This window comes from Pinus tabuliformis, chromosome 1_2 (genome assembly GCF_031772625.1).
Source record: "Pinus tabuliformis cultivar Carrire ecotype Pingquan chromosome 1_2, CPIR1, whole genome shotgun sequence".
Classification (NCBI taxonomy): domain Eukaryota; kingdom Viridiplantae; phylum Streptophyta; class Pinopsida; order Pinales; family Pinaceae; genus Pinus; species Pinus tabuliformis.
In genome coordinates this window covers 339,114,229-339,258,407 of record NC_142298.1, presented here as the reverse complement: position 1 = coordinate 339,258,407, position 144,179 = coordinate 339,114,229, and positions in this window count along the sequence as shown.

The window sequence follows — 144,179 nt, the reverse complement described above, 5'->3', positions numbered from 1 at the left end:
AACTTTGCTGCACTATAATTTATCATATGAGATGAGTGGGTTGCCATCAAGTACAACATATGTATCATAATTCCAACACTTCATGCATCACAAGACCCCTCAGCTGCAACTTAACAGTGTTTATCACTTTGCTCTTATTAAGATTTTGGTGGTTCATCAGCTGGGATTGCAGGGCATTACTTGGGATGATTTCATCTCCCGTGACCTCTTTAGCACTTCATAGGTATAATCAGAGGTTAAGCATGAGGGTGAACCTTCTCTTCAGTATGAGCACCATGAGACTGCTAGTGTGTCGATTTTCATCACATATCAGAAAGGCACCAGACGTTTGTTTGCAGCGACAAAGCGAGTGTTATCTCCACCCAGGGTGGAAGGGGCCTCGCTTCCTCCATCAGCATCATAGGAACAGGACAAAGGCAAGGAGCCAATGCAGGATGAGGGGTCTTTAGATGATCCATCAGGTGAACGAGAGACCGAATTCGTTCTCCTTCATGATGATGATACAGATATAGAACTGACAAGTGCACAGCTTAAATAGATCATCCAGGAGAAGCAAGAAGAAATTCAAGCCTTGTCCCTTGATTTGGAAAGATCCAAATGGAACATGAAATATCTAGAGCAGAGGAACAAATAGCTGGAGGATTAGCAAGTGATCATGGAGCTACAAAACATTCGTGAGCATCGCCAATCTGCACAAAGGAGAAGGGTGGAGCTCACGTCATTGGAGCAAGAGATCAATGAGGATCGGGAGGCCAATCTCGAGAGAGTTAACATGCACTTGGAGAGGCTGTTGGACAAGGCCGACAAGGACCATGCATTGCTAAGACACATGGCTTTCCACTACATGGCGCGAAACAAAGTGTGCAAGGCCCAAATTAGGAATTTGAAGGCGAAATTGAGGAAGGCGATCAAGAAGCAAAAGAGGCAAAGGGAGCTCAATCAACTTCAGATATTGGCCGAAGCCTCTTTTTCCTAGAATAACACTTGATAAGGAAGCTCCATCCCAAATTTCAAGAAATTTGGGACAATTTTGGTCACATGACAAATTTTTGGGCACAACACAGGTTTTTTCTCCCTGTGCGCCACGCCACTGGCGCGGCGCTTAGGATTGGGAGCTCCAAATCACAAATGGTTTACATTTTTGGATTCAGCATGAAAATTCATGACTGTTGGTGCATGGACAAGAATTTTGGGCAAGTTTTGAGTCCCCAGGAGGTCAAAAACACTCTTAAAATGACCTCTCTGCCCCTATTTTGACACACAGGAAGCAGTCTTGGGAGAATGAAGTTTTGGAGGGGAATGAGCACCAAATTCAGAAATTCCACTTGGGTTAGAAAGTAGATAGGTAGGTATTTCCAACAAGAACACTTGGGCATAATTTGGACTCTAGAAGGTACCTCAAAATTGCCTCCAAAGTGGCACGGCGCGTATAGATTTGGGTGCAGTGCATATAGAGAAAAAGGCCAAAATCACTTCCGCTTCGCGACATTTCGATTCGCAACTTTCTCCAAGTGGGCCCGCTCATCTACACTACACTTTTTTCGGCACCTAAGGAAAAATTTAAAGTATTTCCACTAAAGGTTGGCTTCTATCCAAGTGGAAAAGGAAGGCGAGCAGTCACCCAAGCCATTTGTCATTTTTGTAACGCTGCACCTGTAACTAATGGTTGGCTTTCCACTTCCACTTTGTAATGATTCGAAAAACTCCCCAACTCTTGGTCATTCTATTTCCTCATGGCATAGTCTATTTATTGTATGCAAACCATTTGCAAAGGGTTGGTTGGCATTTCTGGGAACTGTGGGAGAGAAACTCAGTGACTCACTGTACATTTTGACAGAGAATTAATGAAAGATTGCAGCTCTAGTTCATGAGATTCATGTGGCGTGAGTTTAGAAAATGTGTTTTCTTTATGTTTCATATGTATTTCGTTATGTTTCATATTTTCATTCACATTCATTTCCAGTGAAAGCTTTCTATGTAAAAAAGGTAGAATTTAGTGCACTGCTCTGCCTTGGGATAGTTTTCATGTTCTATGTTTTCTTCTGTTGAAAAGGATTTATGTATTTATGCCCTTTTCACACTCTCAAACAATCTCTCCACCTCACATTTTTTTCAACTCTAATTGCTAGACTTTCCACCTGTCTTTCCTCACGAAATAACCTGCATCTTTGAGTTAAATTCTCTGCTCCTGCTGTTCCTTGACCCCACACATCTCAGAAAACTCAGTTATTCTTCAAACATCTCCATCATATTTATTTACCTAGCCCAAAATCAGTATCCCTTTTTGAGTCATCTCAGACCCTATTTTTTATTTTCCTAAGTGTGACCCGGAGAGAGCCCTCTCCTGTTCTGGTAGGGCTAGCTACCAGATTGAGCGTGGTTTGTGGTTACCCTGAATTTGACCTTCCTTCAGCCTAAGGCAAATTTAGGTGCTAACATGTTCTTGCACCAAATAGTGGTGAGGCTCAAGATTCTTCCATACACGGACATGGTCAAATGGGTACTGGATAGTGTTGATATCACAAATAGACAATTTAAGACTCAAGGTCAAGGACTCATTGGCTCGTTCACTCCACAAGATTTGAGGCTCATGTATCATCTACTAGAGCCACAGGCAACTTATAACAAACAGTTCATGGAGAAGTTCACTAAAGAAAATGAAGATTTAGTAGAATGCACCAAGGACTAGTCAAGAAGGGATGAACCACTAAAAACAAATAATCATGGTATGTATAGTGCTAGTTCTCTCACCTCCTCGTATTGCTTTTCTGCTGCTATGCTCTGTAGACTTTTTGGAAAGCCAGACGTTAACAAATTTTCATCTAAATGGCTACCACTATTGGATGCCACCACTAATGCTACTATTGTGGATTGGGATAAGATATTGTCCGACAATTTAGCCACAACCATTTTGAATTACCGGTCCAAAAGAACTACTACTCAGAGGATTTATCCCCCTTTCTACTTATCTACTTATGTGATGGATGAAATCTGCTATATTTCCAAGTTTCCTCTAATGGGATGGAAATGGACTACTCAGGACCCCTTACCCATTCATATCTATCATAAAGAATTATGGGATTCCAATTTCATTCCGTATTTCTACAAGATTTGTCATGGAATCATGTTACCTCTGTACAAAATGTTGTATGATAAAGACGCTCCAAGATTTTCTCCCGAAGCAGAGGTCGATATGCTCCCTGTTGCGAGATGGTTCGGAGAAGAACTTTTCACATATGTTAGAGTATTTGGAAGTCTTGCTTCCCCTCATGTCCTACCTTTATATGTCCCTAATAAACTACTGGCATGAGAGATTTCCTATCAAACCTGCGGAGTGGGAGGTATAAATAAAGAGATGAAGGACAAGAAGAAGGCCATTTGTCCGCAATTTCCTATGGCCTGTGGGGCCTTTTCACTATTTGATTTAGGCCATGCATTCAAATAAGTAGACAACATGTTATGTCTGTGATTGTTCAAAATTCAAGGAAGACCATTCGACCCTTCTGATATGATTAAGAATTTCACTACTGCAGTCAAAATAAAAATGTTTTCTAAAGAAGATGATCTTTTTGATAATATGTTTCAATAGAAAAATACACATAAAGAAGTTCTGTATTCGGCCCAAATGCGATTTCCTCCAGCAGAATTTCAAGAGTTCAAAATGTACAGAGAAAGGAAGTTAGCTAATATCCCTTTGGATAAATTATGCTTGGAACCAGTAAGGGAACCAACTCCCAGTATCAGTCTCAGTGGATGTTCAGGCACAGATAGGTCTAAATCTAAGTCTAGGAGATAAACGTCAGAACACTCCAAGAGGTCCGAGAGTGACCATAATAAAAGCGAAGGGTCAGTAAGGGATACTGCCCAATCTAAGGAGCGCCTAGAACAACAGGTTTTGACCTTTCCATAGGTAAATCTTCCCTCTCTCATCGTCCAACCACCACCAGTCAGAAATAAGCTGGATAAAGAATGGGAGACATTCAATGACTTAATCAATACTAAAGGATAGAGCACAAAGACACGTGAAAGTAATGTACAGACAGTGGATGATATAGTCACAGGGACAATCAACAATGTCCCAAAAATGGAACATATTCCCATTACCCCATCTTCTGAACTTATGCTCAAAATAGAGGAAATTCCTCCTCTTGATGTATTTTATATTCTGCAACATAAGGCAGTGGTGAGAAGACAAAGAAAGAAAAGGAAATTGGAAAGCGTGCTTTCTCATGATGCAGAGCAATTAGACATCCTTTGGCAAGATCCTACCACTGATCCCACTGAAAATCTCACTAAATTATCTCAGATCGCAGGAGCATATGCTTCTGCGACCATTGATAAAGCATCTGAGGTACAACAATTACTGAAATAAAAAGAATATCAAAAACAGATTTTTTAGCAACAGCTACAACAAGCCAGCGCCAATAGCGAAGCACAAAAATAGCTTGAAAGATTACAGTAGGACTTTCAACAAATGCAGCTAGGATACCAGAACAATTTGGCCGAAAGAGAAAAAAGTTACAGGTTATGCAAGAGATGCACAAGGATGATCCTAAGCTTACAGAATTCGTCAGAGAATCCATTTCCTTAAATGATCAACTCCTGCAGCAACAAGAAACATTGTGCCAAAGAATATCACAATGGAGTTCTTATTGCGAAATAAGTGACAGAATTACTAATCGAGTCGTGGACTTGCGACATGATTACGATTTAATTGATAAAAGAGTTACTGAATATTTGGCTTGGTGGAAATCAGAATAAGGGAAAAAGGCAGGCACACCCATAATCAATGAAACCCACAAAGAAATGCTCTTTAACAAGTGGGATGCACAGATCAAGAAAGAAGAACAAGCTGCAGAAGAAGCAGCCACAACAACAAATATTGTCATTGACTGCATCAATGAAAATTTACACAGGGAAAATCTAATATCAGAGACCACTTAGGGATATTTACCAAATGTACAACATTTATAGACAAGCTGGAGAAAGAAGGCTCAAGAAAGAGCAAAGTCCATCAAAAGGTTAACCAAGTTGAATTGGGATTCTTACTGGACGTACTTGGTAAAACCACTCAGCCAGTGCATCACTCTCAAATGTATCATTAATTTTGCCGAGAAGATAGCGCCAACACTTGTCGATTCCATTTTCGCAGGATAGCTAAAGTCGGAAGTCGGCCAGCCAACTCTCCTCAAGGAAATGTTGAACGCTTGCGACTATAAGGAACAGATACATAGATAGTTAGTTGCCAGTTTTAGTTTTAGTTTTAAATTCAGTTTTAGTTTTAGTTTTGCTTTAATTTTTCCTGAAATGAGGACGGTCATTTAAACTGCTTCCTACATTTTTGTAATAAATTATTTTTAGATTTAGCTAGTAGTATTTAAACCCTTCTCATGCATTTAGAGAAGGGTCCTGAAATTTGTCAAAAAGTTGTCCTCAGAACATGCACTTTTGCACCCTCCGAGGAGGTTTTGATGAATGAATGGAATCGGATTTATTGATATCTGCATTTAATATCTACTAATGAAATTTCACTTTTGTACTCTTAGTAGATGTTGGATTAAGAAGAGATAAATCATTATTGCTGAAGCTCATGAGTAGAACTAGTTATAAATGGTACTTTTATCTCTTAATGATTTCTGCTTATATGTTAAGGTGATATTCATGTTCAATTATTTATATATGAATGCTTGAATGCTTGAGTTATCATTTGGCACTTTTGTATGGTGATAGCTATTTATTTATGCTTAATACATGAGTGACTTATTATGCGATATGTTTTTCACAATTGTTTTGTCTAACTTTTTATACGAAACAATTTATCTTTATTGAATTCTTTTCTCATAGCAATTGAATGATCTTTATTACCAATTTCCATTAGAAGTTATTTTAGATCGCATAACTGAAAGATTAAATCCCGGGTTAGTTTTAGAATTAGATATTTCTATTCATTAGAATACAATTGCATGTTGTTAAATTAATATTAGAATAAAAGAATTTTAATTAGAAATTATTAGAAAGGAAATATCAATTCTCAACACACACACACATAAATTGGGAAACTGGTCCCATATCCCCAGTCAAACCCACTATACCAAACAGAAAAGGAGCTTCTAACCAAGGTCCGGACCGGGTGGGTATCCCCCTCGTTGTAGACCTAATTTTCGGGGCTTCAACACTTCCCTCAGCTAATTCATGAGAAAAAATCAAATTATCATGATATATGTATTTTAATTGATGCAGGTCACCTTCCACTTCGAAACCTCCTCTCCACATGATAAATAATTTCACTTGACATACATATTTATGACTTCATGCTTTAGGGGGATACTGTTACAAATCCATTTGGGCACATCAACCCCAACCTACAAATCAATACTATTAGGGCCCATCAAACCCTAATTCAGTTGTTACATGCCCTAAAGAAGTCAACCATTAGAATGCCTAGCTTCCCAAGAAGTTGCATGAACAAAATCATTTAGAAACTACCTCTAAGAAGATCAGTACATGTAGACCTTCATTAGGGTGTGCTGCAATGCAAACCATACACTAACAGGGTGGTATGCAGTGCACATAGTCCCTCTTTAGACTGCACTGGGTGAATTTGATCGAATTTCCATTGGGTTTTGAAAGATTCCTTATCCTTTGGATGCCTCTAGAAGTTTCTCAAACCTATCTGCTCCTTTTAGCTCGTATTTGGATGAGGTAGGGAGTTAAGGAACAACAATCCCTTATCCCTTCCTCCATGGAACTAAATTCTAAGTTTTGGAGGGAATTCATTATCACCATTTATGGCATAAATTCCTTCATTCACCTATAAAAAGACCACTCATTTAACTGATCAAGGGTTGGAAATTATTGAATTATAGGGAGATGTTGTTAGCATGATACTTGAGTTGATTTCAAGTATTGTAATGATGTCAAAATGTCTTGTTTGTTATGAGGAGAGGATGGGATTGAATTGGAAGGAGTGATGCTGAATCAAGCAATGGGTTGTAACTCTTCCTTTTACTAATAAAGTATTCAAAGCTTTTTCCATATGCTTGTGTTATTCATTTATGCTTTCATATGTATATCATGTTCTTGATTCCATGTTATGTTTAATCAATAGATCATTATCATATGCTTTGATTGGTTGTTGTCTTTTGTCTGTGTGTAGGTACTCTTCAAACAGATTAAGTACGAAGAGGAGTGACAGAATCGGTCAAGGGAGATAAGGAGCAAGCGAAGGCTACAGGTAGGCTTCTTTGCCTCTTATTTAATCTATTAATCATAGGAAAAGTAGAGACCTCTTTAAACTGTTGTTCTAGACTTAGCTACTAGTCTAGGGGTTTAAGCATTTATCCGTAGACACTAAAACTTCCCAAAACAGGTTTAGGCCCAACCGACCACTCTTCGGGTACCATGTGACACCATTCCAATAGACCATGTGGCAAATCCTCAATGGCCCTTTTCAATGCCACCAAAATTGGCGGGTGTCGCTATATTTGGCTTCTTTGCCAAATGTAGCAGTTCATGAAATTTATCTGGAGGTTCTCTATTTAGATCAAAGCTAAGTTTTACCATAAAATTTTACTGGCCATACCTCCCTAATTCAAATTCGGATGGAGGTATCATCTACGCCATTGGAATCCTGGTGAGAAGCCCTTCGATGTGGCACTGGTTCCACAACAATCCAAGGATTTTGATTTTTGAGCCATAGGGATCCACCTCAATTATTTCTCCCCACTGAGGAGTTTTCATTCCTCCAAATCCATAAACATGATCTACAATCCTAATATGCATAATGAGTGTCTCTAATAGGCCACCTTCCCTTTCCTTTACCTTTGTACCTCTGAACATGGAATTATGAAACTGACACCTATATCCATATGCAAACTTGTGGCTTCTAATACATGTCAAACTTACAAGACTCAAACAAAAATATACTTTCCAAGAGTTTATAACACACTCATGTTCAAGTTTACAATAGAAACAACATGCCTTTTTATCCAACTAAAATTACAAAAGATCACTATGTTTCATATACAATTGATGTTATGCATTCATCACTTTTAGAAACATATTCACAACATGCGATTTACAATGGTGTCCATGCCAAACTACTTAAAAGGGATTCCAAATCTATATGGATCTTCTTGGGATGCAACAGTTGCAATTTTTCTTATTCCTCCAGAATTTCTTTACCTTCTTTCTCTGTTGATGTGGAGAGGGATATTTATGTCATGTAAGGTTCCTATAATACTAGTGTATCCCCTTTATTATTATTGTTAGTGTAGATACTTATTGTTATTGTTGTGCGCATGTATCCCCCATATTGTTATTGGTGTGCCCCAAAGAAGCCCATTATTGTTATTATTGTGCCCTTACATTATTATTGTTATATAGGCTGATCTAGTTATATTATGACCCCTTAGACTCCTATATATATAAAAAATGTCTTATCATTTGTATCATCCAAGAATGTTTTATTTATGTAATTTAAAATAGGTTTCCCCCTCAAAGAGGATAATTTTTAAGCTGTTGATCTATCATTTCTTGTTTTTTGTGAGCTAGTTGCATAACATTTGGTATCAGAGCTTTGGATTCTATGGTTTTGTTGTTGCAAAAGGGTCATATTGTAATTTTTTATAACTTTGTTTGTAAGAAGGTTCAAAATTTGAAATTGTCACCATGTGGAGCTAAAATATTGATGAACGGCTTCTAAAAAATTTAGATATTTTTTCGATACATTTTCGGAGATATGGTCTGAAGAAGTTAGGGTTTTTGCATGTTCCAGAATTCAGCCTCAGAGAGGTGACCTTGGGAAGATAATCATAACCTCCTCTATGAGCATTGGATATAAATTTTGTAAAAATTTATTGCAATTGCACAAACTATATTTCTTCTTGTGTTATTTGTAGGGCCGAAGGTTGAAACAGTGACATGTGACATTCCTTACAAGTTCACTCTATTGAACGAGTCCATAATCATCTCATCGAGGGAGATTGGGCATAATATTATCTTGAAGACTCCAATTTTGGTCTAACTTATGGCGTTGGAAATAACACTTAGAAGGATATGATAGGATGAAAATTTAGACATTAGAGAGCCAATATTATAGAGTTACAACCATTTCAAGATCAAGCTCTTGAGAGAATGAAAAAGATGTGTAATTTTTAACAATTACATAACTTTTGTTTAAAAAATCAGTTTGAAGTGATTCCAAGAGTGTATTGAAGTAGTGATATCAATATTCAGTTCTAAAATTCCTCCCAAACAAAATAATTCTACACCCATTAAGCCCTCATTAAGCTTCATTATGACGAATGAAGGGGAAGTATTGCAACATGATATATCCAAAATTACGGGACCAAGTGAAACAAATTTCGTTCTCAAAAAGAGAAACCAATGATGAACTAATAGGGGACATGGATGGCTTAAAATTAAACATAAATGGTTTAAAATTATACATGTAAGGCTTGACAAAGTTTCTGCAGAAAGGATTCCCAGTGGTGATAAGGTATTCCATGAACACCATAACGAGGACAAAAGGAAGATGAATTGTGATTTTAGAGACTCCAATGCTAGGTTTAAGACCCACCACATTCCAAATAAAGATATTAATAAGTTTGATGACAAGGATTGGTAACATGGATACTACAGATGGAGAAATATTTTGATCTCCATGATGTGAAACACACAAAAAAGGTATGCATTTCATCTTATCTTTAGATCCCAATTAGTTTGTATCGTATCGATGGTTTTTTTCTCATAAACCAATTGTAACTTGGTCAATTTTTATGGAGGAAATGGTAGCACATTATGGGGATACAAAGAGAAACACCTTCCTTATCCAATTGATAAATATCAAACAAAATGGTTCAATGGAAGAGCACATTAAGGACTTCCAAAAATTGAATATCAAGGTAACTGATATTCCATAGGAGCATAGGACTCATGTCTTCATAGGGAATTTAAAGGATAACATCCAACATGAGGTTCACCTTTGGGAACCTGATTCACTGGAGAAGGAATTTACAGTAGAAAAAAAAGTTGAAAGAAAAATTATGGCAATGAGCAAGTCTACCACTGACAACTATAAATATGGAAGTGTTGTTTCTCATAAACTTCCACAATCTACAAGTTTGACACCACAACAATTGGAGGAAAAAATATCAAAATGGATTTGTTATAGTTTTGAAAGAAAATATCCTAAAGGTCATAAGCATGCTGAGAAGAAATTATTTTACATATATTGTGAAGAGGAGGTAGAAAAGGAACAAGAAACATCAAAAGAAGAGGATATACACCAGGAACCAACTCTAGAGAAAGAAGAAATGAATCCAGCCATATCTTGTAATGGATTCACATGAATTACCACTCCTCAAACTCTCAAGATAGAATGATATATTAGGAAGCAAAAGGTAATAGTGTTGATGGATTTGGGTAGTACCCATAATTTTATTCATTGTAAGATAGCCAAGGAATTGAATTTATTCCTATATCCAACACCAGAGTTTCAAGTGATGGATGCAAATGGGTGAACTATAAATTTCTCTGGAAAGTTCCATAATATCATACTAACCATGAGGAAATATGTATTGAATAGTCCAATTCTTTCCATTCCAATGGGTCGTGTTGATGTTGTACTGGGAGTCCAATGGTTACAATATATGGGTATCATATCTTTTAATTTTCAAGAACTTTCTTTGGAATTTTTATGGGAAGGAAAGGAAAATTAATTAAGGGGTATCGAAGGGAAACCAAGAAAGGTAATAATCTCTAATGGCATGAAAAGGATTCTGAATAAATGGAAATGGGGTGTAATTTCACAATTATGCTCACTACAGGTTCAAACATCAAAATCATCTATTTCTCCAAATCTCCAAAAATCCTTGGATAATCATTCCAAGATATTTGAGACTAACAAAGGCCTCCCTCATATTCGTGATCATGATCATTCTATTCATTTGATTCGAGAAAGTGTTTCTCTAAACATTAGGCCTTACAGACGTCCCTATGCCCAAAATACTGGAATTGAACATATGTTTGCATAAATTCTAGAGGCTGATGTAATTCAACCTAGTCAAAGTTGTTTATCTATGCACGTAATATTGGCACAAATGGGGGATAGATCATGGTGTTTGTGTCCATATTACAGGGAGATCAACAAGCTCACTATTAAAGATAAATATCCCATTCCTATCATTAATGAATTGCTGGATGAATTACATGGAGAAATTTACTTCACCAAGTTGTATCTTCATTCAAGATATCATCAACTTAGAATGAAGACTGCAGACATTCTGAAAAAAACATTCATAACTCATCAGGGTCACTATGAATTTTTGGTCATGCCTTTTGGCCTTGCTAATGCACCTTCCACATTTCAAGTTTTTATGAATTCCATTTTCAAACCCTTCCTTAGAAGATTTGTGTTCATATTTTTTGATGATATACTAAGCTACAAAAATTATTGGAAGGATCATGTTCAACATGTTGATAGGGCGCTCAAACTATTGGAGAAGAAACAATTATATGAAAAAAACTCCAAATGTCTCTTTGGAGTATAGAAGGTGGAATATTTGGGTCATATTGTATCTCATAAGGGTGTTAAGGTAGAACCTAACAAAATTAAAGCCTTTAAGGAATGGAAAATCCCCACAACCATAAAGCACCTTTTAGGATTTCTCAGGTTGATAGGGTATTTATACAAGGTTGTTAAGACAAAAACACCTCTAACAACATTACTGAAGAAAGATGCATTTCTTTGAATTCAGAAGCAACTAAGGACTTTGAACATCTTAAAAGGAAATGTTCCAAGCATTGGTCGTATCTATGTCAAACTTCACAAAAACCTTTATTTTGGAATGTGATGCCTTAGGAAATGGAATTGGTGTTGTTTTAATGCAATAAGGAAGACACATTTCTTTTGAAGGTTTTCCAATCAAAGGAAAGTATTTACACAAACCTATATATAAGAAGGAAATGTTGTCAATATTGCATGCACTAAAGCAATGGTGACCTTACCTAATTGGAAGACACATCAAGGTAAAAACAAATTATGATAGTCTTAAATACTTTTGGGAACAAATATTATCTTCAAAAGAGGATTAAAAATGGGTCACAAGATGTTGGGTTATGACTTTGAAATCATCTAGAAAAAAGGGGAAGAAAAATGTTGTTGTAGATGCACTCTCAAAGAAGGATGAGGATGTCGAATAATTTCTTTGTTCCATTTCTATTATCTAACCCGATTGGATAACCAAAGCAAGGTTTAAATGGAAGAATGGCGAAGAGGTGTGGACACTCATTCAAAAGTTGCAAAAATATCCCAATGCATCTAATACATTTAGCTGGAAAAATGATTTATTATGGTATAAAGATTGCTTATATCTTTGTAATAATTCCCAACTCAAAAAAAAATATTCTTTTGGAATTGTAGACCTCCCCCTTAGGAGGGCACTTAGGATTTTTAAAAACTTACCACATGGTCAAGAAGGAATTTGTTTAGGATGGAATTAAATCTAATATTCAGAAGTTTGTGGTAGAATGTTTGGTTTGCCAAAACAATAAAGTTGAGAAAATTAAGGCCCCAAGTCAGTTACAACCTTTATCCATTGCAACTCAAGGAAAGAGTGTCATTATGGTGGTAGTTGATAGACTTACGAAGTATGCACACTTTTGTGCAATATCTCATCCTTTTAAAGCCAATACAATTGCTACTATATTTGTGGAAACAATTGAAAAACTACATGGAAACCCAAAAACCATTGTAAGTGACATATATCCCATTTTCACTGGAAATTTTTGGATGGAATTATTTTCTTCTCTTGGAACTCAGTTGATTCATAACTCATATTATCATCCTGAATCTAATGGGAAAACTAAGATAGTGAATAAATGTTTGGAAGGATATCTTCATTTCTTTGTATCTGATAAAAAAACACAATGGGTCAAGTGGTTACCTCTAGCTAAGTGGTGGTATAACACTTTGTTCCATACTGTAGAAAAAATGACCCCATTTATGGCACTTTATGGATATCATTGAACATCTATCACATATCTTTAAGAGAAAATTCTAAGGTTTAAGCATTGGAGGATCACATCGTGCATAAACAACAAGTTCTCAAACTCTTAAAGTATAACCTTTATCTGGCGCAAAATAAAATGAAAGAAAATGTAGATCAACATCATAGTGAAAGAATTTTTAATGTAGCTTATTGGGTATTTTTATGGAGACAATCATACAAACCTATATATAAGAAGGATAATTAAATATCACCCAAGTAATATGGTCCTTACAAGCTTTTACAAAGGATTGGTACTATGGCATACAAATTAGAGTTGCTTGCATCTTCTCGGGTACACCTAGTTTTTTCGTGGTTAAAGAAGGTTATCGGTGACAAGCTCCCAATTCAAACAGTGCTACCATAACTTGATGAAGAAGGAAAAATTTGGTTTTATCCTGAAGTAGTCTCAAAAACAAGAACCTGACAACTATAGAATCAATTAATTTCAGAGTATCTCATTAAGTGGAAGAACTTACCCACTAAAGATTCCACATGGGAAGATGAGAAATTTATACAGAAACATCTGGAGCTACAAGCATTGAGGACAACGCTTTTTTGAAGGAGATGGGCATGTTAGGTCCCTATAATACTAGTGCATCCCCCTTATTGTTTTTGTTAGTGTATCCCCCTATTCTTCTTATTGTGCTCATGTATCCCCCATATTGTTATTTTTGTGCCACTAAATTATTATTATTATGTAGGATCTAATTATATTGTGACCCCTTAGGCTCCTATATATACAAAGGAGGTCTTATCATTTGTATCATCCAAGAATTTTTCATTTATGTAATGTAAAGGAGGTTTCCCTCTCAAAGAGGATAATTTTTAAGTCGTTGATCTATCTTTTCTTCTACTTTGTGAGCTAGTTGCAGAACATGTCATGGCTCCTTCCTGGTTGACATAACCTTCCTCAAACAGTTGTCTCTAGTGTAATTTGGTGAGTAGAGTTTGGCTTAGCTCTTCCTTTGGAATTCTCACTATCACTATAAGGTGGTGATGTTCTCTCAATATCTTTCATTATCTCAAAATTGTCTCTTGAAGACTCTCATGTCTTTTCCTTTTGTACATAGCACATTCATGCATATTCTGGAAGCTCCACCACTTGGATGAGATTCACAATGCGTTGCCCATTTACTCCTAGGCCCTTGCCTTCATATCCCATATTGTTCATTAGATTCAAACCAATACCTATGGAGTGTATTTCAAAAGCACCAAAATCATCATCATAATGTGAACATGAAACTGAAGAATCACTATTTACCTCAATTGTTGTTTCTTAAGTGGGTGATAAAGTCACCAACTGAGGTTATTGCAAGTTTTCCAAGGCCTCTTTCGTGGCTCATAACGGAAGCTAAAATATTTTCTTCTCCTCTTCTACTTCTTGTAGAAGTTTCCTCAACTTAGCATTCTTTGATTGAAGGATCTAGTTGATCTCCTCATTTGAATGCTGAGAAGAAGATGAAGAAGAAGAACATTCGCTCGCCAATATATTCTCATAAATTGTAATAAATATATCTACCATGTCTGCCATGCTATAGAAGTACTTGTAGAGAAATTTTATATTCTCTATTTCCTTCTTTGTGTCACACATATAATCTATGGTTATAATTGACTCTCACAATTCACATAAGCAAGAATACTGTTCTGATATAAAACTTGATCCAAAATCCATGATTTTCCATCATTATCCAAGATCTTTTCTTCTATGATGTTTTCAGAATTGTGTGAAAGAGAATGTAAAAATAGTGTATGCTGTTAGTGTCGGTATCTTCATCCCTCCGTCAGAGATCAAATTCTCTTGTTGCATTGCATATTAGGTGTCTCGCTCAGTCAGCTGCATTCCATTAGGAGTATGGATCATCTGACGGTAGTGGGTTGTTGTACATTTTCCCTCATGTCCTTTACCTGTTGGCCCATTTCCATTCATCAAGATCATCTGCAGTCACTTTTTGTCTTTAAATTTGCAAGAGTCATTTCTAGGGTTTCAGTTTCATTAGGTCTAGGGTTTCATCAAAAAGGTCTTCAAAATTTCCAATAGCAGCCAACAGGCACATGAGGAGGCTGAATAAAGTTCCAGTACTAATAGAATTCACAATCTCATGCTCAAAAATGTATTTTTTCCTCAAAACCCTGTTTTGAGGAAAAACAGAGTATTTTAGGTTGTCGTTGTATAAGTTCATGCAATTTCATTTCTCTTATATGTAAATTAATTCAGTGGCAACCCTGGTCACCTTGCCAAGCTTCAGTAGCTCCATCCCCTGCAAGGAAAACAAAAAATCAAGTCATTCAGTTCATCAAAGGAACAAATAAAATAAACTGCCCAAAAACAGAGTTGAAAAAGTAAGTCACATTGCAAACATTATAAAAGTGAGTTTTATGAAGGAAAAATCAAAAGCTCTTGTACATATATCATTTTTACAATTCAAAAATCTCATTGGCACTCAAAGAAGAAAGATTGAGCAAAGTGAAGGTCATGTTGGAGAAAGGAAGTGAAAACGCAGCAAAGAATTTAGGTTTTGTAGGCGCGGCGCATTGGGTGAGAGGCACGGCGCATACAAGTGGTGTGGCACATTGGGCCACCCTCCACAGTGTTAAATTTGTACTGGCGTGATGCATACAAGAGGTGTGGCACGTTGGGTTTGTGGCGCGGTGCATAGAGTTGCCAAGTCTGATTTCATCACAAACTCTCCCAAATTTGTAAAAATTGCTCAAATCTTCTAGTGTGCAAGTAAGTCAAGCTATTTTCCTTGCTAGTGAAAGAGTTCTTCTTAAAATTTATGGTGGTTTAGTGTGAAAAAACTCAAACCCTACTTCCTTGCAATTTCTTAAAAAACGATTTCCTAGGGTTTTCATTTGTCATTTTGCTACCAAGTTCACTCCACCACTCCCTCACTTTTGATTCCTCCATTTGTTCCCAATTTCATCCACTCATTCCTTAACTTCCAAAAGTCATTCACCCCTATCCCCAATTCTCATTTTCCCAAATCCTATATACAAAATCCCTAAACCTTAATTGTTGTCCCTAAGCTTACACACTATTCCCTAAACTCTCTATTTCCCAAAAAACCTATCATAATATTCCCAAAACCCCTCATACCCTCTCCCTCCACAGTCCCTCATACATTCTTACCCTTGGTGGCAGAAAACTAAAATCACCATAAATCTCTTCATACTCATCAAGAAAACTCACACATTAGCAAGCATGGAATCTAATCCTTCATATGACTGAGATGAAGAGACACACAATGACTCTCCTACAGAAATTCATGCACCAAGGAGACCTCAAAAGGGTGGCAAACATATATGAGAGGAACCTACTTCACTTGCTAAGCTGCAGGCCTACCCTCTTGCTATCACATGCTTCCAACACCAATCCTATTATTAGTTTTGTGAGATGGTTGCTAGAGTCCAGTATCATCATGAGTTAGATCGGTTGTTTGTGCTTCATCTACATAATGGCCAAGCCACTCTAGTTGGGGTGACATTCACCTTGACACCGAAGTCTATTTCTCTAGCAACCGGCATTCCTAATGTTGGAGAGCAGTGGAATAAAAGGCAGCAGATTGACAGGGAACATTATGAACCATACATCAAGCTCGGTTATTTGAGACAACTCAACAGATTTTTTCCCTTTCGGTACCTGAAAGACTCATATGCTCCTTTGATGAAACTCATAATGAAGTATTTCAGCTGTGAGGGATGGTTTTCTTACCTATATGCTTATCATATCAGATTGTTGATGCACTTTACCAGGGTGAGAATGATGAATCTCCCCTACTTCATGTGTCAAAATATTGAGAAGATTACCACCCTAGTACAAAAAAAGACTCCTCAGCAGCAGTTTAATAGTATATACCATTTTGCACTCATCAAAATTGTGGTCATGCATCAGCTTGGTTTGCAAGGCATCTCATGGGAGGATTTCATTTCTCATGAGTTCTTCACAACTCCTCAGGTACCTCGAGAGACTTTTCATGAGACAGGTGGACCTTCTCATCAACAGAAGGGTCATGAGACACAGACCGCTAGTGTGCCGGTGTTTGTCACCTATCAAAAGGGCACTAGACGGTTATTTGCAGCAGCAAAGCAAGTATCATCTCCACTCGGGGTGGAAGGGGTCTTGTTTCCTTCTTTAGCACAGTAGGTTCCGGATAAGGGCAAGAGGCCATTGCATGATGAAGGGCCTTCAGGTGAGCAGGAGACTGATTTCATTCTCATTCAGGACAATGACACAGATTTGGGCCCATAAAGCTCAAAGCTCAAGGAAGTCATCCAAGAGCAACATGCGGACATCAATGCTTTTTCCCTCAACTTGGAAAGAGCCAAGTGGATAATAAGGTACCTAGAGCAAAGAAACAAACAACTATAGGATCAACAAACCATAATGGAGCTTAGAAACATATGAGAAAACCGGCAAGCTGCCAAAAGGAGGAAAGTCAAGTTCACAACACTTGAGCAAGAAATCAATGTTGATCGTGAGTCTTGGTTGGATAAGACTAATATCCACTTGGAGAGGATGTTGGAGAAGGCCATCAATGAGAAAAACATGTTGAGAAACATGGCAAAACACTATCTTTCAAGGAATATGGTGTGCCAAGCTAGAATTAGGAACTTGAAGGCCAAGTTGAAAAAGAGATCGAGGAGGCAAAAAGCGCAATATAAACTTCAAATCTTGGCTGAGGCTTCCTTGGCCCAACACAGCACTTGATGGAGAAAACTCAACCCAAATTTCAAAAAATTTGGGACGCTTTTTGCATTTTTGAAATTTTTGGGCTGTAATGGTTGTTTCATCTCCCGAATCTGACCCCAAATCTTTCTGAATAGATGCAACAACCTTCTTCTTCTTGCCCTTGAACTTCTTAGGTCTCAGCTCTAGATGTAGAAGCTAACAATGCTCATCATCATGCCCATCCTTTTTATAGTGAATGCATGAAGCCTTGCTCTTCTGTGCAGTGTTAGCCTTCCTTGCTTTCCATTTCTACTTTCTTTTCTCCTTGCTCTTGCTTGTAGTGGGTTGGGATGATCCCCCAACTTCTGGACTTCCATTCTTTCCTCTAGCTTCTAGATGAGTAGCTTGTACAAATACCTCATCTATACTAGTTGGGTTAAACATGAGGACAGTATGCCTCATGTAGTTGTGTAGACCACCAATGTACTTCAACAGAGTCTCAGGTGAGTCTAATGAGATTCCTAGAATCAATTCTCTCTTTCTAAATTCTTGAGTGTACCCTTACACACTTTTCCCTTTCAACTGTCGAAGAGTTTGCCAACTCATCATGGCTTGCTGCATGTAGGCCAATGGATAGAACTGCTTTTTGATTGCAAAAACAAATTCACTCTAGAAAGAGATAGTCTTACCATGTCTTTTCATGTCAGCTTGGGTTCTGCATTCCCACAAAACCAAGGCAGTGCCTCCAAGGCATAGGCTTGCCAACTGATTCTTGCTCTTGTCTGAGTCGATATTCTACACTCTGCAATAAACATCAATTTGTCTAATCCAATTGTCTAGCTTTTCTGCGTTCAACTCTCCATCACATATAGGTAAATCAAATTTAACATCTAGTTTGATCAAAGATGCTTTCTTTTTGTGTTCAGGGCTGTTAGGAGGTGTGAAAAGCTTTCCTCTTTCCATTTTCCTTTTGAGTGGTCATGGAAGTGAGACTCATCTTCTCCCTTGTCTTGTTTAGAGCCTGATGAATCTTCATCCTTATGTTTTCTAAAGTCCCTATACATTTCTTCTAACATGGACTTTATGGCTAGGAAACTATCTATGAATTGAGGGTCTGGCCCCATAGAACCTTCCTCTGATGTTGTCTTCTAAGGATAGACTCTCCCAATTTCAGGATTAGTTTCGACCAACTCTCCTCCTCCTAATTTGAGCTTTGATCTAGTTAGCATTCAACAGCTAAACCAACACAAGCTTGTCTAACCTTAATAACCTAAAGCTCTGATACCACTTGATATGAAAATCACTCGTGATTGACCTTAGTTAATTAATTAATTAATGAAGGTATTACAGACTCATGTGTTGGTGTATGTCTATGTTATTTTAGGCAACGGATTGATCAGATTGCAAAATACACAGACACTGGAAAAATGGAAAATAGTAAGGGAAACATAGTAAACAAATACAAGAACACACCAAATTAATAAGGAGTTCACCCTATTCTCCAGGGCTACATCTCCGGTCGAGCTTTCAGTGGTGGCCTTCTTTTATTGTTTCTTTAATGCAAAGTTTTTATAGTGAGGCGCTCAATTTGAGTCTCCTGAAACAGATAATGCTTGGTAGGGTGGTTCTTGGATTCCCCAAGCCACTAGAGCGCACAAACTCTTTTCCTTTCCAATTCTTGACCTCTCTGGTATTTAATAAGAGGAGCCCAATGTGGTGCTCAACTCCCGATAGATCCTCACAGGAATTTCTTGAACCTCTCAAACCTTCTGTCTGCTCGATGCCGCCTTAGGTCAGCTCGGCTCTCTGTTTTCTGCTTCTTGCTTCACTGTCTTTTCTTCACTCTCACTCTCTTTGTCTGTGTCCTCCCTTCTCTCTCTGTTCTATTCTCTGTCTGTTCATGGCTTAAAGCCAATCTGCCCTTGACTGTTCGCTTCCTCTTCCACCCCTTCGGATTGCCTACTACTGTTTGCTTGGAGTTCCCTGCCTCTGCATCATCTCACAGAGAGTGGCCACTTGTCCTCTCACGAACTGCACCAGCTCTTCCTCAATGGTTCGGTTTTCCAGTTACACTGTGGAATGACTCATCTGCCAACTCGGAAGTCAAATTGGACTTCGAACTTCTCTATGCTGTGGCTAAATTCCCCTATCAAATTCTGTTCCTCCGTCGAGCGTAATCTTCGCCATCAGATCTGGAGCTCCCAGATCCTACGCTGTTCGCTCATTTCGTGTGGTTGACTTGCTCGACCATTAGCGCGCAATGAGAGGCGGTTTTCTCTCTCATCTGCTAGACATGTGTCGTGCGCTGAATGGAATCACTTGTTTTCAGCCAAATCCGCTTACCACCCAAGGATGCCTCCGATATACCGCTGGCTTTGGAGCACGAGACCTGCCTTTTGCCTTAGAGATTTCCCTACGGTTTCCCAGCTTCCCATATGACCGAGCACTCAGGGCCTTTCCTTCTCGAGGGGTTTTGCCTAGTGATGCGCTAATTTCACATCAGAAATGGCCTCCGTTTCCTGATCCAGGCTTCCCAACTGCTAGTTTTGTCTCCTGCATGGTCTCCATGGGCCTCGGTCAACGTGCTTTGACCGAGGTCCTCATCATTCCTTGTTGGCTGCAAACTACCACTATCCAGAGGTCTTCTTGATCACTCTTTGTTCATGAATTTTGAAGTCTATCCTGATTTGATACAGTCATGGCACTTTGATAATTTTTTTCATGGATACAATTCAGATCACTGCCTTTGAAATGAGAAAATGAGGTCCATTAGATATGAGAAAAGCATCGGCAAAGGGAAAAGAAAAGGAAGAGCACAATGAATCGGGACATAATTCAGAAGAAGAAGATGAGGTAAATTTTGTGAAGAAGCTTCAACGGGGTTCCGGAAGATTCAAAGGTAAGATACCATTCAAATGATTTGCTTGTGGTAGAGTTGGTCATTATGCTACTAAATGCCCTCATGTCAAAGGAAATATTTCTGCAAAAGGTAATAGAAGTTATTATACTCATGATGATAGTGATGGCTTTTCCAATAGTGATGAAGATGATCAGGAAATTAAACTACTCATGGCATATGAAAATGATGCCCTTAGAAAAGGAAGATATCCTTAAAGAAATTAGTCAACTCAAAATCAGTTTGGCAGAAAAGGATACAGTCATAAACATAGTGACACATCAACTAAGGATGAACACACTAAAGTGTGAGAATGTGAAGTAGTAAGTCTAAGAAAAGAACTTGAAAAGACAAAAACTCTAAATCTTAGATTTGCTAAAGGATCGGAAACGTTAGATGAAATCATCAAAGTTTAGCGTTTGCCTATTATAAAGATGGGTCTTGGTTTTCATGAAGGTGAATCTAGCTCACAAGATGACGTAAGGAAATCCAATGCAAAATCTGAAATGCTCAACATGGAGATAAAAGGTCAACCCCATCAACAACCAAGGAAAGAAAGACTTCAAAGAAAAACATTTCCATCTAAATATGGAAGGGATAATTGTTTCTTTTCTTTGAAAAATAATGTTGAATGTTTTAAATGTCATAATTTTCAACATTTTGCAACCAGATGCAAAAGTGGAATGGTTCAAGACTGTCACACAGAAAGATCATCAATTTCCAAGTACTTTAAGGGATATTGTTTTGCTTGTAATATGTTTGGTCACAAAGCTATTGATTGCGATAGAAGGAATATGAAACATGTAAGATGCTATGTGTGTAACAAGTTTGGACATTAAGAAACGGAATATAGGAACAAATTTCTTCCACCATACAAAAAGGAGCAAACATAATCACAATCCAAAGTATTGAAGAAGAAGGAATTGTTGTTAGAAAGATGTGCAATAGCTCAGTTTACAAACATAACAGACCTGGGGGGATATGAAAGTGTAAAAATTCAGTATTCTAATTCTCATACGCAGTTATTATCAAGAGAAGTTGCATATATAAGTGAGTTAGAAGCTGCACAGTCACGTATATGGTGTTTTTGAAGAAAAAGCAGTGGGACAGACTCAAGAAAAGGGGTCTGATATGGTTCAGTCAATTATCAATTATCTATTTTGTTCTGATTGATGATGGTTACAATCTTCTGATGATATGTGGAAGTGTTTTGGCCCTGATAAGTTGTTAATACATTGATGAATAACTAGTTGGTGATGATTCCTTGATGATTCTTACTAACAAATGCACAGATCAGATCTGATAGTAAACTATTGGCACTAGTTTAGGGGGAGCATATATTTCTAATAATGCATTGTTGGCATTATATTAGAAGACCTTGGTACATGACGATAATTATATTGCTTGATCCACATAGTTTTTTGATTCAGGTGACTCTTTTGATGATGGACATATAGAGGCTATTGATCTTGATGTTGCTGATACATGCTGATGGTGTAGATCATATATGGTGTATGATAGTTGCTGATGACTATCATGGTCTTGTTTAGATTGTTGGTCCTTGTTATAAATGTCATGTATATCATTTGATGTAAAAGTAATGAAAATGCATAATTTGTAACCCTTTTATCCATGGGAAGGATGATGTGATAATTGTTATTTCAGTCATGTATAAACATTTGGTATATCCCCACTTGGTTGGGTAGATGAGTCAAATTTGGTGTATCCCCACTTGGTTGGGTGATTGATGTATGTATGAGTCATTGGTGATAGGAAGGTAATACTCACATAGTTGAGTTATAGAGTCATGTTATCCTTTTGAAAAATATTTTTGCAGACTCTACATGTGCTCAGGGGGAGCATGGATAGTTTAGTGCATCTCAACATGTACAAAGGGAGAGATTAATTAGAGAATTCAACATGTACTCAGGCGGAGCATGGACGACATAATGTATATCAAAAGGGGAGAATATCTTGATCTACACTTTGACCTTGATGTCAAAGGGGGAGAGTATCTTGGTGTTTTGGTTGCCATCAAGTCGAAAGGGGGAGTTTGTTGGCATTATGATATGGGTGTTGTCCTTGATGGAAACTCACATAGATGACAGTTCACAGTGCAATAGGCTAACAACAAAGGATTACAGATCAAACTCCAGAGATTGAAGAAAGAGAGTGGTTTAAGAAATATATGTTGGTTCACTTTTTCCAAGCAGTGTATAAACGCGAGTCCACAGAAAAAAAAAAATAGTGTATACGTATATACATACCTCGCAAGAGGAAAATCGCATACAAGTTGGCAAATCAAGGTTTTTGTCTGAGGAATTTGTCCGAGGTATTTAGTCCGAGGTATTTGGTCTGAGGTATTTGGTCTGAGGTATTGATCCGAGGTATTTGGTCAGAAGTATTGGTCCTAAGTGGTTTTGGTCCGAGGTATTGAGAAAGGCCTAAAACTATATAAGGAGGAGAAGATCATTAGGCAAGGGTGTGCAAGTGAATGGTTTTCTAAGGAATACTACTATCTGAAGTATATGTTATGTTGCAAGGGCTATGATTATGAGATGATCTGAAATATTATGTTCACCTTGGATACAATGTTAGATTAGGATCATAATAACTAAAATGACTTATCATTGCATGATCTGATGTTGATTGGGCTAGATCTGATTACTAACGCATGTTCTATTTTGTAAATGTTATGATCTGGGTATCACTGAAGTCTAGAATAATTGTGATGTTTTAAGTTAGTATTTGAAGATCTATAAGCTGGTTCTCTTTGTTAAAAGAGCATATACACGCTGGTTCGACAAATAAAAGTAGCATACACATGATGAAATATGATGTTTGAAGTTGCAGTTAGTTCTAGTTGTTGTTGCAAAGTTCTGGGTTCTACTCTATGTTTTGGTGACAGTGTTCAGAATGTTCAGATTGATTGATTGTGATTTTCTTCGATGATGATGGGTTTTTAGTGATTGGCTGTATTGCAGTGGTGATTTATTATGAGATTCAATGTTGTTGATGGGTCCAGTATGAAAATTGGATGAAACGAGGCCTTTAGATTATGGTGTTGTGTTCCAGGAGTATCCAGTTTGAAAATTTATGAAACATGGTCCCTGGAGGAAGACAGAAGGTCGTAAAATTCTGTAGGTCTGCGCCTACGTACTGAAAAGTATATCAGCCAATATAAGAGCCAAGGGGTTGGAGATCCCTTCCAGTAGTAGCTGGAAAATGAGTGAAGGTTGGAGGCTTCTGTAGGGTAGTGCCTATGTAGTAGTAAACAGATCGGCTAGTACAAGAGCTATGGGGTTGTAGCTCCCTTCCAGTAGAAGCTGGGGAACGAGAGAAGGTTGTAGCCTTCTCCACGTGGGTTCCTGCATACTAGTATGATTCTGCACTAGTACAATATTGTAAACATGTTTGTGTTATATTAAAAGAAGACAACATTAGGTGGTTTTTGTCCCGCATTGGGTTTCCACCTTAAATCTTTGTGTTCATGTGTGTTGCTTATGTGTGATGGTTTATTATGTTATTAACACATGGTTACTATTTATATGGTTAATGAAGCACTGATGCACTGATTAAAGATCAACATATGATGAATTAACTTAATCATAAGTTTGTTGGATAAACGATGGTTTCTTTAAAGACATTTGCGTGTACACACTAGTTACCTTCATTGAAGTAGCATATATAAATCTAAGTATGAAATGAAAAATTATTGATATGATAATATTGATTCACCCCCCTTCTCAGTATTATTTCCAACAGGATTTTTTCACCCACTAACCATTGAACATTTCAAACTGCCAAATTTAACAATTTGAAATTTAATTTTATCCAACTTCCAGTAAGAAAGAACGTTGAAAAGTTTGGTTTGCTCAGCCGCAATTGACCACTATTGGGTCATGTGGCAGCCCCTCATTGGCCCTTTTCAATGCTACCAACTTTAGAAAGTGCTAATATAGTTGGTGTCTCCACAAAATATAGTGGTTCACCAAATTTATTTGAAGGTTCTCTAAATTTAGCTCCAAAGGCAAGTTTGACCATAAAATTTGATTAGCCATATCTCCCTCATCTGAAGTCAGATTGAAGCACCATCTATGTTATTGGAATCCCGGCGATGAGCACTTTGATCCTATGTTGGTCCCACAAAAATACAAGGACTTCTATTTTTTAGCCATCATGGATCCACCTTAATCACTTTTACCATTTTGTTTTCCATTATTTCTATGGACTCAACTAGCCTACTTAGCTGTCACATTGTTATCATGTGAAAATTTTTCTAGTTAATTATGTTTTCATTGTACTTGTTATCATGTTCATATTCAGTGTGTAATTTATGTGTTTCACCTTTCTCAAGAATCTGTGGCTTCCCTAGAACCTCAACCAACTTGCTTCAAATCCCCTAAATATGTAATCATTGGTAAATTATAAAATCAATAGGCAATGTAAGAAGGAACAATAAAAGAAATATTGCAAAAGGAAATAAAATCCATAATCATAATCATAATATAATTTGCAACCAAAACATCATGGCCATGCACATTCATAAATCAAATCACATAGTTAAGGTTCAAAATAATAGCACATCAAAAATAGTCCCAAAATTAGCTCAATGTCCCATGTCAAACACTCATGGTACTCTTTTCTACCAACCATGCATATTCATATGTAGAAAAATAAGTTTCCCTACTTTTTCAGCTCATGAGGACAATCTCGTTTTAGGTGCTCTTGCTGACAAGACAAAAATGAGATTATTTTTTTCTCCCTCTAAGTCTCCCAAGGCATTTTCCTACTATCATAACTTCTTTTTTCCAAGGGTTGAACCTGATGTGTCAGTTCCTACAAGAATTCTTGCAGCTCATATTTCCAATCTATCAGTTCTTGTTGTTTCCTGATAAGGTTGTTTATCTCTACCTTGTAGATCCTATTTTTAGTTTCCAATTCCATGAGCTGACCTTTCAAGTCTTGTATTCTTCCCATACACTTCCACACACACTCAACTATTAGTTTATAATGACAATAAAAATACATAATCAATGGTTTACAAAGTGAACTTAAACATGGTTCCCTGTAGTTGTTCACACAACATTTATGTAAGCTTTCTTTCATATTCCAGGTGACACACACATTAAATTCATAATAATTATCTTGTAATTGCAATTGTTTGAATTCAATATATAACCCATACTAAGTGATGAGCATCATTTCTCCATCAAAATTACCATCTAAAATCAGTTGTTTAAACACTTAGTAAGATTCAACCTTCTTATTAAGGCCAACTAGCATAGCACTGATAAACTCATAGAGTCAGTTAGCATGCATCACATTTTTAAAACTGTACATTCTTGAAAGGAGAACCCATCAAAAATGTGTAGGAAATCTCAAGTTAGCAGATAATCTGGATACAACCTATGAACGTAGTGCTATAACCAAGCCTTTCAACAAGAATTGATCAGTTACATAACTTTCTATAATGTACCTCTACTCAAACAAACCATGGTTTTTCCCCATCCCCTAGAAAACCATCTAAACAGAAAGGTTTGCATAGATAGTTAGAGTGTTGCATTAATGGGTCATGGCTAAAATATCTTTAGCCCATATATGGAAAATATACATGATAATTGATGTTCCATGAAATACAATTCAAAAATAAATGTAAGCAATAGTAACTAGTCTAAGGTTCATCTATAGGCTATTTAGTAAGATTCCCATCTACAAAAGGTTGCATAACCTACTAAATTTACATCTAATGCTCTAAGCTATAATTTTATTACAGAAGACTTACTTTGTTGTAATAAAATTTAATTCTTTATCATCATGGTTCTTTATGATTTCTTATAGGAAGCATGCACAAATGAATGCATATCCATCATACAAGGCAACTACAATCTTGATTCCTTTGCAATATTTGTTATTCTCCTTCAAATCTAATAACAATTCCTAATCAATTTGGTCGTAAGGCCTAAATAAGACATCTAGAATTTCACAATTCAATGAAAATCTAGTATTGAGCAGCCTATGCACCACCTATGGTGAGAACAAGAGTTAGTATAATGGAAAGGAAATTCTAGTAATTATAATGAGGGGAATTCCTCCTTGACATAAACAATTATCAATGCCTACGGAGGGTTGGGAAATCCACATGTTTAATAGCTTGGCCATGTATGTCAATATGATTCCTTTATAGCATCAATGAAATATATGAAGCATTTACCAACCCAAAAAGAATTATTTTTACTTAATTGCAAGTGTTTGAAAACCCACCCTAGGGTGGATGAATTGACTATTGTGTTGTGAACCCTGTTCCTTATATGGGTTTGGGTACACCCAAAAAAACCCTTGATTACCAACACTACCCATGTTCTTCAGGGTAAATCCTACCCAAAAAGGGATGTCAACCAAATTGGGTATCCCAAACCCTGAATTTGGTTCTGAGGGTACCTTTTCATTAACAATTTGGTATTGAGGGGACCCACAATAAGGGTTGTGATCACATTTACGAAATTTGAGGAATTTGAACTTGTAAAAGAGTTTTCAACTCCTCTTTCATGTCTAGATCATTTTCACGATGAAAAAGAGAAATAGACACTTAATTCTTGTTCATTAGTTCCATGGATGTCTTCAGTGAGGGAGTCTCATAGTATTACATCAAGTGAAAACATATTTTGAATATCATTTGAGAGATGATTAGATCCTTTTTACATACTAGTAACTATACCTTGGTTGACCTTTATCAAAATAGTGCCCTGTACAACAAAAGTAGTGTTGTCATATGATATATTGAACTATTTCAAAGAGGCCAAGCTTACAGATAGATTGCAAAAGATAGGATTGATTGTTTTAGTTCTTATGAATGGCATACATGGACACTTTATGAAAGAATAATAACAATAGGGAATATATAATAGGCCTCATAAAGAAGTGGCTCCATTATGTGAGGAATTTACTAATACAAAATTAACTTAACATTCAAGGAATCATGTCTAGGCTACTCTTGAATTCAATGAAGAAGTGTTGGGAGTAGGATCCCCCAAGGGCAGTTTTGGGGCTAAAAGCCCATGTTTGAGTCAAATTTTGTAATAAAATTGTAAAGAATCCACATTTTCTGGTTGGGAGCGCGAAGGTGTCATGTTTCATAAAGGGTAGTCCGCCCTTAGTTTTGTAAAGTAAAGTCAGTTGTAAGAAATCTACCCATGGTCCACGAACCATGGGATTGTATAAAAAGAGCTAAGCTCTAAGTAGTTAGAAGGACCCACCATGGAAGAGAGTCATAGCTCTGAAGTAAGAAGTCCAAGTCTTGGGTCATAGCATAGGTAGAGGCTCTGCAGCTGAGTGCACAGAGGCCTAGGGTAGAAGTCCACAGTTGAGTGCATGGAACCCTGCAGCAATGCGTGCAGGGTGGATAAAGTTTGTAAATACTTGGAAGTATTTTACAATTTCAGTGTCTTTGTTCTGTTGATGCATCTTGATATGTTATGTATGAATGTCCTTTATTATGCTTATATGATGCGCAAATGAATTCAATTACATTAGATAACTGAATGATATTATGGTTATCTGTTTACATGGGGTTAACTATAATTGTTTGATAAGATAAGAAATTCACTTAAATTAATTGGGGAATTTGCACGACATGCTGCCATAGCAGCGCGAAAGTACCTGAGCAGCAGGCTAGGGTTGCACAAAGATCGATCGTACCCTTTTGCGAAGGTATTGAACGATAGAATAGAAAGCTCATCTTGCAAGCCCTAGAGCGAAGCGACCTGTGCGAAGGCATGGATAGAAGAAATTAACCGACATCACAACCATCTTAGGGTGTGGAAACTTGGTTCCAACATCCCCCCATACTGCTTCAGGTGAGACTTCAATCTGTGCTCTGCAGGCTAATGCCGATAGGGCTAGTAGTGTAGGGATTTGTTTGGTTAATTAACGATGAACCTAGGTTAGGCCCCCTCAAGCCAAAAAATGGTTCCATTTTCGAGACCAGAATCTGCATAAGGGATGTGTGATGTCGTATAACTGAAATTCAAATAATAAGGATAGTTGAGATTGGTTGGATAGGAAGATCCACAAATTTGCAACATAGGAGAACAGAAACTCACAACTCACAAAGGAACAGTGGTTGGATAGATACCTGTATATAGAAATCCATGATATCTTCTTCTGCTCCTTCCCAATTGAGCTATATGAGTATATCGTGAAGCCAACAGATAGCTAAGGAAGGTGGAAACTTGACGATCCTATTGTTTAGACCTCGGAGCTAGTACAAAAATTCGTAACATCTGAGGACAAGATCGCTCGTGTTGTCGATCATTGGCTCAATCACATCATAGGAGGATTTGTGACTGAATTCAGGGTTGAAACCTCAATCAGCTATAGCGAGGCGGAGCAATTCTTTTTCAAAGGGCTGCGAGGTAACTACGTGAAATCTTTGAATAGCTGGATTAAAATGTTATTGCGTGAAAAACGAGTTATGAAACTACCTTGATGTTCAGAACTACGCGAAGCGGAAAAAATTATAGGAACAAAGGGAAAAAGGGTCCTAAATATAGTCCATTGATTTCACCTCCACGAGGTGATGAGGAAGGGATAGTGAAGGTTTCTTCGTGAAGTGATATTCAGTTAATAAGACAAGGATTCCTATGAATACCACCTCCGCCCACACCACCTCCAACTTCACCACCATCACCCGCGACTTCACCTGTACCACCTCCACCTCCACTGCAGTTCAATATGGAAAATTCAGTGAAGCTGCATTTGTTCGAAGGCTTGGGAAATGATGACCCCAACCAATTCTGGTTCGTTGTGAAAATTATATGGGAAGCTCAAGGTGTTACCAATGATTATATAAAGAAGGTGACATTGGTTAGTTCTTTGTAAGATCGCGCATTAACCTGGTATATCAAGTACTCTAATGATAACCTGAAAGTTGGAGTGGTAGACATCCAGACAGCACTGAATAGAGAATTCAGTAGGCCTAAATCCGAGGCACACTCGATTGTGGGATTCAAACAAATCGCAATGCAACCAGGCAAGACGCCTTGGGAACTAGATCAGAGGTTGAAGTGTACAATTTGCAAATCCAACATGAATTTCACAGACGGACAACAGCACGACTGGTTTATCGCTTCGTTGCTGCCACACTTAAGGGTTGCACTATCACAATAGAAAATAACGACTCAGGCAGAGCCCTTGGAGATTTCCATGAGACTACATGAAACTTCAATGCAAGATCCAAATCTGGGGGTTCAGCAGATCCATGCGCAATTGAAGAATTTGTGCCTTGAGATGCAAAGTTTGAAGTAGGACAAAACGGTTCGACCTAAGGTGTGCGCAGAGGTATGGTTCCTGAAATGCAAGATTCAGGGACATGACAAAGACCATTGCCTAGTCTTTGCGAACTATATTGTAGGAGGAGGACCGATGCCTTTCAGGCTGGAAGCTCAAGTAGGACCTAGTGCGGGGTCTGCATTATGGTGCACTATATGTCAGGTAGTAGGAAAACATGCCATAGATAACTGTCATTTGCTGCAGAAGTTTGTATAGACACCACAACAGTGGTTCTGCAACTTTTGTAGGTCGGTAGGGCATGATGAGTGTAATTGAAAAAGTTATGAATTGATGATGGATAGAACTCCCACCTATAGAGTTCAGGTAGAAACATGGCCCCCTGAACAGAGCGCAGGGATGGCTCAGATAAGATTTCAGGGGTGTATAAGAGGTCGAGGCAGAGGAGGACCTAGCAGAGGTCGAGGACAGTTGATCTGATACAATTGCGGAGGACCAGGACACTATGCCCATGATTGAACTAACCCAACGCGTCTGTCATGCAAGTATTGCACATTATTTGATCATGAAATAGAAGACTATCCTACACTGATAGCGATGATACATGAAAAAGGGGTGGTACCACCTCCGCCGACTTAGAACCTATAGATGATGAGGTTTGAACCACGTGAAGAGAATCCAAACGTAGATATAGTGCTTAGAAGTCGAATCACGACATGAGATGACAAGAGGAAACAACTAGAAGACTGTACATGGGTTCACAAAGCTCTAGCGAAGGAGGCTGAGTTTGATTTGGAGCACGCACATGAAACCTTCATGGAAGCCAAGAAGAGCTTCACTTAGGCATCCACCTCAGGAAGCAAGGATAATCCAGATCAGGAGATGGACCCTTCTATGCTCACAACTTTCTTGGAGACCTGTATGAAGTTACTGCATGATAGTAAGGTTGTGAAGGGGTTACAATAGCTCATCAATAAATGTGTTGGAACCACATCGGGTGAGCCATGCGTAGTACGAAAGATTGGAAAGGATAAGACAAGAATGGGATGGGAGATGAGACTGACCATGCAGATAGGAGAGTATGAAATGGATAAGGTCATTTTGGACCTGGGGTCAGATGCGAATGTGCTACCAAAACAAACTTGGGAATGGATGGGGATACCCACACTACAATGGTCTCCAATTCAGATAAGGATGGAAAATTAGCAGAAGATCATCCCCATGGGGTGGCTATAGGGGGTGACCGTAGATGTTGAAGGTTTGAGCGTGATGGTGGATGATAGCAACCCCTATCCTACTCTCCTGGGAATTGACTGGGCTACTGATATGAATGGGGTAATAAACCTAAAGAAGCGAAAGATGATATTTGAGAAGAAATCGCTACACGTAATAGTACCCCTAGATCCTGTTGAAGGATCACGCTATACAAAACCAGTCCGTGATTATGAGAGTGATGACAATTTGGACTATATTTATAAGATAATAGTGCAAGATCAAGATTGGGGGAATCCCACTGCGGATGGATGAATTACATGGGATCATGAAGGTTCCTGCACTTCAGACTTCGATGAAGAGTTAGAACGCTGGTAGAATCAGTTACATCAAGTGACTATGTTGAAATGCAACATGATGACCCTGTCGTTGCGCTATGTGTCCTCGGAGATAAGAAATTTGCTTACTTATGATGGCCTGAATGACATAGATATATTTTTGGATGCATTTGAAAGGGAGGTACCAGAAAAGTAGCACTTCCAAGTTTTGGACTTGGCATTACGTGCTACACCTACAGGATGGTGGGGTATGCATAAATGAAGCTTTGATGATTAGGACAAATGTAGGAGGATGATGAGAACACAATTTGGGAAGCATAAGATGCGAATGACAGACAACTATGATGGGCAAGATGATCCTCGCACGCATTTGGCCAGATGGACCCAGGCTTATGGGGAAAATCCCCAACCTAAATGGGTGCACTTGTTCTGTCACACCTTGGATGTTGTCCCAATGAATTGGTACCTCAAAACAAAGCTCCACCATGGTACAAGTGAATGGGATATCCTGTCTGAAGGCTTTGTAATGAAATTCAGTTTTGAAGATGGGTTTGACTGTATTGATGAGGCGCTACAAGAAGTGAAAGCAGCTATCTTTCAGATACCATAAGATCCTTTGGACCTGATTTAACCTGAGTGGGCTACTTAGCTAAGTCATGCACTGGAAAGCTATAATGTGACTACTGAAGAAGAATATTAGGATTCGCAAAATATTAACATTCCGGAAATACAAGGTCACCGCAAGATTAAAGGACCACAGATTGAGAACCCTAATATAACTGCGCCATTGAAAACGAAACAAGTGTATGCACTCCAAAAGTTTAGGCACTACTTGCTGGGAGGCCATTTAATATGTATACAGATCACTCTGCACTGAAGTACCTGGTCAATAAGCCTGTGTTGGGGGGGATAATCTGTAGGTGGCTCTTATTGTTCCAGGAATATAATTTTGAAGTTATTGTAAAGCCTAGACGACTGAACGTAGGACCAGACCATCTGTCGTGCATCAAAACGAGGGAGGAACCCACTGACTTGGAAGAAGGATTGCGTAACGTGCATCTATTTGCAGTGCACATCGTCGATGGCCATTTTTAAGATATAATAAATTTCCTAATGATAGGTATTGCATCGAAAGGATACAATGTCCAGCAGAAGAAGGAATTAGTGGTGTGCGGCATATTTCTTTGTCATTGTTGGACATCTATACAAAATGGGTTCTGATAAGATATTGCGACAATATGTACTTGAGTTTGAAAGAAGCAGCATCCTCACAGATGCTCATGGGGGCACCGCAGGATGACATTATGCAGGAAGAGCAAATACACAAAAGATTCTACACACAGGGTTGTGGAGGCCAACCCTCTATTAGGACTCAAAAGCGTATTGCAAGGCCTATGATGTGTGTCAAAGGACTGACAAGCGGAGGGAGGAGATGCCTTTGAATATGTAAATGATGTTGCAACCCTTTAAGAAGTGGGCGATAGATTTTGTGGGACCCATTCAGCCCCAAGGAAAGACATGAGTAGGGTACATTATCACCATGATGGAGTATTTGACTCGTTGGGTGGATGCACAACCTGTGAAGGATTGCAGAGGTGCGACTAGTGCAAATTTCCTATTTGAGCATGCATTGATACGATTTGGATGTCCAAAGATCTTGATGAGTGATCGTAGTACGCACTTTCTGAATGAGACGATCAACGACCTGACGGAGGAATTTCAAGTATACCGCCTGTTAGCACCTATATTTACCTCAAGCTAAAAAGGTAGGATCCAGGGCCAACATCAAACCACGCTCAGCCTCGTAGCTAGCCCTACGAGGATAGGATAGGGCTCTCTCCGGGTCAATCTCAGCGAAACATAATCAATGGGGTTGGAGATGACTGAAATACCAACTAATTTTAGGCTAGGTATGAAGTGCAAGGATTTGATTTGAGTTTTTAAGGGTTTTTGTTGGAAAAAAGAGACAGGCAAATTTGGGTCTGGGGATGAGGCCTAGTTTTTGCAGAGTTCTGATTGGGGCAAGGAAGGAAATCATTTTGATGCTTTGGATTGAATGAATGGATGGATCAGACGGGTGAGGGACTAAGGAGGGCAAGAAGGTCTCAAGATTCCTCCTCAAACATGTGAAAACATGTAAAATTAAACAAAATTTCAAGGCAAAGCAGAGCAATCCAATGAATTCTACCTTAATCACTCATTTGTTTAATTGCAGAAGACAAGAGAAGGGAAAATGATACACATAAACATCAGTGAACTTACAAATACATAGAGAAACACACCATCAAAACATAGAGCCACATGGATCCCAACAAGTGCTGCAAAACCCTGGTCTTTCCTTTGCCAAAATTGCAGAAATCAAATGTACAATGAAGTGCCAAGCAATCCCAAGTATCCAACCATGAAAATGACTTAGAAATTACATAATATAGACAAGCCAAACCCATTCCCTTGCCTCTAGGGGTCGAGCTCATCATTCTAGGAGTTGTTTCAACCAATTCTAAACAAGGAACTGAAATCTAGGCAATCAAACAACTTGCCCCTATATGCTAGGAAACTGATTCATTCATTTAATTTTCACTTTTTAGTGAATGAATCCTCTAGAACAAGTAAAAATGTGCCAATATTACATCATGGTCATCAAATTACATCATGGTAGATCAATAGTTACATCAAAAAGTAAAACTAGTCAAAACTGGGCAAATTTCTGAGCTGAAGAGTGAAAATGAGGCCAAATTTCTCTATGCGTCGCGCCCAAGTTCTCTATGCGTCGCGCCACTTTGGAGCTGATTGTGAGGCACTTCCCGAAGTCTAAATTGAGCCCAAGATAGTTCGTTGGAAATCCACGCCTGTCTAATTTCCAAACCAAGTGGAATTTCTGGATTTGGTGTCCATTTGCCTCTCCAAATGTCCAATCTCCCAAGACTGCTTCCTGTGTGTCAAAATAGGGGCAGTGAGGTCATTTTTTGAGTGTTTTTTGACCTTTTCAGGGCTCAAAACCTCCTCAAATTTCTTGGCCATATGTAGGAAAGCACAAATTTTCATGAAAAAAACTATAAATGCAAAGCTTTTTGGATTTGGAGCCCTCTAGAAAAAGCGAGCGCCACGTGGCGCAGCGCATAGGGAGGAAAACCCTATGTTAAAAATGTCTGTGCATATCTCCCTTTTGCAGACCAGTTTTGAGGACCTTCCCATGGTCCAAATTGGGAATGGGATAGCTAGTTGGAAATCGTATTGAGTCTAATTTCCAACCCAACTTTAATTTTTCAATTTGGAGTTCATTTTCCTTGTCAAAAGTTAAACCTCCCAAGACTGGTCAAAATGTGCCAAATGAGGCTGCCTCAGGGCAGAGTGCTGTTGCAGTCAACTTTTGAAGATCTTCCTCAACTCCAAATTGAGCTCATGCTGGCTCATTGGAAATCTCTTTGTGTCTAATTATCATCTGACTCAACAAACAAGTTATTTGGCCAACCATGCTAGGAGAAAACTTGATTTTACCAAGGTCACTTCAGAGGTGCATCAATTCTCCCGAAGCGACTGTATTTTTGAATTTTTTCTAAAACCATGACACCTGCGTAAAAAGTGAAGGAGGTTTCTCTTCCTTGGCATATTTTTCAAAAAAACCTCTGTCATTTTTTCCAAATTCATCTTTCCTTGCTCAAAAGCATCATTTGAGTAAAACCTACCCTGATGTGTGGAACAGAGGATTTGTCGAAATGAAGGGAATTGAAGGAGATAAGGAGCTTCTAAATTATTGAGAAAATTTTGGAAGTAGGGAGGGATGTTAGGAAGCAGGGGAAAGTGGAATTTCAAATATTGAGTGAGGGGAAGGGGTCCAAAAGGGCAAAACACAGGTCTAGCCTAGAAAATTGCCAAGTTGTAGCAAGAAACTGGGGTTTGTGCAAAAATGAGGAATTTGGGAGATCTCAGTGATGGGAAGTGTTTAATAAGGTACATTAAGGATAGGGGAAGGTGTATGAACACCAAGATACAAGTTTTGCTGGTGATTTGACCATCCAAGGGAAATTGCCTTCAAAACCCTAGGATAGGGAAATGACCTTACCTAGGTGCAATTGAAGCATGAACAAGGCATAAAATAACCCAGTGAAACTTGGCATGGTGATGACAACCCTCCGAATGATGGTACATTCTACCGAATGGTGACATGAAGCTCTTGGGATAGCCATTATGGTTTGGGAATTTTAAGTATGAGACTAGGGTTTGGTGCATTTGGGATTTTGGGAAAGGGAACTTGGGATTAGGGGTATGTGAATTTAGGGAATAAGGAGAACAAGGAAAATATACAATAAGGGAGTGATGAGCAAAACAACCAAATACAAAACCCTAGTAGCAATCTCCTTTGAAAATTTTGAAGAGATAGTGTTTGCTTTCCTTAACACACTTCACCATTCATCAAACACCATCAACAACCATCAATATTGGATGAAAAACCATGAGAGCAGTTCAACCTACTTGTATCGATGGCAAGGCATACATTTTGGGTGATTTTGGAGCAAATTTGGCAATTTTCGGGCTTCCTGGCTATATGCGCCGCGCACTCAGCCCAATGCATCGCGCCTGTGTTAAATTGCACTGCAGACTAAGGCCCTGTGCGCCGCGCCTGATGGGTGCGCTGCGCCTCCTGCCCAGTGCGCTGCGCCGAGCAACCTAGTGCGATTTTTACCCACACTTCACACTTCCTCACCAAATTTTCTATTTTGCATGTAAATGAACTATTGAACCACAAGAATATCTCCTATGGCATGGACTTTGATTCTTCATTTGGAAAACCCACTTTTGTAGTGTTGCAAACTTTGGCACTTTCACATAACTCTATTTTTGCTCCCACTTTGATTTTTTGGCTGAATGATGAAACTCTGTCTATTTTTGCAGGGATGATTGGCATGTAATTTCGGCAAAGGATGACCAGGGTTGCACCTGAAGCACCTCATGACTGAAAAACTTTAAAAATTACATATTTATTACAAACCATAAATTTGATGATTTCTTCTTCAAAACAGAGTTTTGAAGAAGAATCATGATCAAACATATGGACAATGAAATTTTGCAATGAAAACTGATTTTGAACCTCCCTCATGTGCCTGTGGACATTATTAGACCTTTTGAAGATGAAACCCTAGACCTAATGACTAAAATGACCCTTTTGCTGACCAAGAGACCAAATAGGACTGTGAATGACTTTAAAATTGATTTTGATGTATAGACACGGAGCAGCAGATACATGACATGAGGGAGATGAGTGACAAGACTATTCCGTCAGAAAATCGATGCTCTGAATGGAATGTAAATGACTAGATTGAATGAGACACCTAAAAATGAAATGCAACAAAAGAGATTTTGATCGCTGACGGAGGGCTGAACAGACCGACTCTAACACCACCAGAAGATCACTCCTTATCACCTGCAGGCTAACGGGATGATGGAGGCGTTCAACAAGGTGCTTGAAAACGTGGTGACCAAGGTTTGTAATGCTTAGTGAAGTGATTGGGACCTATGCATACCTGCAGTATTATGGGCTTATCGAACAACATGAAAAAAGTTGACTGGACAAACCCCCTTTAGGCTCGTCTATGGGGTTGAAGCGATGGATGACCTCCCAGGAAGTCCTGGTTACCGGGTGCAAGCCCCGGAAGTGATGATTGACGCTATGTGATTCATTTCACTAGTTTCAATCCCATTTCTTCACCCCTGTGAGCATCACCCGATGCAATGAGTGCTAAGTGAACTATTCAAAAATCATGAGAAATTAGTCAGTTACGACTACCTCTCATGGAAATGGTCATACGTGAATGACTTACTTAACGCAATTGAATCCCAAAATAATATCTAATATAATGCACTGCGTAAAACCCCCATACTTAAATTCAAAAAGAGTGAAGGGATCTCTACTTGAATGGTTCATGAGGCACAATACTTGCTAAGGTTTTGCAAATGGGGTAGCAAGCTAAGTGGGCTTGATTGTGGGGAAAACTCCACAGTTAAGCACGCTTGAGCCAGAGGCGATCTGGGATGGGTAACCTCCCGGGAAGTCCTGTTTACCGGGTGCAAGCCCCGGAAGTGATGATTGATGCTATGTGATTCATTTCACTAGTTTCAATCCCATTTCTTCACCCCTGTGAGCATCACCCGATGTAATGAGTGCTAAGTGAACTATTCAAAAATCATGATAAATTAGTCAGTTACGACTACCTCTCATGGAAATGGTCATACGTGAATGACTTACTTAATGCAGTTGAATCCCAAAATAATATCTAATATAATGCACTGCGTAAAACCCCCATACTTAAATTCAAAAAGAGTGAAGGGATCTCTACTTGAATGGTTCATGAGGCACAATACTTGCTAAGGTTTTGCAAATGGGGTAGCAAGCTAAGTGGGCTTGATTGTGGGGAAAACTCCATAGTTAAGCGCGCTTGAGCCAAAGGCGATCTGGGATGGGTGACCTCCCGGGAAGTCCTGGTTACTGGGTGCAAGGACCGGAAGTGATGATTGATGCTATGTGATTCATTTCACTAGTTTCAATCCCATTTCTTCACCCCTGTGAGCATCACCCGAGGCAATGAGTGCCAAGTGAACTATTCAAAAATCATGAGAAATTAGTCAGTTACGACTGCCTCTCATGGAAATGGTCATACGTGAATGACTTACTTAACGCAGTTGAATCCCAAAATGATATCTAATATAATGCACTGTGTAAAACCCCCATACTTATATTGTACCTAGTTTGTGCATAACGATGCTCATAGGTATGACAGATCGCAGAGCCCTGGAGGAGAGGCTCGCACAGTTGGATGAGCTCGAGGAAGAGATTTTTTTAGCTGGATTTCACCGACAGGTCCAAAAGCAGCATGAAAAGGCATGGCATGATCGACATATTAAGTTGCGCACCATTAAGGTAAATGACCTAGCTTTGTTATATGACATTAAGTTTGATAAATTTCCAGGGAAATTCAGGATGCACTAGTTAGGGTCCTATGTCATCAAGGAAATACCCGACAAAGGAGTGGTCCAGCTGGTTAAATCGAATGGAAAACCCTTCATAGGAAAGGTGAATGATAGTCACTTGAAGCCATACACTGGCGGTCTGACCATGTGACCAAATGAAGGTAGCACAGTCTTAGCACTCCAGGCGACTGAAAGGAGCCACAAGACTCTAAAATACACTACCCAAGTTGGGGAGTTGCATGATTAGAGGTTTGTGCGAGGCAAGGAAGTGTCACAGGGTCCACGACAGCGCAGAGGCAGTTGTGCCACCCAGGGAGAAATCGTGCAGGTCGGCCGGAAGGTGACCATTAAAGTCATTGTTCATGATTTGACGGTAGACGTGAGGCAAAATGGAGCAGGCAGTTGGCATTTAAGATGAAATTTATGGCTCAGATCCTTGAAAATATTCCGCCAATCTAGAAATAACGAATCGAATTTGGGATAGCGGTTGGATTTGAATTCAAAATGCCCTATAAATTACAAGTGGTTGTCCAACAAGAAACACTTGGCATTTTGAGTATTGAGTTGTTGAGATCTTAGACACCTATGGACTGAGAGTTCTTCGAGGCTTTCAAAGAGACTCCCGCATTTGTGAACTTGCTAGAGACATCATGAGAAGTGTTAGAAAGCGTTATGTCATCACCCGTAGAAATTATAAATACCGAACAAGTAGTAGAGAAGCCAGCACAGGAAATGGAAAGAGAGGAAGAAGTAGCTGCTATGAAAGTGGCCGAAGTATTGGTAGAGGTCCCTAAATTGTCGAGGACACCGATACCAAAGCCAACCCCAACTAAGGAAACCGTGAAGGATAAGAAGGGAAAGCAACCTGCCATATTGATGGGCACATTTCCAGGGAGAAACCCACCAAAACCCACTGCACAAGAGAAAGGCAAGGCCATAAACCTAGAACCAAAAGAGGAAGATATCGAAGACATCCCGATGGACGATGAGGATGTGGGAGCTGAAGTGGAGGAGGTTGAAGGCTAGGGTGCAGTTCATATTACTCCATTTCCAGAGTATGTCCCTCTGTGCAAGCCTAAGTCCAAGGTTCAAAAGGACATCAATGAGAGTAAGACTCCCTTGCAAACCCCTCTGCTGTCGAAGGAAATTGTTTTCGACGGTCTGCGCTTGGCATGAGTGCTTCTACTAAAGCTTGAAGAGTGGGACTTGGCAGACCATGAGAAGTTCCCACACTTGGCAACTGCATCATTGATAAGAATATGGGAATGACCACATTAGAGCCATGGAAGTGGCTCAAGGGAGTAGAAAAGGCAGGGTTTCTTAGCCTGCTCTGGATGTCGCACTATAACCGCACCCCAGTGACAGTTTTGGTCATCAAGAAGCTATTGTGCTTGGTGCATGATGGGTGTTTGTGGCTGGAGGATCCAATACCCATCATAGATAGGTTGATTCACAAAATAACGCGCCTTCCGTATACATTTGAGAGTCCAACCATGATCTTTGGTGGAAAGGGTGGTGAGCAGGCTCTCACAGAATCAATGAAGGAAAAATTTAAACCGGTGAAGAAGTCGCGCAGGTACACCATATCCAGCATCTTCGACCCCACTGTGAAGGTATCCACGTAGATCCTCGTAGGGAAGGTAATGAGGAAGTATCGCATTGATGAGGTGTTGGCACCTATCATTGCGCTCACACAATAGTGCACTAAAGTAGTCCAGTACAACTAGTTGGACTACCTTCACATTGAGTCCCTTGTGAACTGTTGCGAAGTACAAGAGCTCAGCAAGACATTCCACTACACGTGGCTCTTGCTGTCAACTATGTCGGTAGCATGGGAGCTACTAGAGGACAACCAGTTCCCTTTGGTCGCACCAAACCTCCCTCAAGTAGCGATGTATACTTCTCTGTGGGCGACCAAGGACACACAACGAGTCAGTGATAGCAAGATCTTCTGGATCTTGATGGAGATGAACATCAGGATGACCATCAATCACAAATCGTGATTGTCGCCTACGGTGTACGCCAACCTGTAGAGCTACGCCAAATTCAAAGCTGACTTCCATCGAGTACCCATCAGGGCATGGAAAGACCCTACGCAGAAGTGGTATGAATTGTTGTATCTAACCATCGATGATGCCATTGATGTGGTGCTTTATCAATGGCTGGTAGAGTGGCGCACTACCACGGACTTGGCGGTCAGTGGGAGCAAGTCTACTGCACAGAAGAATAAAGAGGAGGCCAAGTTGAAGATGGCACAGCTGGTCAAGAAGAGGAAAAAGGAGGCCACTGATAAGGCCTAGGTAGAGTAGGAAGGAAAGTAGACAAGTGGAACAGAGCATGGCTCTAACAAAGGAATGAGGTCTCCTTCACTTGAGATAGAGGAAGAAACATAACAGCATGGTGCGGACCCTTAGGAAAGGTCTGCTCACATCAACCACCCAAGAGAGCTGGAGAAGGGAGGGTCCAGGAAGAAATCAAAGACAACCAAGACCTCGCTAGACCCTATCACATTGACAGAGGGTGATTTACATGATATTGGTGACATAGTCAGGTATGTCACTGTGGAGGCCCTGTAGCAATTTGAACAACAACATCAGACCATCCTAGGGGCTATCCAAACAAGGTTGCATGAGTTGCAAACCTGCACATCACAGGTTGGTATGGTGTCTACCAGCTTGGCTATCAGCACTTTAGAGGCTACCAATATGCTGCACATGAAGGCTTCTAGTGTGATACTACTGCCAGATGGAGCTTTGACCACAGAAAATGAGGCTAACAGGCCCACTGTCAATGCCCTAAAGGGAGTTGGGTTGAACCTGGTAGCACTTCCGCACGAAGCACTCCACCTCTTGCGGGATGGAGTAATTTCATAACTGAGGGCCCGTGAGCACCATGCCCTCCAAGTAATCAACGAACAATGGATCAACAGTGAATAGATGACTCTACAAAGAAATTTTTCCATCGCCACTGAGACCGAGGTGACTAATCAGAGTAAGAGGATTATGCAGGTCATTGAGGAGGAATGTCAAATGGTCCCATAGTTAGCCATTCTAGAGGAAGATCCAGTCGAGGTACGCATCTGCAAGTTGGCCACAAGGGTGCGCAACACTCAGACTGAGATGGTGTGGATTCAGTTGGAGTTGAACCTAAAAATTACAGAGCTACAGTTGAGGGCTCAGCCTTCAACTCTGCTATAAGTAAAGGAATAGCGAGCAACCGCTATCACAGAAGTAGTAGCGGTGATGGATAGTGTAGTAACAAACTGCACGTAGTTGTTTGAGTAGTCATTTAAGGTCCTAACAAGCTTGCAGGAGGACCCTGATATACAGAGGCTAGAAATTGAAGCACGTGAGCTACAACAACGCTACGATGAGGTTAAGGGCGTAGCGCAAACTGTCGCGCTAACACAGAGACTAGAAAAGATGCACGAGGCCAAGTTGCTAAAGGAACAAGTGGACGCAGCGCTACACAAGGAAGCAGTGCTGAAGGCGAGACTAAAGCCCTAGATGGAGGAAGATTATGTAGCGATAGTAAATATCAAAGGCAAGCTTGCGACTTTGAAAGCGACGCAACAAAAGCTTTAGGCTAACAGCACAGGAGCAGTGACTAAGAAGACAGTGGAAGATGTGAAGCAGATGGAAACTCAGTGCACAACTGAGGTAGAGGTCATATGGGTCGAGCTGGAAGGGCTTCACGCAAAGATATCCATGCCTATCGAGTGACTTGAGGGAGAGTCACAATGTTTGTGTTGGGGGCCTATTGGGAGTAGGATCCCCCAAGGGTAGTTTTGGGGCTAAATGCCCATGTTTGAGTCAAATTTTGTAATAAAATTGTAAAGACTCCGCATTTTGTGGTAGCGGAGTGCGAAGGTGTCATGTGTCATAAAGGGTAGTCTGCCCTTAGCTTTGTAAAGTAAAGTCGGCTGTAAGAAATCTACCCATGGTCTGTGGACCATGGGATTCTATAAAAAGAGCTAAGTTCTAAGTAGTTAGAAGGACCAATCATGTAAGAGAGTTGTAGCTATGAAGTAAGAAATCCAAGTCTTGGGTCGTAGTGTAGGTAGAGGCTTTGCAGCTTAGTGTGCCGAGGCCTAGGGTAAAGTACGCAACTAAGTGCACGGACTCTTACAGCTGTGTGTGCATGGTGGATAAATGTTGTAAACACTTGGAAGATATCAATAAAGAGAAATATTTTTCAATTTCAATGTCTTTGTTCTGTTGATGCATCTTGATATGTTATGTATGAATGTCCTTTATTATGCTTATATGATGTGCGAATGAATGCAATTACATTAGATAACTGAACGTAATTACGGTTATCTGTTTACGCAGGGTTAACTATAATTGTTTGATAAGATAAGCATGTCACTTAGATTAATTGGGGAATCTGCATGGCACGTTGCAATAGCAACGCGAAAGTACCTGAGCAGTAGGATAGGGCTGCGCAAAGATCAATCGTACCCTTTCGCAGATGTACTAAAGGATGGAATAGAAATCTCATCTTGCAAGCCCTAGAGCAAAGGGACCTGCGTGAAGGTAGGGATAGAGGAAATTAACTGACATCACAACCATCTCAGGGTGCGGAAACTTGGTTCCAGCATCACCCCATACGGCTTCGAGTGATACTTTAGTCCGTGCTCAGCGGGATGATGCCAAAAGGGCCAATAGTGTAGATATTTGTTTGGCTAATTAATGTTGAACCTAGGTCATGCCCCCACTAGCCAACAAGAGGACATGATGAGAATGAACAAACAAGAGCTAAACTAATCCTCCAATCTCGAGACAAGAGTCTCTTATGCATTTAACCACATGTAGACCACTATTTCAAGCTAGCAAATGACATCTCTTTATAAATTGTGAACACATCAAAATATTAAGCCCTTAATCTCCATCGTTCTTGAGATAGAGCCTATTAGGTCCAAGTTTTGAACCTGGGAGCTCCTCCTTAATCTAATAACTAGAGTGGTTACTAAGTTGACCAAATATAGTTCAATGCGTGGTTACAAAATGGGATCATAAGTTTACACACACACACACACACATATATAGATATATATTTCCTTTTTTTGGGTAATTCTATTACTATCAAAATTTATTTGCAATATTTTCTTGTAGTAGCTTTCCCATTATTCCTATAATGTTAGGTGAAATTTGGACTAAATGTAATAGTCTTTGAATTTAGAAAAAATCATCCTTAATATGAGAGTACTTTGAGAACAACACAGACAAGCAAGTATAAAACCCTAGGGAAACTCATTTTCCATAATATGGGGTTGTAATCCAAGTTATGTGATAGTGTATATATTGATTCTCCAACCTACGGTTCTGACATTTTAATCATCGCCTAATATTATTGAAGAATCATGTACAAGCCAACTATAGTTATGAGTTATGTTCACAAATTTATAAGCCATTCATTTACAAGAAGAACAAACTATAAAATGCTACCCTCACGATTGATAAACTTTGTAGGCATTACTAGCAGATATAGAACACCAAAATTGTATGTGATAACAATTATGCAACAATCAAACTGATGACTATATCAATGGCCCATTATGAAACAACCAATCTCATGTCAATATCAACAACATCATTATGCAATGATTATACTCTTTCCAACAACAACGACCTTCATAACTCAATTTTGAAAGGTCATGTTGTAAATTATTACATATCTATAAATAAAATAATTCTAAACACCAAAGGATACCACAAGAAATAAAATGTTGACAATTTTAATTTATTATAGTAGATAGTCTGAGTAACCTCCCTACACATGAAACAATACCCTAGGGAAAGACTAAACAACATAGCTTAGTCTCAATCCTCCATCTATCATCTAGAAAATTATATTCCCACAAATGTTTATACATATTATATTATTGGTAACTATTTACATCAGGAAATATTTATTGGGGTAGATCCCATTGGTATGTATATCTTATTCCAATACTCAACAGTCAAAATAAGATGTAGTACATTTAAACAACTTTGGAAGGATAGCATGGCAGTGTTAAATTAAGTATTCTAGAGGTTTAGTGTCCTTAGAAATAGGATATTATAGTTATATGTTTTCTTCTTGTATGTCTAATAACATTTGATATAATAGTGTACCTATGCGCACCAAGGAATAGGAACATTGAACATAGTTTCTATAACCTAAACATAATCCACCTTCCAAATAGGCATATGCAACATTCCATAACGATTTTGAATTTAAGTTAGTATTGAAGATTTAATGAATATATATTATCTTATTCAACCTCATATCTAGTAGACTCCAAGCCATAAACCTCTACCACCAACAAAATTCCCAAGTTGCAGAGCTTTCTTGCACTAGAATTTTCGACCATTTGGTATGATGTTGTTTAAAAAAGGATGGTCGATGAGACTACGTGTGAAAACATCATAAACAAGTTTATATCATGATGTCCACAATATTTTAATTTACTTTTATGCTCTCTGAAGAATCGATGGTGGTTCAATACATATCATGATAAGTTGTGATACAAGGAGGTTGTACACAATTATATATCTATTTATAGATTCATGTAGATTTATGATAGTAAAGAAAAGTAGTATTTCAAGAATTGGGTTGGTTCTTGAGATAAAACTATAAATCATTATGCAAGTTGACAAAACCTCCCAACAGGAGACATGGGATCTATCCAAGTTTAATAACATATAATGGAGCAAGGAGATCCAACTAATTAAGTGGTATTTTATATTGTTGAATCTTATACCCTAATCAAATGCGTAGGACAATTTTTTCTTATTATTTTATAATAAGATAAGGAAGATAATGTGGAATTATCCAAGCAATTCCAAAATTATGAGCATGGATAGCCTCAGCATATAAAGGAAGCTATTATGAGAATAAGCGGTTGGATGACTTACTAAAAATTTACTATGTTATTCTTACTTATTGCAAGAACTGTGATGAATGCATCCCACCTAAGAAATTGAAAAGAATGTTGATCTAGAGAAAGGCGTTTTTTCATGTAACCTAAACAAGTCATTTGGTCGATCAAAGATGGTTTACAAGCCAACCAGAATTTAGCATGAAGTGGAACCAAAGAAGCCACACGGTACTAAACTCATTCAGCTAGGTATAGGCTGACCAAATCTAGAAGATTATGTACTTTTACATTGCTCCAGATCAGCTTTTGTCATTATGATAATGGATTGAACTAATTATACCTTGTGTGAATAAGCCATTAGGCTTGTAGGTGCACCACTTTTGTCACAACTTACTTCTAATATGAAGCTCTAATTTCAAACCATAGATATGAGGTTTGAGAGATACAATTACTTCACTCATTGATTAGGTTGTTCACCTAGGGGAAGAACACTTATGTTAGAGTGAATTGTAACATTAATAAAATAGGCATTTTGCACCTTATGGAGGGCCTAGGTGAATAGCACGAGCCAATGAATGGGAGGGGTGATCCTGTTGGCATTATGGCATAGGTTTGGAGCTATGGCACAGGTGTTGTCCTTGATGGAAACTCACTCTGGTGTCAGATCACAGTTTAGGCACTAAAAAAGACGAAAAAGATATATATGCAGGTTAACCTTGACGAAGCCGTGTATACACGCAGGTTAGACGTTCTGAAGTCGCGTATGCGTATACACGAACTTTCACGCAAGGAAAAGCGCGTACATGTTGGAGAACTTACTTTTGGTCCATGGTATTTAGTCCTTGGTAATTGAACCTATGGTTTTGGGCCATGGTATCTCGTCAGAAGTGTTGATCCCAAGTATTGGGTCCATAGTATTGTTTTATTATGGTTTTGGACTGTGGTATTGAGAAAGGTCCAAGAATATAAAAGAGGAAGGAGATCATTTGGCAAAGGATCATCTGAATTATTGAATATCTGATAAAGTGCTAGACCTGGAATATTGGTGATTGGGTTATGGTGGAGATCTAGATGAAGGAAGAACCTGAGCGCAAAGAGAAGGATAAGTTCTATTGATGGGTCATAATCTTAAGGCTTGAATAATAGTATCTTTGTATAATTTTGATCTGTTATATGTGGCGCATGCTTGATCTATAAATCTGGTAATCTGGGTTAATTAATGTCTGAATATTTGAAAGAGTGAATTATCCTTTATAGATCTGTATGCAGGTTCAGTGAGGCGAAGGCGCGTATACACGCCGGTTCTATGAGTAAAAATAGCGTATACACAGGTTGGTTCAAACACAAAAGTGTATGCATGTAGGTTTCTGGTTATTGAAGTAGCGTACATCTCTTGAGTTGTGTTCTAGCTGCTTCTGTTTATTGCTGCAGTGTTCTGGGTTCAGAATTTGGTGTGTGGTTACTGTTACTGTGTTTTGGGTACAACTGTCAGAGAAGTGTCTACTTGATTCTGTTCTAATTGGCGAAAAGGAGATTGTTTGATGCAGAAATTCTTGATGATTGATTGATGTTCATGGATCCAGTCTGAAAATTTATGAAACATGGTCCTTAGAAGAAAGAGAAGGTTGTAGCCTTCTGTACACCAGCACCTACGTACTAGTATCTTGGCTAGTGCAAGAGCTAAGGGGGTTGTAGCTCCCTTCCAGGAGAAGCTGGAGAATAACAGAGGGTTATAGCTCCCTTCCAGGAGAAGCTGGAGAATAAGAGAGGGTTGTAGCTCTCTACAGGTTGTAGCTCTCTACAGGTTGTAGCCTGCGTACTAGTAAAGGACTGCACCAGTACAGAATCATTGTAAAAAGAAGTTTCTAATTAAAAAGAAGATAGAGACGAATTGTAGCAGGTGGTTTTCACCCACATTGGGTTTCCACCTTATATCTTGTGTTCTTGTGTGTGATTGCCTTCTGCTCTGTTTCACTATTTCTGGTTACTGTTTATTTTATTCTGATACACAGATTAATGATCAACATCTGTAAGATAAAGTAAATTATAAGTTTGCATGGTATACGCGGGTTTCCTTATACATAGTTGCGTATATACGCGATTTTCACTAACTGAAGTAGCATATATTATATGGATTTGAAAAAGGAAATAATTGACTTGATAATACTGGTTCGCCCCCCCCTCTCAGTATTATTTCCAACAGATCCCTTAGTCTTGAGTCAGCATGATTGAAAGCCCAATAATATATTGGTTTTTGTATTGGGTTTGAATGTTCGCAAATCTCGTCTAAACAAGGTTTATTGATCCAAATGAGAGTGCAAAAATATGGTGTGTTACTTTCGAGTGCTTTTAATGTCAAAATATGAAAACATTCTAGGGAATCACATTAGGTGAGGTTCCATAGTCAAAATAAAGGTTATCTCACTATCTCTCTGCTTGTAATTAATGTAAGCACTAAGCCACTCACATAATCTCTTAGTACATGTTGGTTTCTTAGTTACACTCTTCCTCTAGGTTTTTAAGCACTGCAACTATGTTATCATATCAAGTGAAAATCCACACTAATGGTTGAATATGTGGAAAAGGGGTGATAATGAACAAGTTTCCATGACAATTTATAAGCAGGATATTGCTTCGAGAATTGTGCACAGGTTGCATTATTATACTTCTAGTGGTATTTTCTTTGTATTCTATGTCTTACATATGCACATAGGAAATGATTTTTAAACCAACCATATATTTATATACATTCCCATGTGTCTTTATGGATGAAGGTTAGACATGATATCTACTATTAGATACTTAATGGTGATAATGCCTTTTATAACCTTTTCTATTAATTAACCAAGACTATTATCATGGTATGTACAATTTTATGTTCATATGAAATAATATTACAAGATGTACAATGTAACATGAGGTAAGGATCCCTTATGCAGTCATGATAATACTAGACCAAACTCCTACCCACACCCATTGCTAACGCGCATTCATAAATACTATGTTGTGCAATAATACATAATGTTAGAAGTTGTTCGAGTGCCATCACAACATAAGTAGTACTAGTATGATATTAAACATGTCTTTACTAATCCAATTGACATTTAAACAATATCAGGAATACAACGATTTCTTGACAAATTGATAATAAGTACTTCCTCAAGTAATATGGGCAGCTGAGTCAGGGCCTTCCACTTTCTACCCAACCATAGATTTGGCTGCGCTGCAATCTTTCATGCATCCCAATCACTCTTGTTCCAAACTCCAAGGAATAAGTAGGCTACTCAAGGGATGAGATCAACTAGTGCTGGTTGAATGAGGGATTATAGAGGACCAATAGGTCTCCACCCTCAATCTTATACAAGGGAGTTGAGATATTATTAGATGCACCCTTATCCAAATACCATGGAGTCCAAAGGCTTCACCTCCACCCTGAATTATTATAAACATAGTGCTTTCCCCCAAAAATGAAATCTAGAAATTGTTGAAGAAAATGTAACTAGGTTCGATAAATATACATGCAATTTTCATATTTGTGCTTGTAAAGAAAATAAATATTATTTTTGTAAATCATATGAATGAGTTTCTTTCTCATTCCATAGGTCTAGGAAAGTCAAAGAGTCAAAATAATTATATATTCTTGAGCATATTTGTAATGTATATGAAGCTATCTAGTGTCTAAGAACAACCCTCCAAGACCATCATAATCCTCCAAAAGACAAGCAAGAAAAATGATGGAAAACTCTGTCACGTTGGCCAACAAAATAATCTAAATTGAAGTCATGTTGGCTAGAAAAAAAGACATCGCGGATCACCTGGCTATGTCGCCTCATTATGGAGGCATGACCACTATAACTACCCACCTACGGTCACCGCAAATGAGAGGAATATAATCTCGCATTATCTCTAAAATAAATCAGATAAGAACAAGGTTTGTAGCTTTGCATGTTGTGAATAAATACACTCTCAGATGGGATAGTTAGGAGCATAATCTTGGTGATAAGGTAAAGTGATACCTTCACATTGCACTCTGAAACCTCAGTCAAACTCAAGGTGTTGAAACTCGGATGGATACTGGATTGTGTCTCTTTGCATAAGGATCATAATTCAGATGGCGTGACTATGATTTCAGATAAGTACTAATGTAATGGTTACATTCTCAACATAATTCTAAAGATAAGGATCTCGATGCTACTCTCTACATCCATAACCTTAAGGATAGTTATGATCTCAATGATGGCTCTATCTCAAGGATATAATCCCATCTATAAAACCTCATCTACATAATTATGATCTCAATAAGAAACAAAGAACCAAGTAAAAATAGAGATACAGTGTAGCGGCCTTTCTCTCATAAATATCTCAGTGATGTTGTAGCAGTAGTGGATGTCTCAGTGGTGCTGATGATGATGATCTCAATAGTATGAAGAAGAGGATTGATGGCTTGGTCTTGGAGTGGCACGATTAGTCAAAGGTCATGGTCTTGGTTTTTGTCAATTGGAATCTATATAAGAAGAATTTTATGTAGGTTTCCCTCTTCAAGAGGGAGAGGTTTTGGACTTGGCAGCATCCCAACTTATTGTGTTCTTGTCTCTTTGTTATGATAACTATTTTGATGAATAAAATAAGACACACTAATGATAACAAGATAAACATTAATAGTTATCGTGTAAAGAAGAATATCATTAACCCTATTCCCTATATTCTTCAACATTGTTTCATAGCTATGGTTGCAGTCTAAGGAAGGGCATAAAAGAGACACTTAAGGATTAATTTCAAGAAGGACATCAGAACAAGTTGAAGGAATTGAAAGATCAAGTCTTAAATAAACAGTATACAACAACAAGACAAGTCAATATCAATCTCAGTTAATGTGAAGGAGGACTTCTCTGCAGCTTCGTATGAAGAACATAATTCATATATCATACCTATGAAATCTCTATTGGTAATCACAGTGACACCCTCTTATATATCTCATAAATTTTGGTACAAGAAGGAAAAACTTGATTTTATCATACTAGACAATATTATGGAAGTCTCTATAGAAAAAGGAAAAACACAATATTTACATAATAGTGATGACAAGGATCTCAAGGATCCCACATTAGCACACATAGTCTTGGTACAATTCGGATGGAGAAAGTGTCATAGTAACACACTATGCAGTCTCGATCTTAAGCATAAATATGATGATGATGGTATCATGAAACAATCATGAACTCAGTGACTCTAGGTACAGACCTCATGAAGACTTTAGTAATATAATAGTGCAGTGATGTTACAACAGTAATGAATCTCACGTGAGTCTCGTATAGATGAAGAGGATCATTGAAGCACTCATTGCACTTAGTTCCTTACTACCATGATCTCAGTCAAACAAAATATTGTTGAATAAGACAGTCTCGATAATAAGACAATCTCTCTATACACAATCCAATTACGATCTCTATCTATGTTATTTGGTGGAAAGTTTGGGCTCACATCATAGTGCCTCTTGACATACTGCGTATGTACAGTTCTCATAAATACAATGTTACAACTATATACTTTTTACAATTTCGAATCTTGTTTATAAACATAGTATGATTCTTGATGCTTGGATCAGAGTATGAATTTGTTGATGATGAATGTAATAAGTTCCACTTGTGGGATGACAGTATCACGAGCATGTCAATAATGTGCTCAAATATAGAAGGATTCGAAATTACCAAGAATATGAATTAGCAATAAAGATGATCTCAAGATCATAAAGCAGTTTTGGTGATGACAAGATCAAACATTTCATGGTGAGAGAAGGTCTCCAAAGAAGTCTTGGTAAAAGGATACTAGAAAATCATGATGGGCAGCTCAAGGAAAGGAAGCATGAAGGTGAAGATCTCATATTCACATGCTAAGTATCTCTAATGTTTAATCAATTTTTTATTTAATGACTTCGGTTTGCAAGGTAATGGAAATGCTAGAGGATATTCATAATCCTCATAACATGATCCTTGCATGAAATAAGGACGATAGTTATGGTTCTCATAGATGAATGAAGTCATTGAATAAGGTCTCATTTGAGTTCATGAAGGTATTCATTAGGGAAGCTAGTAGAGGAATCATGAACATTGTAAGAAATTCATGTCATTGGATAGGATGGAAGGAGCTGAATAAGAGGGAGTAGAAATATTTAAGTTAGTCTCCCTAAGTCTTTTTTTGGCTCCTAGATCCTATATAGAATGTGACTACAATATATTACAAGATGTGGTGTAACATCATCTGGTGACATCATCATGAGGGTGACTAAATTATATTCAAGGATAAGTAATATACCTCTGCCAACGTCTTAGGGTTTCTATGAAAGAAGGAAAGTTGTAGGAAAAAAATTTGCAGAAGTAAAACATTTAAAGAAGTCTCATCATTAAACAAAAGGGAACACATCTGTTGGATAGGGATATTTAATATCCTTGAGATTCTTTGATGGAACCTTCACTAGAAAATTCATTGATCTAGGGATGAAGCAAGTGTTGCAATAGAATCTCCAACTTGTGGAATTCATCAATATTGATATCATGACAAAAGAGCAGGTCAAGGGGTTTAAGATATTTTTTTAATCAAGGAAGCTATTGAAAAAAGCGTGGACTACCTAAAGGAAAAATGAGGTATGTATACTTGTATTTAAGTTTTATAATGTCATGTCATATGGTTGCAGATCAATACTTCTATCTTGAGAAGCATAATAAAAGGAAAAATATCTCCTCTTCTAAAAGGATGCAGAAAGACATAATTCACACCAGATGAAATCAACATAATATGTCCTCATATGAAACATGATGTGATTAACTACAATTTTATAACTATAACTAGAAAACCCCTAGGAACGAAATGTGTGAGGAAAGAAGATATTGTAAGATATGCAACCATGATAGAGACAATCAACATCCAAGAACCAAGAAGAGTTGACTAGAAAAGATCTCTTCAAAAGATAAGAAGACTCCATTGAAATTCTAAAAATGATAAAGACCCTTGACAATGGATATCTTTGGGGATGTGTCAACATGAATTCAGGATGTTGATACCTACATAAATATTTCACGATGAAGAACCACCTAGTAAGGTACGATTTTTTTTAATATTGATTTCTTGAATAATATCTGGATAAGTTCATGTAGGGCTACTTACAAGTACAACTAGCATTCATGTGATGAATGGAAGATTCATGATGAGAAAGAAGTAATCATATGACAAAGGTTCTAGATGTGAAGAAGGCCACTTTCCATGAAGAAAGGAATGACATGACAAACTAAGGAGGAAAGTGATCGATGAGAGTTGCCCTACAAGAAATAAGCTCAACTAAATTTCATGACATCAAGGATAAAATTTGATCAAGTAGCTAAAGAACCCACGAAGAAGAAGTTTTTGATGCATAGAAGAGTCCCTAGCTAAGATGGAGCTCTAATAGGTCCCTGATCAAGAGGGAGTTTGGATTAGATCACCTCAGGTTACAAAGGGGTGAGATTTGTGTTTTTCTATTTCATGTGTCATGCACTAGACCAGGACTAACAACCATAATTCTAGGTGAAGGCCATGGATGGGAATGAAGACACATGATAGACACAACATTCTTTTCTTCACCCAGGAAGAAAGAATGGAGGGTTGGGTAATCATATGGAATCTCATGCTCTTTGAGGATGTGTAGGGAATCCAGGACAAGAGTAGGCAAGAGGATAGATATTCTTTGAGGGCTAGGAACCCAAGATAAGAATAGTCCTAGAAGGTCATAATCAATGAACACCTGGGTGAGCATGTACCTTGAGAGACAATGATGAAGGTGTCTACAAATTATTGGTCTCGACAGCATTGTATCTCATGGTCTCATGGAGACATCGAGCTGTTAGTAAAGGCTTATCATTGTGACAATGCTCGTTGAAATGGTGCTATACCGATGGGATTACTAATCTGATTCTTCTTATGAGAAATTCTCTATATTGAGAATGACCAAGTACCATTGTAAATACCTCCCTATTTAATAGGGAGTGTTGAAGAAAATGTAACTAGGTTTGATATTTATACATGCAATTTTGATCTTTGTACTTTTAAAGAAAACAAATATTATTTTGGTAAATCCTACGAATGAGTTTCTTGCTCATTCCATAGGTCTAGGAAAGGCAAAGAGTCAAAATCATGAGCTCTTCCTGAGCATATTTGTAATGTATATGAAACTACCTAGTGTCTCAGAACAACCCTCCAAGACCATCATAATCCTCTTAAAGACAAGCAATAAAAACAATGGAAAACTGTGTCACATTCGTGAGAAATATAATTTATGCTGAAGTCATGTCAGCTAGCAAAAGAGACAACTGATCACTTGGTTATGTCAGCTCATTATGGAGGCATGACAACTATATATACCCACCTAGGGTCACCACGAATAAGAGGAATAGAATCTCACATTCTCTCTGAAATAACTCAGATAAGTACAAGGTCTGCAACTTCACATGTCTTGAAGACGTAGAATACTTAGGAGCAGAATCTTGGTGATAAGGTAAAGTTATACCTTCGCATTCCACTCTGAAATCTTGGTCGAACTCAAGGTGTTTAACTTGGATGGATAAGGGAATGTGTCTCTTCAACATAAGGATCATACTTCATATGCCATGACTGTGATTTCAGATAAGTACTATTGTAATGGTTACATTCTCCACATAATTCTAAAGATAAGGGTCTCGCTACTACTCTCTACAATCATAACCTTAAGCATAGTTATGATCTCAATGATGGCTTTGTCTCTAGGATATAATCCCATATGTAGAAAACTCATCTACATAATGATGATCTCAATAAGAAGAAAAGAAAAAAGTAAAAATAGAGATAGAAGTCTGTTGGTACCATCCTATGACCTCCTGTTTCCTCCTAAAACATATCATTTGCCTACTTCTTTCCATCATATATCTCTTAGAACCCTTGGAAATTGATTAGTTAATAGTCCTATAGTTATTAAAATGCATTGAAATTGATTTAGGAGTTTTATGTTAAAGAATTAGGGATTTTTGGTAAAATAGCTACAGGAAGTTCCAACATCCTGTAATTGGTTCATTGTTTGACATGTGGCATGACAGTTGGACTAGAACGAAGGGTAGGGATGAAAAGTAGAATGTCCAAGCATGGACGAATACCTATCCTACAGCAGAATCGACCTTCCTACATGCGTGGTCAACAGTGGTCAAAGTATAGCATGTTGGTGACAAAGGCAGCAACAGCAAAGCATTCTAAATTGATTTAGTTTTGTTCCTTTTTGAAATCAGTTTAGGATAGAAGAATTTTAAAAATCTCGACATGATAAAAGCGGCAACAGCCATATCATGAATGTACATTCGGTTTCGAAATGTAAGGGTTGTAAACACATATGTAAATACAGTCCTGTGTAATCAGTATTGGTAATCGTTGTATCATTTGAAACAGAGTTTGAACTTAATATCAAGAACACAGTTACAGTTACGATCTTTGTCTTGTTGCGTTGATTTGATAATCGGTTGAACACAGTCCAGTATACCTCTGGAACGCGGACGGGCCCTGCGTTAAACTGGTATACTGTTATTTCCTTTTCATTTGCAACTTAGGGTATTACATGACATGCACAGTAATTAGAATTGGTTGTTGATTTCAATCGAATGTGTATGGTTTATGTTTATGAGATCGCTTGAACAGTTCATCACTGGGATCATGAATCGTATCCTGTAAGGGATTCGATCCTCTGTTGTCTTCTAAAGCAATGTTATGAACTCTGCTTTCATTTCAAAGTATGTTTATAATTTCCAGATGTCTTTAGCTTGCATGAATATTAGTGAATGCTGAGTATTTGTTGAACAGGGGTTTCGTGCATGGTGTCTCTGTAAGGAGATTGAAATCTTGGTTTGAAGTGATACATAGTGTTTTAATTTGATAAATGAATTGAGTGACAGTGTGGTAATTAGGTAGATTAACTGAGTGACCTAGGTGCTTGGGTGATAGGTAACATACCTCAGTCTTCCGTAAAGAAGTCTTGTGACCTACCATCATAACCACTTAGCAAATAATCCTTTATGTCTATATACTTTAGACGCATGCCTCTAAGTTTACGCATCCTGGTCGATAATAAATATAGCCTAGTTTATCACCCTAGATAGGACACTACATTTTGGCGCCATTGCCGGGGAGGCGTACTTAAAGGATTTAAAAAAAAAAAAAAAAAAAAAAACTTCAATAAACAAAAACAAACAAAAACACAGTTAGAAATCATGTTCATTTATGCTTAGATTTAGAGACAGTCAGGGTAGATTCGTAAAAACCCCCCACCATCTAAAAACTAACCCATCATCATCAGGAGCAGACTCTTTAGGGAATACAACACCAGCTGAGGAAGTCATCCAAGCATTAGAAGAAAAACAAAAGTTAGGACAGAGAGTTACCCTCATCGAAGGGCAAACTTTATTCACACATAAATCGCAGAAGAAGCACTTTCCTAGATCTTCCACACAAGGAGAAAGTAGCACAGTGACCGAACAATATTTCTTTAATCTCCTCTATCAAACAAGTGACACTGACACATAGAGACCTATTAGAATGGCTGAGGAAGGAGTTGGATCAGTACCACATCAAGGATAGGGAGATGAAGAGGAGTCAACTTTTAAGTTTCCTATACATGAACCACAAGAAGATGATGAGATCAAAATGAAAAACATACCCCCATCCATGCTACCAAAATTCTATGGTATGGCTTCGGAAGATCCAGACTCATTCTTGTTCGAGTTTGACATTGTATGTCGAACATATGGCTATACAGATGATGCCCATAGGCTTAGACTCTTCCCAGCGACATTAAAGGCATCAGCCTTAAGATGGTTCATGAGGCTTGGTGAGCATGCTATAGTTGATTGGGATGGCATGAGGAGAATATTTCTAAGGAAATATCAGCCTTATTGTAGATCCAAAGATTCTAAAGATGATATCTTTAGAATGAGCCAGCAAGAGGATGAAACCTTAGAGGAATATTTAGAACGGTTTGTCTACAACTTACAAAAATCCAAACACCGAACTATGCCTCTTGATCTGATCCGCACAATATTCTTGAAAGGTATCCGAGAGGAATACATGGATGATCTTAACTTGATGGGCAAAGGTGACATTTCTGCCTTACCCTTTGAAGAAATCGCTGAGTTGTGCGAAAAGTATTCAAGGAGTAAAGCTAAAATGGGAAAAAGAACCCTGTCATCCAAAGTCACAAAATCTGCCTCTGCAAGTGTCACAAGGGCTGAAATAGGGAATCTTTTAGAAGAGTTTAAAACAGATCTGTTAAGCACCCTAGGGAACCAAATTGACACTTTAAAAGCTAAGAAGAAACAAGAAGATGAAGATTAGATAATTGCTATCTTCTGCCCAAAATGCCGGAAGAAACATGCATTAAAAGACTGCCCACTAGAAAACATCCAAGTTTGTGTTTTCTGTACTGAACATCATGATATGTTTAACTTTCCTAAAGTTAAGGTTTTGCAGAAATGTAATATGGCAGCCAATGCAGAGATGGAAAACGTGTATTACATGGGCACAAAGAGACCATGGCAGCCAAGGCCAGCACCTCAAGGTATGTTTCCAAATCAAAATTTGCAATTTCCTATAAATGATCAAATGTATGCACAGAACTCATGGAATGTACCCATGCCATGGCAGTACCAAAACCAAACACAGCAACAATGGAGACCATATCAACAGTACTCTCAATCTTATCATACATATCCTCAATCATACCCACCATATTCACAACCATATCAACAATACCAACAGCCGTATTCATCACATTCTCAACCATATCAGCAATATCCTCAGCAAGTTGTTTATCAGCCTCAACCTACTTAACAAGCACTGCCTGCTCCTCCACCAATAAATCCACCACAACTGCAATTTCCAGCTAACTCACAACCTCCCAGTTCCACTCAAATTCCTGCTCAAACTGTTCCAAATCCAAATAATAGAGCAGAGAGGCCAGCCTACAGTGTAGAAGAGGGAACCTCATATTCCACACTACCCTTGCAAAATATCAACTTGAGGTCTGGTAGGGTACTCCACAAAGATTCTCCAATAACAGATAAGCAAGAAGAAAACACACAAAATGAAAATGAAATGACAAATCAAAGAAAACCAAACAATGATACCAAAGATAAGTAGATGCAACCACTGCATCCACTTTTTCCAGACCGATTGGTCCAAATAAAACCTCCACTGTCTATACCACAGTTTGATGTCTTAGATGAACTCAAGAATGTCTACATAAAAATTCCACTGCTGCAAGCTATAAAAGACATTCCCATCTATACTAAAGCCATCAAAGACATATGCCTCAAGAAGCCTGCTAGAAAAAGGATTGATCCTCAAACCGTTCATGTTATAGGACATTTAGCAGGCCTTATGACCAATACCATCTCCATGGAAAAGTATGTTGATCCTGACATTCCCAAAGTAACCACCATCATTAACAACATACAAATTCCAAACACTTTGATAGATCTTGGGGCCGCAATCAATGTCATGACTCTTGAAACCATGAGAACACTCCAACTCATAAATTTGCAACATACAACGATTGTTCTAGAACTAGTTGATAGGTCTAAAGTGATTCCTGAAGGGATTTTGGAGGACATAATTGTCTCACTGGACTCTTGGGAGTATCCAGTGGATTTCTTAGTTCTTCAACCCAAATCCAATTTAGGAGGTCACCCTATCATCCTTGGTAGACCATGGTTAGCGACTGCTAATGCATTCATAGGATGTCGATCGGGCAACATGATCATTTCAAGAGGGACCGAAAGAAAACAACTCACTCTTTATCCATCGGCACAATCACCAGCAGTAACACACAATTTGTGGCTTGATGATAAATTCAATGATAAAGAAGAAGTACAATCTGTTTTTAGCATTGACCAAATCTATGATTTCCAAGAACAAGACAATAATGATTTGGTAGAATTATTCCTTTCTCAACCTGATATGTCCGAAAATTTGAGAAATGACCAATATCATGCTGCAGATGTACTTTTGGCCCAAAACTTTCAGGAAACATGCACCATTCAATCTTTGCAAACCACATTTCACGACATTTTTCCAGTTCAATCCATCACCAACACACAGAGTCAGATCATAGAGATTAGTCCAGGGAAAACTCTGAACATAGGCAATCACCTAGACTCATCTCAACAAGACAAATTGATTCGACTATTGAGAAAATACCAGAAAGCCTTTGCTTGGGACTACACCGATATGCATGGAATTCACCCCGACACATGCACTCACCATATTTATACAGATAGAACCATCAAACTAGTGAGGCAACCACAAAGAAGAATGAACCCCATGCTCCAAGATATTGTCAGAGAAGAATTGCAAAAACTTTTGAGAGTTAATTTTATATATCCTATTTCTGACAGTCAGTGGGTATCCCCATTGGTTATAGTGCCCAAGAAAAATGGTAAGTGGTGCATTTGTGTTGATTACAGGCAGCTGAACAAAGCAACGCTCAAAGATTATTTCCCACTACCATTTATTGACCAAGTGTTAGACACCCTAGCTGGGAAATCATCATTTTCTTTTCTTGATGGTTTCAGTGGCTACAACCAGATCAGGATAGCCTCAGAAGACCAGGACAAAACCACATTCACCTGTCCTTGGGGCACTTATGCTTACAATGTTTTGCCATTTGGACTTTGCAACGCTCCAGCTACATTTCAGAGAGTTGTGTTAGCTATTTTCGCTGATTTAATTCATGATTGTGTTGAAGTTTACATGGATGATTTTTGAGTATATGGCAATTCATTTGAACATGCATTAGAAAACCTTGAGAGAGTTTTGAAAAGATGTATTGAAGCTAATCTGTCCCTCAGAAATGAAAAGTGCTTTATGATGTTAAACGAAGGGATAGTATTAGGCCACTATATTTCTTTTCAAGGCATCAAAGTTGACCCAGCAAAGATCCAGATCATTGTTGATTTGCCAATTCCACAGAATCAAAGAGAGGTAAGAAGTTTCCTTGGGTATGCAAGCTATTATAGAAGGTTTATTGAAAATTTTAGTAAAATATCTTTACCTTTGTTTAAACTTCTAACCAAAGATGTACTTTTCAACTGGAATGAGAACTGCCAACAAGCATTCGAACTACTCAAAAAGAAGTTATCAACCGCACCAGTCTTGAGAGGGCCTAATTGGAGCCTACCATTTCATATCTTTACAGATGCATCTGACACTACAGTGGGTGCCTCATTAGGCCAAAAAGAGGAATCTTGTAATTATGCCATTTATTTCATTAGCAAAAATCTAACACCTGCAGAGTTAAACTACACAGTCATAGAAAAGGAAACACTTGCCATCATATATGCTGTGAATAAATTCCGACATTATATAACTGGTTATGAGGTCTTTGTACATACTGATCATTCTGCCATTAGACATTTAATGAATAAACCAATAACTAGTGGCAGAGTTACCAGATGGTTATTATTGTTACAGGAATTTAACATCACAGTGTTAGATAGACTAGGCAAAGAGAACCAGGTGGCAGACTTTCTATCTAGACTGCAAAATCCAGGTGAGGTTGTTCCGGTTGAAGATTCTTTTCCAGATGAAAATTTATTTGCAATTTCTATAGTAAATCCTTGGTATGCTGATTTGGCCAATTATTTGTCTACAGGAAGGACACCTCCACACTTTACTACAAAGGAAAAGAAGAGACTAGTCAAACAAAGTGCTAGATATTCATGGCTTAATGGCAATTTATTTTACACTGGTTATGATATGATCATTAGAAGATGTGTAAGAAATGATGAGGTAATTGATATTTTAAAATCTTGCCATGATGAACCGTGTGGTGGGCATTTTGCAGCTAAGCGAACAGCATTCAAAGTTCTTACTCTTGGATACTACTAGCCATCCATTTTCAAGGATGCCAAGAAGTATGTGAAGAGTTGTGACAGCTGCCAAAGAATGGGTAGGCCAACAGCTATAGATGAGATGCCCCTTCAACCCCAAGTTCACCTAGAGCCATTTGACAAATGGGCTCTAGACTTTATAGGACCCATTAACCCAACCTCCAATGGTAAGAAGTACATCTTAGTATGTACTGATTACGTCACAAAGTGGGCTGAAGCAAAAGCACTGGTTAGAGCCACCGAACACACAGTGGTAAATTTCCTTTTTGAAGAGATTTTTGTAAGGTATGGAGTACCAAGGGAAATAGTGACTGATCAAGGTACTCAATTCACCTCAAAGCTAGTGAAGGACATCATAGACAAATACCAAATCAAGCATAGGAAAAGTACCCCTTACCATCCACAGGCCAATGGGCAGGTGGAATCCACAAACAAAACTTTGGAAGGGATCATAACTAAAACTGTGGCAATGAACAGGAAGAATTGGGAAGAGAAGCTCAAAGATGCACTCTGGGCTTACAGAATTACGTGGAAGGATACTACAGGATTTACACCATATCAGTTGGTGTACGGCAAAGAGGTAATGCTTCCTATTGAGTTTCAAATACATACTTTTAAACTGGCTGCAGATTTGCAAATTGACTTGGACCAAGCACAACAAGAAAGAATTCAGCAGTTAAACCAGCTAGATGAAATGAGGCAACAAGCAGAGGAAACCACAATCCTCATGCAAAAACAAAGGAAGCAGTGGCATGATGCACATATCAAGAAGAAGCAGTTCAAGGAAGGTGACTGGGTTTTACTTTTTGACTCTAAATTCAGAGATCATAAAGCCAAGTTTACCACCCATTGGATGGGCCCATACCAAATTATTCAGGCTTACGACAATGGTTCAGTCAAGCTCAAAACTATTGATGGAGAAGGTCATTCCTTTACTGTCAATGGTCATCGCCTGAAACTATACACTAAGCCCATCAACAAGCAAGATTTTCTCCATACAGTATCTCAGCAAAGAGAGGTTGAGATATTGCAGCCCTCAGCTGCAGTATCCCTGCCTTAGTTCATTTCCTTTCAATTTAGAAATTCAAAAGAAAATTAAAAAAAAAAAAAAAAACACAAAACAAAAACTAAAAAAAAAATATAAAAATAAAAAAAAATTAATAACAATGGGTTAGATGTGAAAACCAGCCTCTGGCACACTCTAACCCCGAATTCCTACTTGAAAACCAATTCGTTGGCGGGTAAGAATTATCTTTCTTTTGTTCACTGTTTGATTTATCCACTGAATCATGACTTGAGGACAAGTCAAAACTTTAGTCGGGGAGAGAAGCATCAGCATTTTGTTCTCTTATCTCTCCATTGTAAATTCTTAAAGATTTCTTATCTCATCTCCTCACTGTACATCTTCAAAGCAGTTTGTTCCGGCATTCCAGATCTCAATAAATAAGTTGTTTTGTCATTGTTTTATCTCAGAGGGACCTGGTTATAAACATTATGCAGGGGGACCTGTTCTGTCCAGAAGACTATGCTACCAACACCAACAGTAATGGGACCTGTTTAAGACACATAGAAGGGACCTGTTAAGAGATTGATACTTCAGGGCTACTTCAACAAAGTTTCATCAAGTTTCTACAAGGATTCACAGGTTGCTGGGCATCAAGACTCCATCAAAAATCCAAGCTCAAGGAACCTGTATACATATAAGGAGCTGCATGAACATCTTCAAGATTTCAGAGGGACCTGTTGCATTCGAATCTATTCAGGGGACCTGTGATGAACAGCAAAGAATAGTCAGCAATGCCAATGCCAATGCCAATCCTACTCAGCATGTCAATGCAACAATAACCAACAAAAGTGTAATATGTTTCTTATTCCTAACATTTAATTTCTTAGATTAATTTTTAATGTTAATTTTAATGACTGTGACTGTTATGATCAATTTCAAGGGCACTACATTTTCCATCATCCCTTATCTCACTATTAATTCTTATCATCTTTCATACCCCAACCTATTTCATATTTCTAAATCCATTACCCCTTTTCATATCAACCTTGTTATGCCAACCGCACCCTACAGTCATACCAACATCTTCCATTTGGCCGAGTACCAATAGAAATAGGACACGTGGTGGATTGTGTTTTTAAAAAAAAGGGAAGGAAACAAATGTTAAAGCGGGCCTATTCATTGTATTCCACACGGCCGAATTATGATTCCACCACCCGACGTAGTCAAATGATTCAGAGGACTCCTTGAAATCATACCCCAGTATTGCATATACGCTTCCAGTGCTCCGATGATGACATCTATTCAAGCGGTACAGCCATTCCTCTGTTCCAAAGGATGAATACACTATGAAGTAAGTATAGTGGTTATTTCACCATCATTCTCAGTTATTTCACGCTAGCATTTGACTCTCGTGACTTCCACAGTAAGGATTGAAAGCAGTGAGCGCCACAACGAGGGAAATATAACCATTCGGTTTCGACTCCCACCAAAGTCACAAGACAGTCGACCGAGCATCATACTGAATATTAAGGGAGCGACACCACCAGGTAAAAAATTGAAATTTCTTTGTTGAAATTGCTAGAGCACGACCCTCTGCCAAAATGACCAATAGGGTCGAGCCGAGCATGTTTGACAGTTCTCAATATCATGAAGATTGCATTTCGATTCTCAGAGGGATACAGTGGTTGCCCTTTTTAGAGAAATTTCATGGAAGTAATGAAGAGGTTACCAAACAATTTGCTTTCACATTCAATGGAGAGAAAGCCCTGATAGGTAACTTCTCATTCAGGGTTTCAGAGGATACCATAGCCCAGTCAATAGGGATTAGCCCAAAAGGGGAGAAGTACTTTAAAACAAAGCAATTTAAAGAGAAATCGTGGACTCAATTTATGTCTAGATCCAGAGTCTCATCAGTTAACTGGAAGAAAGGTGTTCCAAGGAGTTGGTTGATGCATCCCTGGGATGAGATGGTCTATATTCTCCAAAAATTCGTAACCTGCGAAGGCCGTTATAGTATTGTCTATTTATACCATATTAAGTTGCTGCTACACTTGAAAATACAATGTGTTATCAGCCTACCATATTTTCTATTACAAAGCTTAACCAAGATGTCGAAGACCATTCAAAAGCAGAAGGGAAATGAGGACAAGAGCCTATATCACTTTGGCTTAATTAAAATTCTTATTGAGCATGAATTGCAGAGAAGAGGGAAACCGTGGAAGGAGTTCTTAGCTGCTAATCAAATTAAAGATGAGGAAGACAAAGAAGAACTGCAGGAGAACTCAGGTTTCATGAAGGATATCGATGAAGAGATCCTAGTATCCAAAGCCAGCAAGGTACCTCCACCTATGAGCAGCATAAGGACTAGGAAAATGAGAAAAGAAGATGCTCAGAAGGCAGAGCAAGATAAAATTTTCACCACTTATTCAAGAAGAACAAGGAGAGCACCGAAAGCCCAGTTACAAGAAGACCAGCTTGAATCCAATGCACCTATACCAATGGATATTGAAAGTAGTGACCACTCACTACCAGGACCAGGAGCTGATATAGAGGTTGAAAGCCATAACAGGCAGGAAAAAGGTTCACCACCTCCCATTAAGAAACAGAAGAAACTGGAGAAACAAATTGAGAAATTGAAGGAAGAACTCATGGAGGCTAATATGTTAGAAAAGGTTATCAAGAAAGAAAATGAGATGCTCCGAGCGCAGAGTAAAGAGACTCGGCAGAAGAATGAAAAGTTAAGGGAACGAATCAGTGAACTTGAGGCTGAGCAAACAGATATTTGTAAATGGGCCACCAAGTGGTACAACCAGAAGAAGACCCTCAAAGAAAAATACAAAAGATTAAAGCAGGAACTCCATGGTCAGAAAGATGCCTAGGTGAAAAAGAATGTGGACACATTGCTAAAGGCAGCAGAGATCCAGGCAGGGATAGAGTTCAAGGGAAGCACTTCGGGGTTAGCATGAGGACATGCTGATTCATTAATTCGGGGAGAGATGTTGTTACCATCCTATGACCTCCTGTTTCCTCCTAAAACATATCATTTGCCTAATTCTTTCCATCATATATCTCTTAGAACCCTTGGAAATTGATTAGTTAATAGTCCTATAGTTATTAAAATGCATTGAAATTGATTTAGGAGTTTTATGTTAAAGAATTAGGGATTTTTGGTAAAATAGCTACAGGAAGTTCCAACATCCTGTAATTGGTTCATTGTTTGACATGTGGCATGACAGCTGGACTAGAACGAAGGGTAGGGATGAAAAGTAGAATGTCCAAGCATGGACGAATACCTATCCTACAGCAAAATCGACCTTCCTACATGCGCGGTCAACAGTGGTCAAAGTATAGCATGTTGGCGACAAAGGCAGCAACAGCAAAGCATTCTAAATTGATTTAGTTTTGTTCCTTTTTGAAATCAGTTTAGGATAGAAACATTTTAAAAATCTCGACATGATAAAAGCGGCAACAGCCATATCATGAATGTACATTCGGTTTCGAAATGTAAGGGTTGTAAACACATATGTAAATAAAGTCCTGTGTAATCAGTATTGGTAATCGTTGTATCATTTGAAACAGAGTTTGAACTTAATATCAAGAACACAGTTACAGTTACGATCTTTGTCTTGTTGCGTTGATTTGATAATCGGTTGAACACAGTCCAGTATACCTCTGGAACGCGGACGGGCCCTGCATTAAACTGGTATACTGTTATTTCCTTTTCATTTGCAACTTAGGGTATTACATGACATGCACAATAATTAGAATTGTTTCTTGATTTCAATCGAATGCGTATGGTTTATGTTTATGAGATCGCTTGAACAGTTCATCACTGGGATCGTGAATCGTATCCTGTAAGGGATTCGATCCTCTGTTGTCTTCTAAAGCAATGTTATGAACTCTGCTTTCATTTCAAAGTATGTTTATAATTTCCAGATGTCTTTAGCTTGCATGAATATTAGTGAATGCTGAGTATTTGTTAAACAGGGGTTTCGTGCATGGTGTCTCTATAAGGAGATTGAAATCTTGGTTTGAAGTGATACACAGTGTTTTAATTTGATAAATGAATTGAGTGACAATGTGGTAATTAGGTAGATTAACTGAGTGCCCTAGGTGTTTGGGTGATAGGTAACATACCTCAGTCTTTCGTAAAGAAGTCCTGTGACCTACCACCATAACCACTTAGCTAATAATCCTTTATGTCTATATACTTTAGACGCATGCCTCCAAGTTTACGCATCCTGGTCGATAATAAATATAGCCTAGTCTAGCACCCTAGATAGGACACTACAAAGTCTTGCTCTCATAAATATCTCAGTGATGTTCCAACAGTAATGGATGTCTCAGTGGTGTAGTGATGAGGATGATCTTAGCAGTATGAAGAAGAGGACTGATGGATTGTTCTTGGAGTGGCATATTTTTTCAAAGTTCATGGTCTTGGTTTTCGTTAATTAGAATATCAATAAGAAGAATTTTATGCAGTTTTTCCTCTCCAAGAGGGAGAGGTTTTGGCCCTAGACGAATGATAACTTATTGTGTTCTTGTCTCTTTTATATGATAGTTATTTAATGAATAAAAGAATACACACTAATGTTAAAAAGCTAAACATTAATAGTTATCGTGTAAAGAAGAATCTCGTTAATCTCGTGCCCTAGATTCTTCAACAAAAATCACTACTAAAATTAGGAATACAAGCAAAGGAGGCTTTCAAATTTTACTTCCCGGGTGTTAGGGTCCCATAATAGGATTAGTGGTGTTGGCCTCCTACTATTCATTTTTGTCAGTTTAGCCTTTGAATCACTTGGTATCATAGTCTAAAAGTTTTTCATGTAAAAAAAAGGACATTTATCCAATCAGTCTAAGGTTAGGAAGGGTTTTTTTCTTATCATGTGTTTGTAAAATGAATTTTCAAGTGAGATCAACATGAAGAGATATAAATTAGCTTTCCAATGAGATATAGACCTCTCCAAATGGATTCAAGCATCAAAAGTTATGTCCAAAAGAAATCCTTCTTAAAAAGCCAGAAAATAAAGGAAAAAGGCTAAGTGTCCCTCATATCGAGAGTTTTTAAAAAGAGGAGTAGTGGAGGTCAGAGAAAATATGCGATCAAAAGGTTAAAACATAGCACCATATCATAGACATATCAGCGATTTGTGAATTCCGATTAGACATATCAGCACAGCCCAAGTCATATCACAAAATCGACAATCAACATATTGACGAGTGTATAACTAGTGATCTCATCATTGGAGGAGCACCATAGCCGGTGAATAATTAGTTGGAGGTACATGGAATATGGCATATCGATGTTCAAAGATCGGAGAATTGAAAATATGTGAATTTTGCATATTATAGAATGTTACGACATTACAAAGGTTGCAATGTGTGAAATCGGGACATAAAAAGGGTCGATAGTGTTAAAATGACGAGAAAAAGGGCTGATAATGTTAAACCACTGGTAAAGAGCTAAAACAATTTATAAAGGGTTTTGATTGTAAAACATAGCAAGAAAGGCCCTTTCTCTCTCCTCTAGAGACACACGATGAGCAACGATTAGTTTTGATATTCCATCATCTGACGTCAGCAATGAAGTGGTGGTACAGTGGACATGTGCCATGTAGATTCAACATTTTCAGGGACATAAGAGGCAAAAAAAGGGTGACATGGGTCACCACTCATAGGGAGACACGTGGCATAGGGTGATGTGAGATTGCAAATCGGAAATCAAAGGTTAAGAAATGTCCCTGCATCAAAGAAAAACCTCTGATTGAAAAATGTCGATAGAGGAGCTCCGATGAGGGGGCTGGCCCATGGTTATAAAAATTTCAAAGGACTGAGGGCTATTGGTACAATGATAGTGGCATGGATATATGTTTTATGTGTAAAATTAAAGTTGGGCAGAAAAAAGGTTAACAAAGGTTTTATAAAGGGAAGAAGTTTAACAAAGGAGTATATGTGTTAAAACCTCATGTGGGCCCTCCCTCATCCCCTCTCCACATGGACTAGGCCATGTCACTCATTGAAGATTCTAAGTTTTAGGACTGCAACAAAATGCTACATTGTGAAATTATTTATTGTAAAGTTCTGATATCTCACAAGGACCAAGCACATATGTGTTTTGGTCTTATGTGTTGTATGTTTGGACCATTTATGATGTGGAAATATTACAAAGAATCAGCCCCCTTTCCATCCAAAGGGTTTAATCCCCAAAAGGCTTTAGTCCTGAGTCCCAAGACTCAATCATGAAGATTCTGCCTAAACCCCTGGGACTAAGCGTCTCGCAAAGTTTCATCGCCGCACCCTTCAAAGTTGCACTCAACAAAAAAACATTGATTTTGTTAAAGTTCCAATGTATTGGCCCTCAGTCTTACCCTTGGTTGTAGAACAAAGAAACGTATTAAGTCACGCAAACATGGACTATCACACATTTGTTGCACAACATGGAGGGGCCAATGTTTCTTCTTTCTCCATTCCTCAAGCAAAGGATTTTTTCCCATTTTTAGCAAGTTTTTTGGCACCATGGCAGGAAGTTCTGGATTCTCTAGATTCAAAGACAAAGGATTAGAATAAATAAGTGAATTTCTAGATTTCTTGCATTTTTTCCAGTGATTGGTTTTATTTTTAGTGTATTTTTTATATTTTTTCCAAAAATGGTTAGATATTATTTTATAATCGATTCCTTTTTGGAATTCGAAGTTAGTCCAATAAGAAGTCTATAAATACTTTGTAATCAGGCTTATAAAGGATTGGAGTGTGTGGGATTATGTTGGAACTAGTATGAAGAAAAGGGCTCTCCATTGATGTAAGTCGTGTATTGGACGCAAAGTGATCAATTTACAAAAATACAAAAAGTTGTGTTCCAGGATTCTCGTGTCAAACAATTGGTGATGTGCTTCCTTATGTTAAATTGTTTCTTTTCTCAATTTTCATATTTTTTTCCCTCTTTATTGTTTCAAGAAGAGTAAGGGCCGAATTTTCTTAAGTGTACTCTACTCTAGCTTGTTAGCAATACCCATGTTTTCTTTCTGATGTTAAATATAGAATTCATCCCAGTATGCTCTATATTTAATTGAACTCAAATCATATTCACCCTATTCACACCAAAGATACTCTAAAAGATCCAAAGGTTTTCCTATCCTGCCCTATTACAGTTTCTCTGTCATTTTGTAATTGATTATGCAAAGTTTCATGACTCCATGCCCAATGTAATTTTCCCACTTCTTTCGACCAAACCTTTGAAAAACCCATCTTGAACTCAAATACGTAGCCTAAAATATAAAGTAGAAATCTAAATCATATAGAGAGATCCCTCTCTGAAGCTGGAAGGAATAGATCTCAACTTTAAATGTGGTTTTGTGGTTACCTTTGTAGTTTTCTTCCTTAACCTAGGAAAATTAAAGAGTGATAACTGTTGGGAATGAGTTCCCCCAAGAGAATTTTTGGGGCTAAAAGCCCATGTTTTGGGACAATTTTGTAGTAAAGTTGTAAAGTCTCCACATTTTGTGGTCGCGGAGTGCAAAGGTGTAAAGAGTTATAAAGGTTTGTCTGCCCTTATTTTGTAAAGTGTCAAGTCGGCTGTAAAGATCTACCCATGGTCGCAGACAATGGGATTGCATAAAAAGGTGTTAAGTAAGTAAGCTCTAAGTAGTGAGGAGGAAAATAGAGTTGAGATGGTTTCTACAGAGTGAGCTAGCTTGGAGAAGTCTAAGCATTTTTAGGTTTTAGTGTAGGTAGAGACTCTGCAGCTGAGTGCATAGAGGCCTAGGGTAGAAGTTCGTAGCTAAGTGCGTGGACCCCTGCATCTGTGTGCGCAAAGTGGATAGAGTCTGTATTAAACTGGAGATATCAATAAAGAGAAGTATTCTGCAATTACTGTGTATTTAGTCTCTATTAATGCATCGGATTATATTGCATTACGATATGGGTTTATATTACAATGTTTATTTGATGTGTGAATGTATGTGATTATATCTGTTAATTGAACGCAATTAAGAATATCATTTTATGTGACGATAATTGTAATTGATTGGTAGAATAAGTAAAACACTTGAGATAACTTGGGAACCTATACAATACATCATCATAGGAGCACGAAAGTACCTGAACCACTAGAGGGATGCACAAAGGTCAATTGTACACCTTTGCGAAGGTACTGAAGGGCGGGATAGAGGTCAGATTGATAAGCCCTAAGGCTTAGCGAACTGTGCGAAGGCAGGCGCAGGGGGTATAAACCCACATCATGACCATTTCAAGGTGCGGCAAATTGGTTTCAGCATCCCCCCATACTGCTTCAGGTGAGACTTCCATCTGCACTCCATTGGCTAATGCTCAAAGGTCTAGTAGTGTAGGGATTGTTTGGCTGACTAATGCTGAACCTCGTTCAGGGCCCACTGAGCCAACAAATGGTTCCATTACCAGGATCAGAATCTGCATGAGAGATGTGTGATGTCGTATCACTGGAATCCAAATAAATAAGAGATCGAAGGCTAGTTGGATAGGAAGATCCACGAATTTGTAGCGTAGGAGAACATAAATCCACACCCGACAAAGGAATAGTGGCTAGACAGGTGCATGTATACAGAAATCCACGAGATCTTTTTCTGTTCCTTTCCAGTTGAGTTATATGAGTGGATCACGAAGCTAGCAGATAACCAAGGAAGGTGGAGGCTTGACGGCCCTATTCTTTGGACCCTAGAGATAGTACACAGATTGGAATACTCTAAGGATAAGATCACCCGCGCTGTCGATCATTGGCTCAATCATATTATAGAAGGGTTTCTGACTGAATTAATGGTCGATATCTCAGTCAGTTACAGTGAGGCAGAGTGGCACTTTTTCAAAGGTCTGCGAGGTAAGTACTTGAAGGCTTTAAATGCTTGGATTAAGATTTTATTGTGTGAAAATCAGGTTATGTATCTACCTTGATGTTTGGAGCTACGCGAAGTGGAAAGGCTTATAGGAACGAAGGAAGAAAGGGTCTTGAATATAGGCCATTGATTTCACTTCCTTTGAGTGACGATGAGGGAGTAGCACAGGCTTCTCTGTGAAGTACAGTTCAGTTGATAAAACAAGGGTTCCTGCGACTACCACCTCCACCTACACCCCCTCCACCTTTGCCACCGTCACCTGCGACTTTGCCCACACCACCAACTCCACCATAGTTCAACATGGTGAATTTAGTGAAGCTATCATTGTTTAAGGGCTTGGGAAATGAGGACCCAGATTGGTTCTGGTTCATCGTAAAAGCTATATGGGAAGCTCAGGGCATCACTGACGATCACATGAAGAAGGCGACATTGGTTAGTGCTTTGTAGGATCACACGCTAACTTGGTACATCAAGTACTCTAATGATAACCCAAATGTTGCATTGGTATAGATCCAGACCGCTCTGAATAAAGAGTTCAATAGACCTAAATCTGAGACGCAGTCGATTGTGGGGTTCAAGGAAATCACGATGAAACCAAGTAAGACACCTTGCAACTTGGATCAGAGGTTAAAGTGTACAATCCACAAAGCTAACATGAATTTAATGGATGAGCAACACCGCAAATAGTTTGTGGCTTCGCTCCTACCTCACTAAGGGTTGCATTGTCACAACAGAAGATTACGACTCAGGCATAGGCCTTGGAGATTGCAATAAGGCTGCATGAAACAATGATGTAAGATCCGAGTCTGGGGGTTTAGTAGATCCATGTGTAGTTGCAAAATCTTTGCCTCGAAATGCACAGTGTCAAGCAGGACAAAACAGTTTGGCCATAGGCGTGCAAAGAGATATGGTGCCTGAAATGTAAAGGTCAGGGGCATGACAAAGACCACTACCCGGTCATTGCGAACTATATTATAGGAGGAGGATCAATGACTTTGAGGCTGAAAGCCCAAGCAGGGTAGAGCACGGGGCCTACATTATGGTGCATTATATGTCAGGTAGTAGGGAAACATACGATTAATAATTGTCATTTGCTGTAGAAGTTTGTACAAACATTGCAACAACTGTTCTACAACTTCTATAAGTCGGTAGGGCATGAGGAGCATAATTTCCAAAGTTATGAATTGATGATGGATAGAACACCTGCCTATAGAGTTTAGGCAGAAATGCGACCTCCTGACCAGGGTGTTGGGATGGTGCGGATAGGCTTTCAGGGGTGTGGATGAGGCCGAGGCAGTCGAGTACCTGGTAGAGGTCTAGGGCAGCTGATTTGTTACAATTATGCATGACCAGGACACTATGCCTGCAAATGCACTAACCCAACGCATCCATCATGAAAATATTGTACTCAGTTTGATCATGAGACTGAGGACTGTCCTACACTTATAGCAAGGATACGTGACAAAGGGGTGCTACCTCCACAGCCGACTCATAACCTACAAATGATGAGGGTTGAGCCTCGTGAAGAAGATCTGAATGTGAATATAGTGCTCTAAAGTGAAATTGCAACAGGCGACGATGAGGGGAAACAACCTTAAGCCAGTGCGTGGGTTCACAAATCTCCATAGAATGAGGTTGAATTTGATTTGGAGTGCACACGTGAAACATTCATGGAAGCAAAGAAGAGCTTTGCTAAGGCCTCTACCTCAGGGAGCTGAGATAAACCTGTTTAGGAAATGGACCCTTCTATGCTTACAACCTTTCTAGAGACTTGCATGAAGCTATTGCGTGATAGCAAGGCTGTGAAGGGGTTACATGAACTTATGAATAGATGCACCAGAAACACTTCGGGTGAACCGCGTGTAGTACGGAAGATTGGTAAGAATAAGGCAAGGACAGGATGTGAGATGAGACTCACCACGCAGATAGGAGAATATGAAATGGATTAAGTTATTCTGGGTTTGGAGTCAGACGTGAACATTTTGCCAAAGAAAACTTGGGAGCAGATGGGGAGACCCGTGCCGCAGTAGTCTCTGATTCAGTTAAGGATGGAAAATCAGTAGAAGATCATCCCCATGGGATGGTTGCAGGGAGTAATTGTAGATATTGAAGGCACGAGCACATTGGCTAATTTTGAAGTAATATAAATTGTGGATGACAGCAACCCCTACCCTGCGCTCCTTGGAATTTATTGGGCTACTGACATGAACGTGGTAATCAACCTAAAGAAGCGAAAGATCATATTTGAAAAGAAATTGCTTCGAGTAACAGTACCCCTAGATCCTATAGAAGGATCGCGCTATACTAAACCAGTCCGTGATTATGAAAGCAATGATGATTTGGACTGCATATATAAGATAATAGCGTGAGACCAAGATTGGGTGAATCTGACAGCAAATGGATGAATTACATGGGATCATGAGAGTTCTTGCACCTCAGAATCAAACAAATAATTAGAGCACTGGCAGAGTCAACTACATGAAGTAACTACGTTGAGCTATAACATGATGACCCAGTCCCTGCACTGTGTGTCATCAGAGGTAAGAAATATGCCCACTTATGATGGCTGGAATGATGTGGATGTGTTTTTGGATGCATTTGAGAGGGAAGTACTAGAGAAGCATAGATTCCAGTTTGGACTAGGCACTGCGCGATACACCAGCGAGATGGTGGGGTACGCACAAGGGTAGTTTTGATGATTGGCGCAAGTATAGGAGGATGATGAGAACACGCTTTGGGAAGCTGAAGGTACGAGTGATGGAAAAATATGACGGGAAGGATGATCCATGAGAACACTTGGCCAAATGGGCTAAGGCCTATGGAGCGGAGCCCCAACCTAAATGGGGGCACTTGTTCTATCACACCCTGGATGTCATCCCAATGAGCTAGTACTTGGAGACAAAGCTCCTCCATGGCGCAAAAGAATGGGATATTTTGTGCGAAGGGTTCATAATGACATTTAGCCTCGAAGACGGGTTTGATTATATTGACAAAGCACAACAAGAAGTTAAAGCAGTGATCTTTAGGATATCGTAGGATCCTTTGGATCTTATTCAACGCGATTGGACTACTTAGCTGAGCCACGTGCTAGGATGCTATAACGTTATTGTTGAAGAAGAAGATGAGGACCCCTGAAAGATTAATATCCCTGAAATCAAGGGTCACCGTGAGGTCTAGGGACCACACATCGAGAATCCTGATATAACCACGCTGCCGAAAACTAAATAGATAAATATTAGCACGAAGGAAGAGCCCAAATTCACAAATATTGGAGATTACTGGGATGACGTGATGGTAGATAAGGTCGTCGAATTACTCTGCAAATACCAGGATTTGTTCCCTACCACATTTACAGAGTTAAAGGGGATAATAGGAGACATGGGCATTATGAAGATCACGTTAAAACCCGACACAAAGTCGGTTAAACAAAGACCTTACCGTCTCAATCCGAAGTATAAGGAGAAGGTCCACTTATAGGTAGATAAGATATTCGCGATAGGAATCACTGAGCCCATTGAAGAATCTGATTGGGTGAGCCCAATGGTGGTACATGAAAAGAAGCAGAAGGATGAAATAAGGATATGTGTAGATGATCAGGAAGTTGAATGACGGTTGTGTGCATGATCCTTTCCTAACTTTGTTTGATAATGAGGTACTGGATAATGTAGGTGGCTAGGAAGTGTACTCCTTCACTGACGAGTTCTCTGGGTACCATCAGATCAAAATCGTGCCTGGAGATAGAAGCAAGATGACCTTCGCAACTGAATGGGTATGTTTGCAGTACACTATAATGCCTTTTGGATTAAAGAATGCACTTGTGATTTTTTCACGCGTAGTCATTGTTGCATTCAAAGACATCATTCATAAGTTTTTGGAGATGTACTTTGATGACTGGATTGTGTTTGGGTTGGTAAAACACCATGTCACAAGTTTGCTCTTAATGCTAGATACTTGTCAAAGGTGCCAAATTGTGCTCAATCTGAAGAAATGTTTTTTTTGTGTCCCTTTTAGGATTTTTCTGGGTCATGTGGTATGAAGATAGGGATTGATGGTAGAACCTGCAAAGATCACAATGATAATTAACCTGGAGGCACCAAGGAGTGCGAAACAACTATGCACAACATTGGGACATACTGGGTATTATAGGAAGTTTATCAAGGGCTATGCCAAAATCACAGTGCCTATGCAGAAGTTGTTGAAAAAGGATGTCACGTTCTGTTCAAATGAGGACTGTCAAAAAATCTTGGATGTGCTGAAAGGAAAAATGGTCACCGCGCCAATTTTAGTCTTCCAGGATTGGGAGAAGGATTTTCATGTACATGTAGGAGGGAGAATGGAGGATTGGATAAGCATTTGAGGACTGGTACTCCTTAAGGATTGGAAATCCAAGATAGGAAGCAGTCCAATGGACCAACACTCTTTGAGGATCTAACAGGGTATCCAAGATAAGACTAGTTGAAGAGGACTGATATTCTTTGAGGATTGGGAATTCAAGATAAGAATATTCCTAGAAGGACATACCTAGTGAACATCCTGATGGGGTATGTGCCTTGAGGGGTTCAGGTATCCATATGTATGCCTCCCAACATTATGCTCTAATATTGTGGAGAGTCAGAGCTTGTTAGTGAAAAAGGCCTTACTATGTTGCTATTTGACAATGTTGGTCATGACATTGATGCTTAAAAAAAACGGCCTACCAATCTGAATCTTCTTATAAGAATATTTCAGTTTAAGAGTATCCTTGTACCTGTTTTATTATGAATACACCCCTAGTTAAGAGGGAGTATTATAAAATGTAACTAGGTTTGGTCTTCATAATTGCTATTGTACTTACGTTATTGCATATTTCATCATGTAAATATCAAAATAAGAAAAAGAAATATTATTTTATAAGCATGGGTTTCATTCTCAATTTGATTTCTCATCTAGGTCAAGCATGTTATTCATGCTTCTAGGGTTTATTGAGTCGAAAGAATATTTTTCATAAGTGAAAATATTGTATTAGAGTCAAGTCCCATTTGGACTTTGAAAAGAAAGTGGAAAATAAATTTATTTGAGTAAAACATGTAATTTTTGTACTCTCAAGATCAAGTTGGCCCTACCTCATCAAGTCAGCCCTAGAAGGGGTAATTCGATGTCCTGGATGTGTATGAATAAATATAGTTCGACCTTCTTGAAGCACTACACAAGGAAGTTCGATATCCAAGACAAGAAGAGTGAAATTCAAGAGAAGAAGTAGCAAGAAATTAAGAGAGAGAAAGTGAAGTCTAAGAAGGAAGAAATTGAAGTTTCTACCCTAGAATTTTCCCTAAATATCTCACACGTGTGATTTTTGGAGCTGTTGTAAGGGCCAGAGTTGCAAATTTATTATAGGTCCAATATTTTGAAGTCGGGGACTAAAAATACGAAGTTGGAGCTAATTGGAAGGTTTTTGCTTGAGTTGATTTGTGTTGACTTTGATTTGTTGGAAGAGTTTGTAAGGAGGGTTGACTTGGGTCTTTCTAGAAGTATTTTCCTTGTTGTTTAGGTCTTAGATTTCTCGTTTGATCTAATTCTATAAGAAGAGAAATATTTTTCTGGGTTTTCCCCTTGGAGGGGTTTTGCCTTAGCTTGGAACCTATTTATTTGTGATCTTCATAGTTTATGGTTTTGGTAATCATTTGATGAACAAAACATAATAAAGTAATAAGATTGCAACACAACATCACAAAAAATTATCAAGTAAAGAGAAATCACCCTAAATGTTGCCCCTATCGATTTCTCAACACATCCTAAGTTGGTTATGTTATGCTCCTATATCAATAGGTATCATATTTCATGATTGACTTGGTTAGCTCTGCAATATGTACATACCTTTTCTTATTGCAAAGGTTTTCCATATTCAAAAAAATCAAAAAATTTAAAAAATTTAAAGAGGGTATACCCTAAAAGAAAAATCAAAGGGTGAAAAGAAATGAACCCCAAATAAAAGGACCAGGAAAGTGTGCAAGTCCAAATGCCACTACTATTTCACTTTTCTGTAAGTAAAGCATTATGTACAGCTTGTTGAATTTTCTACCACAATTGATGAATGGCCAAATAGCTTAATCTTGGCTAGTTCATGTTTGAATTTCCTGTTTTAAGAGATAGAGAATAAAAATCTGTCCAAACTGTTTAAACTTGGCAGATAAGTAGATAGGTAGAGAAACAAAGGAGCTCAACTGCTTAATTTGAGCCCTTGGAGGAAATAAGTGCAGATTTAGATAGGCTTATCATGTAAAGAAAAGAAAATTGATGAGGGTTTGCCTGTCCAAGTGCACCCAAAGAAAAAGGAGAAAAAAATGTTAGGTACAGTAGGCTGGGTAAGCAGTTTTGATGTTGCAGAAGCATACTTGTGATTGGTTTTGTCTCTCAAGATCTTCATCTTACTATTATCACAAGTACCATGGCAGATGTTGGGATACAGCTCAAGCAAAGCATAACTAACTCCCCTTTATCCCTTTCCCAAATCATCTACTAATCTCCCAAAGGTATTAAGATCTGCTTAATATCCTTAAGACACTCATTCCCTTTTTCATAAAAAACCTAAGTAAAACCCTTTTTACTTAGGAAATTGTACAAAATCACATAGAAACTTTTTTTCCTTAAACCTAAGTTTTAAACTTTATAACTTAGTGCTTATTTTCATATCATTTCTCATATTAACGGTTAACATTATTATATAACTCCCTATAATTATTCCCCTTTCCCGTATTATATTAATATATTCAGAACCCCAAAACTTTATTATTCCCGCCCCCGGCTAAACTATAGCCATATATCGTTGTTTGAAATGGAATTGTAGGTTTATTTGAAACCTTATAATAACCATTCCCCACGCACATGAGGGATTAATTAACCCCACGTTAGTTAATAACCTAACTAAAACACCCCGCCAACCAATAAACACAGCCCCGATATGATTTATTAATATTTATTACATTGGGCCCCCGCGCATTAACCCTCCACTATCTCCGCAGAGCGCCAACCATCCGATCTCGGCCCTTGCATCAAACGACCAATATTCATATCGCGACCCGCCTATCCACCAAACATTAACCCCTGGGGAACCGGTGGTATTTCCCCTGTACAAATGACACACGTTGATCGCCTGCACTGCTCGCTGCCCCTCTGCCCAAAACTGCCCTCTGTGCGGGAAAAACAACTTACCGCCCCCACCCCCGCTGGCCCTTCGCTGACATCACCGCCATGTCACTACCACGTCACCGTCTCGTACCCTCCACTACGTGACAAGTTGTCCCGTCATGCTGACGAAATCCACTCAATAAATGCCAAAAATACCCTCCAAAACCAATTTTCGTTAAATAAATGATAAAATGTCATTTTTTCCCTGATTTTCTGCAAACTGCGCTCCATGCAAAGTACATCCAGTCTACTGTTCGAGCAGTTAGCCCATCACTCAGCCAAGAAACTCCAACATCATACTCGGTAGTCCGCCATTTGACCTGCAAATTCACAGTTTTACCTCCGTAGTCCAAGTATTTATCCATTTTACCGGTAACCTTGTAAATTCCACTTTTCCACGAAAAATTCTACCTATGAAAACCAAATTCGAGTTGAGAACAATCTGTTTAACCCATGAAAAGACTCCTAGACCTGTGGTTCAGACCAATTTTCCACAACAATCCCGAATTCCAGTTTGAAAACACAAGAACCAAACATGGAAGCCCCCGCAGCCCTGAATGTCGTGCCTGTAAATGCACCTCACAAAGACTTGGATTATTTGCCTCTCGTAGACAAATATTTTCAAATAAAGGACTTGACCACTGATTATAATCATCTTCAGGGTTTCTACCAAATTAGGGATAGTTATCTAAGCAACTCTGATATTTTTGGACTGTGGGAATCAAACCTTCCCCTGTACTTCCTTCCCTCAGTCCATGTTTTTCCAGACATCATTCACCAATGTTGTGCCAACTATGACCTTGTTCATAGGGCAGTTATATCTCCTTCCCAAATTGTCCTTTTTTCCATAACTGCTGAATCCATCATTGAAATGCTACATTTCTATTCCACTGAGCCTCTTGCTCCTCTTTCCATGGGATTTTTACTTGAAAAAGCTTCTCAATTGCCCAACTCAGAGATAACCCATATTGCTCAGATGTTCATGTCACCAAAGCACCAACCTACAGGCCCTCCTCCTTATCTGCATGCTTTTTTCACTGAAACTGGTAAGCTTATTGTTGACACGAAATCCTCTATCTTGGGATTTAGGTCTAGTGAATATGTGGTGATATCACCCTGGTTCTATTATCGATATTTACTCCAGGACAGCCCCCTGCTGTCAAGTATGACTATGCCACTTTTATTGCCCACAAAATCCATAATCAGTTTATAAATTTGGATAGAGGAGTCTTCAAATACACATCTTTTATATACCATCTGTATATAAAATATTAGAAGGAGTCTTCATAGGTCTGTGATCTTTTGGAGCTCAGTCTTCTACAATACCTATGAGTGCCCTTATACTTATAGTGAATTCATTGACTTGTTTGTACACCCAGCCTCCACTCTGTTGATAGGGGCTCCTCCTCCTAGGATCCTGGGGATATGAAGAAGATTTTTCAGCTTTCCAAACAATACAGAATAGGTGACTGGTACTTCTACCAGAATCACATAGAGATCAGAATGTATGGGTGTGAACTTTGCCCTTTTAAGTTGCCCAAATATGTGCCCATGAGGTTATTTGCATTAGAATATTTCAGACATGTCATCAATGCAGACCTAACCCACTTTTGTAATGTAAAGAAGAAGGCTCAACTGAGAATCAAAAACCAGTTAGGCCCTTATGTTATCCATTCTAGGGATGCATGGAAAGATGTAGAACATATCTTAGAAGACCACTTCAGATTGAAGAAAAGTTTTGGGTGGGTGCCATATGACCCATGTAGTTTCATAAGTGACAGAAGGGTAAGATACAAGCTATCAGTGTATGTACATCATAGGATTCCACAAATTGAACAATATGCAAATCAGGAAGAATGGGTAGAAGGGATCTTAATAGAAGAAATTACTGAATAGGAAAAAATTGAAAAAGTTATGAAAGATCTTGAAAAAACCCTTGACCTGGACTCTTTTGGACAGGTATCTTTCAAGCTACCTCCACAGTCAGGAGTTGGGACATCCTCTACTGGAACTTTTCAGCAGTCGGCACAGAAAACCAGCACATCAGTCACAGGGACTTCAAAGGTCAAAGAAGTAGAAACTACAGAGCAACCGAGAATGACTGATCAGCTAGGGGGGTCCAAAGAACAGGAACAGGTGCAAATTCCTCCAACCCAAAATAAAGCACTAGAAATTCTAGCATTACATACTCCTCTAAATGAGGAAAGAAGTAAGAAGAGAGACAGAGAAGAGGCCACACCTATCAGTGGACTTGCTGAGCAACCAGGAGCAAAGAGACAAAGACTGACTCCTCTGTCAGAAGAATAATTATTGAGGAAATGACAGACAGTCTAAGAGGTGAGAGGGTGGTCAGCCATCAAACCTCCCCAGTGATAGAAACATCAACTAGTTCCCATAGGCAATAGCTAGAAAGGCGGCACAGTGTAGAGGTGTCATCCACCAGGCCACAAAGCAAACAGACCTCAGACATCAAGAAAACTTTCATAGAGATAAAGGACAGGAATGATCCCATGAGAATTGAAATTTATAATCAATACTTAAAAATGGCCCCCTCAACCCAGCAAAGATTGATGTCTGCCTATGACATTAAAGAAGGCAAAATGATTATGAGTTATTTTAAGCCAAAGGTGCAGCAACCCTAGTCGGCAGCAGATTATATCAGAACAAACTTGGAGGTCCTAGCCAAAGACATTCATCCATTGGACCAAATTGAACTTCACAAACAGACTGGGGAAATGGTGTATTCCACACTAACTGAAAAAGCAATGTTGGCCCACTAGTTACAAAGTTCCTTGGACAACACAACAGCTCAGTTACATTGGGAAAAAGCTTCTTCTCTGGCCAAGAATAATAGAATCAAATCCTTAGAAGAGATCATCATGGAACTAGGACATGACCCCAAAGATGCTAAAGGCATAAAGGCACTAATCAAGAAGAAGAAAGAGGACATTGCTGCCCTAAGGAAACAGTTGAAGCTACCTCTTTCAAGGCACTCTCAGACTACAGAGATTATAGAACAAAAATCAGAAGAAGACATGATGGACCTGCTCATGAAACTCAATGAAAGATTAACTGATACAGAGTAGGCACTGGAAAAAGCATTAAAAGAGAAGTATGGAGAGTCGACCTCCCAGCCACCTGAGGTAATCCCTACAGTCACAACTGCAGTCCCCTCAACAATTGGATCAGTATTGCCCCAAATGTCCCAGCAACCACAACTGAGGTAATCACAGGTACAACATCAGCAGGAGCAGCACCAGGTAGCAGTACAAGTATGAGCATAGAAGAATTGATAAAATCCATGGAAGAATTGAGACTCCAAGTGTCAGAGCTAAAACAAGTAAAGGAAAAATTGGAAAAAATAGAAAATAGTTATGATAAATCCAAAATAAGTGTGGCAAAGAAAATAAGAGAGGTTAAAGCATTAGAAAACAAAGTCAGAACATTGGAGAAGGATCTCAGTATGGACAAGCCTCTAGTAGAAATCAAATGGATTCTCTGGAACAACATCAATCAATCCCTAAGTAATGTTTGGCCATCTATCCAAGCAATTTATGAGCAGATTGACTTAGTGAATGCGGCACATGGAGAAATTCAAAAAGCAAGAGATTTATTAGGACAAATGCCTAATTAAGCCAATCGGCTCATACACTTTTTGAATAGCAGAAACAGGGAACAGCTGGAACAACTCGGCATCACAGACAAGACAGGCACCATTTTGGATATCAAAAGAGTTCTAACCAAAAGAACTTTAATGCAAATTTTGGAAAAAAGATGCCAGGATATGCAAGTAGAAATTAATTCTTTCATGCAAAGTTTTACAGTTTTGCAGGATAAAGGGCTGCCAAGTCTTTTAGGAAATAATGACCAGCTTATGAAACACGTAGATTATGTACACAAATTAAACACATAAGCTGTTGATCAAATTAATTCATCAACAAGTGCTTCAGGAGTAAAAGCACTCCCCACAGGCCAAAGTCTCTATGATAATTTGGAGAACTTATTTTTTATTGAACATGAGGTAAAACATCTATTTCAGCTCCAGCCTAATTTCTTCATATATACAGAAACTGATGAAACACTGAGGAAACTTCAGAGGCATAAATTACCAGATCAACAGTCGTGGGAAGATATGTTGGGGATTTTGTAAAATCTCTCCCAAGTAAAGCATAAATTTTGGGTTATTTTTCTGCGATAAGATAAACAGAGATGAACGAGGATCAAACGGGTCAAAGTGTATTGAAATAGGATTGAAAAACATCTGACCAAAGACGAAGCAGTCAAAACAGAGTATCAGTGGAAGACAACTGTAAACCAACTCAGTGAGCCTACCTATGGAGCAGCCACCACAACATCAATTTATTGTTTCCCTATTTACGAGACTATTTGTCTCTATCTTTGTAAAAGGGGTTATTTCATCACTAGATATTATCTACATCAGATATTTTGTAAGATTTTTTGTAAGACATTTTGTATAAATACCCCCCAAATGAAGTATTTTGGGGTTGGTTGGTGAAGTATTCATAGATTTTGGTTGTAATACTGAAACTTTGGAATAAAAAGCTGTTGGAACCATTTGTTGTTTGGCCTACTGGATGAGGAATTGATGCAACAGACTTGTCACAGAATTCTTGAGTCAAACTCCAAATCAATAAGTCCCCTATATCTCATGTTTTATATTTTTCTTGTTTGCTATATCATCTGTGTTTCATAATCTGAATAGTAAAGAAAAAGATTAATTTAGAATTTGCTTGACTGCACTCTATTTTCAGTCTTTATTATTCTCTATGTTTTCTTCAGAATTAGTATAAGCAGTGAATTCTTAATTGCTCCTGCTTCCTGGTTCTTTCATTTTGACTATTTGCTAAGGAATTCTTAACTGCTCCTTAACAGTAATCATCCATTTTCCCTCTTTCAATATGTTGAAGGATTCTTAACTGCCCTTCAACCATTTGAGTCCATTCCATCTGATTTAAATTTGTTCCATGTTTGACTACCTTGCTCTATGATACCATCTTCTACTAAGAAACTTAATCCAGAAAGCCATCTTTCTTTGACTCCATCATGCCCAATGGACTGAACTATTCAGTTTACCTCACTATTTTGTTGGATTCCACAATCCAAACACAATAAAAAACCCTTGAACTTCATAACTAGCCTAACACATTTCAAAACAAAGCTAAGTCATAAAGAGAGAGCCCTTTCTGGATGCAGATTTGCTAGAATCTATATCTAAAAGATTGTTTTGTGGTTACCTCGTCCGTATTCTCTTTCTTACAACTTTGGGGAACAACCTGAGTGATAACAGGTTAGAAGGTCCACTACCTTATTACTTGTTCTCTCAACGTGAGAAGGCATAATGATTGGAATCATATGGATCGGGTGGTTAATATGCATAATATATATTTCTCCAATATACATGTATGGAAATTTTTTCCTAGAGAAGCTCCATCAATCAATTTCTTCACTCTTGATATGATCAGTGAAAAATCACCCTTCATAATCATCCTAGAGAATAACAAGTCCAATATATAGAGCTGCAAATTCAACAATATTGTTACTTGAATGTCCCATAATATCTACAAACACAAACATTGGTTGCTCATAGTTGTCATTGAAGATTCCTCCAAGATTAGCAAAACCAAGATTTCCTTTAGATGGCCTGTCAAAATTAAGTTTAAGGAATCTAGGGGGAGGAGAGCTCCAGGAGGCTAGAGGACTGGAATACATACTTCTTAGAGGAAAAGGATCAATGAAAGGAGAAAAATACGATTGTAGATTGCACAAAATTGTGGCTTCCAAACCTTCAACTTCCTAGTATGGAAATGACCAAGGGTGGTGTAGTACTATTTCATAAACACTCTATGATGCTTTTCCCATATTACCTTCCCTTCTGATGATCAGTTATTAAAGATGAAATTGTTTCTCTCCTTCCATATGTTCCATAGCAAAAATCCTAGAATGAGTTCCCAAGCTTGATCTATAAAAGGATTCTTTATCATATAGGATCTCCAACCTTCAATCATTCACATGATTCCATTCATATTCCTGTTCAACTATCCAAATAAGTTGAAGAGTTGAGACCATAGAGTTTCAAAAAAAGCACATGTAGTGAGCAAGTGCTCCATGTCCTCTACATCTAATCTACATAGAAAGTAGAGGGAAGAGACTTTGAATCCTCTGTAGATGATTTTATCCCATAAAAGGGCCCTTTTATGTACAAACAACCAAAGAAAATGGGCAACTTTGGGCCATAAGTTCTGAGGCCAATTCTTTTTCTAGATCAACTGATGAGGAAGATTGGTGTGACCTGCAACTAGTTGATATGCGTCTTGGATTGTGAGCATACCCTTCTACTTATAGTCCCATCAACCTTTTTTTTGGTACCTCGAAGAGTGGATCTTTCCTTTGTTAAGTTATTTTATTAACGTGTCCAAATTGGCTTTATCAAGAATTTGGGACCAACTTTCCTTATTTTTCCACTCTCCACAAGGTGCACTTCGCTATTTAGTTTTGATAATCTTCACTGTCAAGGGACCTCTATATTTCATAAGCTCTTATATAACAAGACTTTTTTCCCTATCACCAAGCTTTGGACACTGCTACCATGAGTCCATCCAAAACAAGGCATCCTTTCCCTCTTGGACTTCCCAAAACTAGTGTTGTTGTATGATGGATTTATTAATGCTAGCCAAATTCCACATCGAGGATCCTTGTGGATGGTTTTTAGCTTTCAATTGTCATTTCCATGATATAGAGGGGTTGTATTTCCTACTCCAAAGTTGCCTCCATAACTCCTAGCCACATTGGATTGACCTTCATCATATTTTTTCCCCCACAATGTTATTTAGAATTTGTAGATCATGACCTCTAGCCAATTTGTGAAGACATAATTTATCCCAAGCTACAAGGGTCCATTTAATTTCTTTCATAGCCCCTCCCTAAGAAGGGATATGTAGATAATATTGATGGATTCAAGGATTCCTTTGGGTGTTTCCAACACAGAGAGAAGATACACTAGAGGGGTTTGCAAGATTGACTTTAACAAGACGTCTACCAACAACATTGAGAGATTTGAAGGTCCAACAATCGATTTTTCTGGATATTTTATGGACTAATTACTTTTAGTGAATGGTTCTAAGGAAGATTTCAACCAAAGGCACCCTTGAATATTTCACAGTGTGAGAACTGCATTGAAAACCTAATAATCTAGATAGGTGCCCCTACACTGCTGAGTTATTATTAAAGAAATAAATTTTAGATCTACCCATGTTAATGGATGTACTTGAGGCCTCCATGAAGTCCTATAGGATCTATTTTATATATCTAGCTTCTGTTATTGTAGGAATTCCCATTGGCATCATATCATAAATAATTTGTTGGTTGGAGATGGGAAGATCATTGCCACAGAGTCTTAATCCTTTTATCTTTCCTTGTGTTATTGCTACCTTTATGGTGCGTCCTAACCCTTTTGTAGCAAGAATAAATAAGAGTGGTGAGATAGGGTCACCTTGCTGAAATCCATGTGAAGACTTAGATGTTGAGGAAGGAGATCCATTAAGAATCACCAAGAAGAAAGTGGTTGCAACCATAACTCATATCTAGTTAATCCAACCACTTGAAAATCGAAAGGTCATGAGAACATTGAAGAAATAATCCCAACTAAGTTTGTCGATAGCCTTAGACAAATCAAGCTAAATTAACATACCCACTTTTTAAGATTTTTTCATTGAATGAAGGACCTTGTGAGATATTGTTATTCCATCAATCTATTTGTCTTGCAAATAACTAATATGCTCTATTGAAATTAGACTTGGCAGGAATAACTTGAGACAATTTGCAATGAATTTCGAAATAATCTTATATATCATATTGCATAAGTGTATTTGTCTAAGGCTACTAGGATCCTGGGCCTTATCAAACTTTGGTGTTAGTGTTAATAGCATGGAATTTAGGGCTAGAAATAAAGAGCATGTACTGGAAGATTCCTCCACTAGGTCATGTATTCATTCATCAAGGAAGTGCCAACAAGCCTGGAAAAAAGTTTTGGTGAACCTGTTCGAACTCGATGTTTTTTTTTAGCATGGACATTATTGCCTCTTTGACTTCAACATAGGACACCCCTCGCATTGAGGTAACATTATGATTTGGTTGAACCAACATTAGGATGTTTTCCATGATCTTTTGAGTTGGTATCCATTGGGCTTGATTTATTTCAACTAAAATTGATCCATAATATCTAATCAACTTTTTGCTTCCTCTTTGTGATTTGTGATTTTTTTCCTTGCTTCATCTTTAACAAACAAAAAAATCTTATTATGATGTTGTTGTTTGATCATTGATTCATGAAAAAACTTAGTTCTCTTCTCCCCTTCTCAAAGCCAATGGATTCTTGACCTCCATAATATTTCCTCATGTTGTTTTCGATCCTTCATTTTTGTGAGAATTTCTCCTTCTTTTGTTGTGAGATCCTTAGTTATCACCTCCATGGGTTTTTTTTGTTGAACCTATTGCATATATACTTGCATCTCTTGTGTTTTCTCGAAAATATTTCCAAAATCCTCTTTGTTCCATTTTTTGATGTTTGACTTAAAAATTTTTAGCTTTTGTTAAGACTTGGCCATATTGGGGGGACCCTAGACTTGAATCTCTTCCCATGACGCCTTTGTCTTCTCAAGGAAGGAGGATTCATAAGCTAACAATTCTCAATTCTAAAATGCCTATTTTTGTAAGTTTTAACCATGTACAATTAATCACTACAAACAAATTCTTAATAAAATAGACAAGATACAACGGAAAATACACAAATTTACACATATTTTTATCTTGGAAACCCAAACTTGGGAAAACCAACAAGTTTCTTTTTCATTATATATTTTGTATAGTGTTACAATAAAACATACATCTCGCTGGGTCGGTGACCCTAACAACAAGATATGGTTGTTTACAGTTCACATCTGCAATGAAAAAATAAGAAAACCTTGCCGTAAAAATATCATATGCAGCCCAAAACACAAAACAACAAGAAATAACCAATGTAATAACCCAATGGAAGCTTTAAATGATTAATGTTTTTTATTAGAAAACACTTGGTGAAGAGGATTTACAACATGAGTCTCCAAAATCCCCCTCCATGTGATGGGTACTTTGATTTCCTTGTGCTTCAACGATATATTTCTCTCTCAATACGCAAAAAACCCAAAATCAAGATGGAACTCAAGTGGGAGCTCAAATGTAATAAGACGAGAGTGACGGCGATGATAATGATCATGGTGAAGAATGAATGGAAAACCCTCTTATTTATAACAAAGTATTGGACTCAATTAGGAATTGGAAACGAATAAAATATTATTGACCAAATCAAAATCTAGTCGTTAGGAATACTTTATTATATTGTTTGGAGAGGGAAAAAATGTTCAAAATTGTCAAATATATTTATTTACAAAATGGTTGAAGTAATTAACAAATAAAATGATTTATTATTCACTTTGCAAGGATTAAGAAAAGTGTGAATTTGAAATAATTATTAAATAATGGTTTAACAATTATTCAAAAAATTAGAATAAGAAATAATAGATAAATAACAATTTATTTAATTATTCCAAGGTGATTTAGTCAAATGGGTTAAGAAATATATATATATATATATATATATATATATATATATATATATATATATATATATATATATATCTATATATATATATATATATATATATATATATATCTATATATATATATATATATATATATATATATATATATATATATATATATATATAACACGAAAGAGTATTGGTTATATTAATCTGTGCCCGTTCAAAAATGAGATATTTACAAGTCTATTACAGTGTTGGGCATCCTAAGCTACAAATGCAGGTTGTCTAACTAGGCTAGTTATCCCTCAAAATTTCAAAACAAGAATGAACACCTATTATTATACTAGTATATTCTCGGAAGAATTGGGAAAGGAGCAAGGTACAAATAAATCCAGTCATAACATCACAAACTAATCTTCATTGATGACATGACGGTTAAGGTCAAGGCCCAAACTTTCTTTTGTAGGCAGAGAATTCTGCTTGGTGAGCTAGATTTTGAGGTCCTTGAGCATGCTTATGAGCACCCCTTATTCATCTTCTAGATTTCCAAATTTATTTCTTTTTTACATGTTCAATTCTTGCATATCTCTGGCTGCAATCCTCTATTAGTGAAGGAGCATCTACAACTCGACAATATCGACTCTTAATTTTGTGTGCTCACAGGAACACATTCCGGAGGTAGGGGGCGAGAAGGTGGCCAGGGGAGGGAATTTGACCCAATCTTACACGACGTGGCTTACTACCCTGCCCGAGCAAGGGCGACGAAAACAATAGGAACAAAAATTTGTTGCAATTAGCACGATGATACCTTCGAACCGACTTTTGGTCACTTGCAAAGGCACCAAATTCGTTACTAAATTAACTGTAAAATACTTCCTGCCGAAACAAACCAACTTCACCTGAGGCAGAGGCACCTGATACTAGGATAGGAGCAACCCCTAGACATTGTTACCATCTAGGGGTAACCCAAACCCTTCTAAAGAAACCAACCACTAAAAATTCACAGGACAAAGCTAGACACCATCGCAATTGAGAAGTTCATACTGTAACCCCATGATTTATAGACTGAGATGAACAAAAGCCTCATGCGAAGCAAAGAAGTGGCCTGCATTCCTCCAAGATCCCATGGTGATTCCATAATTGCTTTGGTAGACGAAATGAAATTCATCTCAGTCATCCTCACCTTCAAGTGGGTGAGCCATCTGATCTGAAGCAAGGGGAGTAAATGCGACATGCTCATAGAGGGAATTCACATGAATATGAATTCCTCGTAATGAACCCAAATACGAGGAACGAATATGAGAGATCCCACACTTAATGGATTTGTCATGTCGGGTGGCCTCCCATGCTTAGATATACTACCATCTCGTGTCAGGGAAGGTGAGGCTTCAAGCGATGCCAAGTGTGTTGGGTGCATGTTATATTATTTCCATGACTAGTTGCACATGCTGGGTCCAGAGCAGCACCACAAGAATTTTTTTTTGGACCCTATATTAGGTGGGTGGACCTACCTATGATTTTGTACATGGGTTTTGCACATGGTTTTGGGCATAACGGTTTTTTGCCCATGGTATTTTATAGATTTGGTCAAGGGAACTATAGTTATGTTCTAATCCAGGGTTAATGGATTGGGGTTTATGAATGCTTCAACATGTATATATATGTATTGTAACATTGAAAGAAAAATAATGAAAAATCAATCTGGTAGTCCTGGTTTTGGGATCTAGGGGAAATATCTGTTTTATATTTTATGTTCTCGACATTTTTATTTTATGTTTTTAGAATTTGTATGCAGGTAATTTATGTATAGGGTTAAAACCTACACAGTGGAGGCGAGGATGGAGGATGAGTGGAAACAAGGGGAGGGAGGATGCTCTGTGGGTGGGGATATGTTCCATGTGCACCATGCTTAAGGCCTTGGGGTAATGTAACATAGCTATATAGACAAACATTCTAGACTTAGGGGATGGGTAGGAAACCATCAATTCCAATTACCATAGTATGAACTTCATTCATTTGGCATGCCTTGTTGGCTTGAGTATTTGCTTCCATAATTAGGCCTCTTAGGATATGAAAAAATTATGATTTATAAAAGAGAGGGAGTATACCAAGGGCGCGTTGAAGCAACTGATTTAGCTTGTTGTTCTGGGATGAAGAGTTGGATTGCACATGCTTTATGAGGAAGAAGGAGTCACCCAGAATTGTCACCTCCTTAATTCCCCTTTGGTGTGCTAGGATGAACCCAAGATATAGGCCATAAGCTTTAGCTTGGTTGTTGGAATTCATTCCCAAGCCCTAGGCATAATGGTTAATAATTATTCCTTCAAGATTTAATGAGAATTCCTCCCCCTCCTCCCACCCAAGATGGGTTAAGAAATAATTAACAAATAATTATTTAATAATTATTTCTAGATAAAATTAAATAAATAATGATTTATTCAATTATTCTCAAGGGGTTTTTCAATTTTAAGCAGAAATAATTTAATAAGAATGGTTTACTAAATTATTTCCTATGGTGAAAGTGACATGGTCTATTTCAATCTACCTAGTTAGAAATGACTAGGTGATCATCTTTTAGGTGATAACAGATTGCCCCCCAATGTACGAGCATTAGGAGCAAATCGTATGACCAAAATACATTGTAGGTTATACTTCCACGAGGCACCAAAGGGGAGTTAGAGAGAGAGAGAGAAAGAGAGATAGTTGAAGCAATGCAAGGAAGGATGGAGGAATGGAGGGGGTGATATCTACTAAGATGATATAAGTTTCCTTTTATTTTGGAGTACATGATCTTAAATGAGGCAAGGGAGGCATACCCATGGCCACCAAGATAGATGAGTACAAATAATAATGGTGTGCCCAACAATGTGGGACTGAGTTACAAAGTACATGATACATGATATTCTAGCATTAATGGGCCAAAATGTGAAATAATAATACAATGAGTCCCATATACATAATGTGCCTGGAAAACATAGGTAAGGACTAAATACAATAACATCTGTTAATATGAGTACATGAGACATAAGGCCCCTCAAGATGACATGGGGAGGGGGTATCACAACTAAATAATCCCTGTTGCATAGGAAAGGGCTCTGAAGATATGATTGGATCATTTAAATGAGGCATGCATGTTGTGGGCACTACAAGCGGCGGGAACCGAGCGAGTCAAATCAATGGAACTGCATATGAGGCGGGATCATAATCGACTGACATCCGGGCATGTGGGGGGCTACCTGAAGGGACACCCCCTCATGAGGCCTAGGGCATCTCACACATACCCAAGAAATACTGGTATAGTCTACTGGATCACCAAACCATCAGGTGTACCATTCTCGATCATGTGATAACGAGTTGCAGTCGAGGACACGAGAAAAAAACCAAGTCAAAGGGAAATGATGATTCCCTTTGCTTGATCCCAAGCATCTAATAATGGTGAAAGATGGAACTAAGGTACACTGCCCTCTAGTCCACTCTACTGAAATAAATGTAGTGAAGTCAATAAAAGAGAACCTGCCAGAGGATAGGAAATGAGGATTCGTGAACACAGGCATGAGGGTCATAGCAATGTGACTGATAGATTGACACCATAGATGATGGTGGAAGGAGACAAGATGAGTGGTGGATTGATGACTTCACTTGTTAGAGAATGATATGCATGGTTGACTTGGAAATGACTGAATTGATTCTAGAGGGGCTGGTCAATTACTCAGACGAATACTTTTCAAAGATGAAGCAGTATAGTTGGAGGCCAAATATGAACACAATGGGATGAATGGGACACAAAGATGGATGAAAAACTATAACTAATTTAAGGGGAGTCAGAATAGACTCCATAAATGCAAGGGTGACTCATCTCTCATGCTCTGAACAAGGGTAACTCAATGATGCTGCCACATGGGGGGAGGCCCAAAGGGGACTATAAAAACATGAGTAAAAAATGGTTACTCATGGCGAGAATTGACATGTGAGCCTGATCCAGATCTTGGGGGGAGGCCCGCAAGATCTGAAGAATTGCAATGCTAGAAATAAAATGACATAACACACAGTAAATAAAACCACAAATAAACATTTTATTAAAACCGATAATAACTATAAAGGCTACATTGTGGAGGACCATCTGTCCTTTTACAAAATGTGATTTGTTACTTATAGTATTTTTGAGTTACAATACCACGAGTCAATTCCATGTGTGAATGAATACCATGGGTGGATGTCACAATACCATGGGTCAATTCCATGGGTGAATGAATACCATGGGTGGATGTCATAATACCATGGGTGAATGAATACCATGGGTGGATGTCACTTATAATACCATGGGTGGATAAATACCATGAGTGGATAAATACATTGAGTGGATGCCACTTACAATACCATGGGTAAATTCCACGGGTGGGTGAATAACATGGGTGGATGAAAACCATGGGTTGATGCCATTTTCCATTTAGATCATTCCTCCCTCCTTAAGAAGCAATGGTCCCCATTGCGTGAAGTTCCCTCCCGCGAAGCCTTTGTTAAATATGAAGAGCCACTGAAGAGAAGGGTTTTTGTGGTTAACCCATAACCATGATGAATGAACATCCGAGGATAGAGATACCCTGTAATGCTTGTGATCAACTGTGATACTGATAGTGTGCAGCCTAGAAAATGGACTTCGATGAAGTGTGGGTTTGTGGATGACCCATAACCATGATAAATGAATATACGAGGATAGAGATACCCTGTAATGCTTGTGACCAACTGTGATATTGACAGTGTGCAGCCCAGCAAATGGACTTTGTTGAAGTGTGCGTTTGTGGATGACCCATAACCATGAAAAGCAAAGATCCGATAATAGAGATACCCTATAATGCTTGTGACCAACTGCGATACTAACAATGTGTGGCCTAGCAAATGGACTTTGATGACAAGGATTTTGTGTAGTTGACCAATACCCATGATGTTGGTCGTTGATGAAGTAGCAGGTACCTACATAGCCTGGGGTGGGAGGGCACATCTCCAAATAACCCAAGCTAAATTTTGCTACTCTGGAACTCATGAATGTGAAGCAAGTGCCTACTAAAGTGGGGTGGGAGGACACATCTCCAATGAGAATCTGCTCCGAATGTTGCTCCAGAATTAAAATGGACATAACTTGGTCAATATAGCTCAAAATATTTATTATAACCTATTTTTGGAAGCAAAAGGACCATTTTGTTTCTTCCCATGTGTTGCAAATCCTTATCTGGACACCCTAGAATCTCCAATTCGCACTGCAATTTTTTTCCACTGTCACAAAAGTTCTGAAAAATAGTTGATTTTAAATGAGAGATATCTCCCACATCCGAACTCAGATTCAACCCATTCTTTTTTTGAAATTGGGTGATTTTTCAAGAGGATCTCATATCTATGATCCATTTTCTAAAATTCTGCACAAAAACTTCAAAAAGTGATAGGATATTCGTCGTCCAGCAGTTGTCGTCAGAAAAAAAATTCTAGAACATAACTAATTTTAAATCAGTGATATCTCCCTCATCCAGAATTCGATTTGGCCGATTTTTTTATGAATTTTGGTATTTTTTCACAAGGAATCCAAATCTGTTATTTGTTTTTGTAAATATTGTACCAAATGTTTCAGATCTGATCTACAAACTCGCCACCCAAAAGAAAATTCCTGCAAAAAAATGAAAAAGAAAACTTCTTCTTGCTTGGCCCAAGAAAGTGCTATGTGGAGGTTGCAGCGCGTTCCTGAAGTTTGTTTAATATTGCTGCAAAAATTTGAAACTGAAATATGCATGAAACCCTCATTTCCATGGAATCGTAACTTGCTTTGATACCACTTGTTGTGGAGGTAAATCCTCTCTGCAGACAGAGACGATCCCTACTAGCCCAGACCGGGTCTAGCAACAATCACACAATGCTATCACGCAAGTTCCTAATTGCAAATAAAAAGTAGATGGTGAGAACCTACTTGGATTCCAACACTAGTGTTCGTCGAAGAGATATCACCCTCGCTCCTTTGCCTTGGCCGGTCACGATCCCCACGATATCCGTGATTGGACACCTACACATGCAAAGAACAACACGAAAACAAGCATAAAATCTAGTAGATGCAATTATATATCAGTCAGAAAAGATATAACTCAACATCGAACATAAGACAATGAGAGTGGAACCATAATGATAGTCATCTATTATTAATAAATAACAAAGAAGAATACAACCATTGTTCTGACGTCAAATCCTCCTTTGGCTGGGTAGTCAACTACATAAGTCTTGCAAAGCTTGTTGGGATGAGGAACAAGCCTCTCTCTCTTTGGGTGACAAGAATCTCCTTACTTAGATTTGGCCTTATGGGTGCAAAGAAGGCTCTTGCAGCTTCAAGCTCTTGAACTCCTGGAACTACTGACTATTGTGACTGTAACTAGCTTGCTCAAGGCATAGAGACAAGCTTTTATAGATAGAGAGGGAAGAGATAAGATCAACCACATTATTCATGGGATTGGCTTTATCACTTGGAAACTTCCATGAAAGGTGGCAAACCACTTTCCCTTCTATGGAGATTCGAAGCCAAACCATCCTAGCTCAACATAGATTCAGTTGGTGAATGGGTGGAAGAGAACCTTCGGGAGTTTGGTGGTTGAAAACTTTACTCAATTCAGTTGGCGCGAGTGCGACTCTGAGACAGAGCGCCAATGGTGAGCCCTTTTTAGAGGATTTCCCTCATTGGCGCGGGCAGTGAGCTGTGGACCTGCGTTAATGCAAAAAGAGTTGTTTTCATGGGTATTTTGCAGGAGATGTCTTCAGGGCAAATGAAGCTCATACTCAGAGGAATATAATGTAAGTGGTTTCAGGTCATGTCACTTCTCATAGGTCTCGGAATGAGTCCTCCAGTGTACAGGTGAGGGGTAACAGGGACGATGACAAACGGTGACAAATTGCTGTGTAACACCACTGATCTAGATCTTGGGGGGAGGCTCCCAATATCTAAAAGATTGAAATGGATCTTGTGGGGGAGGCCCCCAAGATCTGAAGAATTGCAATGCTAGAAAGAAAATGACAGAACACACAGTAAATAAAACCACAAAGAAACTTTTTATTAAAATCAATAATAACTATAAAGGCTACACTGTGGCAAACCATCTGTCCTTTTACAAAATGCAACTTGTTACTTATAGTATTTTTCAGTTACAGTATCACGGGTCAATTCCTTAGGTGAATGAAAACCATGGGTGGAAGTCACAATACCGCGGGTTAATTCCATGGGTGAATGAATACCATGGGTGGATGTCACAATACCATGGGTCAATTCCATGAGGGAATGAATACCATGGGTCGATGTCACTTATAATACCATGGGTGGATAAATACCATGAGTAGATGCCACTTCCAATACCATGGGTAAATTCCACGGGTGGGTGAATAACATGGGTGGCTGAATACCATGGGTTGATGCCATTTTCCATTTAGATCAGCGTCGACCAGTGCAAAGGTAGAGTGGTACCAAAGTATAAGCAACTCATATGAAGAAATTCGATTTTAATAGGTGACAAAGTGAGACCTTGTGGAAAAAATGGTTTCCTAGTGAAGTGTCAAATTACCAAAAACAAAGAGAGACCCATTATAAAACTCGGTGAGAGCTTTCCAATGGTGCTGACGGTTCATCAAACCGAGCTATGGTTTGGTCACAATGGGCGATGGAAAAAAATTAGGGGTTTCTCTTATAAAAGGGCTTCTTGCCCCCAAATCTAATCCATTTTCACATTGAGTCGTTGGAGAATTTGGAGAGGAGGATAAGGCCCTAAATCTTAACAGATTATAACGAACAAACTAATTGTCAGAATTCAGATCTGTGAGTTGCATGTAGGTGGCCTTACTTATCTCAGAGTGGCCTTAATGCTTCTTGGAAGGATGGTTCCTCATGAAGAATCAAGGTAAGAAGGGAATACAATAATGGACTACTAAAGAAGGTCTAGGATCATCCCCACCCACCAAGTCAAACATGGGGACCAGGTGGTAAGTGTGGCATCACATAGAGTATGGTATCAAGTATCTATGATATGTGATGTGTATATGGCTTACCGGAGAGGCTGGTAGGACGAATTATACAAGAAATGAAAGGATAATCGACCATACCTAGATCGTTACGGTCTAGGCCAAGACTTATAGTAATCAAGTGAGAAGGTGGCTAGGGATTCCATCATGCCCCCAAGCATGAGATACTTCCCCCTCGCACATGATGATGGAGAGGACTGATCGGGTGGGAATAATGCCCCATATCTAGATGATTTTTTGAAGTGTGATTGTGTTCCAAGTTCTCAAATAAGAGATTCAAGCATTCGATCCTACTGACATGACATCCTCCAGTAGGTGATGAGGGGATGAAAGGGTATATGTGATCCACAATTTTGTAGTGATAGTTATAACATGCTATGGACATGCCAGGTGTATTTAGAACAATGGAATCTAAACACATGTTGAAGAACTGGTTCACCATTTGTTTATTTTATAAATGTCTTTTTGTGGGAAGGATAAATAAAGGATGAAGTAAGAGAAAGCAATTGGTGGATTACCAATCTCATTTGGCATTGCATATATGAATCAAATGGATTGGATTTCTAGGTTGACATGCATGGTGTCATGATACTAAAGAGTGGCTTTGGATATAATGAATTGATGCTCACCTATATGACAATGAGGTTGAACAACAACATTATCTAAGGGACTATGTTGTTGATGGAAGATGGAGGAATGATCAAGTGGATCATCCCTCGAGTGCTGAAGTGATATGAGACTCTAGAAGTTCTTCTAAATGGGGAATAATAATGGCATTAAATTCAACATGACTAGATGCACTAGGAGGGTTAGGGAGAATTTCTTCTTCTGGACTCTCAAAGTGAATGCCCCCTTACCCAAACATTGAGTGGTAATGCAATGGCCACAAGGTGGATGTGGCTCGAATTCATGGGTTCGAAGTAAGGGGTGATCAAGGACAATTTTAGGGGCGAATGTTCGCCCTTTGGCGAAATTAAGGGGTTCTAAATTTTTAGTGGGCGAATATTTTGTATCATATTACATTTTTACAAATCACCTCAAATAGCCCACCTTATTTTAAGGAAGAGGGTAAAAAAGGTAAATTTAGCCCTTCAAATGAGGACTTACAACCTTCCATTCGCCCATTTTCAAGAATAGGTTTTATTTAAGTGAATCCTATGGGCCAAATACCATATATGAGAGGTATGGTAAATAAATAAAACATTTTTTATATTTACTCCATAAGTCACCTTATATACATGTAAGGATGTAAACAAATAAAAATATAAGTAAAGTGGAGGTATGATAAATAAATAAAACGTCTTTTTATACTTACTCAAAAGGTATGGTAAATAAATAAAAATCTAAATAAACTAGACGTATCGTAAATAAATAAAACCTCTTTTTATATTTAGTCCATAACCCTCGTTCTATTTATGAAGGCTCAAGAAAGAGATTTTATTTAAGTGAATCCTATGGGCCAAATACCATATTTGTAAAAGAGGTATGGTAAATTAATAAAAATATAAATAAACGAGAGGTATGGTAAACAAATAAAACATTTTTTTTATATTTACTCCATAAGTCACCTTATATTTACGAACACTCAAAAAATGGGTTATATTTCCGTGAAACCTATGGCCAAAATACTATGGGACAAATACCATGGACTAGATTGTTATTAATACCACGCAAAAAACCATTATTAACCCTAATATTAGAATTAATAAAAATAAAAATGGCACATGGTATTGACCCATGGTATTCACCAAAATGGCACATGGTATTGACCCATGGTATTCACCTGGAATGTAGCCTATTTAAATGGGGGAATTAAACCAGCATGTAGCCTATGCTAAGATTAACTAGGACTTTACAAAGTTTTATTATTTAGTGAAAGACTTGCCAAGTTCTTACAAGATTTTATAATTGAGTAAAATATTCTAATAAAAATAAAAATGGCACATGGTATTGACCCATGGTATTCACCAAAATGGCACATGGTATTGACCCATGGTATTCACCTGGAATGTAGCCTATTTAAATGGGGGAATTAAACCAGCATGTAGCCTATGCTAAGATTCACTAGGACTTTACAAAGTTTTATTATTTAGTGAAAGACTCGCCAAGATCTTACAAGATTTTATAATTGAGTAAAATGTTCGCCATTACTGGTGAGAGATTTGCCAAAAAATTATATATACATATTATATTATTGATAAAATCGCCTTCCATTTTTCCTATATACCATGGAGATTCGCCCATTTATTATATTTATAAATTTAGGGGGGGTTCTTAAAATTTTCCTTGGGGGTGATGGAACCAATCATCATCATGGGAGAGATGGTTCACATGTGCATCATCAGAATGGGTGGGATTGACTTGTAGAGGTAACATCTACCAATGTTGAGATCGAAGTGTTCGCCGAAGAAGGTTTAACCAAATCACAATATAAAACATCAAGAGAGTCCCAATAGATCAATCCCATAGATTACAAAAGGTAGAGAATAGGGGAAAAAATATCCATCATCTCAACATCAGGAGCAGGAATCAAAATGGTGGGTTGAGAAACCTCCTGTTCTGGCATAACAATCGGACCAAAACCTGTAGGCATAGGAGAAGTGGAATCACAACAAGTGACATCTAAATCATGAAGCACTTATAGTATATCACAAAAATCTTCAAGATGAGGACAATGATGGGAATACTAACCATAATTATCACACAAAGCACAAGGGTGATTTGTGCGCAAGGATCTATTCTTGTTAGCTGACTTGGGTAAGGTTACATGGACCTGAGGAATGTTAGAGTCAGGAAAGGTATCATACACCACATTCTTGATATGAGGGAGCTTAGGACAATTATTGGTGGCATGCCCAGCAACATCACAAAAAATGTATGGAGGAGGAGGCTTAGGCGGTTTAGGAGGAACTTGAGTTGTCTGGGGTGCCTTATCTTTGGGTCCCTTTCTTTGGGATTCCCCCCCCCCCCCTCACCTGATGCTTTTGCAACAAGACTGGCTTCTTGCTAAGGTTGTTGTGGAACTGAAGTAAAGGAAGGGGTAGGAACAACAGGTTGAACCGGTGTCAAAGATGTGTAAGGTTTGAGTTACTTAGGAGTGTTTTCGGGAGGATCAATGTACTAGATTGGGATCCCCAAGGTGATATTAGGTAGACTCAACATAGCCATAACAAGGGTAGAAAAGATTCTAGGTGGAGGGAATAAGAAAGGTATCTGACCATAAGGGTAATGACATGGGGGAACTACTCCCAGATGGTTAAGAGTTGGGGGAACGGTTTCAGGTTCAAAAGGGCCAAGAGAGATACCAATAGAAGGAAATGGATGTAGAGGAATTGTACTTGAAGGCTGGGTTGAGTTAGGAGCAAGAGGTTGCAAAGGAGTTGGCTGCTATGAAGTTGTACCAAACCACTTGTAAGTAGCCCATGATGCTTGAAGCATGCAAACTCTGGATGAGCTAGGCTCAGAAGGGATAGGTAGTGGGCCATAATAAGCCCCAAGCAACGTGGAATCTTTATAGACTCTAGGAGACACATCGGTAAGGGAAGTGATAGTCTTATTTCCATTCATTGATGAGATAGTGGTCTAAGGAGATGCCTGAGGCTGAGGGTCATAGTAAGTCAGCTGATCAATAGTGACAATCTTTCCATTGTGAGGAAAGCACATATTACGCAATATAACAGATGCGACAACATACATGGCATAGGTGTAACGACAACCCAATAAGATGTTATAATCTAATGGGGCATCAATAACTTCGATATCAATCAAGATAATCTTGCCAATAATAGTAATGGGACAATTGTGATACAAACTGAGGGGTTGCAAGGGATGGTTTTTCAAAACACAAAGAGTGATGGTGGATGGGGATAGGTCAGGGGAACCAAGTTGGTTGCAAACATTAGCGGCCATCACATAGGTGGAGATGCCTTTATCTATGATACACTTATGGACCATGGAATCCTTTATGGAGAATAATATTTGAAAGGAAATTGAATAAGGAAGGGGGGTATGTTTCACTTTGTCAACATCAACGAAAATCATACAATCGTCAGAGGGATCCACAGTGCCTAAAGCAGATAGTAGAGCTTTCTATTGGGATGGGTATGTTTGGAAAACTTGCAACAATGATATGGAAGTAAGAAAATGTGGCAAGTCATGTACTATGCTATAAGTATGGGTGGCTTTGGAAGAAGAAACATTTCGATGTAATGGACCTTTGGGGATCTTGGAGGGGACCTTGACTTTAGTTTGAGGGATATATAAGGTGCCATTAGGTGATGGCAGAGGCTCAGTGGAAACTTTGGTTTGGGGATTAGCCGATGACTTTGTAGGGGGCTTGTCATATTGGCGTGATTGATTTTGAAGGTTGACTTGTTCAGTGTTGACTTCGTGAGAATTTATCATGAGGATCTGGTAATTGTTCTGGCCAGATGGTGACAGTTGAGGAGATGCATTACCCTATGTGGGTTGGGCAGCTGCATATTCTTGACAGGGAAAAAGGTTTGTAAGAACAACTGGTTGTGATGAAGTAGGAGGGGGAGGAGGCGAGCAATGGGCTAAGGTCCTCTAGAATCAACTGCATGAGCTTCCCATGCCTGGTGCATCTAAGGTAAAATGGGACACTCATGTGTATAATGGAAATATACTCTGCAACAGGCACAAGGTTTATTCGTATAAAGAGCCTTATTTTTCTTGGCTTGTATGCCCTATTGCTGGGTTACGGGATTAGGCTAGTTTCCCTGAGGGGCATTAGGTGGTGGAAATTGGTTGCCTTGATTACCTTGAGGTGCCTAGTTCTGGTTACTCTTCCCCTTATTCTTTTTCTTGAGGTTGGGGAGATTGGTTGTTCTCTGTTGAGCATACACTTGACCTTGAGGAGGTGCTTGATGTTGTGGTAGAGGTGGAGGAGACATGCGAGGTTAGGGCGCTGGTGCTAGAGGGGCTAGATCTCTAGGAGGTGCATACAGATATAAAGAATTGATGATAACATTAGGATAACTAGGTGAAGCGACAACTGGCCCTGACATTGATTGATGCAGATGGGGATATGTGTATGATGTGTTTGAACCTGGGTAAGTGTTTCCATGGGAAGGAGCGAGAGGGGGATAGGTTTAAGTGGAATTGGTCCCCCCCGGGTTAACCATAACTCATATGAGGTTGAGGATATGGTTGAGGTTAAGGGTGTGAGATAGATCCAATGATACCATCTGTGACATGAGATTCCCCCTATGTATTAGCAACACCAGGCCGAGGAAAATCAGGAAGGACACTATAAACATATCTTGATTGTGCATAAATCATGTCATATTTCAATGCTACTTGGAGCGCTTCTTCCTCAGACTAGGGGAAGTGGAAGGCGACATATTTACCAATGGGTATCATAAGTGATCTACAGAAACAATCCATATAGACACAATCTTCAAATTAAAGAGCCTTACACATGCTCCTCCTTCTATGCCATTCTTGACCATGCTTAGATAGGCATGTGGAAAAAGTTTGATGGAAGGAGGTCAAGAGTTTGGTACCAATGTCATATCGAAGGGGTAACTGGAAGTATGACAAAAAAGCTTTGGCTAGAGTCACGAAGGTGGAATTCGAGGCATACTAAGGATATGGTAATTCTCCAAGTGTTATGTGATAACACTTGGAGAATTACCTGATCCTCAATATAAATAGCCAATGTAATAAACCAATGGAAGCTTTGAATGAATACTATTATTTACTATAAAACACCCCGTGAAGAGTATTTTCAACATGGGTCCGCAAAATCCCCCTCCGTGGGATGGGTCCTTTGATATCCTTGTGCTTCAACTATATATTTTTCTCTCTTAATATGCAGAAAACCCAAAAGAAAGATGGAACTCAAGTGAGAGCTCAAATGAAATAAGATGATAGCCGCGGCGATGTTAATGATCGTGGTGAAGAATGAATGGAAAACCATCTTATTTATAACAAAGTATTGAGCTTAAGTAGTGTTATAGTCCATTTTGTCACATCCGACCAATGAGCCTCATAATCTGATCAATCAACATCCTATTCCTCCTTGTCACCATCTTGAACAAAGCCCTAAGCATGTACCTTTCATTTCCCAAAATTTTAGCCCTAAACTATTTCATTTGAGTCAGTTTAAGGACCAACGCTCTCTGTAAGCCTACTGGGGTGTGTTCACCAGCAGGTTGCTCCACTATGGCCTGCGTTGGTCACCAGTAGGTTGTTCCCCTTTGCACCTGCATTGGTTTTAGAAGTCCAAGAAGTTGTTTCAACTACTTACCTTGGATAAAACATTTAAATCCTATCCTTCCTTACATTGAATTTTTCACCACTTATCCTTTGATCCTATCTCTCCATCAAAGGTGGATCTCTTACCCTAGATTGGTAATTATATAATAAATCACAACTTACTTTCCTTCTCTATATATTACCAGCCTTCTATGTGGTTGGGGGATGGCTTTCGAAGAGTGATTATGCCCTTATGTTGCTGTAGTGAGTGGTCATCATCTGATGCATTTAGGGTGATTGGAGGTGCATATTGTCACAAGGAAATGACAAGTCAAAAACTTAGAGGAGATATTATACAAGATCAACAACTTGGAGGAGCTATTCTACAAGATCAATTGCTACTTATGGTTGTAATCTCCTTCCATTTATATTAATGCAAAGAATCCATTGTTTTCCTATATGTGATGTTGTTGTTTCACTTATTTCAACACCATGTTAATCTATTGAATGAAGTATTTATATGATACTACATAGATCTCGTAGTTTCCTGGCTTGTGTTATCTGCTTGTGCAGGTGCTAATTTTGGCATTCAGAGCTGTAATTGGATCTTCCAAGCTAAAGAAGGATTGAAGTGTGCAAAGGATTCCAGGTAGGCCTCACTTTGTCATCTATTTACTTTAAGGAAAAACAATGTATTCCATATATCTATGTTGCTATAGGTTAGCCACTAACCTAGGGGAGATACTTTTGTCCACAATCGTAAATCTTGTATAACAAATTGGTGACCATATTGAGGAATAGAGCATTCCCTTGGTGGTATCCTTGTCCATTTGTTCTATTACCTCATTGATAGACCTTTGCTATATCAGCCAACCAAGAACAAACCTAGGAAGTGATTTCATTGAACCTTTTTTTATAGTTTTTGTGCTAGAATTCTCTTTCCCAGGCCCAATGCACCCCATGTGCCTTTGATAGAGTGTTACAGATCACCCTGGCCCATTGTGCACCAGCGTTGCATCACACTGGTTCCTCTTCTACCCCAACGTTGGCTCCTTTTTTGCATGAATTTTTCCTTGATTCTTGAGCCTATCTTTGGTCAGCCTACTTCCACCCGAACTTCCCTGAGTCTTCAATGTCTTGTGGTATCTCTAAAGCCCCCATTTGGTTTGCATTTGTGTTGTTTCCTTTGGTAAGAATTGGTTTTGATTTTTCTTTGTTCTTATCACTTGGTTACTTGCGAACTGTTTTCATTTGGTTGTTGGTCGCTTAGATGAATTGTTGTTCTAGTTCTCATTGTGAAAGGTGTAAGTGAATCAGTAATTGAACATTTGCATCTTATTTTTCTCCATTTCGAAAATTAAGTGTGGTGAAAAGAAAAAAAATCATCGACATTTAGGGTTTTTCATGTGCATTAGTATAGGGACAGTTGCATCGGAAAGGAAATTGCATTCTACATCTTGATTTTTTCTTCCCTTAGATAGATTTTCATTGAAAGAGAAAGGATTTCTATTTTCGCATGCAATATTTGCATTTTAGGATATTAAGGTGACATTCGTGGTGAACCCTAAAATGAAACATAATCAAAGATAAACAGTAAAATTGTTTGAATCAACATAAGGAGCATTTCGAACATTAACACAAACATTTAGAGGTCTAGGCTAGAGACGTGTTCTGACATCGTTAAATGTGGGAGCTGTCATTGTTTTCCAGTGTTGCATCCCTGAGGTGAAATATCGTTCCACGTATGTGATTGTATAACACCGTACTCCATGTACATTCAGGTATATTGGTGGTGCTCCATGCATGTAAAGTATATGGGAATGTTCTCATTGAATGGTTACACATTAGACAACACTGCTATAAACTACACTCCCGCATACCATCATGTATATTTTGCGAGTCCCCAATAGGTTGTTATCGATGCATAGGTAACTGAGTCTACCGCCTTGTATATTGTGATACACCGAACACAACATTCAGGGATATTGGTTGTCGTACGATAAGTCCTTGGTTCGCCAAGGTGTATATTGGTAATCCTTTATGCCTATATTAGTCTCTTTTTTATTTATTTCTTTTTGTGTTAATACAATTTATTGCCCAACATAGAAGAACAAAACCCCCCTCCTCATAGTTCGCGTAGAATGAAAAACAAGCCTCCACATTGTCCAGAGGCTACTCTTAACCGTCGTCTGAGACATAGGAAAACACAACTATTGAATTAGGAACATAGGGAACTACTTCTGGCCCTCTACCTGATATTGATCAGCCATAATCATATGTCCCTTTGAGTTTTGAACCTGAGATTACATCTGTTCCTGTTGGTGACACTGAAACAATTGAAATAGAAGTCCATGAAACTTTGTTACCTAAGGTCGTTGAATCTGATCTACCCGAGTCAGAAACTTTGTTTCCTAAGGTTATTGAAGCTAAGGAGCCTCAACCATCTTTACCTACATCTTTGGTACCTTCCTCCTCTCTTCCTTTGTCTCATACGGAACCAATATATCTTGGGCCTGACGGTGAGCCTCTTCCATACAGACTTATAGGTATTGAAGAGATCCCTCAAGAAGAGCCTCGTCCTTCTACTCCTGGTCATTGGGAAGGACCTTATTTTTATCAAACCAATCCTCTTCCAGCTCCTAAACCTTAGACACAATCTCCTTTACCTCATTCTTTATGCCTACCCGCGGATCTCTCGCAACAATCTTCATTGGGATTGTTAACCATGACTAGAACTTATTCAAATTCCCAAAATGTGTACACCACTATGGTTGATATGTTAAGTGTTGCATCCTCATGTATGTTTGTAACATCACCAGAAGCTAAGTTTGTATGGTGGCCCGTCTGTCCCACCTGCCTATCAGTCATTATCTGGTACCTTTTCTGGTGTGACTTCCAATCCTTGGACCTCTTTCATGTCATCCAATTTGAGAATAATGTCTGGTACTTCTCTTATGAATGCCACACAGTCTGCTCCTCTTCCTCCATCTACACCTACAATAGAGAAGTAGGATGATGCTTATATCAGTGGGAAAAGCTACCTTCAACAACCCAAACCTCATGTTGAGTACCCTCCATCTGGATCATGGTTGCCTCCACAATCCCCTCCTCCCATGGCAAGTGGATAACCTATTGTTGGTATCCCTCAATATGGTAATCTACCTATTTATAGTCCTCCTTATCCTGGAATGGCTGCCAGTGTTTGGAAACCTACTTTACCCATATAACAAGGTTCATATTGGGATCGATTGTTGAATCCTCAAATTTTACCATCTTCGTCGCAAATTCCTACCTATCCGTCAACATCTCAACAAGCTCAAATACAAGTGAGCCAACCTTTACATCCCATTCCAACAGTGTTTGGTTCTCCCTAGATCTTGATTCATCACCATGTACAAGGTTCCTCACCTTCTCAATCACTTGCACAAGGTACTCCTCAAGTTTTAGTGGGTCAAATTCTTCAAAATTTGACACAGTCTCAATCAAACCCATACCAAGGGGAAATGAAAACCCTAATCGAGCAACAATATGGATCACATCAAGTGCCTTTTCAAGGCCATCAAATACAAGCCCAGCCATTCCAATAGCTTTATCGCCATTCTGGGGCTGGGTAACAAACCCACTTGTATGTTGGTTATTGAAACCCTCCATATTCTGGTAACTAGGTTCCTTATTATTAGAACCCTCCTTATCCAGGAATGCAAGTGCCTGTTGCTTAAACTATCCCTTCATATCCAGGTCATCTGCCTCTAGACTTTAAATGATAGTTGCCTTTTATGGCTACTCTTGAATTGTTGGTTTTAACTAGGCTTACTAATGATCCCATCGGTTAGTCACCATGGTGGCTGATTATTCCCACTAAGTTACTTTATGATATCCCAAAGTTCAATGAGAATCCTAGAGAAGATTCGTCAACACATGTTATGGCATATCATCTGTGGTGTTCATCCAATTCACTTAATGATGATTCAATTTGACTCTATCTTTTTGAATGAATGCTTATGGATACCACAAATAATTGATTTATTGAATTACCTAGAGCGTCGTTTCATGACTTCAACACTTTAGCCACTACCTTCTTCACACATTTCCAGTTTCCCATTAGACATAAAAATGGAACAGAACTATTGACTAAATTTAAACAATCATACTCTACTAACATTTCATATCACATTCATGAGTGGAGACACTGTTGCTGGTTGGTCAAGACTTATGTTCCTGATCAGTTGTTAGAAGAATGGTTTGTCGAATATTTGTTATCTCCCATAACAGAAGATGTTTCCAAAGGTGGAGTCGCAACCGAAGAGAAAGTTATTGCTCATGCTCAATATTTAGATCTGGTTTATACCCAATTGGGCATGCTCTATGATAAGATAGCAAACACTCATAGGCCTTCAAAAACTGCTCCTCCCCCACCTAGTAAAGAATCTCATGTTGTCGATGGCATTATAGGTTCTGCTAGTTCGTAGTTGGCAAGTAAACCATCTGGTATTTCTCTTGCCACTCCTGCACAAAACCCTCGATCTCATCCTCCAGATGCTTTTGCTTCTGAGATAAATGTCATCTCATGTTATAAAGGCAAGTCTCAACAACAACCTGTAAGCAAGAAGAAAGGTAAAGGTAAGAAAAAAAAATATTCCTCACCGTAGGATAAACAAACAATTTCGTCTTCGAATGAGAAATGAAAGTTTGATACCCATGTTTGATTTGTAAGGAGGATCACTTTACACATGATTGTCCGCACTGCGCTAAAGTGAATCTGTTTCTTAAATCATCCACTTCTTTTGTTGTGCTGACCGACCCATTTCCCAATCAGGAGACTCTTATGGTTGCTTGTGAAGCTTCTTCCACAAATATAGTTTTTATGATTTCCTCCTCAAAGATGAAATATGATGTCTTCGTGGCCACTCAAAATAAGGACTATGGTAATCTGAATCCACTAAATGGTTAGGCTACTGATTAACTTGGTAGTTCAGATCCACCTTCATCTAATCCTGTTCCACCTCTTGTTCCTATAGAATTGACTATCAAGCCTTCAAAGGGTGTTATCCTTAAGTCTGCTTTCAACCCTCATTCGAGACCGCTCAAAATTACAACGTATTTGAAAACTTGGTCCCCTTAGGCTATGTCAACTCTTAAGCTATTGAAAAATTGCCCCACGCAAAAGAAGGACTTATTTTCAACTATCGGATGTGTGGATCCATCAGATTCCAACCTAGTGGTTTTCTCTCATGAAAACTATAACCTTCGACTTTCAACTTAGTTAGCTTTTATGATCCAGGTCGTTTTCCATGGTAAGAACATTCATCGTTGTATTGTGGACGAGGGATCCTCGACCTACATCATGTCCTTATCTTGCTAGAAGGTGATTGGTTCACAACTAAGTCAATCGACCACCACATTAAAATCCTTGGGTGGAAGGACATATAAACCTTGTGGGATTCTAAACTTCCTCCATGTGGAATTAGGGGGAAAATCCATCTCCGTTGAAGTAGAAGTTATTAACAGACCTTTGAATTATAATCTTCTACTAGGATGTTTCCATTTTGACTTACTTCTGAATGATTTCCTTTCCTCATAAAGGTGGGATCGTGGCCATAGATCAACTCACCTTTTGCGCCTCTGATTCTAATATTACTGGAACTGTCCCTATTGTAGGTGAATCCAAACATTCGTATTAGCACATTGGAGTTGGTTTATTGAAGGATTCATCGCTTATGGGAATGCTTTCGCTCCCTCTCTCTCCCCTTCTCAGCTCCTCCACTTTGGTTTCTTATATCAACATGATATCATCATCTACGATCTTAGTTGATCCATGGATTATGCCTGAAGAAACCAACATCAAAAATTTTGGCGACCGAATTCCGCTTAGCCCTATTGAGCAAGATTATGAAGCCATCTACTCAGATTATGTGGCCCATAATCTTTCTTTGATTAATTGGGTAGATCGATCATTGGATTATGGCACACCCTATGATCCTTTCTCATGTACATTCTCTACCAACGAAAGCATCATGGAGATCATGATGTCAGACACGGTGCCATGGGACAAACATCATCATTGTTCCTCCTTCCTAGATACCATTCAATATAATATCAGTGGTGTGTACCTACCTAATTTTATCAAACCCTTTATGATTTTTGTTTCCATTCATGAGATCAACTCTAAAAATAACCTTTCAAATATTGAAGAAACCATTCCTCTCAATATTTCAATTAAACCATGAATAGTAAAAAAATTATACATTAGACCATCTTATGCTTCATCTGAAATCAAGATTTATCAAGCCCTTTTTCATGATACAGAGATGCCTTTGCATATACATGCGAGGAAATGTGAGGTATCGACCCAAACATCATAGTGCATGAAATCAAGATGTATCTCGATGCCAAACCAGTCCGATAGCGCCTCTGCTCTGTCCATCCCAAGAAGGCTATTGGGATAAAAGATGAAATCAAAAAGCTTCTTTGGGCTGGTTTCAGATACCACGTTCCTTTAATTGATTGGATATCGAATGTTATCCCTGTCAGGACGTTAATTGAGCTTGTCCAAAGGACAACTACCCCACCCCATTTATTGAATAAATTGTTGATGATTGTGCCTGATGCGAGATTTATTCATTTATGGATGGATTCTCAGGCAATAATCAAATCAACATTCTCCTGGCATACCAACTGAAAGCCACATTTAATTTTCCATGGGGTTCTTTTGCTTACAGAAAGCTCCCTTTTGATTTAAAGAACATAGGGGCCACATTTCAATGTGTGATAGACTATTCTTTCCACGATATCAAGCACATTTCGCAACCCTATTTGGACAATCTCCCTACTCACTCCAAGCATTAGGCTGATCACCCCATGCATTTATGGGCTATTTTCCTCCATTGTAGACATTATAACATTTGACTCAACCCACAAAAATGTGTATTCTATGTCGGTTCTAGTCGGCTCCTTGGTTTCATCATTTCGAAACAAGGAATTCATATTGATCCTTTAAAAGTCTAGGCAATCATTAACTTGCTTTCGTCTTTCACTCTTGTTCAGTTACAAAGACTCCAAGGGAAATCCAACTTCCTGAGGAGGTTCGTCCCTAACTACACTGAACTGGCCAAAGGATTTACTTGCTTACTGAAAAAAGGGATTCCTTCCATTGGGATGACAATGTGAAAAAATCATTGGATTCCTTGAAATATGTATAGGTTCAAGCATCTCTCTTATGTCCTCCCGACTATTAGCGTGATTATTTCCTCTACCTTACTACCGCCATATCTAATATAGCTATGGTTTTGGTCAAAGAAGATGATATGGGGACTGAACATCCCATTTATTATCTGAGTCAGAACCTCAATGATACTGAGATCTAGTATACTCATGTGGAAAAGTTAGCTTTGTTAGTTGTTTAAGTTATCTAAATATTTCACCATTACATCTTACTTTGAAAAACTGTGGTCATTGCAGATTGCAACCCTATGACATACATATTGTCATGTCAATTGCTAGGGAGAAAATACTCTAAGTGGATTGTTATTCTCCAAGAGTTTGACCTAGAATTCATCAAATCCAAGTCGAAGAAATCCTTAGTTTTTTCCAAGCTAATGTGCGATCTCCCTTCCCTTGATGTTGAATCTACATCTGAAGATTCCATCCCAGATGAGTCATTGTTCCTGATCTCGTCATCTGACCCATGGTATGGAGATTTTCTCATCTATCTCCAGACCCAAACTTTCCATCCTAATACCTCTCACTCAGAGCAGTGACGTATCTGGTACCAATCCCGAAACTATGTGATTATCGGCAACACTCTTTACCGTCGTGGTATCGATAAGATTTTACGAAGGTGCCTCACTCTTGAGGATGCCGAGAAGGTATTTAATGAATGCCACTTAGAGGCATGCAGTGGACATTTATCTAGTTATGCTACCGTGCAAAAAATCTTACACACCAGTTACTTTTGGTCCACCATTTTTCGTGATTGTATCCTTGCAGTTCAGAAATGTCATGCGTGCCAGATCTATGTTTAAAAATTATGCACTCTGCCTGATCCGTTGCATCCCGTTTTCACCGTTGGTCCCACTGTGAAATGGGGCATCGATTTTATGACATGTAACCCTCACTTGACTGGGGGGCATGGATATATCATTGTCGATGTTGACTACTTTACTAAGTGGGCCGAAGTAATGCCTACATTTAATAATATAGGCAAAATGACTGCATACTTTTTCTTCAATCACACGATTGCTAGGTTTGGTCTTCCACAAGCAATAGTAATGAATCACAGGAAGCACTTTCAGAATCATATGATGACCAAATTACTTGCCAAATTGGGACTTCACATGAAAATTCCACTCCCTATTATCCTCAGGCTAAAGGACAAGTTGAGGCGATTAACAAAGCTCTTAAGGCTATGCTTCAATGTATGATAGGGGTCCACAAATCAGACTGGAACTTACTTCTCTTTGCTACCTTGTGAGCATATCAAACCTTAGTTATAACTGCTACTGGATTCATACCCTTCTAGTTGTTGTATCGTCTGGAAGCGATTCTCCCCATTGAATGCGAAATTCCATCTCTGAAACTAGCTATCGAACTTCTTCTTTCTACTTTCATAGAGGAGGAGTTTCCTTTACATCTAACTCATTTGGATGAAACCCGAGGCAATGCCACGTTAGCCAATGAAGCCCATAAAATATGCATCAAAGCGCAATATGACAAAAGTGTCAAGTCTAGAATTTTCTTGGAAGGAGACCTGGTTCTCTTATATGACCATGAGGCCGAGAAGTTAAGTCAAGGAAAGTTCCAGCCTATGTGGTTGGGCCCATACATTGTCAAGTGAGTCCTTGCAAAATGGGCTTATGAGTTAGTAGATCTCGATGGGCTTCCATTGGCACAACCTAAAAATGAGATGTACCTCAAAAAATACTATGCTTGATCCCATGCATGGTACATTGTATATATATTATTTGTAGGTGTTTTGAGTGTGTTTGCAGTGTGTTTTTCAGAGTTTCCCATGGTTTTTGTTGATTCCATTTACTTTTGGATTGCATATGTCAACCTATCTTGAACCGCATATTGGTTATGCCGATTGTGCTAGCCATAGTACTCAGAACCTATCCTCCGTAGCGTGGGTTATCTTTGCTCCAAATGGTGAGCTAGTGAGTATGCAATGGATTTGCATTGGTCACTTGACTAACAACATCACTGAGTATAACACAGTGGTTGAGCTACTTTCTGATGCTATTTCACATGGTATCTATCGTATAGTCATCAAGCTTGACTCCAAGCTCGCGAATATCTATTCAGTGAGAAATCCCTCCATCCTTCCCATGGTTTTGAGAGCGTGTCTTTTGGAAATACATTTAGATTTCATAAGATATGAACATATTTCTAGAAATTTGAACACATTAGTAGATGCCCGAGCTAATTTTATTTTAGATCGATATTTGCAACGAATGTAAATAAATTTCAATTCACATCACATCATATTGAAAGCATAATAGGAACTATTGAACATTGAATATATATATATATATATATATATATATATATATAAAGTTTGGTTTTACAAAAAGTGTGCCCTGAGACACATATGGCTACATCGTGCATATAAAAACTACATGCAAAACATCTAAGTTGACAAAATCAATAGTGCTCATGATAAAATGACACTACACAAGCTACCTTGCACAGTAATTAACCAATATGACTAGGCACTCTAATTGTGTGTCACTAAAGTCATAATGAAAGCTGATCATCCATGGTATCATCAATCCCGTGTGTTAGTCCTTTCATGTGGCACTCCACCTCTGATAGGATCTCTACTACATCAGGATCTCATAGTGCATCCTGTCCTTCGCAATGACCTGTACTGGTCCCAGTACCTCCTCCTACGACTATCTCTTTGGGTGACAATGATATGTAGCACCTATTGGTCAAACAGGTTCGATGTCTACATGAAAACATCAATTAGTTTAGTCTCAGGAACATGAAAAAACACAAAAAATTTCATAAAATTTTCAAAAACTTAATGGTTGAAGTATCTTACCTAAAGCATCCCACTGTTCACCCTTAGGCAACTCGAGCTCGGGATCATCATGAAAATACATCCATGTGTAAGGAAAATCATCGATGATGATGAAATGCCTGCGTATCCACCCAAAGAAGGCTAGTGAAAATTTGATCACAGATGGGCCTGCATGTCGGCTCATATGATCTAGCCACCTCCTTATCTGTGGGGTCATCAGATCGATGGGCCCAAGTACAGTATGCTAAGGCTACAATAATGGAACCTGCTCTAGAGAAGAAGAAATTATGATCACGCTATAGCTGAATTTATTCAATTTCTCCTCCTTTGCCTGAGTAATTTTTTCCTTCAAATTTACCAAGATACCCTCACTCCAGTTGAATATTGTCAGCTCTAGACATTCTACTCCATACTGCATGTATGATTTTCTTGCTACATATAGTGTTGCGTTGCCTGCCAATCTTGTGATAATGAACAAGGTATTTCTCAGAGGTAATTGGGATACATCATTTATGCTGATATTTCCATCCCTAGTAGGAAGGGCTTGAGGTCTACAACAGGTAGTGATATAGTCTTTCACCGTCTCGCCTCCACTTCTTCCACCTAGAAGAGAGACGGGGGCACCTGGCTTTGACAATCTCCTCAAAAAGTAAATATCATCTACCTGTATCTCGAGTAGATTCTCCCCAAACCTGAATTCCTATGCCTGAATATCCCATGAATGGATAAGGTACTTCAACAACTTCATTTGTTGCCTCATACCAGGAGGCCAGAAGAATTTCAATAACCCACAATTTTTTAGCACCTGGATGGTAGCAAGGTCATTTTCTGCATTCAAATATTGTTTCTCATGTTCTCTTTCTTTCCAAATGAATGTTATTTTGTGCTAATGGGTACCTAAAACATCAACAAGGAATCCATTAGGCTCTTTCCCATGCAAAAAACTAGACAAAATTTGAGGCAAAACTGAAAGAAAACTTAGGAAAATGCACCCAACTCACCCCAACAATGTTTACCAGAGCCTTGCACCTCTACCTAGGTGCAACATAATTTTCGACACAGGGGGGTTCGTTGGTCCCAGGGAATTTTTTATGAACACCAGGGGCCTCAAAACCTTAAAAATTTTGCATGAAAACACAAAAATGGACCACAGAAATATAGAGAAAGGTTTCAGTTCCTACCTAGAAGCGACAACACTTGAAATGGTTCCCCGGATTGGCCACAATCAACTGTAGAAGATCGAGGGAAAAAGGGATCCAAATACTTACTATTGAAGTTAAAATGTGAAATCGTAAAAATTACAAGTCATTTTGAATATTTATGGTCATTTTCTCGTTATTTTATTCATTTTTAGTATTTTGACCTAGATATGCTTCATTTTTACTATGAAACAGGTATGTTTAATCCCTCTTGTGGTGTTTTGAGCAAGCTAACAACTATTAGCAGATTTTCATTATGTTTGAACAGGTTATTTTTACCACAGAGTATAATTTTATCTCTTTTTCAGGTTCTTTTCAAACTCCCAAACTATGGATAGATTACTGAGCACTTGTCATTTCGAACTCGTAAAAGTAAATGAAAAGACATCTGCTCAGTATAATTTTAACCCTTTTCCAGACTGAGATAGACTAACTATAAAAAAGGAATACCTTATTTGAACATGGCTAAGAGGGTCTCTTAGGTATTGTTTTCTACCTTTTTTGACCTAAGGGACTACCTACGAAAAGGGACATCTAGAGTTTTCTTTTTCACCTCTTTTTCAAACTCTCTAAACATGAAAAAGGTGTTGAGTTTTACCTTTGTTGGACTCATAAAAACATAAAACAACGATGGACTCGTCGATCATGACAAGTCTGAACCACTCCTTCTCAGGGTTTGTTAAATATAATTGGAGGGATTCATTCAAAGGATGAACTTACAAATCAAACATAAGTTATCCTCCTCAAGCTTGTTAAAAATAAAGAGGTACTGACCAGTATGGTTGGGGAAATTGGGAAAACAAGGGATTCCATTTTTCTAATGGTAGCGAGTCGCTATTGAACATGACACTCTTCCAATTCATCTTCGTGGTTGTTGGGTTGGGTAATCATCTTGTCTTTTCATTATCATATTGTTTTCAAAGGCTCCATTTCAGTTTTGGGTCAATGCTGCCAACTCCATTCAGTATCGCCGATTTTTTCAAGAGAAGTAATTCAATTGATCGCCACTACAATACTCTTAAGCCTTCATTTCATGTTTGCCTTTCTTGATCTAGTTCCATGTGAGCATCATCTTTATAATTCTGTATCAATCATGATACCTGTTTCGTGTCGTTGGTGGGGGACACATCAAGGCCTTCCTGTGACAAGTCACTTCTTGTCGACATCAGCACATCATCCAGGAAGTTGACTTAGAAACACCCCTTGGTACCTTGGTGCTTGCATACATCAATGGCAAGTTTCCTCACTCTCAGCGATAGGTTTACATCAATGACCTTCGACCGAAAGATTTTGTGTGGTGTTCAACATCAACTCATTCATTCACACCATACAAATTGTGCTATAGTACCTTGAGAGCCATTAACATCATTGGTGGTTTCTCTTACCTCTGTTAACAGTTTACATCATTGGTCGATAATCATATGGTGTCTACCATGTTTGAATCTAGCTCATTGATTCAATTGGTTAGACTTGTACATTGGTTGGTCGTGTGAACGAGATAGAAGACCTCAAATCTAGTTTCCACCATCCGAGATGCGATTTCAGGAATTATGAAAATATCGCAATGTATGATGGCCATGATCATATAGAGAGTCATCTAGTCATGGGTCCACCAGTTGCATCTGTGGACGTGTCTTTTGATCATTATAAATGTTATGTTTTCCTATGAGTTGAGTACAGGTATGTCTCCCTAAATAAACAAAGATGTCATATTGTAAATGTATTGTAACATATGAATCTCATTAATTGCCCTTGATCCCTACTTGTCACAAGGTAAAGTACTTCAACCATCAATCATCATCTCTGACTTTGCACTATAGGGGGAATTCTGTTATAGGCCATTTTTTCACATCTGATAAGTGAGCCTCATAATGGGATCAATCAACATCATATTCCCCCTTGTCACCATCTTGCACAAAGCCCTAAGCATGTACCTTTCATTTCCCATAATTTTAGCCCTAAACTGCTCCATCTAAGCTAGTTTGAAGACCAACGCCCCTTGTAAGCATACTAGGTTGCGTTCACTAGCAGGTTGCTCCACTATGGCCCACATTGGTCACCAGCAGGTTTCTCCACTATGGCCTGCGTTGGTCACCAGCAGGTTGTTACCCTTTGCACCTGCATTGGTTCTAGAAATCCGGGAGAATGATTGAGATTCCAGATGCTTCCCCTTCTAGGAGTTTCTAGAAGTTGTTTCAAATACTTACCTTGGATAAAACATTCAGATCCTATCCTTCCCTACACTGGAGTTTTCATCACTTATCCTTTGATCCTATCCCTCCATCAAAGGTGGATCTCTTACCCTATATTGGTAATTGGATAAGAACTCCCAACTTACCTTCCTTCTCTATATATTCTGAACCATCTATGTGGTTGGGGGTTGGGTTTTGGAGAGTGATTATGCCCTTATGCTACTGTAGTGAGTGGTCATCATCTCATGCATTTAGGGTGATTGGAGGTGCATATTGTGACAAGGAAAGGAAAAGTCAACAACTTGGACGAGCTCTTCTATAAGATCAATTGCTACTTATGGTTGTAATCTCCTTCCATTTATATTAATGCAAAGAATCCATTATTTTTCTACATGTGATGTTGTTATTTCAGTTATTTCAATACCATGTAGATCTATTGAATGAATTATTTAGATGATACTACATAGATCTCATAGTTTCTTGGCTTGTGTTATCTGACTGTGTGGGTTCTAATTTTGGCATTCGAAGCTGGATTTAGAGCTTCTAAGCTACAAAAGGAGCAAAGTGTGCCAGGTAGGCCTCACTCTATCACCTATCTACTTTAAGGAAAAGCATTGTATTCCTTGTCTCTTTGTTGTTCTATGTTAGGCACCAACCTAGGGGAGATACTTCTGTCTACAATCGTAAATCCTGTATAACAATTATGAATTGGAAAATAATAAAATATTATTGACCAAATCAAAATCTAGCTGTTAGGAATACTTTATTATATTTTTTGGAGAGGGAAAAGATCTTCAAAATGGTCAAATATCTTTATTTAGAAAATGGTTGAAGTAATTAACAAATATAATGAATTATTAATCACTTTGCAAGGATTAAGAAAAGTGTGAATTTGAAATAATTATTAAACAATGGTTTAACAATTATTCCAAAATAAGAATAAGGAATAATAAATAAATAGTGATTTATTTAATTATTCCAAGGTGATTTAGCCAAATGTGTTAAGAAATTATTATCAAATAATGATTTAATAATTATTTCTAGAGAAAATTAAATAAATAATGATTTATTCAATTATTCTCATGGAGTTTTTAGATTTTAAGCAGAAATAATTTAATAAAAATGCTTTACTAAATTATATCCTATGGTGAAAGTGATTTTACTATGATAAAATTAATCCTACATGGTGTATTTCGATCTACCTAGTTAGAAATGGCTGATCTTTTTTTAGGTGATAACAAAAAAACCATGGCAAAAACCACCATGCGCCACAAAACCACTCTTAACAAAGTTGTGGGCCGAAAAATTCAAAAAACATATGGAAAAAATGGCCAAAAAAATATGTTGGGACACTACCCAAAACCCTATGCAGGGGGGCTCCTTCCCCCTTGCATACCCCCCAACCAGGGGGAGGAGGAAGAACAACCCCTATTGGGACCCCCTTTTGTTTGTGGGGCATATAAGTCATGCACAAAATATAATACATACCCAACAATTTTTATGGGCAGCTTTGATATTAATTTCTAAACATATTTGCTAGTGATCTGAACATGTAGAAGGAAAAATAAATGCTTCCAAGAATACATCCACTTGTAATAGATATTACGAGATTAAGAATCCATCCAAGTGCAAGGCTATTTGGTTCTTACTGTCATGGTGATTGTTCCATGTGAATACTCCATTAACTGTTTCTACGTTGTCAATCTTCATTCATTACATCAATTGTTTGAACTATTGGGAGTCTTTGTCTAAGCAGAAAATACCTCCATTTTCTTCCTCTTGTGATGTCACTATGTTGAAGTATCCTCCTAGAACCCATATCTTATCTCGGTGAATCTCTATAACACTAACGAAGTTTTCAAGAAAGCTTGCCTTTTAATTCACCATATTTGGCCCATGTACTATTGTTATGCATCCCATTTCTTTTGATCTTGAGTAGTGGAATCTACCAAATATTATCCTCGTGGTAGCCATCCAATTCGTAAATTCCACTTTGTTTGGATTCCATAATATAGCCACTCCCCTTAATTGATTGGCAAGATCTAGTGCTAGGGTTTAACATCCTCTCCAACAATGCGAGGTTATTGGTATGACTTTATTATTGTCACATTTGCTCTCCTATAACACTACTATTGTAGGGAGTTCGCTATAGATTCTCTCATTGAGAAGCATTTGTTTGCCTTGGTTGCTAAGGCCTCTTATATTCCATGAAATTATATTCACTGGGAAGAATGTTGGGCAAAGGAAAACACCTCCATTAAGAGAGCTACTTGTCTAGAATTGACACATCTCCCATCTCCTATATTAACTCTTTTTTGCTTTTCCTACCTCTCTTTTTATCTTCCTTTTCATGCTTGGGAGTATCTTTGAAGATTTGTGTTTGGATACCAATATTTGTTTGGGATGAGCTTGCTCCCTTTAAGGTCACATTCCTTTTATTTTTTAGCCACATATATGTTTGTCTAAATAGCTTCTTTTGTTGATCTTGTATCGTTATTGTGTCCTCACTTATCTATTCTTTAATGAGGTATAAGAGTTTGATTTCATCCATATCCATGTCCTTCAACCCATCAACATTCCCTATTCCCTATACATATAGCATATCAATTTTCTTTATTGGATTCCTTTGGTACTTTTCTCTTACGCGATTTTGCCTCTAGTTTTCTGTTGGGCTAATTTATTGACTAAATTAACACAAGTATTTAATTATCAATCCGGGTTTGTTAAACTTGGAGGCAAATCCACCGTATATGGACATCAGATATAATCAAGTTTAGAAGATAAAATTTGAAGAATTAAGGAAGTACATATTATAAATATAAACCTATTCTAACAATTTCTACTTCATTTATGTAATATATGAGGGAAGGGGCTCCTAACTTAGGAGAACCAGGTTGTCCTTCCCTACAATACTACTTTCATGAAGATAAATCTAAGAGCACTCATTAACAATGGTTTATGATGCAAAAGATGTAAAAGAAGAGGCTCCTAACTAAGGAGGTCCAGCTTGTCCTCCTTCACAATCCTACTATATCACAATCACCATTGCTTCAAACCAGAAATGCATAAATAACTTCAAATGAGAAATGGAGAATGAAATTCAATTTTAGTTCAAGATCAAATAGAAGGGGAATTTAACTTAAATTCCTTTGTGTCCCTTCATATGTAGATTAGAATTAAACCAATATTCATTCAGAAACCATCACACATCTAAATACATTTGAAACAAAAACTAGTCTATGAAAACTATGAAAATTGAACCAAGAAGTGTACTTAGCTTGGTGTGGGGGCCCTCCACCCTTGCCTTGCACACTTGAAGAAATCTCAGCTACAACAACTTCAGTAAATCAACCAAGCATGAACAACAAATTGGAATGAAACAAGTTCTTCAAATTAGCTCCCTACTCCAATTATACAAAAGTTACATATAAATTCCATTACAAAAGCCATCAAAGTCTTGGCTTTAAATAGAGATTTAATGAAAAAACTAATTTATATTATCTCTAACAATCATATCTACTCATATCCATCTATCTAAGTCGAACTCATCCAATTCATCCCAAGAAATATGATCAATCCCATAAAATCTCAAAACTGCCCTATTTCCTAGGGATTTTCTGGTGACTAGTCATGTTTGACCAGCCTTGACTGGGCCTAATAAAGCTTGTTCTAGCCAAACCAAGTGGAGTTAGATTAGTCCTAGTTCCCAAGCTGTCCATCCATGCATCAAACGCGAGCCCAAGTGTCCTGCAAACATGTCATCCACATAGCTATTACGGGAATTTATGATTCAGTCCAAAATTGCACTTGAAACTCAATTTTCATAAAAACTTCTAGAAATTGCAAAATTAAAATTAAACACCTAAATATGCATAAAATACATCAAAATGAGATGGATGTGATGGAAAATGGATGGAAAATATAAGGATTAAGTAGGTTTCCCTAAGCAAAAATAGACCAAAACTGAGGGCCAACATCTCCCCCTTGCTGATCTTCAAGCATGTCCTCATGCTTGCTTCTGCCTTTTGACCTTTTACTTCTCTATGCTGATTGATCTGCTAATGTACCTGTGGCTCTGTCCTTTGAAGAAGAAGCTTTCTCTTGAGCTACCTGCAAAAGTGTATCTATGCTTTCATGTACTTCTTCTCTTTTCTTGTGGATGACTCTCTTTACCAATATATCATTCTGGATGAGCAGCTTCAGTGAAGACAACAAATAAAACTTGAATTTTACAATACATTCTGACACAGGATTCATGTCCCTCTCAAATAAGCAATATCAACTATTTTACTCAAAGGATCCAATATCCAGTTTCTCTTTCATCTCACTAAAAGAAGCAAATTTTTTATGTCTAGGCATTCACTGTCAATTTAGCCATTGTTTTACCCATGAAATCTGCAAAATAAGGGTCGAAAGAACCATAAAAATATCCCAAATAGAAATGAATTTGAGAAAACTGTCCTCATGGAGTCTAATTAGGCTCGTTCTGAAGAAAACCCATGTTTTCGTTTTTCAAATTTCAGTTTATTTTGCACAGAAGAAGCAACGAAAAATAGTAGCTTCTCAAAATTGTAATGCATTCCTGAGATTGAATGATCATTCAATTTGCAATCAATTTTTTTCTCTTCAAATTTTCTCTCCAGTATCCTGCTTACCTCGTTTCTGATGCTATTTTTTAAAACAATTGAATTGCAAGCTTGTTTGATTTCTGTCTCACAACAACAATAAGTCACTGTTTTTTTTAAATCATTACCCTTTGTAGAAAAAAAACAAACACCTCTTGTAAAATAACTGAGCTCTGCTTTGAAATGGAAATACATAAGAAAAATATCTTAATGTAATCTCAAGTTATTGTTCTTCCTCTCCTTGTATAATTCACCATGCAAGCCAAGATTCAATAACTAATCTTCAGCACTATATGAAAAGAGAACTTCAGTAGTTTTCATCTTCATTGTAACAGCTCTCAAACAACAACGTATTTCTACAAAGATTCAAATGATTCCCTCTTACCACCCCTGTTTGTCAGCAGCATACAATACACAATATACAACCTTGATTGTCAATATAATCCAATCCCCTGCAGCAGCACTTAAAATTCATTTATTTACAGAATATACACTCTCTGTTATACATTACAATCCCTGTTGTGCAACAACACGCAATATAGCCTTGTATAACAGTAAAAAAAACGTGTCTGCAATAGAACCCCTACTGAAACAGTACTTTTAAAAGAAAATTCATCCCCTGCTCTACGTAATACAGCCCTGAAAACTTTGTTTTTATTTAACCAATCTTTTCATGCATCGAACTGAAACTCGGTTTTTATCATACTGTTTGTCCTCATGTACAGGTGTAGCTTTTAGGCTTGGCACGCTTTCAAAACTTTCTCATTTATTATTTCAACATGCAGTCAACCAGAATAAACACCCTGTTCGTGGAAAATTTGATCTGTGAAGACACCCTGGCCAAGATTTGTTTTGATTTTTCTATCCTACGTTAACAAATCACATGTTAACATGAAGCTACTTCCTCGTGCATGCAAGCAAACTCACTGTGTAATTAATCTGAATGCAGTTTAAGAAGTGGCATGATTCCTCTATATCTAGCAGTGACTTGAAGATATTTCTGAGCGTTCCTCCTCATTCTACGGATTTTCTGGAATTTGTTGGATGACTGTGTTAAGCAAAACAATTTCAATTTAAAATCTTTTCGGCATTTCAAAACAATAAAGCAACTTGTGGCAGCGTATATCTTATGGTGACAAATATTTAACTGAAGTTATATCTTTATCCTTGTAATCCTCTAACCATTGATAAATTTACGGGATTAACTCTTACAGGTGGCAGAGGATTTTAATGTCAACAAGTAGCAAATGATTCTGGAACTAATGTCTCATATGACACATTTCAACTAAATCTGAAGTTCGATCATTTTAGTTTAATTTCTGAGGGACCGATGCTTACCTTCATTGGGATCTCTCTGCGTGATTCAAGGGATTCACTGCATTTTGAATGGCTCAGCGTGTTGACTGAAATTTCCCACGAGATTCTGGGCAACCCACTGGCACTATTTACCTACTTATTTCTCCACGGATTCAGCATGCTATTTCTACCCTTGACTCCTCTATCAAAACGTTTTTCTTCTTTCAAAGATGGTGGAGCTCTCTCTGTTAAATGCACAGGGTTTTTTCTCTACTGTTTCAAAACGTTTTTACCATTTACTGTCCTATTGACTATAGCTGTAGCTCTACGTAATTCTCTACAACTCACAGCAGCTCTACGTTTTGCTTCAGCTCAGAATAATATTTTTAATGGCCATGAATGTTTTACTACAGCTCCAACATTGTTCTACAGCTCGCGGGGTTTCAGAACTGCTTAATTCTCTGAGCTTCAAATGCATATTTGACTGTTTTTTTATTTGGTTGCTGTCCCTTTTGACTGATATGTCGTGTATAGTTTCCATTGGGCTGTTGAATAGAACTGTTTATACCATGTTGTTGCCACCATCTCATATTTGAATTCATCTTTGAAGCCATCCTTCTATATACCAACTCATTATGTCGTGACTTATCCGTTGACTATCATATATACCATCGTATTTCAATGCATTACCACCGGCTTACCATAATAACCGTATTATCATAAGGTTTGGTATAATAACCTTGCACCATCACATCGTATTTTCATAAAGTTTGCTATGATAATATCGTATTACCATTTCATGCATTATGATATATTTAATACATTAATCATTCCTATTTTGTATTTTCTTGAAATATATTTCATAATGTGCACATCCCTTATGTTTTACAATATCTCTTTAATTTTAAAATGACCATTTTGGTCATATTTAAAATTATTTCCCATAATACTAATGTTTTATTTGTGGTGCAGGTTTCAACTTATTAAATCCTCACTTTGATCCCTTTTGCTTTATGGAAAGATACTTAGGGTTAGGGTTATGAAATGAATATGGAATGATAGTTAAATGGGTAGGATAATGAATATGGAAATGAATATAATGAATAGGAATGTGGTTAATGGAGGAAAGGATAATGGATATGAATTATAATGAATGGAATGTAAATATAAGATTAGGTCTAAGATAATGGGTGATGTAATGAATATATGCATTCAGGTATTAACTCAATTTTAACAAAGTCTAAAAATTTCTACAAAAATTTGAATTTACAAGAGCAAGAGAACTTACTATACTTGTACTTCCCTGTAGTATTGGATGAATGTTGTTGTTCTTTAACAATATTGGATGAAGTTGTCTTGATCGAATATCATAGATAGATAGAAACATAGAGCTTATTTATGCTTCATGTTCTAGCATCCTTCACTGATTCTGGTCCATTGATTGTCGATGTCGTTCAAGTCCCTCTGCAATTGATTCATGATAACTCAGGTCCCTTCTATCATGTACATTTTTATGCAATATATACATGTTTTTGCTAACATTTCAGGTCCCTCTGCAATTGATTTCAAAAATATTTCAGGTCCCTCTGCCAACAATACAAGTTCTGTCGTCAATTCAGCTGCACAACTAAGTTTATTTTTGCGAACCTTCCCCCCTTGCTGATGGGAAGACTTGTCCTCAAGTCTTCTTTGTTTTGGAGGATGATTCCTGCAAACTCAAACTGAAGAAATGGTAAAATAAAATAAAGAATTCATATTGGCCAAACAAGTTGGTTTTCCGATATGAATTCGAGTTTGTATTGTGCCACTTTCGTGGATTTTCACAACCAAACTCCTTTATTATTTTTGACCTTTTTCTATTTTTTCTTTTTTGAATGGAGGTGGGGTGTAATGGAGTAGGGAAGTATGAAAAGCTTATGAAAATAGGTTATATCGAAGTCATGATGTAGTAGTAAGTCTGGACTTCAACATGCTTGGTCATGGAGCTTAACATACAGTATGGATGATGGATGAAATCATGGACAAATGATGATGATCAAATCATGAACAATATGAATTCAATATGAAAGGCTTCTTTGGAGATTGATGTGACTTGACATAGTACTGAAATTGACTGCTTCTTCTAATGATTGTCTTCATGTCTTTTTGCCTTGATCTCGATCATGTTGTAGGATTTGGTGGTGCTGTTGGTCAACATTGAAGAGAAAGCTTCAAGAGTTGGAGTTCCATCGAATGAACTCAACATCAAGTGAATTTTCACTTTTCTTTGACTTGAACATTTGTATTCATATTCTAGAATATTAATTTGACTTTGAAAATTACTTCATCCATGGAGTTCACTCCTTCATTCTTCTTATGACCTGCAAAAACATAACACTTGCCTGCAATAAAACATTAGATGATGGAGGAAGAGAGGTGTACAGTCTCTCTTCTTCCAATAAACATGTAAATCATTACAAGCATTGCTTAGAAAACAAGTCCAAATATGATAGACAAACATAATGCATTTATTTACCCCTTTGAGGAATGGTGGCCATCCTAGACCTCCTAGCGGTATTTTGTTTACAAAATATTCGTTTGATATCCTATTAGAGTGATTCCAAATCCAAGTTGAAGTGAATTCATATGGCTACCTCCAGTATAAATAGGTTTTCAAAATTTTTTAAAATGATATGGTAAATATTATAAGGAGTGCCATGTTTGATAGATCTGCTTGTTAATTTTTAACTAGACCAACAGTCACTATTTGAAGCGTAACTTCTTTGATAAAGATCAGATCAATGTGATTCAACTTGGATATTAAAGTAGATTCATTTTTTTATTTCCAGTAGAAACAGGTTTTAAAAATTATTAGGCTTGATATCATAAAATTGGTGATGAACAGACCTAGGAGGCAGAGTTTTGCTATACTGTTTTGAAGACATGCAGTCACTAAATGTGGCATAACGTTTTCATTTCACCTCAAAATGGGATGATTCAAATTGTGTATTAAACTAGACTTGAATATATATCTCCCATATAAACATGTTTTGAAAAGAAGATGATTTGGTATTTCAAATATGCTAATGAACAGTCAAGACCTAGAATTGTCACCATGCATATTTTTCGACAAGCAGTTAGTATTTCAAGAATAAATTTTTCATATGATACTTGATTGAAGTGATTACAATTGATTTGGAAACTAGATTCCAAGGGCTATTTTCCCTATGAATTTCAGATAAAAATGTTTCCATTAGACACCTCAAATATAAGCTGTACTAACTCTGTCCTCCACATGTCACTTGAGACCTAGTTTTGATTTTGATCACATTTTTATTTGTGATATAAATTGAAAACTTTAGAATGGATTCCAAAACTAGATTTCAAGAGATATGTAAAATAAACCATGATTTCAAAATGATCCTATATGGTTACCCAAAATAGGATTGTTCTTACTGCATTTTTCCATGTAGTCCTTCAAATGAATATTGAACAATGATTTGAAGAAATTGTTTGAAACAAATTTATTGTGGAAGTTTTATTCATTCTACTTGTTTATTTATTCTATTCTATCCTATTCTATTTTAAAAAAGTAATTCATTCTCTCAAGTATAAGAGAATTTCCAGTGCATCCATTTTCGTAACAAGATCATAAGTAAACTCATATCGAAATTTGGAAAATATACTTTAATGAAATTTTGGACATGAAGATTTATTTGATCAAGATTTGATGAGAAAGAATGTTGAAGAATGGAGTAGTGTTGTAACCTATTCTTTAACATCATATTGTCTTTGAAAATGGATTTTGTAGTTTTTTTTTTTTTTTTGATTTTATGTTTTTATTGGGGGGTTTTGTTTTGGAAACCTAATTTTAGGATCTCTATTTCTAGGCATAAAGAAACATAACTAAGAGAAATGTATACTAGCTAAATTTTTTTAGTGGTTTTGTTTATCTTCTATTTGACTATGCTGATAATTGCCTCCCCGGCAACGGAGTCAAAATGTTGGGCTAATTTATTGACTAAATTAACACAAGTATTTAATTATCAATCCGGGTTTGTAAAACTTGGAGGCAAATCCACCGTATATGGACATCAGATATAATCAAGTTTAGAAGATAAAATTTGAAGAATTAAGGAAGTACATATTATAAATATAAACCTATTCTAACAATTTCTACTTCATTTATGTAATATATGAGGGAAGAGGCTCCTAACTTAGGAGAACCAGGTTGTCCTTCCCTAAAATACTACTTTCATGAAGATAAATCTAAGAGCACTCATTAACAATGGTTTATGATGCAGAAGATGTAAAAGAAGAGGCTCCTAACTAAGGAGGTCCAGCTTGTCCTCCTTCACAATCCTACTATATCACAATCACCATTGCTTCAAACCAGAAATGCATAAATAACTTCAAATGAGAAATGGAGAATGAAATTCAGTTTTAGTTCAAGATCAAATAGAAGGGGAATTTAACTTAAATTCCTTTGTGTCCCTTCATATGTAGATTAGAATTAAACCAATATTCATTCAGAAACCATCACACATCTAAATACATTTGAAACAAAAACTAGTCTATGAAAACTATGAAAATTGAACCAAGAAGTGTACTTAGCTTGGTGTGGGGGCCCTCCACCCTGCCTTGCACACTTGAAGAAATCTCAGCTACAACAACTTCAGTAAATCAACCAAGCATGAACAACAAATTGGAATGAAACAAGTTCTTCAAATTAGCTCCCTACTCCAATTATACAAAAGTTACATATAAATTCCATTACAAAAGCCATCAAAGTCTTGGCTTTAAATAGAGGTTTAATGAAACAAACTGATCTATATTATCTCTAACAATCATATCTACTCATATCCACCTATCTAAGTTGAACTCATCCAATTCATCCCAAGAAATATGGTCAATCCCATAAAATCTCAAAACTGCCATATTTCCTAGGGATTTTCTGGTGACTAGTCATGTTTGACCAGCCTTGACTAGGCCTAATAAAGCTTGTTCTAGCCGAACCAAGTGGAGTTAGCTTAGTCCTAGTTCCCAAGTTGTCCATCCATGCATCAAACTCGAGCCCAAGTGTCCTGCAAACATGTCATCCACATAGCTATTACGGGAATTTCTGATTCAGTCCAAAATTGCACTTGAAACTCAATTTTCATAAAAACTTCTAGAAATTGCAAAATTAAAATTAAACACCTGAATATGCGTAAAATACATCAAAATGAGATGGATGTGATGGAAAATGGATGGAAAATATAAGGATTAAGTAGGTTTCCCTAAGCAAAAATAGACCAAAATTGAGGGCCAGCATTTTCCATCGCCCTTCTCTTGATTTGTTTCTTGAGGATCTATTTGTTTCTTATGATATTTTTCCTCATAATGATTTTTGGACTGAAGGGGCTCCTCTAGTGTCACCATATTTTGTGCTTGAGGGTTTTTCTGACGAGGTTGGACTTTCTAAAAACCCTCATGATCCAATTTCTATTTATGTTCCTTTGTTTCCTTTGTGAGGTTTAAGGGAAAATCCCTAAAGAGATGGTTGTTTTCATGGAAATTTTTACATTTGACGATACATGCTCATAATCTAGAGGTTGTTTCCAATCTTCACCATGGTATGGAATTTTTATTCATTATGGTAGTGCATGGGAGATATTCATATACACACATATCTTCGCATATGACATGTAGCATCCTCACTTGGTGACTTCAAACATTTTCACAAAATATTTGATCATGTTTCCAATACCTTCTAAGATTTCATTCTCCCAAAATTCTTTTGGAAGAGATATAAGTGAACCAAAACTGAGGCCGCTAAGTATTGTTTCTCTTCCCCATTGTACTTTTATTACACAGATTTCATGAATAACCTTGCATTATTGAAAAATACGGGTCATTATTGAATATCTTTTTTCTATCTTCGAAATATGCAAAAATCAACGTAAAGAAACCCTTTTCTCCTAGCTGAAGATCAATGTGTCCCTTCAGCTTCCATTTTTGTTGGATCCATCCAACCAATTCTCTCTTAGTCAGCCAAATGCCTATGAACTTGCATATTAAGGCATGATCCTTCATATGCTAGATGTAGCTATCAATTCTATCCTATTTTAATTTGTATTTTAGATCCTTGATTCCCTTAGGGAGGCATCTCCCTTGCATATGGTTTTTCCAATTCACCCCGAGTGGAGGATCTATTTGTTTCCATTTGCATGACTTGGGACCATAGCTGATCGATGGGGTGTTTGCATCTAATTTCTTGAATTCGAACCTCCATCCTCTATTACCACATTCTTGAAGGAGGGGTTTGCACTCCCCCATATGGGTTAAAGACCAGATCAATTCTACAACAACAATTAAATTACTTCTACACAACAATAGATTTGGGCCCTACGAAAAACCCTAACCTGTAATTATATTTACTATTTTTTTTTATTTTTTTATTTTTTTATTTTTAGTTTTTGAAGAACTTAGTTATTATTTCTACAAAATGGCTTGTGTTTCCTTAAATTCCTTTATAATAAATATTGATAATTTGGATCTTTGACTCCCTATCAAATGAAAAAAAGGGATTTATGGTCACACACACACACACACACACACACACACACATATATATATGTTTGTGTGTGTGTGTGTATGTGGAGGTAGTTTGTTATAGTAGCTTACTTCCTCGACCTTCTTTACCATTGGTCATTGCTCAAATCTTGAATAACATAAGGCATAGTGCACATCAACAATAAAATTGAGGTACAATACTACCCTATCTTTCCCCCAATTTGTTAGAATGGGGAAATTAATTGAAAACCTTAAACTAATGCACAATAGTTTCTTGGATCATAATCATTATCATTTCACATAGTCACTCATTTCTCCTCCCTTATGATGGATTAATCAATGTTTCATTGACATTGTTTCACAAATCAAAAACTTGTTTTGTCATCTCCTATTAATGAATTTGTTTATCTTGGGAAGAACATACTCTACCTTTCATTCTCAATGATGTTCTCCCTCTCAAATTTCTTAAGTTCTTTTGTTTGTAAAGTTGTCTATGATCCTCCAAGCTTGACCTATGACTTAAGAAGCCACAGCCCAGGGGCATCTAATCCATCAAAGTCACCCAGGGATTGCACCCAGCCTGGGCCACACCAACCCTAATATCATTGGATTTTTTAGCGTCTCTCCTCCCCCTAGCACAAGGAACAACCAACCCGTGTGATGTTTGATCCTAGGTAACCTTGCTAACGAGGCCTATCCTCAATCAAAAGTGCTAGTGGGACTTGACCTCTCCAATTTATTAATTTGAAATGGATGAGTAGTGTTAATTTTGCTATTGACATTTTTTTTTCTAATTGAATGAACTAGTTGTCATTAAATTCATTATCTTAGTGTGTCAAATCTAACACCAACTAAAACTCAAACAAATGTTTTTTTTTGAGGCACTAAAGATGACATCTAGAGTGCTTAGTTTTGCATCGACCTTGACTTTTATCACCTAAAATGTGTTGATTTTTCATAATACACATAAAAGTATTCTTTGGTGATATTGTTTGGAATGCAATATTGTTAATATTATTGCACAATTTGTTTGTTTGCATAGTTAATATACTTATTTATTTTTTGCTTCCAATAAATATATTCATATATTAAACTCATTAGTTAATTAACATAGTTAATTTATTAATATTAATTGATATATATTTTTTATTAATTACTTGGTTTATATAATTAGTTTTCTTTATCTTGTTTATTAGTTGATTTATTAGTGAGTTTGTAGGTCACAATTTGGCTTTAGAAGGGGATATTGCATGTGTATTTAGTAAGTAAAATACTTTTGTTGTGGGGATTTCTTGTCCTAAAAACCACGTTGTCTCATATATGGAATTTGAGATATGGCTAGGTTATGACCTTAAAAATATACTTTGCTTTATTAGGGGGTTGGGGTGTAATTTGTTACAAGGTGATAGTTAGAGAGTTAAGATATTTGGATGAGAGTTTTAGAAGGCATATAATGTGTTAAGGGTTATAGATTAGTATGTTAGAGGGCATTAGTTATAATACTAAGGGTTTATTGTATTAGGTACTCATATATCCAATATGATCATGCTAAAAAAGCTAGGGTTACTATAATATAATGTTAATCTAACTCCAAATGCAAGTATTGAAGAACATGGTTGAACAATTTTTTATGATTATTTATTAGAAAGTATTAGAACAACCAAAATTTTTGATTAAAGGGTATGAAATCCTTCCAACCTTGATTAACATACATATTTGGGCAAACATTCTTTAACATATTAACATACCATGTTTTCATGGACTTGATTATTTTTTCCGGGAGTCATTTAAATGGTGTACTAAAATTATGTTCACTAGAGGTGTATTTTAGATGTGAGAGGATGTTATCGGGAAAAGTGTCTATTTAGAACTACTCTATCCCACTAAGGTGTGACAGCTACCTTAGAAACAAACAGAGAAAACTACTTTTGTATTCTTCTTTATGAACTATAAACAAAGAGGAATAGGATGAACCAACCTGTGTCTTGCGCTAGTCCTTCGATCCAATCTCTCTTCTCTTTGACAGCTCCCAGCTACCTGCTCCCTCACTTGCCCAGCTTCACCAAGTACCTGTAAGAGCACAGAAGAAGGAAACTATACAAAGACATGGGTTTATATTCATAAATAACTTAGGATCGGATTTAAGTTAACCATACAAATGTAACAAGCATCAATGAAACACAAGCATGGAGAAGAAACTCAAATAGTTTTATTGATATACAAGAAGATCCAGGAGGAGTTACAACCGATGATTCCTGACCCAACATCAACCTCCTAGCAAGGAAATCCCTTCTTCAACCCCAACAAAGCATAGATCACCCAATTCTCTGATATGTATCTCAAAACCAACAACAATTCCTTACAATGTGCAAAATTCCAGCCTCTGGATCTCTGGGATGAGGGATCCATATATAGATGTATGCAAGGAGGATGAGTCAGCTCATGATTTGATTAGTGGCTTCTCTCTGTCAGTTCTTGCTTCCACTTGGAGACTGAAAGCCTCCTACTCATCCTTGGTCGAATTCAGTGAGGCAAGTGTCATTGGAGAAGATTATGGAAGCTTCCATTGTCTCTCCACCTCGTGGAATGACACTGCCATTTGTCATTTCCCGCTCAACGCACCCTGGTAGTGCATTTAGGTGCATTGCAATGCACCTAGCTAGTGGACTTAGGTGCTATGCAACGCACTTGGCTAGTGGAGCAGCTGAAATGATCCTGATTTGACTTATTCTGAGCAGTTTCTGGTGGAGAACTTCTGGGAGAAGCTGTAATTTGTTGACCTTGTTCCTTTAGGAGTTAGAACAACACTTTTAGGGACTTAGGAGCCCTTGGTTTATGGACGTTTCATGCTTAGAGTTGTAAGGCACAAAAATGTCTATAACAGAGGAGTGTGAGAGGAGATCATGGATTTAGATCAAAAGATTTCAAGTGAGGACACAAGACATGATGTGGGACATCATGTATGCAGATTTGAAAAATAATGTTTAATGTATATTGGAAGAAAAGCAACGCTCCATCAATTTTTACTACAGTCTAAATTTAATGTACAATTTATTAATTGAAATTGAAAATAAATCCATATTATTATTTATTTTAGGTGAAAAATTACGATGAGAACCCATATGATTTTAGATTGATGCAAAGAGATGTCAAGTATCAAAAATATGTAAAAATTAAAAACATAAAATAAACAATGAAGCATCGAATATGGACGAGGACCTCCTACTATTGAATAATGTTGTTGATAGTGAGTAGAAGAGGATATGCCAATGGAGTCTATAAACATAGAAGATGATGAGTATAACAAATAAAAGGTTGCTACTAATGATATACATGGATACATATTTTAGGAAAATAATTGTTTTTGGATGTTTTGAATGCCAATTGGGCTATTATAAAAAATAATTACATAAACAAAGATCCCACCTCAAAACTTTGTTCCCAATGTTAAAGTCATCAGCTGTTAGGTCCCTATAATACTAGTGATTCCTCCATTACTATTGTCATTGTATCCCTTATTGTTATTGTTGTGCCCCTATTGTCCCCATATTGTTATTATTGTGCCCTATAGAAGCCCACTATTGTTATTTTTGTGCCCTTGTATTATTATTATTAGGTCGGATTTGGTTATATTGTGACCCCTTAGACTCCTATATATAGAAATGAGGTTTTGTCATTTGTATCATCCAAGAATTGTTCATTTGTGTAATGTAAAGGAGGTTTCCCCCTCGAAGAGACTAGTTTCTAAGTCATTGATCTATCTTTTCTATCTTTTTGTGAGCTGGTACAAAATTATTTTCTTATCTTGGTACTTAGTTAGCTCATAGCTCATATTATCATCCTCAATCTGATGGGAAAACTGAGATAGTAAACAAATGTTTGGAAGGATATCTTTGTTGCTTTGTATCTAATAAACAGACACAATGGGTCAAATGGTTGCCTCTGGCTGAACGATGGTATAACACTTCCTTCCATACTGAAACAAAAATGACCCCATCTATGGAACTTTATGGATATCATCCACCATCCATCACATCATATTTAAGAGAAAATTCTAAGGTTCAAGCAGTGGAAGATCACATTGAGCATCAACAATAAGTTCTCCAACTCTTAAAGGATAACCTAACCTTGGCGCATAATAGAATGAAACAACAGGCAGATCAACATCACAGCGAAAGAAGTTTTGATGTAGGTGATTGGGTATTCCTACGGCTACAACCATATAAGAAAATGTCCCTCAAGCAAGCTAAGAAGACTAATAAATTATCACCTAAGTATTATGGTCCATACAAGGTGTTGCAAAAGATAGGTACTATGGCATACAAATTGGAGCTTCCTACAGCTTCTTGAGTGCACCCTGTTTTCCATGAGTCATGCTTAAAGAAGGTTATAGGTGACAAGCTCCCAGTTCAAACAATATTTCCAGAACTTGATGAGGAAGGAAAAATCATATTGGAACCCGAAGCAGTCAAAGAAACAAGAACTCAACAGCTACGAAATCGATCAATTTCAGAGTATCTCATCAAGTGGAAGAACTTATCCGTTGAAGATTTGACATGGGAGGGTGAGAATTTTATACAGAAGCATCTAGAACTACTCAAGCGTTGAAGACAACAATTTTTTGAAGGAGAGGGGCATGTTAGGTCCCTATAATACTCGTGATTCCACCATTACTATTTTCATTGTATCCCTTATTGTTATTGTTGTGCCCCTATTGTCACCATATTGTTATTATTGTGCCCCATAGAAGCCCACTATTGTTATTTTTGTGCCCTTATATTATTATTGTTAGGTTAGCTTTGGTTATATTGTGACCCCTTAGACTCCTATATTTAGAAAGGAGGTTTTGTCATTTGTATCATCCAAGAATTGTTCATCTGTGTAATGTAAAGGAGGTTTCCCCCTTGAAGAGGTTGGTTTCTAAGTCGTTGATCTATTTTTTCTATCTTTTTATGAGTTGGTTTCATAACATTAGCTTTGGTTCTTCTATCAAATATCTTTTTAATATTTTCCTGAATAAATTGGGTCTTGTTGTATAGTTCCTCCCTAGGTATCTGCAACTAGATAGTTTGATTGATCCTTCTTTGTACATCATTGGGTTCAACTTGCACTTCTTGAATGATCTTCATGACTAGAACTCCTAAAGAGGATGGAAAAACTGCATCCATTCCATAGACCAATTGGTATGGTGACATGCTAATTGATTTTTTAGTAGTAATTCTGTCAGCCCAAAGTGCATTGACCAACTTGTTATGCCAAGATTTTTTGTTGTCTTCTAACAAATTTTTGATGATGTTTACCAAACTTTTATTTTAGGATTCATCCAACCCATTACCCTGAGGTTAATAAGTTGTTGAATGTCCCAAAGTAATGTGGTATTTATGGCAAAATTCAACCATCTTCTTAAATTTAAATGCTACAACATTATCAGTGATGAGTTTTCTAGGACAACCAAATTTGGAGAGGATATTAGTCTCAACGAATTTAATAATTACAACATCAGTGGCAACTACAGAAGGGGCGGCCTCTATCCATTTGGTAAAGTAGTCAATGGTTGTAAGAATCTAGTTATGTTGGGAAGAGGAAGAGGGATGAATTTCACCAATGAAGTCTAGTCCCCATTGCTGAAAGGGGATTTCAATAGAGATAGGATTTAATGGCAAGGGCAACAGATTTCACATTCCCTAAAAAATATGGCATTTATGGCTTGAGGTGACTTGTTTGTGAATGTCATGGAAAAGAGTAGGCTAGTAGAAACCAACTCTAAAGGATTTTATTGGCAGTGGTTTTCCAATAAATATGCCCACTGCAATCACCTTCATGGAATTCTCGCATGACTTTTTCTGCATCATCCTTTAATAAGCATGTAAGTAAAATACCCCCAGCACATTTCCAATACAAGACATTTTCTATAATGCAAAATTTAACTGCTTTTAACTTTAGAACTCTTGCCTTTTTCTTAGTCAAACTAGGAGGAGCATTTAAATTAAATAAGACATAAATCAAGTCTGCATACCAGGGTGAGTTTAGAAATGCCTCATTAATTTGTGGAGTTGCTTGTTCCTCTTGATTATCTAATGAATCAACCAATTTAATGTCTAATGCATGGAAATTTGACTCAACTATCAATTTGGTTAGTTCTTGACCTTTGATTAACTTGGTGGGCTTGATTTCTAAGTCATACTGAAGAATGACAACAATCCATTTGCCTCGTTTTCCATCAACTCCATTCTGCATCAAAATATCTTTAACCACTGAATTAGGTACATAAGTATTAATATGGGAATGCAAAATATATACTCTAAAATATTTTATTGCTTTAACCAATGCAAATGGTTGTTTTTTCATAATGTTGTATTTGAAAGATGAATCTCTTAAAGCTTTACTAAAGAATGCAATAGGTTGTTCAAAACCTTCATTGCTTTTCTGTAGTAAGGCCGCTGCAATAGTGTGTTAAGAAGAAAAAGAGAATATTATGAAATCTTTTGTAAAATCCAGGCTAATCAACACTAGTGCTTTGGTCAATTCCTGTTTAAATAAGTCAAAGGATTTCTTAGCCTCAATATTCCACTGGATTTCCGAATCCTTTTTAAGCATGTTTGTTATGTTTCTAATAAGTTGTACAAGGTTAGGAATGAATCTCCTTAGAAAATTTATTTTTCCAATAAAAGATTGAAGCTCTTTGATTTTTCTTCGATGACTGATTTTTAATATTGCTTCAATTCTATTGGGATCAATCCTAATACCATCCTTGGAAATAATGTGACCAATAAGTTTTCCTTCCTCAAGGCCAAACAATGTCTTCTTAGGATTTAGTGAGATGCCAAACCTTCTACATTTTTCAAGCACTCTTCTCACATGTGATAAATGTTCCTCACTAGTTTTATAATAGACAAGAATGTCATCTAGATAAATCACAATAAAACGACCAATTTCATTAGCAAAGGAAAGATTACACCCCGGGTTAGTGTAGAATTAGATATTTCTGTGTATTAGAATACAATTACATGTTATTAGATCAGAGTTAAAGTAAAAGCATTTCACTTAGGAACTTTTAGAAAGGAAATATCAAATATCAACACACACACACACATAAATTGGGAAACTGGTCCCATATCCCCAGTCGGACCCACTATACCAAATGGAAAAGGAGCTACTAATCAAGGTACGGACCGGGTGGGTATCCCTCTTGTTGTAGACCCGATTTTCGGGGCTTCAACACCGCCCTAAGTGAGGTTATGTTCTTCATGCTCAGCACTTTGCAGCAAATTTTCTTTCACTTGCTGATATTTTTTGTCTTGCAGTCTAACACTTTTGACTCTTTCTATTAGATCTTTTGTATAAGAACTTACAACTACCTAGTGATTTACTTATATTATTATGCTCAAAGAATCAACAACCTTGTTTTACATACCTTTTATGTACTTGATTTCAAAGTCAAATTCACTGAGCATGGCTAGCCATCTTTCTTTCATAGCATTCAACTTTGGTTGTCCAAACAAATATTTGAGCCCACTATGGTTTGTCACGAGTGTAAATTTCTTTCCAAGGAGGTAATACCTCCACATTTTTAAAGCATGAATGATGGCAACCAATTATAAGTTGTGTCACATAATTTACCTCATGCTCATTTAACTTTGTGGACTAATATCATATGACTTGCCCTTCCAACATCAAGACTAAACCAAGTCCTTCTTTGCAGGAATCAGTATACACCACATAATCCTTTTCAAGATTTGCAATTTTTAGCACTGGTGCATGAGTGAGAAAATGTTTTAACTCTCGAAAGGTTTCTACACATTAAGCAGTCCAATAAAATATTTTTCCTTTTCTCTACAAGGTTATAATGGGATGGTCTATCCTGGAGAAATTTCAAATAAATATCCTATAATATCATGACAGTCCCATGAATGATCTAATTTCATCCACATTACTTGGTGTTGGTCACTCCATTATGGCTTTGATCTTTTCAGGGTCAACTAATATTCCTTCCTTAGAGACGATATGCCCCAAATAATGTATATGTGACTGCAAGGTCACACTTGCTAAGCCTTGCATAGATCTTGTGCTCTCTCAAAATTTGTAACACTACAACTAAATGTTTCTCATGCTCTTCTTCCATTCTTGAATACACCAGTATGTCATCAAAAAATACAATGAAAAAATTGTCCAAATAAGGATGTAGTACATTATTCATTAGGCACATGAATGTGGCAGGGGAATCAGTAAGCCCCAAGGGTACCACTATGAACTCATAGTTCCCATATCTTGTTCTAAAATAAGTTTTATGAATATCTTCCTTCTTGATTCTTACTTGATGGTATCTTGATGTCAAGTCAATCTTGGAGAAAATTGTTGCTCCTCTAAACTGATCAAAGAGATCATCAATCCTTAGTAATGATTACCTATTTTTGATGGTTACCTTACCTAACAACCTTTAATCAATGCATAATCTAAGTGTTCCATATTTCTTCTTTACAAACAATATTGATTCTCCCAGTGGAGACACACTTGGCCTTATGTAATCTTTGTCAAGAATTTCCTTCAGCTACAATTTCAACTCAACCAATTCTGGGGCACTCATCCTATATCGAGCCTTAGGGCCTGGTGTTTCTCTAGGTACCATCTCAATAGATAAATCTCTCTATGTGTGAGGAGGTAATACATGAATCTCAAATGGAAAGGCATCTGCACACCGATAAAAAACATGGTACTTTTGTATCAATTCAACTTCCTTGTCTCCTATTTCTATGGAAACTACCTCATTCTTGGAAACTTGCACTGCAAATGACATGAATCATTTTTTATGGCTACATTTTTCCTACATAGCCATGATTAACCTAACTGAAATGGGATTTTTCTTGCCCTACAACACTCTTTTTGTTCCTTGCTCATCCAAGAATTCAATTTATTTTTCATAGCAGTCTACCTTGGTCTGATGTAGATATAACTAGTACATTCCCAAAAATATGCAATACACACCCAATGGAAACACATTCATGTGGGATTTTGAGCTCAAATGCATAGTAATTTACCCAATGGTTGATTTTTCTTTTTGTCCCGGTTGCAAAATGAACCAACCATGGTTCTTCATGCAGCTCCTTTCCCAAACCACATTTCTCAACAAGCTCTGGGCTGACATAGCTATAATTAGAGCTTGGATCAATTAAAATATAAATGACTTGCTCTTGTAGATTACCTTCCATATTAATGATGGATGTCTGGTTATCTTCTTGGGGGTTGTTCACTACTGCGTAAATTCTTGGCATACTCTGAGCTACTTCACCCACTATTCTCACCTCATGGCCACTATAAATATTTGGCCCAACATCTTTTGAATGTGGAAAACATCTCCTCTTGTGGTTCCCACCACAAGTCCAACAACTGAGCTACTCTCAGCCTTCCAACTTGGGTTGTGCTAATGCTGGTTGATGCACATTTTTCTTATTATCAACATTGATCTTCTACTAAAACTGTCTTGTATGAGTTAGGTGCTTACCTTCTTTCCCTTCTAAGATTTCCTTGGGCCAATTCCTCTTATGCCTAGAATTTATTTTAGCCTACCAATTACTTTTAATATCAGGCTTGCATTTTTCTTGCTCATAGAAATGTGTTAGCTTCTTGATAGCATCCTTCTGGGATTGAGGTTCCAACAATTCAATTTTATCCCTAAATGCCATAGGAAATCTGCTGAAGAATCTTTGAATTTTTTCTTTTTCATCCTTGAGATATGACACATACCTCAATAGGTATAAAAAATTGGTGTTATACTCATCACTAGTTAACTAACCCATTTTGAGTTCACAGAACTATCTTTCCTCACTATGATAATAATGTTCAAACAATGATTTCTCTCTAAAGAGAATTGCAAACTCATCTAGGCCAATTATTTCTCAACAATTCTGATGAGCCTCATCATTGGGTAATTATATGGGCCTTAATTGGCCTTAATTCACCTCCTAGCTTAGTCAAACCAACCATTCTCACAACTTATTTCATACTTTTGATTATATTTTGTTTATGAGATGAGTTAGAGTTGGATATTTTGCTTTGTGGTCTAATGTGCATGTAATGCGGGAATAAAGGATAAAAGCAAGGAAATGTGGTAAAGACCTTGGTCAAAACTCAAATGGGACAAGGGAGAGGAATTATAGGAGGTAAATCCTCCTCATTTACTACCCCTCCATTCGAATATTCCTCCATCAGATCAGAGTGTAAACAACCAAATCATGAGGACTAAAAGATAGCCAAGCAAGTGAAAGTGACGAAACTAGTTTATCTTGTGTCGGAAGCCAAGCCTCCCTAATGGGAAGGAAGTCATTGGAGACTTCAGATGTATAAGTAGAGAGGCTTAGGACCTCAGTAGGATTCAAATTCTTATTGTAAAACTCTACTTTATGGATGAGTTGCAAGACTTGTGATAGTTTGTTATGTAATCCATGGTTTTTATAATAAATATGAGTTTTGTTTTGAGCCAGAACTGAGTTAACTCAGAGGGCTGAAGCTCTTGGTTTAGGGCCAAACCCGAGCAGCCAAAGCTCCTCTTTATTGTACATGTATGCTAGCATAGGTTTCTGGTTCTGTTCATTTTCTTAAGTAGCTTCCTGGTTTTTTGTTCATTTGCTTAAGTAGCTGCATTTCCATTATAGCATTATAGCATAGCTTCTTGGTTTTCTATTCATTTGCTTAAGTAGCTTCCTAGTTTTTTGTTCATTTGCTTAAGTAGCTGCATTCCTATTATAGTAGTGTAGAGTAGATTGGTTGTGATTTAGTTTACTTCTATTTGTGTTTTTTTCAATTAGGAGGTTAGCTAGGAGAAAAATATCACCATAAGGTTGTCCATAGGTGTCTCAACCTCTCCTCCTCCCTCTGGGACCATGAATTGAGGAAGAGACCATTCAACAATCCCAAAAACACAGGTTTGTAGTTCTCGCATGAGCTTTGGAGTTTGTTGTTTGATGTAGTTACTTGTTTCATTTCATTATCACTGTTTTCCCTCACTCTCGGTCCACCCTCACCCTCACTAGTTTTTTTGTCATTTTCATTTGAAACCTCCTTCAAAACGTTCTTCATGCATCATTTCCTCACCGTCTGATCCACAAAAAACCTAACCAATCACCATGCGATTCATTAATTTACACAACGACCATCACGCGTGAAGTTTTCCACCTACTTTATGCGCTCTAATCTCCATCGTTGATCTGTCTCTTGATCAAAAGGCTATCACGTCACCTCAATACTTTATTCACCCCAATCTCCACCATCGATTTGTCTAGCCTGATCCAATGGCTATCGCGTCACCTGCTCGCCAACTAGCTTGGCCAATCTCCACCGTCGATCTATCTAGCTTGATCCGACGGCTATCGCGCAATATTGTGTAGATTCTTGCACCACTGTTATCCGCCTAAGAGCACGCGAGAAAAGTGGTTTTCCCGCATTATGTGTCACTCAATTAGGCTAATCGCGTGAAATTTCAAAATACAACTTACAACTTTGAGGACACGCGAGAAATTGCTTACTGCCTCCAAAAACCCGCTCCATCATTTTCGCACGTTTCTTTCGCGATAAGATCTATGCCATTCATCTGCCAATTAATCCTATTCGTCCATACATTCACTTAATTCCTCACGATAAGACCTCGGTCATTCATCTACTTCGTTACCATGTTCATTCACCTATTCACTAAATTAGCCGTGATAAGATATCCACCGTTCATCCTGTTCGTTAACCCTGTTCATCCATCTATTCACTTAAGCCCCTACGATAAGATCTCTGCCATCCATCTTCTATTTGTTGATCGATCCAACGGTCCCTATGCACTATTGCGTCCTTACGTCCTCCTTTCACCAATTTCGATCTTCGACTGCTCTTCCACTTGAAAATAGATTTAGTTTAGTTCCTTTGCTTACACCTTAGTATAGTTTAATTCTCTTTACCTATGCAACTTAGATAGCAACATTAGGTTAGTGTTGATTTAGCAATTCTATTTAACATAGCTATTTAGATGGTTAGTTGGGTTATGGTGTGGTTTAGCATTACATGTTTTCTTCATCACTGCAGTAGAGTAGCTCTCTTAGAATATATTTTCTCTTCTTCAATCAAAGAATTAAGCTTCTTCTGACCCTATAGAAGTCTATCTTGGAACCCTTGGGGTCTCTTGCCAAATGAGTAGTGACAACAGGCAGGACCTTCACTTTTACTTGTGAATATAGCACTGTCACTTCCAAGTTTGTACAAACCTCGGGTTGATAAGTAAAGCTGGTAGCCCTGGGAGTTGAAACATTCTTGTTGCAATACCTAGGCTCATCAAATACCTCCAAAATTCCTCCCACCATATATCTTATTTTCCCTTCAGGACCTTGGTGGTGACTCTAGCTTTCATATTCCGAGAAATTTTGTATTCTGAAAAACGTCTTCATTCCTAGTAGCCAATATTTTACATCCTCTGCTTTCTTCATATCCCCATCAAATGTAGATGACTTGGATTTCTTAAATTATTCAGGCATGTGATCCTTTCCTTTGCTTCATGAATTATAATGATGATAATGGTGAGAATGGTGATAGTGCCTCTTGGCAACAAAACTATATGTTTTTCTTGAATAATGCACATGTGTGCTATTTCCTCCCTTGGGATGCTGAAAGCTACATCTATTGGCATAATGTACTCACTTCCTTAACTGTGTCTCTTTCTTGACCTACCACCATCTGCTCCATTGGTATTTTCCTCTGAATCTTGAAGGCTTTTCTTGTCTCTATGATTGGCCCTCAACTCATATTTCCTTTATCTTTTCCAATCCAAGAGACTTTGCAGAATGACTACATAGATCTCTACTTGACTTGCTTGGGTTCTCACCAACCTCTCATTATCGACCTAAAATCTTCTCACCTCATCCCTTAGGATTCTCAGGCTGTCCATCCAATCTATTTAGTGATTCCCTCCCCCTTGGCCAACTGATCTCTCTTCTTCATTAGCTTCGACCCCATCACTTCCATTTTTTGATTGATCAAAACTCTACTCAACCATTTCGGTCATAATTTTTATAAATTGTTTACGTTATGATTTTTGTGATGTGTTTTTAGGCATAGACATTATTAGAACTTTCAAAATAATAAATAAACACATAATCGAGACCTTGAGCTTGCATTCATGGTTCTGCCATGTGGTTTCCTTTTGTGACAAAGCAACCATGTTAGTGTGCAAACACATTTACAAATCACATGAATCAACCACTTAATCCTTTTATCATGATAATTAACTATAATAACATATTTATGACTATGGTCCTTCTCTCGTCGGGCTTCTGTAAACCAAACAGTTCACAATAGAACAACCTTACTAGCAAAATAGTAATCGATGACTCATACCATCTTTTAAAACCTAAACAATTAATTAGTCATTTTTTTCAAAATCATCACTTGCCCGTGACGAAGCCCAACCAGTCCAAACATTGAACCTGGATGCTCCAATATCACTCTGTAATATCACTCAACCCCTCAGGTTAGCATTAGAGGAATGGGGAAATTATTTATCATTATTATTCTTTTAAATTCCATGTTAATAATTCCATATTTATAAATATAAACACATAAATATATTTTTATATATATCTTCACCATTCCCACCGAAAACCCAAGGGCTCTCATTCTTCATATTTTACAAATGCCTTTCGGTTGGGTCCCACTAGACATGTCACCTAGACTTCTCTCTCTCGCGATGGTTTCCAAACCATGTCTTTGGTTACTCATCAGCTACTCTACACTAGGTTTACATTGACAATAGTCCCCTCTTACCTCCTCCTCATAGTCCAATCATGTTCGCCAATTACTGCCACTACAGTTCACCTTATCCCGACACCTCATCTCTTGTGATGAATATTTATTCCACCAGGAACACAACGTTGGGATGATCTAGTTGTGGGTCCTCCATCTGACAATGAGAGCTCTGCCAGGCTTGCATGTAAGGCCACCTAGCCAACCGATGTCAGCTTGTTCTCCTCCATCCAAGTGCTTGAAATTTCCTACCCTCTTAATCTCTTATAGGCAAGGATTTCAGGCTTATGTGGGTTGTGGGCAAACCCTCTAGCCAATATCACACCGCCAAGCACACATCATCTTACCATGTCATCCCTGTGCTTCAATCCCAGCTATCCATTTCTTGCGACTTTAGATATGTTTTGGGGTAAAACCTCTAAGATTTATCTCTAGGCCACATTAGTTTCATGAACCACACCCCTGCATGACCCTTAATCCTAATTGGGACATGTGGGGGCATTGCCAATTCAATCCATGTTGCTCACCCCTCCCTTCTACCAACACCTTATGCGGCTGCTCTGAGGTGAACTTCATGGGATGACTTATTAGGTGGGTCCATCCCCAATAATGGCATAACGGTCGAGCTATGTGGCCACTAATGTGTCTTGGCTATCTTGATCCTAGTTACTCCCTTTTCTCCCCGTAACCATTCTATCAGGGTAATCCTTTTGGTCACGTCCACAATGTTGCTACCAATCATGTAAGGGGAAAATCAACTGCACTAATGGAAGGTCTCCACGACTTGGGCTTGATTTATGAAAGGATAATGTTTCTTGCACTTTTCTTATAAGTTCGGGGATTTATCCCTCTCTTCCGCAACAAGTTTTCCTTCTCATTCTCTTTCATGGCTTGGCTAAGAAACTTCGGCCCTACCTCATGTGACCTATTTGATGTGGCTTTCTGTGATCGCACCAAAAAGAAGCTCTATTACTGCATATCCTTCCTTGAGCTAGTCTTTTCAACCATGCCTCAGAGGTCTAGTAGGCATCCAAATCAACATCAAGGATTCATGTTGATGTCAATGGTTTACTAAGGAATTCCATGGTACTACCCCTCCTAAGTTGGGGGAAAGACTCGCCAAAGAGCTCCTAGCCTACCTGCATTCCCCGTTCTCAGATAAGGAATCCCACACATTCTAACATATCTGCTCCAGCAGCCATTACCTACCATGGGACTGGAATGGAATCATAAGAGGTTTCCACCTCACCTACTACACGTTGACAGTGTCAAAATCCATTTCGAGCCCATAGGCAACTCCATGGTGTTGTGAAGAGCCTTCTGGTGCCTCATTGGTGACACTGGGATGCCAATGAAAGATTTCCAGCTTGCTAAAAATTCAAGGATGAAGGCCATTTAGGTAAATTTGATGGGCTCATCAGGCCCCTAGGGAAACATCCCTCAGCTTTAATGCAATTCCTACCATGTGGCATAACAACTTGTAACACAAGAAAATAAATGGATGTAAGTGAGAAAAAACTATGTTGAGTAGAAAATGTTCCATGTAACTATTTCTCATTAACAATGAAGGGACCTGAGCCCACAATTTTCAAGTTTTATTCCAATCTTTCTATGGCTTTTGTTACTGCCTGCATCATGGCCTTATGTTCCTCTATTATTCACTTATGTGTTTTTCCAAATACACTTAAGAATTTCATCTATATTAAGGTTCAATTAAGTTTCATAACTTAGACCTTCTTATTATATAGTTTATTACACATATTTGGCACATGTTGTTCTGTGTTCAACACCAACAAGTCATTCACACATCATCTTATTTCTAGTTCCAAAGCTCATGCTCACTTAGTTTATTTTAATAGAGTCACTCGTTCTAGATAAACTGTAGAAATTTTGAATAATTTACCACATATTCAACAGAGATTATCCTAATCATGTACTATTGCGGAATACATACACAATACATAAGCTCCTCTACGTTGATCATCAATTTAGCAGCATCAATAACAATAAAACATCAAGAGCATTCACACATTAACACAGTATGTAACCCAGGGAAAGCATCTCGCTAAAAACCCCAACTATCTGTATATTAATTATTGATACCATGTAACATTACAAAGTACAATGCTTATCACAAGCAATGCAGTACCAGCTCCACCTGTTACACACAATACAACTAAGATTTGATCTCCAAATCTATTCCATTGCTTGCCTGCCTCCACTGCTTAATACGTGCTCAAGAATGAATGAGAATGGTTTACCAAACTCGTATTTCACCTCCAAAGAATCACTCACACTATGTTTTATGTGAGCAGAGGCTATAATACTGGGAAAATACATGAGAAAACTCATTGGCATACTCAATCCCTTGATTGTGCAAATCCTCATGCACAACTATAGTCACAACTGATAGCAATCTGATTCTCTAACACCTGTCCCTGTTGAATTGAACATGCACTGACATGCAACTGAGTTAACTGATGTATTCTATAGTTGCATTATGAGTTAATAATTATTTTAACAACTCATCATTAGTCTATTTTCGGTTAGACTAATTACAACTAGTTTAACCAAGTCAAACTGAACACAACTCCATCAACTCCACAATCAACTCCACCAAACTCAACTGATTGAGTTCTAACTGAATTCATGCATGCAGCAACTCAACTGACTCATAAGAAAATAGCACTTCCTTCTGACAGCTGCATGGGCCACATCTGTAGCTCAAACTGAAGTGCTCCAAGAGAATAAGATCAAGTTTATAGTCCAAATATTATTATGAGACAATAATATTTGACTTTTCAATTTTGGACAACCAGTCTAAAAATAGACTTTGATCACTCCTACTGTGATCACTCCTACTGTGGTCACTCCTGCTGTGATCACTCCTACTGTGGTCACTCCTACTGTGATCACTCATGCTGTGGTCACTCCTGCTGTGATCATCCCTGCTGTGGTCACTCCTGCTGTGATCATCCCTGCTGGGATCCAAAAATAGAACTTGCGCCATAATTTGCCTGCGGGCCCACTTAGTGAAGGCGACTCTTTTCACTAAGCTCCATCATCTTGTTGCAATCTCAACACTCCCTCTCGACAAGATATCGATTATCAGCAACCCCTATCCTGCCTCGGTGATATTCGAATTTGCTCCTGGTGAGAGCCTTTGTCAGAATATCAGCATCCTGATCCTCCATTGGAATGTATGAAAGCAACATGATCCTCTGCTGCACACAATCTCTGATATGATGGTACCTGATGTCAATATGCTTAGATCTATCATGAAATACATGATTAGCCGAGAGTTTAATGCAACTCTGGTTATCACAGTAAATCATAGTAGGATCCAAATGAGAACCGAACAAACCAACCAGGATCTTCCTCATCCATATAGCCTCGCATGCAGCCAAACTTGCTGCCATATACTCGACCTCCGCTGA